The sequence below is a fragment of the Lepisma saccharinum genome, chromosome 1 (genome assembly GCF_977018435.1).
Source record: "Lepisma saccharinum chromosome 1, izLepSacc3.1, whole genome shotgun sequence".
Classification (NCBI taxonomy): Eukaryota; Metazoa; Arthropoda; class Insecta; order Zygentoma; family Lepismatidae; genus Lepisma; species Lepisma saccharinum.
This window is the reverse complement of record NC_139229.1, coordinates 85,819,817-85,949,116: the sequence shown is the minus strand read 5'-3', so window position 1 is coordinate 85,949,116 and position 129,300 is coordinate 85,819,817. Positions and strand designations below refer to the sequence as shown.

General features: G+C 38.3%; 2 protein-coding genes across 2 annotated transcripts; both read left to right on the top strand.

Annotated features, from left to right (window-relative positions):
* The first annotated feature begins 16,588 nt into the window (after nt 1-16,588).
* Ide (Insulin degrading metalloproteinase) lies at nt 16,589-89,801 on the top strand. Its single transcript, XM_083134240.1, is given in 22 exon segments — nt 16,589-16,668; nt 26,315-26,496; nt 36,895-37,102; nt 41,825-41,994; nt 43,175-43,297; nt 44,314-44,516; nt 47,251-47,451; nt 48,161-48,298; nt 48,580-48,683; nt 49,287-49,389; nt 51,028-51,123; nt 51,354-51,463; nt 53,305-53,449; nt 59,276-59,386; nt 61,249-61,369; nt 64,504-64,595; nt 67,944-68,055; nt 70,706-70,863; nt 73,932-74,066; nt 77,061-77,270; nt 87,575-87,709; nt 89,221-89,801. Coding segments are annotated over 21 exon segments (2,937 nt in total). The 5' UTR covers nt 16,589-16,668; nt 26,315-26,342; the 3' UTR covers nt 89,329-89,801.
* A 10,149-nt stretch (nt 89,802-99,950) lies between these two features.
* LOC145997317 (uncharacterized) lies at nt 99,951-110,663 on the top strand. Its single transcript, XM_083134226.1, has 2 exons — nt 99,951-100,538; nt 105,428-110,663. Exons 1-2 carry the CDS (start codon nt 100,070-100,072, stop codon nt 106,189-106,191), a joined length of 1,233 nt encoding a protein of 410 aa, XP_082990352.1. The 5' UTR covers nt 99,951-100,069; the 3' UTR covers nt 106,192-110,663.
* Nucleotides 110,664-129,300: the final 18,637 nt, after the last annotated feature.

Sequence of the window (129,300 nt, the reverse complement as noted above, 5' to 3'; positions counted from 1 at the left end):
TTGTATGATTTATCGCACGAACAGCGATGTGCATTAGAAACTAAAAGATCAACACAGTTTTTGTGAAGTAAGTTGGTGAAGTCCTCGTGGTAGAAATTCAGCGTGTTGCTGCTCTACCACTTAACCCGCAAAACTATTAATTTTTTTATTGTATTTTTTCGTTATTATCTAACTGCTAAATATTGTGTCAGTGGAAATGTTTAGCATTCATTTGAAAACTCTTAACATCGAATGGTCTCTGGACAAAATTATTTTAAAATGTTTATCAGCATTCTCAAGATGTAATAAACAGTGATCTGAATTACTAATCGACACTGTTACGTCAGTAGAGTGTACGATATTTGGATCATCCACTCTGCTTTGCACAGTGTGCCAAGATGACAGAGGTCCCTGGTTCGAATCCCAGCGTGAGCACGGGTGTTCTTTGTCAGTGTCCCTTCATCAATATCATCACTCATATTCATATTCGCGATTAACCAAAAGTGGTAGAAAAGCGAAGTAAAATAAACCAAATCAATGAGTAGTTGGATCAACCACAACAATGACGTCAGCTGTTGTTCAAAGGCGCTTGTGATTCAGGTAGGTTTTCTAATGACTTGCGTCATGCAGAAAGGTATAAAACACCAGAGTTCAAAACATTTGTGGCATAGTGAGGCATCTAATTGTCTAGCTAAAACATGCATGGATGATGTTTTATTGAAAACCCAGCTGACTTCATGCAAATAAACAATACCTGTGGTGACTAATACCATAAGTAAGTTATTAAGCAAGAAAGGGCCGACCCTTCCTTCGGACTTGGCGTTCCCACCCGAAATGTCCATGCTACGCCACTGCCTCTTTCGTGGTATTCTGCCATGATATCCATGCTTCCACAAGGCACGTCGTTTGTTTCCACAAGGCACGTCGGACAGTTTGATCAGACATCATCTTGCCTGCAACATTTTCTACTAACTGAGGAACACTTTGTCAGGTGTTTTCTTGCACTCTTTTTAAAATAAAGTGTTCATCATGTTTATTTCTCTTTTGGTTTTCTCAGCACATTCTGCTTTGAACCTTCCTCTCTAAATTTGTTTACTATGTATTGAACTGTGGAGTGTGATTTATTGACTGTCCAATTTTTCTTAACGAATAACCTCTAAGGGCCAAATTTATAATAACATCCTTCAGATCGGAACTAAGTTCCTTCACCTTGCCCATTTTGAACATTCTGATAGATAGATGATAGGCCTACAACAATACCTACATCAGTATTCTGCTTGACGGGGAGCACGCCTGCATGTTCAAACTTGTTACGAAGTTGCAAACTGCATGAAATCGTCCAAATAACGGTGGCGCTGTATGAGAGGAAGATTGAAACTCTTGCCTGTACGAATAACAATGTTGCATGAAACAGCGTGTTTTCTCTTTTCACACAAATTATATGCACTTTGAACATAAATTTTTATTGACATTTGTTGGTGAAACCTTCATTAACATTAATTTCCAGGTACATATGAACATGATTATAAAGGGTGTTTCGTAAGTTCGTTTACAACGCTTGGGAGGTGATTGTACGAGTGAAAATAAGGTGGAAAGTTCATGTAACGAAATTCCAGAAACAGTTTTGTTGCCGAGTTATTGACGTTTGAAAACGTGGGGAAATGATTTTCCGAAGTGAATAATGGCAAAACGGGTGGAGAGAAATCATTGATGTTGGGTGGTCCACTAAGAAATTGGGTACGCTCTTGTCAAAAAATCACGCGGCAATGTTGTGCAATGTCGGCGCAAGGAATTCCCCAAAGGACGCGAACGAAGATGTTGACGGGAGTGGGGTGGGTGTGCGTTCTGCGTGAGCTGGTATCAACGAAAATTGGCATGTGTTGAATGGCACCAAAAAACAGAAAATTTCCTGAGCGAAGGGCATCATGACGTAAAAACGAAAAAAATGAACTGTTATAGGTTGCATACCCTGAAGGGCAGATGGGTGTCCATGTGATCTGACGTTAAGTACCCAGGCAGGGGCCAGGGGGGCTCAGCCCCCCCCCCCATGGAACTACCATCAACCCCCCTGGCACTGAGGTCAACCCCCTCCCTTGATATTAGGTAAAAAAAAAACTATTTTGTGTAATTTTTTTGAAAAGTGAAAATGTAGACAGCAGAAATTATTTTGCTCACAACTTTGGTAAAAGATAAATTCAGGGTGCATGAACAGCAGCTATTACATTTGTTCATCTTATTTATAAAAAGTCTTAAGTAGCGGCAAGTATTTAGGAGATTCATCTCTCTAGACTTCAGAAAGTTTCTGTCGGTACATTCATCCAATTTATACAGAAATCTGTGACTTTGATGTCATTATGAAAATTCCCTTCGCATCAGTGTCAAAGGTTAACAGCTCCCAAGTTTTGGGAACGAAGGGGAGTTTTATTGTTTCGGTCGGGGAGTGGAATGTAGGGTAGGCACTATGATTGAATATTGTCCTTTCTTTCTTGTTTAATATAAATATCTGTATCATCAAATGTAGTATGGAGTGCGTAGTAAGGGGTGATTTCAGTAGCAGCCAATTAACACTTCAAGTGATATTTTATAAGATATAGAAAAATGTAGTATTTGTGTGATATTTCTAAACTTTATGTAACTAAATGACCGCCTCCCCATCACACACATAATTTACCTCCATTTAACACTGTTAAACTTTTGAAAAATTTATTTGATTTACAAAGCCCCCCCCCCCCCGGAGATCAATTCTGGCTATGGGCCTGTAAGTACCACATTTCCCACTAGGGGCACCAACAGTGTAGGTTTCCTCATGAAGGAGCGCACGTGTCTGTGCCATTCGTGCTTCAGGTGCTGTGCCAGCAGCAGGTTGTTAAACATTCACGGTTGAATGGAAAGACGTGAGGTTCTTGGACAATAGTGTTGGGCAAACATTTGACCTAGCAGTGTTACGTGTTAATTCTTAGCCACGCCCCATCATGTTCTGTGAAGTGTACTAGTGTTAACGGCCATAAACACTTGTAGCCCTGTGTAAGGGATGGCTGCATACACGTCCCAAGAGCTGGCGGACATGCATCTGATTTATGAGGAGGGTGGAGGTAATAGCCGTGCTGCAAGTCCTCTGTATGGGGCACGTTTTCCAAATAGGGTGTTACCATCGCACACCTTATTTCAAACTGTAGACACTCGACTTCGGGGAACAAGATCAGTGTTGCCACCTCGTCGACGACTGCGAAGTGTGCGAACACAACGGTTTGTGGAAGATGTGCTAACTGCAGTGATGGATCATCCAGGCACCAGTATGTGCGCACTAGCCCACGAACGAAACACCTCCCATGTGAATGTGTGGCGAGTCCTGGCAGAAGAGGGGATGCACCCGTACAAATTGAAGAAAGTGCAAGACCTTTTACCTCGGGACTTTGACCCACGTGAGGACTTTTGCCAATGGTTTGTTCATCAAATTGAAACTATCCCCAATTTTCAGAATATGGTACAATGGACTGATGAGGCTATCTTCACGAAAACTGGTGTGTTCAATAGTAAAAACAGTCATGTGTGGGAACATGAAAATCCAAATGCACTGCTAGTGGCACATCATCAGATTTGCAGTGAATGTGTGGTGCGGGATACTGCATGACCATTTGATTGGACCGTACATTCTCCCTGTTCGCCTATGTGGACCCACTTATCAAGCATTTCTCAGTGAGGTTCTGCCTGAACTACTAGAGGACGTGCCCTTGGCACTGAGACAAAGACTGTGGTTTCAACATGACGGTGCACCCCCACATTTCGATCGGAATCTGCGCCATTTCCTCAATACCGTATTCCACAACCAGTGCATTGGCAGGGGAGGGCTGTGCCATGGCCACCTCGATCGCCTGATATTACGCCCCTGGATTTCTTCCTCTGGGAAGAGATGAAACGTCTCGTTTACGAAACACCTGATGTGTCAGCCGAGGACCTCGTTGCCCGTATCAATGTAGCTGCAGCATCGATAGCAGAAACGCTGGGGTTGTTGGGTCGCACTAGACAATCCTTGATTTGCCGTTGTCGCCTCTGCGGCAAGGGATATGGGTGCATGGTGGACACTTTGAAAACCGTCTGTGATGAGGTTCCCTTCACATCTCCATGAAGCATATTGTGTGCCCTTCAGGATATGCAACCTATGACTTCATTTTTTTTCATTTTTACGTCATGGTGCCCTTCGCTCAGGAAATTTTCTTTGTTTTTTGGTGCCATTCAACACATGCCAATTTTCGTCGATACCAGCTCACGCAGAACGCACACCCACCCCACTTCTGTCAACATCTTCGTTCGCGTCCTTTGGGGAATCCCTTGCGCCGACATTGCACAACATTGCCGCGTGATTTTTTTGACAAGAGCGTACCCAATTTCTTAGTTGACCGCCCAACACCAACGACTTCTCTCCACCCGTTTTGCCATTATTCACTTCGGAAAATCATTTTCCCACGTTTTCAAACGTCAATAACTCGGCAACAAAGCCGTTTCTGGAATTTCGTTACGTGAACTTTCCACCTTATTTTCACTCGTACAATCACCTCCCAAGCGTTGTAAACGATCTTACGAAACACCTTGTATTTACTAGCAGATATGACATTTTTTCCTCGGAAATTCTGTGTACAAATAACAATTTTACATACTGTACATACTATAGAGCTATTGCAATCATTCTTCACAGGTGGTTTATCCATATTTTCTTACATATTGGGGGTGTGTGGTGTAAGTTTAATGTAGAACCAAAATTACCATAAATTAGGCCTTTGTTAAAATAAATTAAGGGGGATGTTGGGTGTGTGGATAAATCACTGTTTTTTACATGGTGTTTATGCCACCATATCCCTTGCACCCGAACATAACTTAAAAGTGGTTCCATGCCGTAAACCTTGAAACACTGCAAACAAGCCTTCCAAGTCGCGCAAGTATTCTATTTATTATTACACCGCCAGTAAGAAGAGAAAAAAACATCATTGACCCTTTCAAGAGGGCTGAGGCAAGCTTTGGCAATGGTGGTGGCCACTTCCCCCAAGTGGTTGGTTCTAGGTTTTTTTTGCTGACAACAGCCGTCTACTTTCGTCTGATCTTTTGGCGGGAAATCGGTAGAGTTGAATTGAGTTGGTATTTTTAAGTCCACTTTATGCACAAAGGCTAATCGAGACTGCATCTACAGTCTAAAGTGGTATCTGAACCACTATATACCTCCACTGGATATCAAACCTGGACACCCCTTGATTACAACGCGACGACGCTACCACTACGCCATCGGGGAGGCACAATGACGGACATAATAGCAGTTTATTTTAATCGCTCTCCCCATGTGTTTCACATTATGCACGCATTGTTTATATGTTTACAACTTGCTGTTGCTTGTCGTGCAGAATTGCTCATTAATCATATGTGAGTTGAGCTTTGTCCCAGCCTATCAACTTGACAATCCTGCTTCACTATTATTATTTTTTTTGGCTTTGGTGTCTGGCCTGGCGCGGAACTTCCGCTTCATTCATTCTATTATGCATCACGTGACATATACAGATAATAACTTAAGCAAGACTGAAGACCCAGATAAAGCATGAAATAAGTTTTCTGACTTCGTTTACAAAACTGTCCAGCGAATAGTCTCACCCTTCTTCTTCACCGTCTGGCAGGCACAGATTATCGAAAGGGTAACCAAGTGTGTAGGAAATATTACAATCTGTGATATTACTACCAAAGTACCAACTTGACTGAAAAGTAGTATCACAGAGTATTATATTATTGATTACTGATTAAGAAGGAACATACCAGATTATGATTAGTTAATGTTCCGGTTACGATTTACGTGGAGCCATGTTCGCGTGTTTATTCCATCGAGGTATTCAACACAAATAGGGTTAGTAAACAAGAACAGCTCAGTGCAATTGTAAAGGCGAGTATTAACCCCGTGCTTGTTGTCTAACATTAGGAATAGTGTTTTAGCATGTACATGTAGCTGTGTATTGTTACAGATTCGTTATTAGAGAATGTTCCCATTTTCCTTTACAATTTCAGTAACAATAATAATCAGCATGAGAATAACAACTCTCCACCCCCTTGCAGAACTAGATAAAACATATTGAGTAGGCTGCTTACTATGATTTTCATAGCCTGTTTTATTCCTCTCTGTCTTGCTTTTCTTCCTCTGTTTCGCGTCTCTTCCGCCTTCGTCGGAGTGAGGGCATCGAAAAATGAGTGGGGAAGCAGTCATATTTAGTGAACATGTAATTACTGTGTACACAAATGCATATTTCTAATAAGAGATTATTTATTTAGATAGTTTTTTTGGGACACCTTGACCGGCTGCACACACTCTAGAATTAAGTACAATTTTCGGAGCGAATTTACCCCGGAAGTATCTCCAATTTGGTAAGAGTCTAGTTTACGTCCTTTTCCTAAGAAATACATGTCATATATCGTTGGAAAGGTTATTTTATAAGGAATTCAACAAAGTAAATCGCAAGCGAGGAAAAATTTCCTCGAGGAGAAAATTGAGAAAAACCGATGTTGTCCGGATATGCGTGATTGAACGTACTGAGGACATTTTTCGATGATGAAGCACATATTTAGGGGTGAAATGAGTGCTAATGGAACCTAACCTAACAGTCCTAACCTAACCTCGTAGGCATACCTCGTTCCCGTGAATGGTTAGTGACAGAAAGTGTAAAAAGAAAAACTTACTCTACGGATGCCGGAGCGCCGGCTGTCTGCTAGCATGGTTTTGTAAACGGGCAAGAAGGAGTGCGCAAAGAAAGACGTAAATGGGTAAGAAGGAGTGGACAAGAAGGACGTAAACTAGACTCTAGCCTCCAATTTGTTTGAAATTCGGCATACTCACTAATTTTGGACTCTTAATCACGAACATGCAGTTAAAATTTGGCACTCACGTCTAGAAATTACAAAATAAGCAGGTCCGTGAACGGAGTAAACACCCTTGATTAACGAAGGAAACAAATATTTTTTGCAATGATTAGCGTTTAAAAACTATGTTCATATGACCCTGAATTTTAACTATGCTTGCCTAACCTAACCTTACCTTACCGTAAATGGTTTGTAGGCCAAACATTTTTTCTTCTTTACGCAAGACACCATTTTCTCACATGAAAATCAACCAGTCTCGCTTTTTGTACAACACTTGAGCAACCTTTGCATGTAACTTGTTCATATCAAACATGGTTACCATGTTAGTGTATGGACAATCAGAGCGGTAATTTCTGCTCGTTAGTTTGGAATTTGTAGACGTTACCACCAAATTTTAACTGCAACTGCAGATCCATGATTACGAGCCCTAAATTAGTGAGTATGCCGAATTTGAAACAAATTTGAGATACTTCCGGTATTGTAAATTTATACCGAATTTTTAATCCACAGATTTGATGTTTCATGTAACATGAAATGTATTTTGGGGAGCAGAAACCACAAATAACCAAGGTATTTGATCCCAAAAGTATAGACCACATGAGTAAAACTTCCGAGCTTGAAGTACTTTCACCGTTTTTTATTCATGAAAACCAGTTGTAAGAATACTCAAGGAACGAAAAAAAACATAAACAAATGATAACACCACCAAACTTAGCACTACTAACCTAACCAAATAGGAATCGGAGGCAAAGTCCCATGTAGTGGAGTTTTGGTGTCACGTGTAAGGTGCTACATTCACTTGCATGAAACCTTCGTAGTAAGATAACAGAGGTACATTACTTTACTTTGAAATTCGGTATACTTACTAATTTTGGCCTCCTAATCACGAATATGCAGTTAACATTTGGCGCTCACGTGTTGAAACTGCAAGAAAACAGCTTCAATTCTCGCAATCATTCTCTGTATAGAAGTATGGAAACCATAGGTAAAAGTTACCAATCGGCCGAACGGATTTCTTCATTTTTACACAAGAAAGTACTTACCGGAATGAGTTTTTCTAGCATTTCGATACTTCGTGGAGATATTTTCTGTCATTTTAACTGTGTTTGCCTAACCTAACCTTACCATGAATGGTTTGTGGGGGCTATGCGTGAATGGTTTGTTGGGGTACCACTGATACTACTGAAGCTGTCCCGCCATTTTGTGTCTTAAGGAAGCGAAAAAAGGTTGAACAATAATTACTGTTTTTGACATTATTTTCGTCAGAAAAGCAAAATGTCACCTTAAATAATGTTTCGCAATGCACAATAGTTAAGAACGAATGTAAGAAGTGACAAAATAAATGAGTGAAAGGTGTTCGGCCGATAGACAACATTTAATAAACCATATTTGTTGATATGGACAATTGACGTTCGCAATCAGTTACCGTGTCTACAGTGTTCCCACACATGGATCGTGTTAGAATGGTGGAAGGGTGCAGTAAAAAAGTTGTGAATGTTGGACAGATCGTTAGGTGCAGTGTGGAGGATGATGGCCGTGGGCTAATTAAGAAACTTATGGATTTTGGTGTTTTGCCCAAAACGATCCCACAGAGAAATGCGTCGAGGATGAAAACGACAGAAGTGAAAGTGACAATCACAATGTAGAAGAGGATGTGGAATGCGAACTGATTTCATTAGAGGTAAGTTTAGCAACAGTGCATGGATCGTAAAATTGCAGGATACGAAAATGGCATCTTCGATGAGCAACGTTGGCCGTGAAAGTGCTACAAAAATAAGATTTCTTATCGGTTCCTTGTCGCGATTACCGGAAAACCATTGACGGATAGCCCACTGACCATTCCGGTAAAGGTTAGGTTAGACAAACATAGTTAAAATTTGATGTCGTAAGACCATGAACGGGTGCACATACCATTGGCAGATAGCCCAAGACTCATTCACGATAAGGTTAGGTTAGGCAAGCATAGTTAAAATTTGGTGTCGTAGCAATATCAGGGATGTATACAGTGTGTCCAAGAAAAAATATACCAATAAAGAATTTAAATAACTCAACAATCGTTAACGATAGAAATGTCAAATAACGTTTATTTGGAAGAGGGAAGAAAGGAATTTTTTGTACTACCAGAAGGGAAAAAATCGTAACTTAATTAAGCGCATGCGCGGCTTTGTTCGTGAGTAGTCTGTACAATGGCGCCGTTTAATGTTCGTCAGAAAGTTGAGTGCTGCTTTTGATTTGCAGAATTGAAATCTCCTGTAACGGTACAAAGAAGATTCCGGCAACAATATGGACAGGAAGCACCAGAACGTCATTATACATTGTTAAATGGCATAAACAATTGCTGGAAGCAAGTCTTGTTGAGGAAGAAAGGTATTGGTCGGAAGCGTGTGAGTGAGGATAAAGTGGTTGCAGTTCAGAAAGCTTTCCAGAGAAGCCCGCGTAAATCTGTGAGACGTGCTAGTTCTCAACTTCAAATTCCACGTTCTACTGTGCATGATATCGTACATAAAAGGTTAAGGCTCAGAAACTAAAGTGCAATGATAAACCCACTAGGTTTGATTATGCTAGTGAAGTGCTATCACGCATTGATGATGACAATGAACTCCTGACATGCGTAACATTTTCAGATGAGGCTACCTTCCACATTTCCGGAAAAGTGCATAGGCATAACTGTAGAATATGGGGTGAGCAGAATCCCCATGCAGTTGTTGAACATGAAAGCGACAGCCCCAAGTTGAATGTGTGGTGTGGTTTGACACGAGATTCCGTAATTGGGCCCTTTTTTTTTGAGGAAGCTACAGTTACAGGTGCAAGTTACCTGCAAATGTTGCAACAGTATGCTGTACCTTGTATACCTCATGGGTACATGTTTCAGCAGGATAGGGCCCCCCACATTATGCCCATTGTGTTACTAACTCCCTTAATAACAATTTCGCTGGTAATTGGATTGGGAAGGGTGAACCCATTAAATGGCCACCCTTTGGACATTTTTCTTTGGGGTTATGTGAAGACTGTGGTTTACCAAACACCTGTGCAAGACCTCAATGATCTCCGTGAAAGAATTATCGATACATGTGGCTCCGTCACTCATCAAATGTTGAAGAACACTTGGATGGAGGTTGAGTACCACCTTGATGTTTGTCGCGCCACCAAAGGACCACACATTGAGATCTACTAAGGTGAAATTTTTTTCTTGTTCTTTGGTTCTATGATTTTCCCTTTCAAATAAATGGTATTTGATATTTCTGTCATTAACGGTTGTTCAGTTATTTATATTCTTTATTGGTATATTTTTTCTCGGACACACTGTATATCGTTTTTTGAGTATTTGAAACCTAAAATTTTCGTGTAAATAATGAGCAATTGTGTCGATCGCAGACCACTCAATTTCGCTTATTTTGAAATTTCTACTTGTGAGCGCTAAATTTTAACTGCATATTCTTGATTAGGAGGGAAAAATTAGTGAGTATGTTGAATTTCAAACAAATTGGAGAAACTTCCGTTATTGTAAATTCGCTCCCTTTACCATAACACATCTCTGCGTGCTAAAAACAACAAAGAAACATTTATAAAGGTCATAATCTTGATAAACTATATGCAGAAATTTTTACTTTCTAGCAGGGCACAGAGGGTCAGGGGCACCAGTTTTTATTGCTTGCTGGGGAACAGACTTGATTATGACCGATTACTTTTGTATCACGCAGAAATTGTACATAGGACGGAATGGTGTTTGATTTCGAGGAACAGAATTAGGTTTATTTTCCTGTAGTATACGGTTATTACAAGCATAAGAAAACAGTTTTTTCTTTGTGACGTTTCAGGAGAACACACGCTCCTTTCATCAGACATTTATTTTCATTTTGACTAAAGATACAGTTATAACAATGGTTAGTAATTTTTAAACAAAAAGAATCTGTTATATAATGGATGTTGTCAATGTTACATTGTTGTAATATAGCAACTTAACTGTGAAAAAAGCAGTCAATTTTTTTTTTTTTTTTTTTTTTTAAATTATGAATCCCAAATATCATCAGGTAATTCAAATTCATCATTGTTTTCACAAAGTCTCTTGATGTTTTCTGTTACATTAAATTTTAAAGATGGTGGCTTACTCCATTTGTGAAAAAGAAAACTCCACACTGGATCTATGTTACCATTTTCATTATTTAATTTATTCCAGTGTTCTTCTGCAATGAACGAGGCTTCCCAGACATTCAACTCTGTGTTTCCCGTTAATCTTTTTAAAACCCTTCTCTTTTTAATCAAATGCTTCTCTTCGATGATATGAGTTGACAAACCTGTTCTTGGGTTTAGATTTATAATGTCCAAATCATGTTCGTGCCATCTTATTGCCATTTTCCTTGCTGTTTGTCCCACATAATCTTTTGAACATGAACAACTTATATTATATATTCCTGTGGTTTCCACATCTGGTAGCGAGTTACCAGATGTGGAAACCACAGGAATATATAATATAAGTTGTTCATGTTCAAAAGATTATGTGGGACAAACAGCAAGGAAAATGGCAATAAGATGGCACGAACATGATTTGGACATTATAAATCTAAACCCAAGAACAGGTTTGTCAACTCATATCATCGAAGAGAAGCATTTGATTAAAAAGAGAAGGGTTTTAAAAAGATTAACGGGAAACACAGAGTTGAATGTCTGGGAAGCCTCGTTCATTGCAGAAGAACACTGGAATAAATTAAATAATGAAAATGGTAACATAGATCCAGTGTGGAGTTTTCTTTTTCACAAATGGAGTAAGCCACCATCTTTAAAATTTAATGTAACAGAAAACATCAAGAGACTTTGTGAAAACAATGATGAATTTGAATTACCTGATGATATTTGGGATTCATAATTTAAAAAAAAAAAAAAAAAAAAAATTGACTGCTTTTCTCACAGTTAAGTTGCTATATTACAACAATGTAACATTGACAACATCCATTATATAACAGATTCTTTTTGTTTAAAAATTACTAACCATTGTTATAACTGTATCTTTAGTCAAAATGAAAATAAATGTCTGATGAAAGGAGTGTGTGTTCTCCTGAAACGTCACAAAGAAAAAACTGTTTTCTTATGCTTGTAATAACCGTATACTACAGGAAAATAATTCTATCATGCAAGCAATGCGTACATACAAGAAAAACAGAATTAGGTGTAGAAGGGAAGGTTGTTTGTTTTCAAGAAGCGTATTTAGTTATGTGACTTTTTGGGATATATCATATTCTTGACAATCATGTGTTGTGGACTAAACTGTCAATACTCCACATGTTGCCCTTGATGTTTTCCATGCTTATGTATCGCAGGTTTACGGAAATAAATATTATTATTATAGTTTCGAGTGTTGAGCAATGCTCCTAGCAATGGTGAAACCAAAACAACCAGAACAATGAGTTCGGCATTCCTTCGTGTCGATCCAGAAGCTGTAGGTAGGCTGTTGCCATTGGTGGACATACAGAAGTGTGATTTTTTTAATCCAATTACAGTCTTTGTGTAGCAGTGGATTTAGTGATGGAAAATAATGTGTACAGTTCAGCTCCTGGCACAGAAGAGGGATCCTTGTGACTGTTAATTCCCACGGTTGACAAAAGTCCAGTTCCAGACACCAGACGTAACACTTGTGCCGGTTGATTTCTGCAGTTGTCCAGTTCGAAAACACAGAAGAATAGGACTTGTGAAGTTAAGACTCCTTCGATTGTCGATAGTTTGCTCCCATCGTTGCGAAAAGACTCTCAAAACATGTGACACCGTAAATCACTTAAGTACATGTACGAGTAACTTCTTTAGAGTGGTTAATAGTGTGATTTCTACCACCCTTTCCGATATGTGAAGAAGAACAGTGTAAGAAGAAAAGTTGATATATTTCGAAGTGTAAAGAACACCCTCGACGATTAAATTTAATGTGAAAGTGGATACGATAATTTGTTTATAAATATAAGAGTAAAAGAAACTGGTATAAGTTATCTTTTTTTCTTGTTTCTACATTGTATCTATTAATTTGTTAAGTCTATTGTTTATGTACTAAAGGCTTGCGAATGACTGGTCTGTCTGGTACTGTAAACCCAGAGCTCGTAAGCCAAATAATATTATTAGGTAATTTAAAACACTAAAAATTAAACCAAAGTAAAAAAAAAAATTGCAATTGGTGCCTTTGAAACCCACGATAAGTTAGTTTTACTTTGACTAAATTTTCTAAAATTTACTCTTCTAAATTTAGCAGAGAATTTGTCCTTAAATTTTGTAGTGAGTTGGATAAACTTAGTAGTGTTAGTGAGAAGGCGAGTCTTTGTGATTGTTTTATCTGTCTTGACCTTGTTGTGCTGGGCGAATGGTGGGTGTTGGATTATCACAGCTGAAGGAAGAGTGAGGTTGTGCGTCAACAAGCTTGGAGAGAGGGATGTTTTTCATTCTGCATAGTGTGATGCTGTGTGATAATTGAAATGAAATGGCTAGAAGGAAATCTATTATCCCTACATTAACAGACAACGCCCCTGAAATTAACTGGGACATTACTTTTGAGTGTTGTGGTAAGATGCTGAGAAAAGATGGGAGCATAGAATGTAGTAATCAGTGTAAACTTCGGAAACACAAATCATGTGAAGGTATGACTGAAGTTGATTTGAGTGATTTTGGAGTGACAAGGGAAAAGTGTTTACATGTGCAAAGTTCATTGGCGCGGAGAAAGAAGAATCTGTGGGGAATGACCTAGTGTTGGAGGATCAGAAAAGAGATGAAATTAGTAATTTGAGTGTGATGGAAATGCTCCAACGGCTGTTGGTGAACTCTGAGAAAATTGATATGAGATTTGAAGAACAAAACAAGAAGTTAGAATGTAGGGAAAAATAGGGAAGAAGATAAGCATTTTCAAGTATTAGAAAGTAAGAATAGTTAATGTGGAATGTGTTAAGGAAGAGTTAACGGTTACATCGTGAATGGTGCAACAAACCACATGAAGAAATAAATGAGAATTGCAGTGGCAAAGGTGGAAGGAAAATTAGTGAAATAATGGGAGGAAATGATGAATGTGGAAGATAAGTGTAAAGAAATTCGAGGTGAGCTTGAGGTGAAATGTGATACTCTGCGATGTGAAAATGAAGTTTTGAATGTGCAACAAAGAGAGGCAAAGAAAGATGTCCAGGTTGTTTCAAGGCAAGTTTTTCTGCAGTGCTGCAGTGTTTAAAAAGAAATTGGGAGAAAGTAAGAGGGATATACATAACAGGATTGATGTTCTTAAGGAAGAAGTGAAGCATGTTAAGATGTCTGTTTTTGAGAGAAACGAAGAAATGTTGAGTGAAAGTGTGGAGAAAGCTTTGAAATTTAATGGTCAAAGTAGGGGTTGTAGAGATCGATGTAGTAGATGTGTTAAATTACTTGTAAGGAGGCGGATTAAGAAGGAAAGGGTAAGGGATAGTGACTGTGAAAGTCAGTCATCTAGTTGGGGTGAAAGTGATGAAGAAAGGTGCTAGGAGGAAGAAACATATTTCCATGAGTACTACCTCAGAGCTGTGATTCCTCTCCTAAAACGAATCTAAAGGAAGAAGAAAGGAAAAGAGAAAGTGATGGAAAGTCCCATCAACAGTGGCGTGGCGTGACTTCTTCAAAAGTGTTACCGGCTATCAGTACGACAATTATACCTGCTAGACGTTATCAACCCCCCCCCCCCCCCCCGGTAAAGAAAACATGTCTTTGAGCTAGATATTTGTTCATTTCGTTCTTGTTTTGCAATCAGCACAGTTATTTAGCCACAAACACTCCTAGAAAGAACTACCACTCATGAGACAGTTACCATGAAAATCCAGTGAATAGTGGTAGACCCTTGTCAATTCTTCATCTGTTTCTGTTTCTTTGCAATGAGGTGCGAAGGGGAAGAAGAAGAACCACACTTTTCTTGGGTCAGTTTGACATTTGTGTGGTGAGCACTGAGCAGACGACAGAACTCCGCTCCTTTGTGGAAGGGAAGCCCAGCTGTATGTACTACTGTTGCCAACTTTTGGAGCAAGGTCTGCCCAAGTCACAAATCACACCAAGGAACTATATTTTCGTCTTATCACCTAACTGGTCTCAGTTGTAGTTCAATCCAGCCTTGGCTCTTCAGTCTACCTCTAGTTACTTCACAGAAATGGTATTCCTATTTTAGGCAGGATTTAGCTCTTTTCTGCCAATCCGATGTGACAACTGGCTGATCCGGTAGGTGTGAACGGCAACTGGCATAACAATAACCCCATAGCGCACTATGCCCCAAACTCCTCCCCGCTCTTTCCTTGCATTGGCACCCTCTTCTCCCTTGTTGCCTCTTCAGGGTAGCAGAACGGCCTTCCTCTTCACTTCTGTCAGCTGCTGTCAGCTGCAGAAAAAATGTCCTAGGCAATATCTACTGGATGGCAACGGTGTTCCTTAACGTATTTAACAATGTTGTCATTTTATTGAAACAAATTTTTAATTCTTTACATTTTGCTGTTACCTGCCATAACACCAGCTACAAAGTCAAATATAGTGATATATATAACAAAGCTGAAAAAGTTATCTGGCAAAATGGATGAGTTCTTGCAAAATCTGAAAGAAAGTTTAATGGGAGTGAAAGAATCCCAGTATTTACAGGTACGTGCTTTTGTGCTAACTAAGACATCAAAGCTACGGTTTCTAGAAACTAAGTCTAAGTGCAGTGATTATGCACGCTTCAAAAAATAAGTTCCTAAGGAAGTTTGAGTCTGAAGATGTGGAATCCACCAAATTGACACAGATATTAACACATATTGTACCTGGATGTGAAAAAGCAATGGAAGAATTTTATTGGGATAATGTGAGACAGCTGAAATTGCTGCAGTCCAGTTATCTTTTATACTGAGAGAAATGTTTGTGGCAGCAAAATGCAAAACTTTGAATTCAGCTGGACAGAAAAACACAGGACAAAGAATGATGGAAGATAGAAAAGTGGAAGTGAGAGGAACCAGGCAGAAGGAAGGGAGATTTGATGTCAGAAATGTAGAAGTGGAAAGAAACACTCTTGTAAATATAAATTTTGATAGGCAAAATAGAGCTTCTCCAGTGGGAAATAATGGACGTGGACCTTCTAATCTAGGACCAGGGCGATTTCCACAGTGAGCTTGTTTCTGGCCGCCACCTCGAAAAAATGAATATTTTGGGAGAAGACATGAAGATCTAAAAAGAAACAGGGAAGGAAATCAACTACCGAGAAATGTGCCAGCTAATTGTCAAATTTTTAAAGACTAACACAATCCAAGCTAGTCCAAAAAAGACATTTAGTGGAAGAGCCATGTGGATAGTTTATTGTTTATTGAATTGGTGTTTTAAGTCCACTTTATGCACAGAAAGGCTAATCGGGACTGGACCTACACTTTAAAGTAGGATCCAAACCACTATGTGCCTCCACCAGGTATCGAACCCGGGACCCCTTGATTACAAGGCGACGACGCTACCACTGCACCATCGGGGAGATCCCCATGTGGATAGTGAATGATGAAATAAGAACCGAAAGTGGAACTGATAATGGCACAACGATTGTTTCTTTGCAGCTGATGTGATTAAGGCTTATGATGAATGTGGGTATTTTGGAGTTGATAAAGTAATGAACAGACAGATGTGAGGAATTGGATCAGTGACTGTGTTATCTGTGCTAAAACTAAACCAGATAAACATCCTGTTAAAGCTGAATTAGGTATGCATCTGTTTAATAATGTGAGGGATCAAGCAAGTATTTGTAGATTTACAAGGCCAGTTGCCTACTGGGCCTCATAGAGAGAAAATTTTGTTAACAGTGTTAGATGGTTTTTCTAGGTATTTAGTTGCTTATGCAATACCATACACTACTACAAAAAAAGTTCTGGATTTGTTGTTTAATTGTTACTTTGATATACCAAAAAGATTGATTTGTGATAGAGGGTCTTGTTTTGTTAGCTAACAGTTCAAATAGAAAAGGAAAGAGTTTGGTGTAGGGATTTATTACTGTTGCAGTTATCATCCTAATGTGCTCACCAGGAGATTAACAGACTGATGGGATTATATTGTGAAGACGTGCATAGATTGGCCTTTATATGTTAGTTAATGTGTTGAATTATTCCATCAATGAAACTTTAGGAGAAGCTCCTGTGTCAGTACATTTAAATGAACAGATTTATGGAAGTTTGAAAGCCATGTTTGGAATCTAAAATGAAAATGATGTTACCGGACTAATAAACTAAGAATGGTTATAGTCAAAACCTGTGAGAAGAGACAGAAATTTGTAGATAAACATGCTAAAAAAGATGCAGGTAGAACTGAAATTGTAGAAGGTGATTTAGTATTTTTGAAAACTCGTAAGTAGGGGCCGGGACTTTATGCTATAACATATTTTTTATTTGGCATCAGATCGAATACTGGGGTAAGATCTTTACATATCTGGTGAAAATCAGCCGAAATAGATGAACTTGATAAGGCATGTTTTGACATATTTTACCAATTTACCATATTTACAACATATTTCTTCAATTTTCTCATAATAAGACACATTTCTGTATAATTTTGTAATTGTCTTGCATATAATCAGTTATTTTATAATATATTCTTCGTACTTTTAGTGCAACTGATAGTTTATATCCGGGCTGTCGTTAGGAAATAGCAAGGCCCTGTGCGAACCATACTTATATTTTCAGAAGTGAAATATAGACACCTTTCTTTCCTTGCAAAACACTGAATAAGTTTATGGCAGGAAATCGGTCGAAGGTTGTGGTTACAAACAAGAAATTCAACTGCGTTCTTTCGGACACAGCAGGCATGCACCTTGCAGCCTGCGTTGTTTGAAAATTGTTTTATTTTTCTACACTACGTAAGCTTATTTATATTGATTTCTATCTCTAATACGAGGGTCACTATTTATATTTTGAGCCTAACAATGAAAAAACAGGAATTTGGCATTGAAAACTGCTTTATTGTTTTTCGAAGTGTTCTCCTTTATGGTCAATACACTTTTGCATTCGTTCAAACCATTTGTCAAAGCAGTTTTTCCAATCTTCTTGAGACACCTCCATAATATGGTGTTTGAACGCATCAACGGCATCTTCTGCCGACGAAAATCGTTGTCCACGCAATTTATTCTTGACATTCGGGAACAAGAAGAAGTCATTGGGTGCCAAATCAGGACTGTACGGCGGATGACCCATCAATTCGATTTTTTGACTGTTCATAAAGTGGGTTGTTAGACGAGATGTGTGACAGCTGGCATTATCTTGATGAAGAATGATTCGACGGCGTTTGTTTGTTTTCCGTATTTGACTGAAGACCTCTGGCAAACAAATTGTTGTGTACCATTCAGAGTTGACCGTTCTACGTTCCTCTAAAGGCACAGTTGCCACATGACCAGTTTTCCCGAAAAAGCAGGCGACCATTTGTTTCGATGTGCTTCGAGCGCGAACAACTTTTGTTGGATTGGGTTCATCTTGAAACACCCATACAGTCGACTGCTTTTTACGTTCCGGCTCATATGCATATATCCATGATTCGTCACCTGTTACAATCTTATATACGTCTTTTGAAGCACCACAATTGTATTTATTGAGCATTTGTTTTGCACCAATTGACGCGAGCGTCTTTTTGAGTTTTTGTCAAATTGTGTGGGATCCAACGAGAACATACCTTTCTCACAGCTAAATGATCATGTAATATTTTATATATGCTGGTGGAACTAATGCCTATGGTTGCCTCAATCTCACAGTATGTCACATGACGATCTTGCAGTATTATGTTTTGCACAGCATCAATGTTTTCTTGAACAACAACTGATTTTGGATGACCTTCGCGAATCTCGTTGGTGAGCGAATGGCGGCCACGATTAAATTCGTTATACCAGCGTTTCACAGTGGCAAAGGATGGGGCTTCATCGCCAAATGTGGAAGTAAGTTGATCGATGCTCTCTTGTCTTGATAATCCATGGCGAAAATCGTAAAAAATCATCGCACGAAAATTAATTCCATTTTATTGTTGTCGCGCAATCTCCAAGACAACATAAACAACACAAATGATGCTATTGACAAAACATTTGAAGGACGTTATGGTCAATAATGCCAGACGATTCCGTGCAAACGTCAAATCGCGCCTAACTTCAATCAGTGTTGCCAAGGCTCAAAATATAAATAGCGACCCTCATATAGATTCCTTTTCTTTTCTTTCTTCTATTCTAAATCGTTCACGTTTGCACAAAAAATGAATGGGAATAAATTGATTGATTGATTTGGTGTTTTAAGACCACTTTATGCACAGTAAGGCTAATCAGGACTGGACCTACAGTTTAAAGTGGATTCCGAACCACTATGTGCCTCCACCGGGCATCAGACCCGGTACCAAAATTGGGAATAAAATATTCAATATTATATAAATATCTCGGAAGTGCGATACCCCTCAATGCACGAGGCCCTGTGTGGGGGCACGCATCGCACGCCCCTTATGGCGACCCTGGTTTATATTATCAATGGCAGGTAGTTACGAACAAAGAAATTAAGAGCAGATGTCAAATTTTTTTGCCAACTAGTAATAATAATACCTTTTCTTTATCCTTCCAACAATTGATATCCCTGCAAACATTATTCATGAAAATGTTCTCCGTCATTGTTGTACAGACATGGGAATCACCATAAACAAGTTTCAATTGTTCTAATTTCTTTACCTTTTTTTTCCTCTTCTCACAACAATCAGTCAAAAGTAAAAAAATAACATTCGGTATATTACAGTTCCTGCTTTATCGGCAATCAAGTATGGAAGTTTCAAGCTCACTTGTTGTTTGAACCACGCTTATCTCTGGAGCAGGCGAGAAAACAAGCCTTTGCCCAAGTAGCTGCAAGACAGATCCACCACACAATTTCCACAGAGGTGTAAATCTGACATAATAGTAAATGGAACTTAGGATAATTGTACTGAACCTCACAATATTTTTCAGTATTTTCCCACTACATTCTTCAGTTAATGGAATTCTTACTTCAATTAATACCCCATCCCCACCCTAATCGATTTTCCCTGGAAGAAACTGACTTCCCATGTAATGAGAAATTCGAAAGTACTGTTGTGCATATTTTTGGCTTTGCTGAGAATATTTCTGCATTTTTGTGACATATTTTTTTCCATTTTTATGACATAATTACCTACATATTTTACAGTTTTATAGGACATAAAGTCTCGGGCCCTACTCATAAGCATAGTTCTTTAATTGATAAAAAGATTGCAAAATATTTTGATTTGTTTAAAGGTCCATATTATTTTTTGAAAGAAACTAGAATTGGAGTTCTTGATTTAATAGATTGTGATACTGGGAAATTGGTATGTGACCCACATGTAGAAAACCTTAAGTCATAGATGTGTTCCAGGGAAAAGAAAAATGAGTACTGTCAAAAATTGAATGTTACTAATGTAGTAAGCTAAATCTGGAAAGAAAGAAACTTTTCAGGTGACAGTTGAATTTTGGTAGTACTATTTTTGATCATACAATAAAGGTTTGATGAATATTTAGCAATCGATTGGTTTAAAAAATATTAAAAAATAGTGTAGTGTAATTGTGTGTATAAGTAGTAATATGTAGAAAAGTTAATTTTTAGGATAAGAATGCAAAGATTTTTCTTTTTAATTAAATGTAATGAGAAAGTGGTTTTGTCTTGGTATAAGTGAAAGTAGATTGTGTGTGTAAGTTGAAGCCTGTTATACTCGGATAGTAAATTGTAGACTAGCAATGATCATTGTAGTTATCTGAAGTCAACTGTTCTCAAAATAAATGGTTGTTAATGTAATGTATGATTTAAAAAAATCTTTTATATTTTACTGTGTATAAAAACTGGAATATGAGTAACTATATACTCATTGTGTTATTGGTGGAATTACAGTGTTAAAATGAACTGTGAAATTCAATGGAGAAGGAAGATGATATGTCTGTTTGTGTGAGAGTGGGTGTAAAGTTGGTGAACTGTTAGAAACATTAAAGAAAGCAGAAAATAGTATGAAGTTTGATAAAGTGCTAGTTTTATTTGGTACTAATGATATCTTAAGATGAGGGAAGAAGGAAGATTTTAAGGAGTCATACGTTGAATTAGTAGACTTATTAGAGAATAAGTGTGAAGAGATTGTTTTGTGTACTGTTCCTCCTGTGTCTGCAGTGGAGGATGATAGTAGTGATGGTCATTGGAAAAACTTCCATTTTTTAACAGAGTGATTAAAGAGTTGGGATAAAGAGAAAAAGTTTGCATCCTCCATCTGGATAATTTTTTTTGAAGGAAAATGGAGAAATTTACTTAGATGAAGACAATGGGAAATGGTTATAATTGTTGCAAGGACTTGGTGCATTGGAACGAGGTGGCAATGAGAGAATTTGAGGAGCTTTTTGAAAAGAGGTTGTTACAAGTGTGTGAAATTGATGTGAGGTGGTATGAAGATTTATTTGGATGAAGATAGTGCATTTAGTGAAGACATTTTGAACAGAACATTCAGTGTGTGTGAAAGCTAAGGTCAATAAACTTGAAATAACATTTTTAGTAGACTCCAGGAGTCAAATTTCGATAATGTCCGAGAAGACATGGAGAAAGGTCACATCTGAGGTCACAAGACCTACATTAACAAAAGTAGATAATTTAGCTTTGATAGACTACACAGGAAAAAAGAAATGTAGAGTGTTAGGAAAAACAGTGACTGTACTTGGCCTGGAAGGAACTGAATTATTGATTGAGTTTGTAGTTGTTGAAGATCTTAGTCTAACAGTAATATTAGGATGCGATTTTTTGTTTACGGTAGAAAGGGTGTTAGACTTTCAAGAAAAGAAGTTAGCAGAACCGTTTTTAAGTTTTTACCCAAACAATATGAAGAGGAATAATGTGACTAGAACGCCAATGTGAGTCGTGTGCAAGTGGAGAGAGATGATTGTTTGAAACGTGCAGAAATTAGAGCTGAAGTGTTGCCAACTAGAAAGTTAAAGACCAAAGAGATGCTACAATGGATGATTTGCGGGAACAAATACAACTTTCTGAAGAGTTAACTAGTAAGCAAAAAGTAGAGTTGTTAGGCAATGTTATCTCCTCTAATAGATGTTTTTTTCATATCAACCAGGTACTTGTAGTAACTTTGGGTATGATATCAAGTTAGTGGATGATGAACTAGTGGTGGAAAAATTCTATTCTGTACCTTTTGCATCGAAAAATAAAGTGAGAGGACAAATTGAGCAATGGGAACACATTTTGTGTGCGTCTGTTGACAAAATTTTGACCTGCTAGTGTTGCCAGCTATGGAGATATGGCACTTTTTCACTCAACCCATAAAATCGCCAGTCATAAATTTATCAAATCCTGCACATGATCATTATTGGTCACAAATGACAGATTTGCATGACATCAGTCATCAGATGTCTAATTATGACTCTTGATAATTTCTTACGTAGTTTTGTCACTCAAAAGTGCATTTCTGGAAAAATTGTAACGCTGCCTTCTGCCAGTTATTAATTTATTTAATTTTCTGTATGGAGTGAACTGATAATGTTAAGCATTGAAAAATATCTCAATGGATGAGACTTTATAATGCAGCAAACCCAGTGTAAATATCTCTTACATTTTTCATGATATAAATTTTCAAAGTTTGGGTTGCACAACTTTTGAAAAACACTGTATACTTGGTGTTTATGGAAGATATCTGTCTAGGGTCATTTTGTAATTTTTATATTTAATCAATAGTCAGAGAAGTACACAATGCATGGCATAAATCTCAACACACCCTTGACAGCAATTCTGGTACTCGTTTACGGAACAATAAATGAAAAGTAAAATATGAGCTGGTGTTGCCACATGCAAGTAGCCATGTAGTGTTTGTCGTATATCTGTTTAAATGGATATATTAGGCCAGTGACATTGTGATTAAAAACATGTACCTTACAATTTACAAATAATTATAAAAAAGTCACTGTTTCATTAATATAGAAACAGTGAGGAAAGGATTTCGAGTATTTCATGGTTATTTATAAAATATAGAGGCCCATGTTGTGAAATATTTATGTTAACCTATGTGTGAGTATAAAATACATAATAAACTTCTTACCTGGAATATTTCATTTGAACAGGAACTCTATTCTTCTCTTACTGACCCCTGTGGTAAAATAGTTATTAGTAGGCCTAGGATTTTTATGTAAAAAGTAAAGTAAAGTGTTCCCCTGTGCTTAGCACCACGCCATGAAGGCGTATAGGGGGTGTGGGGGTAACGCCCCATACTTTCTTGATCCGGTCGTGAGTGGGGGTGATGTGATCAGCATCACGCCTCTGACCGCCTTTACCCCCCAGGGTTTCCCCCAGGTACCCATGTTATTCGACGCTGGGTAGGCGCCGGGGCCGCTTCCACCGTTAGAAAAGTTCCCGGATTTGAACCGGCCGGGGATCGAACCCGGGACCTTTAGCATGGTAGTCAGACGCGTTACCCACTGAGCCACCGCGGCCTCAATCTAGGATTTTTATGACTTGGCATATTTTTTTTTGGTAAGGGTGATGTGTTCCCTAAATATATAGAAATTCATGTTGTGAAGAAACTAATTGAATTAAGGTGCTTTTTAAGGGCATATTTTGACATATTTGTCCATTTCTACATGATAAAGCATATTTTGATGGATTTTTGGTCATATTCAGCATATTTTCACTTTTTCAAGAAATATACAGTAATTTTCCAAGTGGATTCGTTCTTACTCCCATTATCACTCGAGGGGCTTTTTTTTTTTTTTTTTTTTAACCAGCAAAATCTTTTTCATTTTTAATTGAAAATTTACAGGAAGTATTCATTGTGCATTTCAACTCATCAGGGCCCATAAAGTGAACAAAAAATAGTTTGCATATGGAAACATTTGAGCATAAGTTAGATATTGATGTTTGAAACAGTCTAGTTATAAGGGCATATTTTTCAAATTTTAGTGCATACCTAGTCATATCATAAATACTGACAACATTGAAAGTGAATTATAATGAAAGTGTTAAAGATACTTTAATGTCCTGATTGTATAGGTTACTTACAGGTCTAACGAACACATAACACCAATCATTTTTCAAAATGGCCACCTTTGGCCTTCACACAGGCCTGAAGTCTGCGGCCACTCATCTACAGCAATACGCACTGTCTCTGTAGGGAAAGTCGCCACTGCCTTCACCAGGGACCGTTTCAGACTGTCAATATTGGCATGCCTCCTCGTACAGACCATGCCCTCAAGCACTGACCACAATTTGTAGTCTAACGGGTTGAGGTCAGGGCTGCTAGCAGGCCAATCAGCTGGAGCAATGTCCCGGACATTGCTCTTGAGCCACTCCTGGGTAGAGTGTGCCTTATGGGCTGGTGCGGAATCCTGTTGGAAGGTCCAATGTTGGTTCCTGAACAAAGTGTCACTCAAAGGCTTCACAACAGAGTTCAACACAGTATTTTCGTACACTCTGGCTGACGTTTTCACCCCTTTTTCACAAAAATGCAGCTTGGTGGTGCCCCACCAAACCATGACTGAGGCCGGATGATAACCTGTCTAGATCTTTGGGGCTTTCTCCCAAGTTTCGTGGGATGTTGACGCATACACCCGGTCATTTTGGCAATTGAAAGTTTCCTCAATGTTGAATATCTTTTCATCTGTGAGAAGAATTTTCCTGTGGCCATTGTTGGCGTAATGCTGCAGGAGGCGTTTTGCTTTTATCACCCTCTGCTCTTTCAGACGTGCATTGAGGAAGTGACCTGTACTTCGCCGGTAAGCCTTCAACCCCAAGTCACTTCTTAACACACGAGACACTGACATTTTGGGAATGTTCAGCTCACGAGCAAGCACTGCCTGCTTTCGTACAGGATTTCTCCGAATACGGGCTGCTACTGCTTGCACTAACTTTTTGGTTCGTACGCTGCGTGGGCGGCCTTGCCTTGGGCGATCATCAACTGTCCGTGAATCGCTTGATGGTCCGATACATGAAAGATTTGCTGATATTCAACTTTTTACATGTTCTGAATATCATGGGGGCTGTTTGACCCACTTTATGAAGCGCTATTACTGCCACACGATTTTCGTAATCGCCCCACTCCATAGCTGCACTTTTAGGAACACACTTCCTCTATGACAGATCAACTCACAATGGCCCACTCCAGCCTCTTGCACAGGAAGGTTGGCCGCGACCTTGAAAACCGGTTGTACACAATACCTCAAACTTTGTGTCAGTATTTATGATACGACTAGGTATATAGTAAAATTTTAGGTCATAGGAGCATATTTTATTTTGCATATTTTGGTGATTTTTAGGTCATAAAAACCCTTGCCCTAGTTATTAGTACAGCGTACTACGATACCAGGGTTCCTGGGTTCAAATCCAGGTCTGGGCATGGTTATACTTTGTGAATGTCCCTTCATGAATTTCATCTTGCCGGCCCCTGTGGCGGACTGGTTAGCACATCGCGCTACGACGCCAGGGGTTCCGGGTTCGAATCCTGGCCTGGGCATGGGTATTTGTGAGTGTCCATTCATCAATTTAATCATATCATCACTCATCCCCATTTTCGCAAATTAGCCAAAAGTGGCACAAAAAGCGAAGTAAAATAAAGAAAATCAAATGAAATGAATTTCATCTTAGGTATTGTCACTCATTCTCATTGTCGGAATTAGCTAAAGTGGCAGAAAAGTGACTCTAAATAACAAAAATCAAATCCATTCTTCTCTTCTTTGGGATGCCAGAGGCCTGCATTTCTTCACGATTTGAAGCTTATCCTCACACAAAAGCTGAGTAAATTGTTTCGTCAATAGTTCGTTAATTATGTCACTGTGTGGTTGGTTGAAAAAAGCTGAGAGCGACCTCTTGCTTCTGAATGTGTTCAATGGGACAGTGTTGTTCTTGGCCCAGAGGACAATTTCCCTTCTGGGAAAAATCCCATGTTGGTTAGCAAATTGGCATCCCTGTAAGGTTTTATCTCCATGGTAAAATGAGGATATCCCTGTTCAGCCCTTGGGCTAAAAACCATGCAAATATTAAAAGAATAATACTGAAAGCCTGGTGATAGCTTAAAATAAAGGTGCCCATAAACTACTATTTTCCCCCACGGTTGTTATTTGAGAGTGAAACATCAGTCACATGTGTTAGTCGATTATTTCCTGTATTTAGTCTAGGTTTCACATATAGCCTAGCTAGCCTAATATACACACCTGTAATCAAGTTATATTTGCTGACTATGCATAAGTATGAACCATAAGTGCTTCTTTCTATTTCTCTGTGAAGTAAAACTAAATAATCATGCCTGTGTTCTAAATCATATAAATTATATTTAGTCAGTTATTGTAGGGTACATTGAAAGCCATACTTTTTGTATCTACATTACTATAACCCTGATCACCTCTGAATTCATAAAATAGACTTTAGAAAATAAAACTAACATTATTATTATAATTTTACATTTAATAGGTTTGTTGCTATGATGGTTGTTTTGCTTTCAGGTCTCTAGTGAGGCATTACAGTGCAGCCATGGGAGAAGTCAAATTACGTGTGGATGATATCATCAAATCAAAGGAAGATAAGAGACTGTACAGAGGATTGGAACTTAAAAATGACATGAAAGTATTGTTGGTTAGTGACCCGGACACAGACAAATCAGCTGCAGCACTGGATGTACATGTTGGTAAGATAACACTTGCAATGTTTCATATGTTAAGTGTGGTTTTTCATGTCTCTCCTACTTTGTTCTAGGTTTTATGAATGATCCAGACAACCTTTGGCTTGTGGAGATATTAGGAAATAAAAAAATTGATGCAAGACTAGACTCAATTTATTAAAATTTGCCATTCTTTTGTTCAGAAAAGAAAATTTTCGCATTGATTTTTGCAATATCTAATAAATAGAGGGCGGATTTATATGCACTAAAAAAGGCAAAAATGTGCATTAAAAACAGGCACTATAAATTTTAAAAAGGCATCCTAAAAATTGTGTATTACTATCTACTCATGCTTTATGACTCCACCAATACCCTCACACTCCCCGAGGAGCATGCTGCTGCCCACATAATTTTAAGTTTGAAGCAGTTCTTGCCTACAAAAATTGGCATGCCAAAGATGGGGTTGGGGGGGGTCATAGCCCCTCCCCTTGCCCTTTTGGCTCAGTACTCCCCCCCAAAAAAGGAACGTCAAAGACAGGAAAAGATAGCAAAATGAGGGTTCACTAATAGGAAAGTGTACGTAACACCACTCATTCAAAAATCCTGGGCACGCCACTACCTACTACAGACCAACATTTCCAGCGATGTTTGCTAATATAATTGGTCAATGTGGGTAGAGAAAAAGTGCTGCATTTCTGCCATGTATTTTTATGGATAAAGATTGTTTACAATGAAGAAAATAACTAGTTGCAGAGGAGGAAATACCTCAGAGACATGCACTAGCACAGATGTATGAAGATAACATATCAAAAGCTATCCAACAAGTAAGGCCACCCTGCTGTCACTTGCGCCTGGAACTGTGACTCATTTCTTTTTGATGTCAGTGATTGGTGGGAGGGTGATCTTTGCGACAAGTGTAGTTTCCATTACAGAATGCCCTTGATCCAACTAGGACTATATAGGTTACTCTTGACGCAATAGACAATAAAATGGAAGACACACACTTGAAATAGAGGACTGCATTAAATTACTACCTAACCTCGTTAATCTGGACCCCGATAAGCTGGACTACCATTAATCCGGACAGGCAAAAGACAAAAGAAAAAAAAGCAGATGCAAGGTTTTTAAATGTGGCTAGAAGCACTGCATTGTCGTATTGCTTTAGATTTTACTTTACTGTATAGTGTATCTAGGCCTATGCCCTTTAAATACACCACGTGTGTTGTTCTTTTAGGTTATTTCAGTTAATCCAGACTTTCGTTAAACCAGTCAACTCAAGTTTTACCGTATATGCCAAATAAGCTCAAATACACACGAAAGAATACAAATTTTCCCAAAGGGGAAAAAAACATGCAAATATGAAAAAATCCGGCCCCTAATAATAACAAAGTATGTGTTTCTGTGACAAAAGAAGTAAGTAGCTGTATAATTTTAGAATTTTTTTCCTGAACTAACCACCAGTTAGAGTGGATTTAGCAAGATAATATATATGTGTTATGAGGGGAGAAGCAATGATGATTGCTTTTTACGGGTGGTATATTATATTGCTTTAAAGTTGGTTTTACAAAAGGTTAACTTTAAATATATAATATATCAAAAAACAGCAAAAACAAAAGAGAACCACGCTTTACGCGGCCACACGCAGACCCTATTCCACGTGTGGTGTTCCGTATAGTAACAGATATCCCCTGAGATATCTGTTAAGCAACAGACGAACTTTAGCCTAACTTTAATAATCGGTAACTAGAGGAGGGCTTAATAGGCTTATGATTCACTAAAATGATAGAAGGTCAGACACCTTTAAACGACATATTTATTCATGGAAAAGAACATCACTTGTGGCATAGCTACCACCAAACATGAGCACTTCACTGTACAAGACACAAAAAAAAAGATATACAAGAGATTTTGTACTTACATATCAGCCGTTTTCATACTAGATCAATCAAACCTGGGGCTTTACCCACACTTTTTCACTCTTTATCGCCACATCCCGACACATGGACAAATTTGTGATATACCACACTAAAAAATTATGATTATGTGCTTTCTTGGTGTAACAAAGGCTTTGGGGGGTGATAAATGAATTTTCCTGGCTTTTCTGGGAAGGATGGCTAAGGACAACTTGGATATTCACTGATATCCTCTGGATGCTTCTATGGCGTCAGTCCTGCCGACCATGTGGTTTGGATTTCCACATGGGATGAGGGACACAAAACTCGCTATTTTGCTGAATTTTCACTGGGATCCTTAAATGCACTTGTGGACACAATATCCCACTTGGTCACACACACTTAGGCCTGTGTTTCCTGTAACAGGACCTTAGATCCCTTTTCCCTTCATGTATCCTTTGTTGCTGGCACATGTGGCCATTCACACACTGAATTTCACCAGCAACTTCCAAGCTGACCTGCTCTCAGGTGGGTCTGTAATCCAAGTGAGCTTGACTAGCAAGCTCAGAACACACTAGGCCATCTGAAAAGTCCCCTCTGTGACGTCACAGCCTTGGCAGCTTCTCATTGGCCAGCTGGAGTCTTTTGAGATCTTTCCTTGTCTTTGGGAGAGTTGCCACTTTCTCCCGCCAGATGGCAGAGTTATCAATTGCTTAAGAAGCATAAACAAAAGTGTTATTTCAGCTTTTCTGGCTTAGTTATGCCAGATAATTGCAAATGAGTTTAATTTTAATAAATTAGGCATTATTTTACCTGTGGGTGAGTGTTATCTCTGATTTTCAGTAAGGAATAAAAGATTTAGTAAACATGTGATTTGGAGCACATGGTTTTTGTTCTCCAAAATGGCTACTGTTAGCCTAACAATGGTTGGTTCTTTATAAATAAAGCATTTCTACCCCTCCCATGAGTGACAACTGGTTATTAAACATGAACCATGATCCTAATTGGGGTTGGGGGGTATAAATTTCTGGGAGAATAGCTCTCACAAGCTTTCCCTGATGCCAACCTAATGGCCCTTGTACTTAGGTTGGCTTGTGGTTATTTGTGTGTGGGCATGTATGCCCAATGCTGATTGGTCATACATATCCCGGCCCCTCGGGAAAAAGAAAAAGGATTCGAGAAGCGATTCGTTTTTCTTTACCCTCACTAACCTTATACACTATTATAACTCCATTAAGCCTTGTTTCCATGATTATGAAAAACTAAATATGCTGACCAAGGCAGTAATTTATTTTATTAAAAACATAAACTAACGTAACGTTTCAACCTTCTAGCAAGGTCTTCTTCAGACTCTGTATCAAGTACACTATTATGCAAACACACACAAAAATAAACATTCACGGCTATATAAAATTAAATTACACATATGTTGTTAAAAGAAACACTTGAAATGATGTGGCATGTTGACATTAACATACTCCTGTAATAGACATGTTGAAAATTACCATACTTGACATATACATCTACATTGATGCACTCTTGGAAATATACATATTAAAAATATTTGTAATACATTGCGGACAGAGTTTCTGCCTCCTATTCCATTCCTATTAAAGTTCTTGGGTGTCTTGAGTCCTGACTACCCATTATGATAAAGAATTTATATAGATGTACATACATATATATATAAGATACTCCGGTCACCGTACGTAATTTGTAACACTGTTTGTTCTCTTTGCCTTGAAGGGGATGGATTAATCTACCCTTTCAGCACTTAGTCCCAAAGAGACACATTTATAAAAAGAAGCCCTTGAACACTGTATTTAAGTCTGCATACACACATTAACTTTCTTTATACGTAGGTTCGGATATCACTTGTCTATGCGCACTATGGGTATGTCCTGGTTTTCATGGTTGTTACTTTCCGCTCGGTAATCTTGGGGGGTGACAACCACTATTCGGATACTCCCCATGCTTCCTGTGCCTCAGTGGGCATGGTGGATAGTTCCCAACATCTTGCTTGCGATGTATCGCTCTTCACCCCTAAGCCTGTGTGTTTTGGGATGGTGGCACACTTGTGATGGGTCACTGCACACTATCACTTGCCCCGTTACTTACACAATCTGGCTGTGTTGGTGGTGAATTCCCATGTTTGGCTTTGGCTGTACCTTGGTTGTGTCGACATTTACCTTTGGCCTACTCAAACATGGTGGTAGTGGAGATGTGTACTAATTTTGTTTTGGCATTTTTTAGCTCTGAGATACATTTCTTACCCTACCCTCAAATAGGACAACATAAATGCAAGATACTCTAAATATAAGATATATTAGAACATTGACAGTATATAAAATGCACAAAAATGAAATATAGGTCCCATATACTATTTACAATGGTTGTTCTGTATTCAGACAGAGCTGAACCCCATCCACAACTTTGCTTAGCATTTTTGAGGCACTTTGGATGCTAAATCGGGATGTAATAGTTTGAGCTTGTCGATGTACAGGTTGTATGCTTTGGGACTACATCTCCATAGCTTCATGTTATTTACATGTTGGTTACTTATATTTCTCCCATTGACACAATGTATAACATTAAAAATATTACATGTTACTTGATTAATACAAATTATTAATGGGTACTGCACTGTTACAATTATCCCTAACCAGTTCCTTTTCTATGGACTCATAGTCGTCTAAGTTAAGGAATGATACATTTACTAATCTGGGGGGTTTTACTTCACCTTCGCCACCATCACCCCCTACGAGAGCAGCGTTGGCTAGTTTCCCGTCGGTGGGGTGTATGGCATTATGGCGTCTACATCCTCCCATTGTTGAGGTGACTGACGTTTGTTGGTCTCTGGCTGTTGCTGGGTAAACCACTGTACCTCATCTAACGCCTTGAGAATCACGTCCATGCCCCTGGGGCTGAGGTGAACCAGGTCAGGCCTTTTGTAACTGCCATACCCCATGGTTTCCTCAAATAAGGACATATTTAATTCTTGACCCTGGTGAGTAAACTTGGAAGAAACATCAAGCACTCTTATATTACCTTTGTTCTCCAGTGAGGTAATTTTACCTAGGAGAGAATCATACCCTGCCCAGAACTTAGCTCTATTTTCCTTAGCTAGTCTGGGAATTGGTGGAGGTGTCAGAATGATTATCTTCTTGGCACCTTTCCTCTTAAGAACCCCTACTATGCACTCGAGGTTCCGCAGCACTCGGTCGCTGTCTTCCCCTCGGAGCATGTCATTTGTTGCAATCATCAACACTACTTTATCGTGCACACTTTTAGTACGACGGAGTTCACTGAGCAGCTGGCTAGAGGATTGTCCCGACTTACATTGCCCTACATGGTATCTACCGTCATAGTCCCTTTGGACTGGGTAACCAAACTTCTTTTGAGCTAGCCTAGAGAACATTGAATCTCCAATGGCTTGATGAGCCTTAATGATTGGATGATGATTACACTGGGCTGAACATGGTGGGCTTAATCTAGGTTCGGCATCGCCCCTCCCCACTTCAGGACGTTGCCTATCTAGTTTCCCTGACTGTGGCTTTCGGAATGCACCTCAGCTATATGCTCTGTGGACCCGAGAGGTCTTAACGAACTCCTATCCTCGGGTTCTATACCCCTTCTTGGTCCTTTACCTTTTTTCCCGCTGATGGGTTCCTTAAACCTATTCTTATCCCTACGCCTATACTGGTTACTGTATGCTTTATCGGGATCTAATGGACCACTGGTGTCATCCTTCCCACGACTCACGTACGTCCGGTTGACGTGAGGGGTGGTTCTCCCATATGGAAGTCGTGCATGCCTTGTGCTATCCCTCTCAGGGTTTTGTGGTGCCTGTACACTTTCATACCTGAGTATGGAATTGGCCACTGCCTGTAAAGAGGTAAAGGGGGCTAGAACCAGCTGATCCCTTAAGCTACGTGGCAGCTGTTGGATGACATGCGTAAAAATCTGGTGGTCTGCAATTTCTGGTAAGGCCAGTCTAAACATCTTCACCTGTTTCCAAAAATATTTATGCATTGATCTATGTAGGTTAGGGTTATATTTGCCATTAAGGGCTTTCGATAATGAGGAAGCCCTCCACCCATCACCTTGAAAGTACTTCAGGAACTGTTTCCTAAAGTTCACGTACGATCGGAACTTGTGTTCGTTCCTTTCGAACCACTGGCGTGCCTCGTCCCGCAGACTATACGACACTATTTTAAGGGCATCTTCCAGATCTTTTTCTAGAAGATCAAGATCCCTCTCAAATTCTTGTAGGAAATCAGAGGCCAGATTATTTCCCTGACCGCTAAACGTGGGCAGTTGTTTTAGGTCTGAGAACCTAACCCTGGGTGCACTTTCACGCCTTCTTCGGTTTTTCCTTTTCCGTTGGCTTCGGAATTCTGTGTCCGAACCTCCGGATGAGGATTCCGAGAAGTTATGTGAAACATGGTACCTTTGGGGGGAGGAATACCCACCACTATGATCTGACATTGGACCTCTGCTAGTGACTTCGGGAATTTTGTGCAAGTGGTTGGTGGTTCCGACGGCAGACTCTTTACTTGGGTGAGGACTTGGCTTGGTGCATGGGTTTACCGGAGCAGGTGATTTAGTAATGTACCTCTCCAACCCCTCTAGGCACGCCAAAATTTTCGTGAGGGCTGCACTATCTTTAGCCTGTTCGGTTGCCTGACCCTCCTCACTATTGGCTGATAGCGGAAGGGTGGGCTGCGGAACACTCTGACCCTCGGAGATGATATTGTGCGAACTAGGTTCTTCAACCATACAGTTCTGCATCTCCCTCCTCAATCGCTCAAGAATTCTATCTTCTATGGCGATGGCACTATCACTGCGGGCAATTTCCCTGCAAGTGTTCTCCAGAGCATCTAACCTGCCTAGGAGTTGTGCTACGGTGGTCTGGTTGTCTGTGCCATTTACCCCTTGCACTATTTCCCTCAATTCACTAACTTGTTCAGATAGCTGGACATAGTCCCTATTGACCTGTTTTTCCAGCTCGTTACATCTGATTTCTACGTTACTGATCCTGTCGGTATTTGATGATACCGACCGAACCAATGCTTCGGACGTTTTTGTCGTTACGTTGTGGATGGAGTCCAGTCTGGCCTGGAACTCCATACGAACAGCCTCCAGTTTCCTATGCATCTCTGCTGATGCCTGAATGATCTCCCTTCCCTGACTGTCAAGCTTTTGTCCCTGACTATCAATTTTTTGCCCTTGACTATCAAGCTTTTGTCCCTGACTATCAATTTTTTGCCCTTGACTATCAAGCTTTTGCCCTTGGTCTTTGAGCATGGCAATAATTAAGGCTAGTTGGGAGTCTCCACTACCACTGGGGGATGACATATGGCCGGCTGGCCGTTCTAGTGACTTTGACCTTGTATCCATTGTAGTGAATCTGCTACCTCTGAGTCTCATAATCTCGTATGAGGGGAGATGCAATGATGATTGCTTTTTACGGGTGGTATATTATATTGCTTTAAAGTTGGTTTTACAAAAGGTTAACTTTAAATATATAATATATAAAAAAACAGCAAAAACAAAAGAGAACCACGCTTTACGCGGCCACACGCAGACCCTATTCCACGTGTGGTGTTCCGTATAGTAACAGATATCCCCTGAGATATCTGTTAAGCAACAGACGAACTTTAGCCTAACTTTAATAATCGGTAACTAGAGGAGGGCTTAATAGGCTTATGATTCACTAAAATGATAGAAGGTCAGACACCTTTAAACGACATATTTATTCATGGAAAAGAACATCACTTGTGACATAGCTACCACCAAACATGAGCACTTCACTGTACAAGACACAAAAAAAAAAGATATACAAGAGATTTTGTACTTACATATCAGCCGTTTTCATACTAGATCAATCAAACCTGGGGCTTTACCCACACTTTTTCACTCTTTATCGCCACATCCCGACACATGGACAAATTTGTGATATACCACACTAAAAAATTATGATTATGTGCTTTCTTGGTGTAACAAAGGCTTTGGGGGGTGATAAATGAATTTTCCTGGCTTTTCTGGGAAGGATGGCTAAGGACAACTTGGATATTCACTGATATCCTCTGGATGCTTCTATGGCGTCAGTCCTGCCGACCATGTGGTTTGGATTTCCACATGGGATGAGGGACACAAAACTCGCTATTTTGCTGAATTTTCACTGGGATCCTTAAATGCACTTGTGGACACAATATCCCACTTGGTCACACACACTTAGGCCTGTGTTTCCTGTAACAGGACCTTAGATCCCTTTTCCCTTCATGTATCCTTTGTTGCTGGCACATGTGGCCATTCACACACTGAATTTCACCAGCAACTTCCAAGCTGACCTGCTCTCAGGTGGGTCTGTAATCCAAGTGAGCTTGACTAGCAAGCTCAGAACACACTAGGCCATCTGAAAAGTCCCCTCTGTGACGTCACAGCCTTGGCGGCTTCTCATTGGCCAGCTGGAGTCTTTTGAGATCTTTCCTTGTCTTTGGGAGAGTTGCCACTTTCTCCCGCCAGATGGCAGAGTTATCAATTGCTTAAGAAGCATAAACAAAAGTGTTATTTCAGCTTTTCTGGCTTAGTTATGCCAGATAATTGCAAATGAGTTTAATTTTAATAAATTAGGCATTATTTTACCTGTGGGTGAGTGTTATCTCTGATTTTCAGTAAGGAATAAAAGATTTAGTAAACATGTGATTTGGAGCACATGGTTTTTGTTCTCCAAAATGGCTACTGTTAGCCTAACAATGGTTGGTTCTTTATAAATAAAGCATTTCTACCCCTCCCATGAGTGACAACTGGTTATTAAACATGAACCATGATCCTAATTGGGGTTGGGGGGTATAAATTTCTGGGAGAATAGCTCTCACAAGCTTTCCCTGATGCCAACCTAATGGCCCTTGTACTTAGGTTGGCTTGTGGTTATTTGTGTGTGGGCATGTATGCCCAATGCTGATTGGTCATAGTGTGACAAAAGTGTTCGACAGTCTTATGAAATAGTTTTGTTTATTATTCATTCAACTTTCAAAGGGGGAAAAAGTTTTTATTTTACAACAGTGAAATAAAAACTATGAATTATGTTTATTACAAATATGGATGTGACCTATTAATAGCCACTACATCGGTATTTGCCAATTTTTATATAGTAACAACAAATCTTGAGTGATATGCTCTATCAGTCAGTGTACAGAGAAGTGTTCTACGAGTGGTATACCTCGATCGCTTTTTTTTGTTGTTGTTATATTACCTCATTAAAATGTTACCTCTACTACTTTGTACCGACCTCTGTGACAAAGTGGTTTTCTATCACAGCATGTTATGATACCAGGGGTTCCAGATTCAAATCCATGTCTGGGCATGAGTGTTCGTTGTGTGTGCCCCTTCATTCAATTTCTTTCTATGATCATTCATCCTTATTGTCGTGATTAGCCAGAAGTGGCAGAAAAATGATCCTAAATAACAAATCAAATTAATCTACAAAGCCTCTCTGATGGCATAGTGGTAATGTCATTACCTTGTAATCAAGGGGTCCCGGGTTTGGTACCTGGTGGAGGCACATAGTGGTGCGGAACCCACTTTAAACTGTAGATTCAGTCCCGATTAGCCTTACTATGCATAAAGTGGAATTAGAACACACACTATTAATAAATCAATCGAATGTAATCTACTACGTATTGAATTGAATCCTAAAGAATGCTCCTGCCTCACCATTTCCCTAAGAAGGATCAAACTCGATTCTGCTTACTATCTTGACAACAATCCCATCAAAAAAGTTTCCTCTCAAAAAGATCTGTTTTATCATCGACGAAAAACTAAACTTTAATGAGCACATTACGAACACTACTAAAAGAGCAATGCGTCTTCTCGGTCTTCTGTACAGGTTTACTGAAATCCAAAACCAATCATCAATCAGCATATTTTACAAATCCCTTATCTCCCCCATTCTTGAATACTGCTCTCCTATCTGGACCATGGCTTCAAAAACAAATTTTTCCCGGATTGATTCTGTTCTCAACTTTTTTCTCACCATTGCTCGCCACAGAATACCTTCTCTAAGGCACTTTCAGAAAACAGATATTATGTCTGTCTTCAATATCCAACCACCACACACTCGTCGCGAATTAGCAGACATAAAATTCTTGCACAAAATCATGAATGGGAAAATTAAATCCGAATTTCTGCACAACAAATTTCATCTACGTGTTCCCACACGGCCAACCTGCAATGTTAAGCTCTTTCACAATCCCACCACAATGCTCTCCCTTCTACAGCGGTCTCTTTTCTACAGGCTTCCTCACTCATATAATAACCTGCCTCCAAATATGGACATATTCTTACCAGAACAAAGTTTTAGAAAATTGTTAACGATATATGTATAATTTTGATTTGTTTTCAGTGCCATCTTGTACTCTATTTTGTTGTTGTTGTTATTTTCCTGCTGTTACTGTTTCAGTGTAAAATGGTCATTCAGTACTGTATCTGAAACTTTAGGTAAAATAAATAAATAAATATTTTGTTGCAGGTTTTATGAATGATCCAGACAACCTTCCAGGATTGGCTCATTTCTGTGAGCACATGCTGTTCCTGGGCACTGAAAAGTACCCCTCCGAGAATGAGTACCACAAATTCCTTTCTGAGCATGGAGGAAGTTGCAATGCCTGTACTTTTGCAGATCATACAAACTATTACTTTGATGTTGTCCCTGACCACTTATCCGGGGCACTTGACAGGTAGGTATATTTTTACTTTCAGATTTTTGTTTTAGAATGTACATAATATTTTTAGCCAGTGTCCAGATACAAGATATGACTGACAAACAATATGCAATAACTTAGTAACAATGTGGTTTTATTTGCAAAGTGTGAGGTTACTATATTTTGAAAGAACAATTTCAGGAAACTTGAAATTGATAATGTTTTCTTAAAGTATAGTGCTAAATAGAACTATTGTACACAGTGGGACCCAACTTTTATATATCTGGTTTTTATATTTATACATTTTGAGATTTTTTTTTTTACCTTGGGTCCCTGAAAACCATAAACTTGAGCATCCAGTGTATTTTCAACATCATTACTTACAAAAATATTATGTTGCTTCAACTAAACTAAATATGCTTCCATACATTAGATCATCATCTAATTCATGATTATAAAGACAATTCTTGCTTTTGATCACGATCATGTCTAGGGTGTGGATTTTTGTCTATTTGCCTTTTTTAATCCTTTGTGGTAAAACGTACGATTTAATGTTAAAGTTCGTTTCATAGTGTTTCTAGTCCGAAAAGGCAGTTTTATAGTGCCTATAAATGCCTATTTTGAGGGTTAGTGCCTATTTTGTATAATTGTGCCTAAAATGCCTATTGTTTCATTTTTCCTTACTTTAGATTTTTTAACACACCTTTGACTTTCCGTACATTGAGAAGGTAAGCCTTTGTTTATGTTCAACTGACTGAAATGTGGTATTCACGAGATTTGAGGGTCTCAAGGGATGTCAAAATCTTTGGAAATACCAAATTTCCCTTTATCAGGGTAAGCAAACTAGTCAACCTGTTGGTGACTCATACTTGGACTAAATGACGCCAACACGCCCCTTCTTTTTTTCACCTGAGATCTTGCAGGAGTCAATCAGTACTAATTTGCTTTGTTGTATGTGTGAAATGAAGTAGGTAGTTATCTGTGGAGATGATGTTTTAAAATGCCAAAACACAAGGCGACCAGAAGTAAATTAATGAAAAAATGGATAGCTGCAGAAGCTCTGATGGGAAATTTGATTTTTGTTATTTAGCGTCGCTTTCCTCTATGTTTGACTAATCGAAATGATGATGAGTGATGATGTAATCGATGAAAGTACACTACAAAGAACATCCATGCCTAGGCCAGGATTCAAACCCTGGATCCCAGGCATCAGTGGCGGCAATGAGGGGGTGGGGGACTGTCGCTCCACACTTTTTGCCACTTTTGCCCTTGCACTATGTCCTCTTAGTGTTAAGCTTTGTCTACCAAGAAAAGCAAACTGTTCTGCCCCCACTTCCAGTTATATCACCCAATCGCTGCTACTACCTGGCATCGTAGCCATGCTGTACTAACCACTCTGCCACGGAGGTTGGCCCCACCGATAGTTACAGAACAGTAATTTTCTGTCAAGCTTGTACGAAGATACAGGTGGAAGCACATAGTCGTTCGGATCCCACTTTAAACTGTAGGTCCAGTCCTGATTACCCTTTCTGGGCATAAAGTGGACTTGTGGAATATGTTAGCTGAAGAGATGTTTTTCGAGCCTTGGGGTTAACTGGGACAGGGTGGCTACTCACCGGGAATTCCTTGAATTCTGGGAATTATGCGTGAATTCTATTGAATACTTGATTTTTTCTCCATAGACGTGAAAAATTACATCTTGTATTAATCCAATCCTATTCACATTTTATGCAAATAAAAATTATTTTCGTAAAATACTCTTGCTCGCTTTGCTTGCAAGTCCTGCTGTTCTTAGTCTTATCAAGTTTATAACTATAGATAGGGGGTGGCGCGAGTCGGCCCTGAGTGCCGAACTATCTAAATGGAAAAAGAAAGTTGTAAAATTGATTGATTGATTTGTGTTTTTTAGTCCACTTTATGCACAGAAAGGCTAACCGGGACTGGATCTATAATTTAAAGTGGGATCCGAACTACTGTGCCATGTGCCTCCACTGGGTATTGAACCCGGGGCCCCTTGATCACAAGGTGACGACGTTACCACTACACTATCGGGGAGGCACAAAAGTTGTAAAAGAGAGAATGCATTGGTGTCCTGTGAAATTATTTGCACCCTATTAAATCAATATTGATTGCAGCCTGCAAAAAATTAGATCCAAAAAATTTCTTGCTCGCTTCGCTTGCATTATTTCATTGTTCTCCGTAATGCATTGTATTGTAAATTTTCAGACAGAGAAATAACACTTGTCTTAATTGATTTTATTTTAAATGCACAAACAATTGTTTTGAGGAAAGGGAGTGTGCACATTTGAGACAATTTTTGCTGTTGGTTTATTGTGAGATGGATGAATTGGTTGTGTAATGTATTTCCATAATATATGCAGTGGCGTAAATAACAACCCCCCATTTCTGTGGCACAGGGGAGGGGGTGCACGAACTTCGGGTGCGCAGTAAGAATGAAAAATTAAGAAACACCGATAGTTCACAAAAGTTTTCCTTTCGGGGTTGAAATATATTTTCAACCGAACACATTTTAGTTTTATGCCCCTAAAGCGGCAAAAAGAAAATGTTAATCACTAGAAATGTAGAAAGTGAATTTCCAGGTTAGAAGAAAACCTTCATTAGCTGAATAGTTCTCGCCATATATGTCACCGAAGGGTAGATGACAGGCAAGGGAATGTGCTGGAAACGTTTTCACCCTTCCCCATCCCTACTTACCGCCTGCGCTGTAGCAAGGTTTGGTGAAATTGCGCTGTTGTTAAGTTTTCTTTGTAGTTGTTGTAGAGGAATCTACTACAAATTTCTGGGAGAAATATGAACAAGATCTTGCACTATAGCTACAGAAATTGTTTTATTTTGGAAAGTAGAATCAACTGAAATTATAAGAAGAATACTGCTAAGCATTGAAAGCGATCGTGCTCGAAAACTGGACTTGCCGAAACCTGCACAAGAATATGCTTCCATCAAAAAATTCAAAACGACTGGTAATGGGCATTTAACAATATAATTTTGTAGTAACAGTGCATTTTCATTTGTAATTGTAACACAATTTTTTACCGTTTGTCTTTTAAATCCTTTTGTACCAGTTTTTAAATATATTCAAATTACATGTATGTATTTTCATATTTGTAAATTCTTATTATAAATGCAGAAGTGAATTAATATTTTAGAAAAGAAAGTTAAAAAAAGATCGTAGAGGCACACAGCTGTAAGTTGCGGGGAGGCGCAGAGCGTGCTAGTTACGCTACTGAATATATGTTGTATATAATATGTACACAATTTAGTGTCCACATCGTTCTTTGTTGCATGTATGTGAAATATATTGGGCATGAAAGTTATACATGTTAATGTAAAAAGGAATTATATTTGAAATGCATTTATCAAGCATTTTCTGTCTCAATAATAGTTTGTGTGCTTGTTTTCCATTATGAAATTGAACGTTTTGAAAAAATAATTGGAATCGTTTGTTCGAACACAAATGCTTTAGCACCAACTTCCACCGTTTAATTGAATTATAATTTTTGGATGTTGGAATCACATAGACCCTTTATATTATTTAGATATTTGTGTCTGGATGTTGAGAGGCGGCAATACGTAAGGTTGAAATAGAGAAATCATCTGCTTGAATTTTTGGGAAGTTCGCCTTGAAAACCGGGAATTATACTTGAATTTTATCATGGTCCTAGAGTAGCTGCTATGGTTTAACATGGTGACAATGAGAAAACTGCGACGATGACATGCATACCCCCTCACTTCGAGCACTGAAACTAAGTCAAATTATATTATTTATTCTAAAATTTCATGTGTATGCACAGATAAACAGCACATATACTCGTGCAAAAAAAATGCAAGTGGTTTAGACTGTTTGATTTGTTGATTTAAATCCACTTTAAACACAGAAGGCTAATCCGGACCGGACCTACAGTTTAAAGTGGGATCCGAACCACTGTGCCATGTGCCTCAAGTGGCTATCGAACCCGGAGCTACTTGATTACAATGCAAACGTGCTTTAAATTAACGAGGTTGTGTTATCCCAACTTTCCTGCAAACAAGGATTTCAATCAAACTATTGCCAATTGATTGTGAAACATTAGTGCGCAATTAGTACAATGGCAACAATTTTATTTCTTCATAGAAATTTTAATTGAAACATCCTTGAAAATATAAATTTTCTTCTAATGGTGCAAGTTGTTTTTTTCATCACTTGTTAACAATTATACATGCAACAGACGTGAGCACAAGTTCTTTTTGTGAAAGTTGCTGACGATTCCCCACAAATGTGAATTTCAGTGAAAATAGTATTAATAGTTTGTGAATTGTTAGCGTACTTTTTTTGTATAAACTGTAATGGTAACACAGTATAACTGTGAGTTGCAAGAAGAAAATTGAAATAAGTTCATGTTCAATGCCTATTTTAATGCATTTTTAATTTAGGGTGCCTATTTTAGTGCCTTTTCTTATTTTAGAGCACCTTTTTAAGTGTCTTTTTCAATCATTTTTGTGCCTATTTTGCCTGCCTATAAATCCACACCCTAATCATGTTTTAGCCTTTAGTCTTCTGATAATAGTGAAATTTGAAAAATGTAAGTTTTTTAAAAAAAATGCAAAAACCAGTAATGCATTGAAGTTGATGGCATGTGTGCAGAAAATAAAGTCTTGTAAGACAATCATGAAGCACTGTTAAGAAAAATGAATTAAAATTATAGCCACCATCTTTATACATTACATGTACTAATGACTTGTTAATCTCCTTTTGTTTAGATTTGCTCAGTTTTTCCTTGGACCACTGTTTACGGAGAGTGCCACAGAGCGAGAAGTAAACGCTGTTAATTCTGAGCATGACAAGAATATCCTTAACGACACATGGAGGTTGAGTCAACTGGAAAGGCACACATCAAAGAAAAATCATGCGTATAATAAGTTTGGTACTGGTAAGTGAACAGTTATTCAAGTTTGTTGATCACTTTTTCAGCCAAAAAGAGTTCCTCCAGAGCTTAAATCCTGGAAAAGTCTGTGAATTTTGGAAATAGTATATTCACATTGAAATTGAAGGTTATTCATTTTGGTGTGATGGATTGTTAGTGAACATATGATGAGATAGTTGTTTTTGCAGAAGAAACTTACTCTATTTGCCTATTGATTTTGTGGACATCACACACATAAGTGATCGTTGTCACTATTCACAGAAGGCTGCTGTTTGAGTTTGTAATCAATAGGTGCATATAGTCACAAAAGTTACACAGAATTAGTATGTCTGGTTATTTTGTAATTTTACTTTTCCAGATTTTGTGTTCTGCTGAATTCTAAGTTCCCCTTGGTACCCTGAAAATGTAAAATCAAGGTTCCACTGTATTTTAGTACAACAATCCTATAATTTCAAAATGAGCAGTAGTATGAAAGAAAAATATATTGTAGAATGTTAGTAAATATAAATTCTTGTAAAATATAAGTTTGTACAGTTTACTCTATACCGTTAATATGGAGATTACAAAACACAGAGCAGCGGTGGTGTAGTCGGTAGGACGTCTCACTGCTACACGGGAGGCTTGGGTTCGATTCCCGAGGTTGGTGATCTCAGGTTGGAATTTTTCTGGTCTTGTCCCTGCACAAAGTGTCTCTGTTGCTCACCCAGCTCAAATCAATGGGTACCTTGGGGGTTAAAGGTAGCCGGAACATGGTGCTGATCACATCACTTCCAGAATGGCCGAGATCGAGAATGTGTGCGGCCCTACACCCACATCCCCTAAATGTGCCTACATGGCATGGTACTATGTACACAAGGAACTTTACCTTCACCATATGCCAGTATTTTTTTATGTGTATGGTAGCAAGTATATGTGAGAAGGAAATAAGAAACATTTGCCAGACACTGGAAAAGTTTAAATTTTTGCAGCTGCATCTTGGGTGTAGATAAAAGATTATGGAAACACAAGACTTCTGTTTCTGCCATCTTTATTTAAACCTGAGGTTGCAGCCCGTGGCCACAAAAATTTGTAACTTTCACAGTGTCTGGCGAGTGTTCCCTATTTCCTTCTCATTTTCTATATGTCCCTTCTGACCCTTCTTCAATTCATTAACTACACATTTAATTAAATATATATTTAATTTTAGGAAACAAAACTACATTGGATACTAACCCAAAGAAACTTGGAATCAATGTGAGAGATGAGCTGCTGAAGTTTCATGACAGATGGTACTCCTCAAATATTATGAGCCTGGTTATTTTAGGAAGAGGTAAGTTTGACTTTCTTTACAAAGAAAAACTTCATCTCTCTCTCATACTTGTAAGTACTGTGATTTAAATACTGCATTGTGTTGAGCCAGTATCACTTTAAATGGATGTTTACAGCAATATGTGAACATTATCTAATTTATCATCCCATGAATAAGTTTACAAGATATTGTGTACGAGAAATTTTGTGATAGTTTTTTCTTATTCATTTCGAAGGCTCACTGCCTTCATTCACTGAGGGTATGGCATCTGTTACGAAGATGGTAGTGCACCATTTCTTTGTTAGTTCCCAGGCAGCGTTGTTCCATTTTCTCCCGTCTGCTGGTGCTGGTGTGTGTTTCCTGGTTTGTGCCATCTGCTGTGCTTTCTGCTCGCATTTGTTTTCCCTTCTGTCATCTAGTGACATTACCAGTGGTGATTGGGTGGTTGGGCAGTCCATTCCATTGTGTTGCTAGGTGTGGTGCAGTTTGCGTTCTTTAACTGGGTGGAAGGGAGAGAGGTAACTGCATTTTTTTAAATTTTTTTTTGTGGTCTGGGATATTTTGAAGAACAGGATGGCAGGTTAGGTGTGCCTGTCCATTGTCTAGGTTCAGTGTATGTTTTGTTGGATGATGACATGGGTTTGTTTGATGGTGTTTTCTATGAGGGAGCCTGTTGGGTGAAGTATGGATGTGGAGAAGATGGAGTGGTTTGTAGTATGGAGGTGTTGTGAAAGGCTTGACCCTGGTGTGTATATTTTTGACATCTTGTACATGCTACTCAATCCATTTCTTAACAGTGAATGAATAATTAGAATATGATCCATAGTTAAAATTTGATAATATCTTCATTTAAAATAATAATAATAGAAATATTGCTTGTTTCACAGTTAAGTTGTTGTTATGTTTCAATATTGACAAGGTTCAATGTTTACATACATAGAAGAAAAAATAAACTATTTCCTCTGAATTTTGAAAAATTATCCTAAAAAACTGATTCAATGTTGGGTGTTTCATGGTTTTTGTTTCCTTCTTTCCAGAAAGTCTTGATGAATTGGAAGGACTTATAGTGAAACTCTTCGCTGACGTCAAGAATAAAGACGTAGAAGTACCCGTGTGGCTGGACCACCCCTTTGGAGAAGAGCAGCTTAAAATGAAAGGCTACATAGTCCCAGTGAAAGACTTGAGAAACCTTAATGTTACTTTTCCCATTCCAGATCTTCATGAATACTATAAAGCAGGAGTAAGTAACAACAATGGCTGGCATTGTTAATCATGCAGATCACTTATGTGTGTAATGTATTTGTGTTTTGTTTTGTTTTGGTAGACAGGTGAGACATGTTAGTTATTTGTGATTCTGAAAAACATAAGTGCTTAATAACATGTTCTTTGCGCACTAATTGCCATGTAATTTAATGTTTATTTTAGCAGTAGGCACATTTACTCATTTCTCTTTGTTTGTATTACTTGATGAGATAAAACATATCTGATTTGTACAGTAAACACAAAGTGTGCATTTTTATTAGATTCGTTCACAATTCAGTGTTCTGTTATTGATATTGCCAGCAAAATTCACCCTAATTTATATATTCTGATTTTGTTTGTTTCAAATGTGAGAAAGTGTGTAGGAAAAGTACAGCTTGTGTTGAAACCAGATTAAGAAAGGACAACAAGCCACAAATCATGAGCAGGGGCTAATAGTTTTTAGTTTTATTTCAGTTTTGTTTCAAATCCACTTTAAGCACAGATGGGCTAATCAGGACTGGGCCTACAGTTTAAAGTGAGTTCGACCCACTGAAGTGTGTTAGCACCAAAAATTGAACCAGCAACCCTTGATTATAAGGTAACGAGGTAATCACTCTGCCATCAGAGGCCCAGATTATTAATGTTTCGGGAATAACTCGTCAGGATAAAATTACCCAAGGGAAAATCAGTCCAGTCACAGCCAAGCCAATTTAGTACATTTTTCATTTTTACCTCTTCTTCCGTCCATTCTATAATCCAGGGGATAAGTATGTGATATTCCTGAAACAATAATATCCCCTTGTACAGTTTCATTTTCATGCTGTGTGGTTTGTTGTTCTTTTAACCAGATTTCAAGGCTACAAGGAACAGTTTCAGTGTTCAGCCAGACACAAGGTTCTGGAAAGACCCAAACCACCCCTCTCAGTCTGTGTGCTAGATGGTTTGGGAGGGAGAATTATACTTATGGGAGTATTATTTTACTTGTTTTCTTTGAATATCAAATGTCCAATGGCATAGAAAAACACATGAACAGAAAGAGGATGGTTTGAAGATTTTGTTTCTTATTGGAAAAGTCAAGACTTTCATTGGAATAGCCTTAACTTGAAGTTGCTTCTCCATAAGAAATGTATGTAAATACTTATTCATCATATTTTTTTTACAGATTACAGCAACATTGAAATGAATGCACACATGGTGCCGAACTGTCGCTCTTCACATTAACCCTTAGTTCGCCGCCGTAACACATATGTTACAAAAAAAGTATGTCCCTTGTAGCCGCTGTAACACATATGTTACAAACAGCTTTAGATACAATTATCGAGGGTTTGCCACACTTATATTTGTATATTGAGGTTGAAACACTGACAGTTTGTTCGGGAACATGTTTTGCAATCGTGTTTCGAAAATTCCAAATCCCCCCCCCCTCCTTTCTCGGAATTTGTCACGTGTTTGGACTCACCCAAAGACGTGTTCGCTCTTCAGTTGACAGACACAATAAATGCTTGGTATTAACGATGCTGTTTTCCTCCAAGCTTCAAACGCTGTGATTTAGTACTGATAAGCCACACATTCTTCTTTGTGTTTAGACCTGGTTATCCAGCTGAAGTAGTGGCAGGGGGGGGGGGGGGGCAAGGAGAGAGGGGATTGGATGAGGTTTGGCGGTGTCAGCTTTCTGTCGCCCTATGTTAGAAATGCAATGAAGCTTGACGATAGCCAGAGGCCAGAAGCATGAGACTAAAGCGTGGGTCTATCCAGAAGTATAGACAAAACAAACGATTGCAAAGGCTCCCTTCCCTCCTGTGTTAGGACTAACAAAGGCCTCACCATAAACAGTTTGTATCATATAACAGCTCATCGATTTCCCTAACGCACAATCGTTTTCATCCGGACATATTTCCACAAAGAGCCGAGTCAAAAGGCAGAAATAGATTCACAGTAGCTACACAAGATGCAAGTGCGAACGAAAAAAGCAAAAGTTCGGGTTTTCTCCCCAAAGTATGGAGAAGAGGGCAAACTCCACTTTTTTATGATTTTTTCATTGAAATTCAGGGGATGTAGCAAATTCCCCGTAAACCCCCCCCCCCCCCCATGGTTGGGGCATCCAAATTTTACATGGTTGCATGCACTGATGTTCTTCCTGCAAAACAAAAGTTATCCGAAGTAGATTGGTCCCATAGTGTGTTATAACAATTTTATGAATAATATGCAAATTGGCTAAAATTCGCTAGAGTTTTACGTTTTGCCTTATTATTCAAATTGTGTTGCACCCACGAACATGAATCAAGTTTCATTCTGTTGCGGAAGGTCCATTCTTTAAAAAAAAAAGCAAAAGTTCCGGTTTTCTCCCCAAAGTAGCTGGAGAAGAGGGGGGCAAACTCCACATTTTTGTTTTATTCATTGAAATTCGGGGGATGCAGCCCCCGCCTGTAACCCCCCCGCGGTTGGGGCATCCAAATTTTACATGGTTGCATGCACCGATGTATTGCCTGCAAAACAAAAGTTATCCGAAGTAGATTGGTCCCATAGTGCCAGAGTTATTACGATTTTTCTCCATTATGTATACGAATTCAAATTTCCCGCTCAAAGCCTCGGCGACACTGGGCTTACTTTCGTCAGACCGTGCAGCGTACTAAGGGTTAACACATGTTAGGCTATTCGCTCTTGGCTACTGGTATGTGTCTTTTGTCACTTAGATGCTGCACATGAAATCTGACCTTTATTTTCGTTTTCAGCCTGGACATTACATAAGTCATCTGTTAGGCCATGAAGGACCAGGCAGTCTGTTGTCAGCGCTGAGAGCCAAAAGCTGGTGCAACAGCCTCGTAGGGGGTTCCAGGACGGGAGCAAAAGGCTTTGGGTTCTTTGGTGTGAATGTCGATCTCACAGAAGAAGGCATTGACCACGTGGATGACATTGTCAAGCTCATGTTCCAGGTATTCACACTTATCTATCTTCCTTTTTTCTTCCCCTCTTGCTAGTTAAATCGACATGAAGCATACCTGACAAATTGGACATTTAATATCTTTTCCTAGACTACCAGGTAGGAATAGAGTAATTGGTACTCTATCGATATTGGCTGATATAGACATATCAGTGTATTGATTTATTGGTAAATTTACCGATAATTTTACCGATCTGATGTATCTATAAATATCTTACAATTTAATACAGTATTGTGCCATTTTGTTATAACATTTTTTTATATACCGGTATATATAAACATATAATTTCCATTCTATACCTTTTTTTAAAGCAAATGTCCAAATATGCAGCTTCTTTTACACTCCCAAAGCTTGGTTCATCTGGTAACACGTTTATTAAGGAGGAAAGTGAACCATTTGTAATTTTATATCGGATCAGTAGAATATCAGTTATTATCGGTAAATTTTGTATCAGTACTTTATCAGTATCAGCCAAAATTTCTTATCGCTCCATCCCTACCCCCAGACAAAAAGCAATCCCACAACTGTCTCATTTGAATTAAAGGTGTTTGTTTTATTCAGTTATGCACATTGTTTTTATCACTGCTTTTATAAAGATCTGTTTTTCTTGTATTGAAAACAAGTTAATATTTTTATATTGCTGCACAGTTAATTAAAACATGCAAGAAAGATTTAACTGTCTTGTATTCTTTTCTTTCAGTACATAAACTTGTTAAAAGACGAAGGACCTAAAGAATGGATCTTCGAGGAGTATCGTGATATTTTGTCCATGCATTTCCGCTTCAAGGACAAAGAAACTCCACGAAGTTATGTGTCGAACACTGCCTACAGTTTACATGTAAGTACTTGTGCATAGTTTCTGTAAGGTATCAAAGAAGTTGAAATATGGTAGAAATTTGACAGTTTAATATGCCTGTAGTTTTAGTAAGATGTCAAACAAATTGAATCTCCTCAACATCTTCCTCAACATGTTAAAAGATGGTGGAAATGGAAGTAAGCTTTGGACCTGTGATATTTGTTAAGTGAACCTCTTAGAAAACTTGTTTTGAGCTCTGTTGCATATGACCAGATCATGCACACATGTTTTTTTGTTTGAAAGATTTCTTTATATCATTCTAGGACTACCCACTGCAAGAGGCACTGAGCGGAAGTTACTTAATAAGCGAATGGCGGCCTGATCTAATTGACATGGTGCTTGATTGTTTGCAGCCAGAAAAAGTGAGGTAAACTGCTACATAGCTTGTGTCATTGTCCTTTAACATTGTTGGAAAACTTTTCCATGATATCTTACTGAATATTTCTGGCCCAACTAGGGCTTATGTATGGGTTAACTTAAGTATGAATTAATTATTTTGCAGTATCAACAAAAGATCAGTTTGCATCACAATGGAATTCTTTAGTTTACTATGTCACTACGTAATTGTGATAATTTTATTTTATACACAGTTTATATTCCTCATGGAAAATATTTTTGAAACAACAATGAGTAGAATTCAGCAAAAATTGTTTTAAATTGTTCTTATATTTTTAAACTTTATTCATGAAGCTTTGACTGGCTTATGCAAGGTAACTTATAATAATTTTGATTTGTTTCATTTGCAATTATTCTGAAAGAGACCAAGTTGTTGAGCAGTGGACATCATCAATAAAAATTAATGCATTATGAGGGAGGTTTTCAACAACTTTGTGACATTTATTCATGATTAATGGCATTCTTTCTTATGTTTTATCCTTGATTCATAAGTTGTATGGAAAATTGTAGAAATTAAATTTGTCATTGAATCTATATTTACAGTATTTTATATTTCTAATTTTTTTTTTTACAGAGTTGCCGTAGTTGGTCAGAAATATTCTGACAATGTTGTTGATGAAGAACCATGGTATGGAGTAAAGTATAAACTGGATACAATACCAGATGAAATGTTGGAGGTGAGTGAGTGAGAGAAAATATGTGCTAGGGTAAAGAATCAGCCAATACAGGCATATCAGTAACGTTGCTAATTTTCAGATCCGATATTACTATAAATTGGCTGTAAAAGCTGCAAGTATAATTGAGTACATATGTGTATTTTAATGTCACATTTACAGCATAAATTAGATCAGTATTAGATTAACAGTTCACACCAGGCAAGTGTGAGTTTCGGACAAAGGAAGGTGCAATACATTTGAGATGTTTTTTGTGTGATTACTGCTTTTAAAAAATATGTATTTCAATGCATTTAACATTGAATGTTAATGAAAAAGGCAGAATTTTTGTTTGCAGTTACTGACTTTACCTTTTTTAAAAATCTGTGATTGTTGAGATTTTTATTCTTTTTTAATATTTTAACACACTTGAGCTATAACTACTGGTTTTTGCACCTGGCGTTAAGATATCTCGTAATTGTCAAAATAGACTTGTGAGAAGAAATCCAGAAAATGATTTTTTTTCTTTGTGTTTGTGGACATTACTCACAGAAGCAGGTGCCAGAGAAGTCCAGGCAATCGCTGATGCCTCCACCCTCATCTTTCTTTAGGAATTACCCATGGCTGGTTCTATGTAGAAGGAAAAAATATTTCACAGCTTTCTCTGCTCTTTATTATCACTGTGATGTTTATAATTGTTAGACTGCATATAATTTTGAATTATAACCATTCATTGTGATTGTATGATGATAATTATCTGTCATTATTTCTTGTGCTACGAATTCCCTGACAAAGTGCCCATGAACATCTACAGTGTGTTTCTAAAATTAAATGCTGCAATTTTATTGTATTTTGTGAGTCAACAATCTAAAATTGTCATTTGGATAGAAAATCAAGTACACGCAATTTGGTTAATAGTAGAAGGTATTTCACATATTGTTTGTATACTTTAAACTTTTTGACTTTTAAACTCATGACACTAGAAAACCATTAATTTTTCCTTTAACCGTTACATTTCCTCTTCAACTTCACTAGAATATTCAAAGGTCAGTTACTTCCTCTCTTTGTCTTAAATAATTCTTTGAAAATTCACATAAAATACATTTCTTGTTAAGTAGAGAGGAAGTGTTTCATCTTTCCCACCTGTGACAAAAAAATGTTCACCTGTAACTATAAATGTTGGAAAGTATTCTAAGGGTAGTTATTTTTAATCACAGTGTTTAGTTTCATAATTCATTGCATCGAAACAGTAATAAAAATATTGCTTAACTGTCATTGTTAATAGAATAGTTAGTTTAATGTCAAAAATGTAGAATGTGCATCCTGCCAGTGACAATGGAATGGCTCTATTTGTATTATGAACGAAAACATCAAACTGACAATAATTTATTAATTGATAGGTTCGAGTGAAGGACATTGGTAATGTAGGTTAATACTAGTTATACAAGATGAAGACCACGTGGTGAACAAACAACATATTTAATTGAAACTTGACTTATGTCCGAGACATTCATGTACAATGAAGAACGATACAGAAAAGTTATACACAATACATTTGCTTACAGTTTCTCTTCTAGCCGTGAGGGCCAAATCTTGTAGCCATACACTTAATACCTATACCGCATCATTAATGTTGGTTAATTTTTGTTTTTTTCATTACAGGTTTGGAGAAATTCTGGATTATGTAAAGATCTTAAGCTTCCATCAAAGAATGAATTCATACCTACAGATTTTAGTCTGTTGCCTAGGGAAGAAAATGTAAGTTCATAATTTTTCTTTAGCGGAAGGCAGATAACAAGTAATAGAACAGATATTTTTTGTATTGTGCAGAGGACACCATCATGAGTCATATTTATGATGTTTTAATAAGAAACATGGAGAGAATTGGATGTATAGGTGCACAGAATATTTGTAATACTCTTTATCATTTCAGTCTGTGAACCAAGACAAACTTTTCTGCAAAATTTCTGAATTTATTTATTTTTCAGCCTCCTACATATCCTGTTGTTATCCAGGACACACCGTTGACTAGAGTGTGGTTCAAACAAGACGATGAGTTTCTCCTACCCAAGGCAAATCTTAGTTTTGAATTCCTTAGGTGAGTTTTAATATTGATAACTTTATCAGTTAATTGGTAGATATTGGTGATAATTTTACAGATCTAATATTTATATAAAATAATTTGAAATCGGAAATCAGATTCGAGCAGAATATTACCATATATTTTGGGACATGTACCATGTAGAAATATTCAGCTTCATGCTGGAAGACATCTGTAGTGTTTCAAAGGCAATAGATCCCATTGTGGTATTACTGACCAAAATAATTCTCACAGACATAACAGTGGCAGCAGAAAATCAGGTGAAACCAGGGCTGGCTTGGTAGCTTAGTTTGTGGAAGAATGCTAAGGTATTTCAGAGAGATGGGTTAAAGTCCTAGTAAAGTCTCCATTTTCACTTAAATTTCTGTGTAGTATATTTTTGGAAACATAACATATCCCGTCTTCTCAGCACAAATCAGTATCAACACTACTGAACACTGTAAATGAAGGTTTTTGACGAGTTACGTTCACCAAAATGTTCACCTTTCAAGACATGTAGCAAAGCAAATGTAAGGGGTTATTTATAATAAATTGCGATCGTAGTGTGATCCTGCTAACAGCAGAAATGTATGTTTTTCGTATATACTAGTTTAGACATTTAATATTTTGCTATGAAATCAATTTTTGTTGAATATTAGTCATGAAGTGACACCTAAAAGCTAAACCATCTTACAAACTCTACACTGGGATGTTTTTATAGTGTTTTCCTTTTTTTCTCCCAGCATGTAACATTGCTATTTTCAAGGATATAGTGTGTGTATTTGTCTACAGCTGTACTTGTAATATCACATTAAAAGCAACTGAGACAAAGTTTCTTATTAGCAGTTGGGCGGGGGGGACAGGTTGCCCCTCCACTTTTCGCCACTTTTGCCCCAGCACTATGCTAAATCTTATCTACAAAGGGAAATGTACTGTCTTTGCCCCCCCAGTTTTGGCACCTTCCCCCCCTGGTTTTGGGACCCAATCGCCATCACTGCTTACTAGTCATACCTTTGTTGGTACTCCCAGTTTTCAGATCAACTCCAATTCATCTTCAGGGATGAAGATTAGTGGGGAAAAAATTAAAATATGGTTAAATTTACTGAGAAAAACGTTATAAGTAGAGGCATGCAAATTTCGTTTTTGACAAAAACACGAAATATGAAATAACATGCTGTAATGTTCATTTTTCATGTTTCTGAAAGGTGTGAGGTGCCTTTTTCTACCCTGTATTGTCACGAAATAATGCGAAATGAACTGCAAATATACTCTTAAACACGAAATTTACCGTTTATATACCGATGCGACATTTTCTGAAGTCTGAAGTATCCTGTGAGTTATGCAATTCACGGAAAATTTATTAATTCTGCTGTAAATATTTGAGAAGCTAAAATGGACCCCTTTACACAGGAATAAACTTAATACTCTGGTAACTACATAAATGTGCTATTAGAAGGGATAAGTTTATTTTGTGTAATAAGTGCAGTTTTAAATGAAATTTAGGATTATATTCACAATTTTAAAACCAAAATGTCATTTTATATAGCACTTTTGATGTGATTATTCACCACTATAACACAGAAATTTTATTTTATTTACCACTTTTGAACCCGAAATAGACTGTTTTTGTACCGAAATTTTGCTTTTTTATTTACCAAAAATATGTGCCTCTAGTTATAAGGGAAGCAACCCATGACCACGTCAGTAGAATAGCCAGCCATTATGTGTTGTTTCCACGGCAAAGTGATATTTATATATGTAAAAACCAATATTGTATGTTTTGTTAGACCTGAAGCTTTGTGTCTACTGTAATTCTAATGAATTCTAGGTTGCATGTAACTGCATTTTTGTCGTTACAGCCCTCTGACATACCTGGATCCATTGCAGTGCAACATGACATACATGTTCGTGCAGTTGTTTAAAGATGCTTTGAATGAGTATACATATGCAGCAGAACTAGCCGGCTTGAAGTACGAGTTGAGCAATACAAAGTACGGCATGATTGTAAGTATCTCTACTGAGAACTGAAACTCAAAAATATTTCATTGTTTATGGATTTGCTAATATTGATCCAGTACCTGTGCCTCACACAACAATGCGGAACTTCGGAAAGTAAAGGCGCTCGTGAAAGAATATATCGTTAAGCAGCCTTTCGAGAATGACATCATTTTCATTAGAAAATTAACAAGTGTGTCAGAATCAACTTCTTTAAGAATAACAGATTAAAAATATGTCAAAAATATGTATTGGCAAATAATGTCATATTAGTTTATCAGTAAAAATTGCTGATAACAATTTGATGTTCGTATAAATAGTCCATAATAAAATGCATAATAGTGCCCCTTCATTATGTTTTGCAAGAGTATAATTTTTATATCCTCAGGGTGGCGACAGACCTGGAAAACCGGGAAAAGTCGGGGAATTTGAGGTGTCAAAAAAAGTCAGGGAATTTTGTCTTGATTGACTTTTTTTTATTATTATTATTATTATTATTATTAAAAATATCGTTATGGAACTCTGCACAGGAACAGGAAATCTTGTTGCTAAGTTTTAGCCTCAACTTTTAGGTCCCTTTTATGCACAACACAACCACGGAGCCAGAAACCAGTGATGGCAGAAGGAGAGAGAGAGAGAAATTTCCGGAGGGGCAGAAAAGTGTTTAAGCCTCTAAATATTATGTGGAAAATGCATTGAATTATCATTTTTTCTTGTTTGTATGGGAGTAGTAAGGGGACACTGTCAACAGGTGGAGGGGATGGGAGTGGGTGGCACCATCTGATAGTTGTCGGACGTCCTAGTAAAGCATTTTGTTGGACAAACTGAAGGAACATGGAAACAAATAGGCTCCATTGATTCATACGATTTTTGTCGAATATCGCCACCCAACAAAGTATCTCACTACAACATGCGACAGAAATTGCATGCATGTCACTCGTATGGAATTTATTTATCCAAGAGAAATCACATGCATAAACAAGAAGAACTTTAGACTGCAAATATGCTGCTGAAATTTTATTACTCTTCTGGCTCACTTCACCTTATTTAATGTAGCAGTGCTTACGAAGGGTTCCTTTCATCATCCTGATGTATTACTGGTTTCGCACAAGTTAACATTCGTTGACAATGACATTGCACTATTCTTAGATAAATCCAACAAAACAGGATACATATTGAATACTATCACGAAAAAGTGAAACATAAGTCTGCATTGGTGAAAGATAAAAATTGGCAAGTGCATCCTCCCAACTTCAAATTTACTGCAACACTAGTATTGCAATGAAATTAACACCACTCTCTGTCCTGTCTGTTTAAACTCGTGAGAAATGGTCATTAATCTCTCATTGAGTGAAGTTAATGTCCAATATTATGAAATAAAATACTAATAATAAATACGTAAATATTTTAATATTATATTTACTCAAATCATTCAATCATAAAAAGAAAGAATTGACTTTTCTCTGCCAGCCCTGCTAAATTTTCACTTTCCACCTTCTGATTTATACGAGGGGTGGCCATAAAGTAATTTCCAATTAGTAGGGACATTGATTTTTTGCAAACGCAAAAACCATGAAAAATGGTAATTGCTGTGAAGTTGTGTTTATGAATGTGCAATGATGTCTGGACACATTTTTAGCCTGTTCGAAGTATCGAAATAATGTGAATTTGGCATAAAATGCGAATTGTTGGGGTTTTTAGCAATTTTTTTTAAAAAATGTCGTAAAACAACAAAAAATTCCATGAAATCCAACATTCTTGTCTTTTCTAGGCTATGTTTGTGTACATAGAACATGCAAGTTTTCCAACATTTTATTCAAGAGTAAACTATAATGCTTGTTATACATGGAATAATTCCGACAGCCACATTTCAGCAGGATGCCCCCCCCCCCACCCACATTATTTCCCCATTGTGTTACTAACTTCCTTAATAACAATTTCGCTGGTAATTGGATTGGGAGGGGTGGACCCATTAAATGGCCACCACGGTCACCAGACTTGTTTCCTTTGAACTTTTTCCTTTGGGGTTATGTAAAGACTATGGTTTACCAAACACTTCTGCAAGACCTCAATGATCTCCGTGAAAGAATTATCGATGCATGTGGCTCCGTCACTCATCAAATGTTGAAGAACACTTCAATGGAGGTTGAGTACCACCTTGATGTTTGTTGCGCCACCAAAGGAGTACACATTGAGATCTACTAAGGTGAATTTTTTTTCTTGTTCTTTGGTTAAAAAAAAATTCTATGGTTTTCTCTTCCAAATAAACGTTATTTGACATTTCTATCATTAACAATTGTTGAGTTATTTAAATTCTTTATTGGTATATTTTTTCTCGGACACACTGTATTACAGGCATAGTGAATAAATATTAGAATGTTGAGACATATGCCTATGATGAGGCATGTTATTAGTTATACGGAAATGGTGTGAAATTCTTTTACAGGGGTGGGTGATCTATAAGCTCACCAAAGCACCAGTAAGTACAAAACGTGTGTTCGAAGTGCTGCATCTTCGTCAAAAGTTGTTAACTTTTTGCAATCTAAAAAGAGCCATCGTTTTTAAAGTTTTGTCAACTGGTATCTAAAGTCGTTGCCGTGTATTCTTTTTAAAATTCTTTGAAATACAGTCTAAAGAATACACAGGATAAGCAATACAAAAGTATTGTGGTCACTGAAAGAAAAGCAGCAAACTGTTGCTGCAGACACACGCTCTGTGTGATTGACGCAAATCAACTCGCACACACTTCGAAAATAATACTAGACCACAGCAGAAGGCTTTCTGCTACCCCTAAAATCTGCAAATAAACCAGTCCTTCCCTTTACCCCTGCTCCCCATCTTCCCTCGTTTGGGGATCTCCTCATGAGCAGTGAGCTGTAGTTGAATGATCTCCCAACTGAGAATAGGATCAGGTGGGAGTGCGGCCGGCAGTTGGTAGGTAGGCCTGGGCCCTCAATGGTCTGCGGCACGGGTTATGTATGCTTTTAGTTTAATCATTTCAAGGTGTGAGACCTTCATTGTCAATTCTTAACAATGGTATCAGAAAATATTAAATAGTTTTTGACTCCGTGAACTAAAACAATACAAATTGAATGTTCCAATATATATATTACTATCAGGGACAAATGTATTTCTTTTGTAAAATATATATATTTTAGGGATGGGACCGATTAATCGGTACTCTATCGGTATCGGCCGATATAGGCATTTTATAGTAATTTTTATGGATAATCTCCATGCTCTAATTTCTAAAAAAGTAAATGTCTAAATATGCAACTTCTCTTGCACTGCAGTCACATTGAAACAATTTATTAAGGAGGTCAATGAACCTTTTAGTTTCTTCAAGGACCACTTCTAATTTTATATCGGATCGGTAGAATATCGGTTATCAGTATCGGTAAATTTAATATAGGTACTTTATCGGTATCGGCCAAAATTTCATATCGGCCCATCCCTAATATATTTATAAACATAACCTGAAAAAATCCAAAAAACCCACCCGGGTTGGTTTTTTTAAAAAAAACTGGCAAAATGCCAACCCTGCTTAAAACCAGATTACAGCTACATGTCACTTCTTCCTCCTTGCATATGTGTGTGTGTGTGTCGCTCTTCGACCACTAGTGCTGCGTATAGGCACCATTGGTACTTTTTTCAGGATGCCCCTATGAACTTTCAGAAGCTGTTATTAACAGAGTGTTCCTGTTTTAATGTGTGGTTAGCTAAATCAAGTACCTATACAATGCAATTCTATAAATTCCTTGCGTTAAATTTCTAACCTACCTACCCTTTTCATCAGCAATAATGTTATAACTGCATGTTGTCAGTTTCACAGTACTTTAGTTCACTTGCATATACTGTACTGAAACAGAAATCCCATTGATAATGTAAGGAAATATGACAGTTTATTTTGTACAATTCAATTGTTTCACTTATATGCAAGAGTTAAGTTGTTTGCTTTATAGAGAAGAGAGAAATAGCTTTATGCATTGAAAAATGAGTCTGCACTCATGGTTCTTGCAAGCAGATGGTTCCAAACCTCAGTGGAAATATCAGCATATAATACCGAGAATGTATAAGGAGACTGATAAATTACAAATTGTATTTCTTAATCAATCACTCTTCACTCTTATCTCATTTAGTCGTAACTTTAAAAATAATCAAGTATTTTATTTTAAACTTACTGCGTATGATAAAATTCCGTAATCCTTCCCTAGGTTGTGAATTGTAATAATTTTCCAAATTCACTATTTTGCTGTTTGAATTCAAATCATAGAGAATAGAGAAGTTAAGTCAATTTCATAGAAGATAATATTGGTACTTAACAAATCCATACCTGGATCTGTATGAGTTTATTATTTCCATTTGTAAAAACATGGATTTAGTTTAGTTTGTAATTGTCAGGGAAAATGTAAAATTTTGTCCTGGAAAATCTGGAAAAGTCAGGGAATTTCATTTCTGCTTGTTTGTAGCCACCCTGATCCTGTTTCTCTAAAAAACTGATTTCTTTTTAAGGGCATACATAAGTTGAGGTGAATTAGACATTAAGATTCATCATAAGGTGTTTGCAATTTTATTTTAGATCACCCCACTATTGGATATCAGTACTTATATGATGGTATATGTCAAATTTTTATATCACTACATTTGTAATGAAAATTGTATGGCTGCAATGTAATATACAGGGGGCAACCAAAAAGGTTTTACCCTGACTGTGAGGAAGATAACATGCGTTGTTCATACGTGTTAGTCCTTCTCTGTGTATTCACTTCCTAGAGTTACGTGCTTTTCCCACCTAGGTCATAAGTTGTGGATCTCATCATTGTAAAAAGTGTCTTCCTGTAAGTATCTGAAATCATGTTTCCATTTGCCACATAGTTCTTCTTTCTGTTGCCTAAAGCAGCGGTATTCAGAAAGTGCCAGATCAGGTGAATTGTGTGGCAAAATGTGATATTTCAATCTTTGCAGAACATTTGTGGTTGCAATTACCCTGTGAGTAAAGTACATTCTTGTGAGTCAACACTCCTTTGGACAACATTCCACATCTTTTCTCATTGATGACATCTCTTAGCTTCCGTAGCAGGGTGATAGGGTACTTTTGTGGATTTAAAAATAATAAAAATAAGGGAAGAAGACCGTTCCAGTAGATTGCTGCACTCTGGCCTTCTTTGCAGTACAGCAGAAGGAATTTCGATTCCAGCTTGATTTCAGAGTCATAATGGCATACACAGGACTTGTCCGTGGAAACAAGGAATGAGAAAAATCCTCTGAGATCATGTTTACACATTGAAGAATTGGAACTTCATCACAGAGCGTTACTTAACTTTCTCACTTTTTCTTTTATTGCCTCAATCTGATAAAGGGAAAAGCACCAAATTTATAGATATGATTTTTTGGAATGTAATAGACACAATGAAAATAAAAATAGTGATTAACAAAACATGAATGGGGAGATAAAAATTTGGGGGATGACTTCTGTAATTGCTATTCCACAATAATGATAATTTTAGTTTCTAAAATCAACATTCTGCTGGTGATACAAATATTTGGTTCATATTGATAAGACTTATTTATTGTAACAGTATTGTTACAAGTGATGTGAAAAAAATTTGAATGACAACAATGCAGGCAATCCTGAATTGGTTGTCATAGTTATAACTAACTCTAAAGAAAAATATTTTCAGAGCAATGGATAGATGTGCAGTCAAATCTGGAAATGTGATGTGACTGCATATTTATACATTGATGTCCATAAATAGTCCCATATACATTTAACACCTTATCAGTACAGAGAAATTTATTCTACAACTGCATTTATTCTTTCTCTTTGTCTTTCAGCTTGGTGTTGGTGGATACAATAGTAAACAGCATGTTTTGTTAGACAAAATTGTTGAGAAGATGACTCATTTTGAGATAGATCCCAAACGGTTTGAAATTTTGAAGGAAAATGTAAGTATTCATGTGTATTTCTAAAAGTAGTTATTATTGCTGTACTATTTATTTATTGAAGTATGATAGCATGAGGGGGAGATTGTGTTACGTACCATACCTATATTCCTGATGTTATTTCTAGAACACTATCGTGTTCCAATATTACAGTGTAACTAGCACTACGTAAATTTTACGTACATGAAGAAATCTATTTTTAACACATCCTCTACATCATGAAAACAAAATGACGATTCTTTGTGATGTTGGAATTTTATTCTTCATTTTAAAATGTATAAACATGGTTTTATTTAACATAGAATATTTTAAGAGAATGTCTAAATTGACAAGCCCTTACATACATTAAGAATGAAGGCGAAAAGTTCGAACAATGAAAAACAAACAATAATAATATTCATAATGTTGTGAATAAAGAATGAATGTAATTTTAAAGTCTTACAAGAAAATATTGAATGCTTCTAAACTTTTGTTTTCAAAATTGAATTTACGAATGTCAAAATTACGTGAAAGATTTTTCTCGTTTTACTACAGCTACGTAAAATTGATGTACAGTGCACAACATAAGAAACCAAATCAAGACGATCAGCACTTGCACCCTCCTTATAACAGTGCTGCATCGCGTCTGATAGAATGCCTGAGGCACTGCTAGGTAGAGGGATGATTGGGTGCGAGGTGGGAGGTAGGGGAGGGATTTGAGTGCAAAGCATATGTAAATTTTACGTACGGTAGTGTTCTAGCGTTAATTGGTTAGGGTCATTCCATGCCAAACCATCCAATGGTGGTTGCATGACCATTTTAGAAAAAAAAACATTTTTAGTACATACATATGTACATGTTTCTAGATATCAAAACCAATGTTCAAAAAAAATTATTGTCTTTAGTTCTCCTGGGGCAGCCACTTTTCCAACATGGCACATGGTTTTTTTTGCTCATGTAGCAGTATACAGAAACCTTAATATTTCAAAAACCATTAAAGCTAGAGACCTGAAACAATATTCATTTTGTAGCTAATGAAGTATACTTCCTATGATATTCAGGTATGTTTTGCTTGAAATTGCATCGTAAGTACAAACATTATGGTGGAAAATGGGGTAACAATAGTTAAAAAATTGCATTTTTAAGCCCAATTTTTATAATGAAGGGGTTTAGTTTAAGGCTTGTTTTTTTTCATGTGTAGACCTTCCTGCAGGGTGTCTGTAAATAAAATATCAGTGCTTAGAAATGCACCCCTTTTTTACAGCATGGGCTCAAACATGGCTGTTCATTGAATTTTGACAGTTTTCAGGGTTAAATATCTCATATCTCAGATGGGTCCCCCTTTAAAAATTCTGAAATTTGGCACATAGGAAGCCCTTCATGAACCTAACTCACAGTAAAAATCTCAACTTTTAGATTCAAGTCGTTTTGGTCAATATGAGGTAACATATGTCACCTAATTTCTGACGTTGCAAAGTAAGGTTAAACTACATTCCATACTTTTTTTAAATTTGGGTTAAATAAAGGCTCAGAAAATATAGTAAATATAGTGGTATATTGTTAATAGAAATGTAGATTCTGATTTAGTTCATACACTTGAACCTCAATTTTAAGTTTTTCAGAGGGCCAAGGTTAAAAAATATAACATGTAGGAAATGTAATATTTGGGAACGTACAATTAGGGACAAGACAGATTTTCTAGTAGTGTATCAGTTTTTTAAATTTTATATTCCTATAAATAGATTTGATTTTAGTAAATAATAAGTTATCTGTAGGTAAAATTTCATACAGTAACTTGATCAGTATGCACAAGAATTTTGTGCCTATGCACTATTGTGAATCCATAAAGAGAGCAAGACATTTGTAACATATTATTTTGTCCACAGTATGTGCGGGGTTTGAAAAATTTTGAGGCGGAACAGCCATATCAACATGCAGTGTACAATTTAGCAGTACTTTTGGCAGAACATGCTTGGACGAAGGAAGAGCTGTTGGCTGCAACAGATGGTAAGTTAAGAGCTTCGTTCATTTTAGATTTAGTGTAATAACTAGTGTGATAAAAATTGCAGTGAATGATTTCTCATTCGACGATTTTGGTAAAATATCACCATATATCTTTCAGTATTTTGTATGTCCTACATGCCATAGATTAAACTTCAATAGTAGAAATAATAATAATAATAATAATTATTATTATTATTATTATTATTATTATTGTGTGAATTATTATTATACAATAAGAACTGTTATAAAGAAATAAACCAATTTATTCGTATTGTTGTTATTACTATCATTATTTCTACTATTGTTATATCCTTGAGAAGTCTCTCATTCGATCCACAACTGTTTATCATTATTTTTTTTATACTTCATACAGTTAGTGTACTGAAATCCAATTTTACACACAGTTAGTGGAAATTTTTTTGGACTTGAAAATTGTCAAAACAACTTTTCGTTGAATGAAATTATAGAATATGAAAAACGTAACCTGGTTCCTGTATTTTACACATTTTTTTCAATCTAATGCCGTTTTTACTTTTTTAAATTCTGTTCCAATAACTTACTGACCTTTTTCTGTTATTAACAATAAAAATAACGAAGATTTCTGCTTTTTTGTAGCTTCAAATGAATAATGCCAATTTTCAGGGGGCGTCAGTGGACCTGTTCAACCTCTCCTCCTGACACCTATGAGGCTATGGAGTGTCTAGTAGTGTTTAGATGCTTCATTACATTCACTATAGTAATCCACAAATCCGGTTCCCTCCTTGATAATGAAGCTAAAGAAACACGCACTATCCTACTCCAGAAACTATGACAACCTGGTTATTGGGCAAGCCTACATCATCTGTCTGGTACCTTGAACTAAAATGCCAGATGGTAAAAAACAGCAGAATTTCACACAACCACCAGAGTCACCAAGCAGAAGATAAAATTCCTGACATTTGTAAGGAAAGCATTGATATGAAGCAACGTACACCTCAAATAATAAAGGCAGTGGACCTTTGAAATCAACAGATTCCAAGTATGTTGAGCTAAGCAACATTGGCACAGAGCCCGTTCTGTGATTTTAACCACGTTTTTAACATATTGTGAATAGACACCCTAATTTCAAAAATGCTGCCAATATTACTGGTTGATTACACTGTGCGACATTGAAAATTGCCGCAGAACAGAAACATGTGATTCCTATGGAGTTCAGTGCCCTGATGACGATAGTGAAAACAGTTTTTCCCTCTCACCTAAACTTTTATCTGGAAACGCAATTTTATCAGCGCAGGACTGGATGTTATTGTTATTGCGGCACTTATCAGCACAGCCTGTTACTAGGGCTCGACAGTGCATAGGGGAGGGGGTGGAGAGAGAAGGGATAGATAGCCACTTGCTTGAGGTATAATAAGGTATAATGGAGTTGCAGTTATTTGCATCAGTCAGTTGCTAGTGGGATCACACCCAGTGTCTGTTTCTGCAGTGTGTCTCATGCACAACCCCTAACGTGAAGAATACTATTTGTGCGTGTTCGCATGTTTCTTGTGTTCAGCGATGGCTAGGAAGTGTGTTAATTTACAAAACCTTTTCTGTTATGTGTGTGGTGAGTTTACGACGAAGTCCCAAAGACATACCATTTCCCCGCTTGTCAAAAAGGCATCTACAAGTTGTATTTTGAATCAAAGGTAGATGAGGGTAAGTGTTGGGCACCACAGAACTGTTGCTCTTGCTATTTAAGAGGCTGATTGCATGGAACCCACCCATCTATGCCATTTGTCGTACCACAGTTGTGGAGGGAACCTAGAGACCACATAACAGATTGCTACTTTTGTTTAATGAAACTAACTGGAATGTCAAGTAAATCAAAACACACAGTTTCATATCCAAATTTGGAAACTGCAGTGCGCCCAGTTCCGCATTCCGATTCTCTCCCAGTTCCAAAACCACCAACGGAATGGACACTGGAAGATGATACAGACGATGGTAGTGACCAACCAATAGGTCACGAACATCTTGATTACACGCCATCTACATCACAGCCCCAACCACAGCCATTGTCACAGGCAGAATTGGCATGAACCCGTTGTTGACAAAGACAGTGTGCTGTTACCACCGCTCCATCTGAAATTGAGCTTCATGAAGAATTTTGTGAAAACAATGGACAAAGATGGCAGGGGCCTAAGTTTTTACTGTCCAAATTTCCTGCGATTAGTACTGCAAAAGTTAAAGAAGGTATTTTCATTGGTCCTCAGATTCGTGACTTGATGAATGACATAACCTTTAAAGAGTTGCTGACATACTGAGAAGGCAGCTTGGCTTGCCTTCAAAGACGTATGCAACAATTTCTTGGGTAACGTCAGGTCTGACAATTACAGGGAACTGACGGAACACATGCTGGACTGTTACAAGGCTATGGGGTGCAACATGTCTTTCAAAATACATTTCCTGCATTCTCATTTGGATTTTTTCCCGCCTAATCTCGGAGTTGTGAATGACGAACATGGTGAGCGATTTCACCAAGATATCGCTGCCATGGAAAGACGATATAAGGAAATGTGGTCACCAAACCTTTTGGCAGATTACTGCTGGACACTCCTACAAGAAGTTTCACCATCCTCCCACAAACGGAAAGTTTTCAGGACGTGTTTCTAACTTTTTGCAGCTTTCCTCTGCATCAACAACCACCGCTCCTCTACCCAAAACCTGGACTTTTTTTTTTTTTTCATGTTTTGTAATACAAACAATTAACTTTGTTCCATGATCTGTATTTTATCCAGCTACAGGTTCCTCCTGTACTGTAATGGAGTCGTTTCCAAGTGTCGCAAAACTTGCTACTTTGTTTCTCATGAATTACAATATATTGCTTACTATATGAAATATAGGCTAAGTGGTACATGTAGCATATCTTTTCCAGAAAAAATGGTACGTGATGTAATATTTCTGATTTCATTTTCGTAATCAGTGTATTTGATTTAGTAAAGAACACCTTCTTTCATCTCGTGGCAAGACACAAAGTTCAAATTTGTTGCACTGTGTTATTGATGAATCAGTATTTAAAATTAAAATTTAATGCAATTATGTATGTAGCATTTCTGTTCATATTCTATTTAATTTAGATCTCTGTATGTACATTTTACTTCCCTTTTTTTTTCCAGAGTTGACCATTGAAAAGGTGTCCGCATTTATACCACAAATATTGTCTAAGATGCATATTGAATGTCTTGTACATGGAAATGCTGATAGGAAGGTATGTAGAATTCATGTATTAAATTCTTATGAAGAGAATTTTTGTACATTTATATTTATTTATTTCTTCAGGCACCAAAATATATATATATATATATATATAAATCAAAGAAGGTAAAAGGAAACACTTACCGGACAGTAGAAAAATTCAAAATTTTCGCTAATTTCATAGCACACTCTACATTCCCTCCTTCCCATCCTGCACAGTGATCCTGACACCAGAAATATCTTCCCCGACAAGCCCAGAGTTGTCTTCAAACGCCCTCCCAATCTCCAAAACATCCTGGTTCACCACAATCCACCTACTCACAATCAACTCGCACCTGCCCACAAATACAACCGCCCAAGGTGCAAAACCTGCCCCATATTTGTCACTTCCTGCACCCTCCAGATCCACAGTGCCACTGGCAAATTCACCCTCTACCCCCAAAGGAACCTGCAACAACTCTAACCTAATTTATATCCTCACGTGCAACATCTGTGGGAGCTTCTACCTGGGGGAAACATCCACAGCCCTGAACCTCTGCATCAACAACCACCGCTCCTCTACCCAAAACCTGGACTTTGCTGTTGCCATTCACACCAATCACCACAATATTCCTTTTAATGACTGCTTCCAGGTAGCGATCGTCCACTCCTTGCCCCAATCCACCAACACCTCAATACGTAGAAGATGGGAAAGGGCCTACATATCGACCATGAATGCAACCACACCTCCAGGCCTGAACGAGGCCACCCAGTAACGCCCGTCATCCCCTATCCTCACCCTCACCACCACCTTTTCCCAACCAACCCCCCCCCCCCAACCACCACTCACAGTTTTCGACAAGCCAGGCAAAAGAATCATCTATATATATATATATATATATATATATATATAAAGGATAAAAGTAAGGAGGGCCAAAAGGGCTAAGTAAAAATCAAATAAGGTAAAAGGAAACACTCACCGGACAGTAGGAAAATTCAAAATTTTCGCTAATTTATAGCATCATCAGTGTGAGAAGAAACAGAAGACGGAACCGGTTCCGTCTTCTGTTTCTTCTCACACTGATGATGCTATAAATTAGCGAAAATTTTGAATTTTCCTACTGTCCGGTGAGTGTTTCCTTTTACCTTATTTGATTTTTATATATATATATATATATATATATATATATATAATATTTTTTTTGTGGTACTGTCAACACTTTTCTTTTCTTTTTGGGACCTGGCAACACTGCAGGTCATGCTTACTCTTCCATCTTGTCACTTAGTTCTACAACGTCTCTCTACTCCTGAAGATGTGACATACCATCACGAAAATTTGAATTTTTTTCTTTGTCCGGTGAGTGTTTCCTTTCTCTTTCACTTTTTATTTAGCCCTTGTGGCACCAAAAAAAGAATTTTCCATGTAAACTATTATAGGGTATTGCAAGGTATTGAGTTATAGATACCAAAAAAAGGTAAAATGCTCCCCTGTTCTTATCACCATGCCATGAAGGCATATAGGGATGTGGAGTTAGGGCCCCACACTTCCTTGATCACGGCCGAAGCTGGGGGTGATGGTGATGTGATCAGCACCATGCCCCTAGCAACCTGTACCCCCCAGAGTTTCCTCCAGGTACCCACTTTATACGATGCTGGGTGGGCACCGGAGCCACTTGAACAGGTTGAAAAAGTTTCAGAGGTGAGTGAGTGCGTACTTCCTTTCAGTATGTTAACCTTCAAGATCTTGGCATATCCTTAAATAACATACATGCACCAAGCTAAATGTTCTACTTTTGTACATTGAATTTTAATAAGTGTAATTTTGTTCCTATATATCCCATTTCATATACATATTGTGTAGCCTCCTTGATTTGACATATCTCAGGGTACAAAGATGAAAACACAAAATATGAGAAACTGTAAAAACTGAGAAAATTTTATTATATTGCTACCAAGATGATTGAATGTATCATTATGGTCGCAATGTAGTAAAATTTTCTCACTTTAATGTGGGAAAATGTAAAATATGGGAACTTGAAATTGGGGTTCTGTTGTATTAAAATACACTTTGTTTATAAAGCATTATTTAGTCTTATATTTCAGTTTTATCCATTTTTTGTAAAGTGTGCATGCGATTTGTAAGTGTACAAGAAAGATGAAAGGATTGCTTTGTAAACACGTTTTTCCTAATGTATTTTCAATAAAAATCCACAAAATTGAGGAATTTATAATAACTATAGTCTGTATCATTATCAGCTGACATGGACATATTGGTGCATTAGTTTGTAATTTTATTTATCTGATAAATCTTTAAGTAAGTTATCACTAGGGGCATGCATATTTCGTTTTTGACAAAAAAACGAAATTTGAAAAAACACATTGTAGTGTTAATTTTTCATGTTTTTGAAAGGTGTGAGATGCATTTTGTGACCATGTTTTGTCACGAAATAATGCGAAATGAACTGCAAAAAGCGAAATTAACTCTTAAACACGAAATTTAGGTTTTATTCATCGATGCGACACCTTCTGAGGTCTGAATTATCCTGAGAGTTATGCAATTCCCGGAGAATTGATTAATTCTGCTGTTGATATTGGAAAAGAAAAAATGGACCCCGTTACACAGAAATAAACTTAATACTCTTGATAACTACATAAATGTGCTATTAGAAGTGAAATGTTAATTCTGTGGAATAAGTAGTTTTTAAATCAAATTTAGGATTATATTCACAATTTTAAATGTATTTTTATATACCACTTTTCATCGAATTTTTCACCACTATAACACCGATATTTTATTTTATTTACCAGTTTTGAACCCGAAATTGACTCAGTTTTTGTACCGAAATTTTGCTTTTTTATTTACCAAAAATATGTGCCTCTAGTTATCACGTAATGCACATTTCTGCCATTTAGTTATTCTTTTCAATGAATATAAAAGTATAATTCAGCTGCCCTGGTTTTGTAAAGTAAATGTCAAAATATGCAGTTTCTCTTTCTAAGGCACAACCCATATCAGTCTCCTAATTAGATATTTATCATTTGGTAGTGTTAATGATCCATTCAGGTCTTTATGTAACATCTGTAATTTTAAAAACTCAATATGCTGACCAAGGCAGAAATTTATTTTATTTTAAAACACAAATTAAACGTGGAAACAAGGCTTAATGGTGCTGTAATTTTATATTAGATTGATTGAGTATTGGTTATTAGCATTTTATATATTATAATGGTATATTATTGATACTGGCCTATCCCTAACAAATACAGAAAGGGGGGGGACTGTGTTACATCATTTTAGAAATCATCAGGTTTTTCTGCCCCCACACCCAGTATTAATGTGGCTGCGATCTATGTTCTTAATTGGTCTTTTCCTTTCCTTTAGAGAGCTCTACAATTGGTCAACATCGTAGAGGAACGCATAAGCTCATCTGTGTCCTTATGACCATTACTTCCCCGCCAGCTTCTGCGTTATAGAGAAATCCAGCTGGTGGATGGTACGTACAGTGGAATGTTCTATTACTTGTATGAATGAAAGGAAACTCGATTTTACGTTTTTCAGGGACCAAGCTGAAAAAACTTATAATGTGGGGAAATGTAAAATCTAGGAAAATTTTATGACATTCTGTTATGTTGGGATCATGAAGACTGAACATATCATGTGGGAAAATGTAAAATTGGGGTTCCACTAGCGAGGTATGTTGAACAGCCAATGAGAAATGTATACAGCAATTGTGGAGTTTTGCTAGTAGTATAGATACACCCAGTGAGGGAGCTTTTGGAGCTAGAACTCCTGACCCTCCTTAGTTCAAAAGAGCAGTGTTTATTATACTTTCAACAGTTTTCAAACAAGTCTGTGTGACATTTGTGTGTAAGCAGCCTAATTGTTTCAACTATTTATTGAACTCTTCATTTGTTCTCAATACTTAAAGTCATATAACAATGTTAGATGTAAACAAGCATCCCCTCCTCCCCCCGCCCACCTCCAGTTTCTAAAGATCATGCTTCAAATAACTGCTCACATCAAGCTGTCTCATAAGAAAGATTTGGGTATGTATGTAGTGTGTTACAAAACAGATATCCTAAGTACAGATACAGTGGATCCTTGACGTTATGTTTTTCACGGGTCCAAAGTAAAAGAGTTTAAACTACAAAAATGTAAAATCTGGGAAAATTTTACAGAATTTTGCTCTATTAGGACCATGAAGATTGAATGTATAATGTGTGAAAATGGAAAACCGTGGAATGTAATATTACGATAAAAAAAATGCGGACAATAAATAGAGAAGACGACTGGGTGGTCAACCAATTCTGTTAATTCATCTCACTAATCACCTTGGTAAATGCCCTCGGTTAAATTTGGAAGTCCTTACTGGCACATCATTTTACATATATACCTGTCTGGCATGAAATATTAACCAATCAGAATTCAAAGTAATGTGTTAACACAGTAGGAAGAAGCTACGGATATTTGTTGAAAAGGAAATACCAGCTTACATTTGCTAAGGAATAGCATTTATGCTGAAACAATTATAAGTATTTTTATGCAAAATATATTGATAAAAACAACAAAAAACAAAAGTTACAACATCAAATTATGCATGGGTTATCAAGAACATTATCACATATAAATGTAATTTAAATAAAGAAAAGCTTCTTCAAAATTCACTCTTGAAGAAGAGTAAGTCTTTTTCGTATATTTTAGCATGCATCATATCTAATTTGAGAATACTCAATATGGCACTTTCTTCATCCAGGTTTTCTACAAGATGGCTTCCATCCTTCAATTTTCAAAAATCCACATTGATTAAATCACATCCAAAGTGTAGAAGATATTAGTACCACTTTGTCTTACTCCTCAAACCATCCATTTGAGGTATTGCATTATTCATATGCTTGCTTGATAATGCAGATGAAAGCAGATAACAATTCCCTGCTTCAAATTAAGCTTTGCAGTTTTCACATATCCTTGGGTTATATAAGTTCCAAATCTTTTTTAAAGATTAGGCCATTATCAAAAGTATTTTCTAGATTCAGTTATGTGAAAAAATGTCTCTATATAGTTTAAACAAACTATTTTCAGATTAACTTGTAAAGTGGAATCCTTTAAAAATATCAATAATTGTACAAATATGAATCTACCACAAATTGCTACATTTGTAGGTATCCCCCTTCCATCATGAGATCCTTTCAATTTCACAGACCACTAGTATCCGAGAAACTAGTTCAAGAAAGATTTTTAGCATGTGCCATCTTAAATTGTTTTTTTTTTTTATGTTTTTGTCCCTAAGTGCTTAACAGCCTGAATGTTTGTGAAGTAAATGTACATATTTGCTCTGGTACAGCTATTTTGCAATGTATATAATAATTATATAATAATGCTAGTGATTACAATGACTGTTTTTTGAATGTTTATACAAAATATCAAGAATGACATCATATTATACGCTGGACAATTTTATAGAGTTGACCTTTGTATATAAACCTCAATAGCAATGCAAATGTACAAAATTTCAATAAATTTAATTATAAATTAGAATGTTTCTTATCTTGCTTGTTTGAAAGAACACATATGTTTAAAGATATTGTTTTTTGATATTATCAGTCAAAAAATAACTTATACGTATGAATTCAAAATAATGCACAATTTGATAATTTTGTCATGATATACAAAATTGTCTTTTTTAAACATCATATTTATTCAAATTAGTTCAAATAAGTAATTTCAGACACATTTAATTGCATTAAATGAATAAATTTGGAATAATCATATGACCAAATTTATTATTATTATTGCACAAATGTGGAACTCTGAACTTAGCCTAACCATTTCAAATCTTAATATGACAATATATTAATTTTATTGTCATAGTAAAATTTGGGTTCCACTGCACATGTGGCATGATCAATGACATGCATTACTTTTCCATGCAATTTTTCTTTTAAACTTTTGGAATTTTACCTACCATCCAAGTTAACTGTCTGAATTGCCGATTTTTAAATACAAGCCAGTAGTCTGTTGATATTGGTGAATAACACACAAAGTGAAATTTGTATAGCCTCGTTTAACATTAATTCCAATACTGACACAACCATAATTCAGTACACCAAGCTATGGAATAATTTGATTTGTAATATGCATTTCAGGTTGTCATTTTGTGTTTGAAGTGAAGAATAGCCTTCATCGTAGTTCATGCATTGAAGTGTACTATCAGTGCAACCTTCAGTCCACAGAATCTAACATCTTGCTGGAACTCTTTGTGCAGATTATTGGGGAACCTTGTTATAACGTCCTTCGTACAAAGGTAAGATTTGTTACAATTACCTGTCACTGAATAATTTTACACATGTGTAATTTTAAGTCAGCCATTGATAATAACCATAATTTTTTGGTGGATGGTATTAGAATAATTAAATCAAGAAGACTTACTATCGGATTAAAAATTATAGATACTCAAGTTTGGATTACCTACCAGTAGACCTACATTAAATCGAGTTATATCAAAATTTACCTTGTTCAATTCTGCATTAATCTATGCTAACAATTTTTTTTTTCGAGTATTTCTTCTATTTTTAATCGTTGTGAGAACAAAAAAGGTCCAGTTTTTTTTTTTTTTTCAAACGATCGCTATCTTTGAAATTCTGTAAATCAAATATGGTTTGTCCGATTGTTAAGAAATTTTAGTAGGGTGCAGGCAGAAAGGTTTTAAACACAATTATTAATTTTCAAGTTCTCAAAATTTCTCAAAAAACTGTTTTTTGCAATTTTACGAAACAACGTTTTTTAGTACTGGGTAGTCCTACAAATACAATATTGGTCTTGTTTTGAAGCTCTTTGCTTCTGTTTTTAAAATGCATTATCATTGTCAATTGACATTGCGAAACCGATTTTATACAGATTTTTATTCAGCGGAGTAAATCTGAACGTGGAACGTGGCAATACCGCAAGCATTGATTCGCAGAGCCCGCCGGCAGTTTCCGCTGTTCAGTGGACATCACTGTGTGCCACGTTCCGTGAACAGCTTTACTCTGCTGAATAAAAATTTGTATAAAATCGGTTTCGCAATGTGAATTGCTATTGATAATTCATTTTAAAAACAAATGCAAGGAGCTTCAAAAATAAGACCAATATTGTATTTGTCGGACTATCCAATACTAGGAAAACGTTGTTTCCTAAAATTGCTAAAAACTGTTTTTTTAAGAAATTTTGGAAACCTGAAAATTAGTAATAGTGTTTAAAACCTTTCTGCCTGCACCCTACTAAAATTTCATTACGATTGGACAACCCATTTTTGAATTACAGAATTGCAAAGATAGCGATCATGTGCCCTTTTTTTGTTTTCACGACGATAAAAAATATAATACATACTTGAAAAAGAAATTGCTTAACATATATGGGTCGTTCGGAAATGAATTGGACTGGCAACACTGCATTGTTGCACGTAACATCTGTCAAGTGAACTTTGTTTTGCTTAACAGTCGGACATAGTTCTACATTCCACCACAAGATGGGTCTGCTAATGCCACTACCAGAGAATTGCTGAATCGTAACGTGAACGGGTGTGAGTGAATACGTGGACTAGCTACGAAATGGAAGGTGATTCTCGTGGTCAGAGGTGGACTACGTGGTTCCTGTTTAAAGAGGGTGTTTTGGCATCCGAAATTTATTGCCGACTTGTGGCCATTTGTGGTGGGTCAGCACCTTCATGGAGTACAGTGTTTCAGTGGGTTCAAAATTTGAAAAGGGGAAACGAAATTTTGCACAAAGGTGTCAGCAGTGGTCGCCCAAGGTCAACGCGTACCCCAGCAGCAATCCAAAGTGTTTCCAACTTGATTATGAGAGATCTACGTGTAACAATTGTACAACTGCAACGTGATACTGGTTTTGGGCGAGCAACTCTGCATGCAATCATTCATGAGGATCTGCAAATGAGGAAAATTTGTGCCCAGTGGGTGCCTCGCGATCTGGCAGATCAGCAGAAACAACAGCGAGTGGACATGTGCAGAGAATTGTTGCATCGTTACAACCAAGACAGAACATTTTTTCGAAAGACTGGCGATGAATCTTGGTTCCTTTTCGAAACTCCAGAGAAAAAAAGACAATCCATGTAATGGAAACACACTGGAAGTCCACGCTCCAAAAAACCTTGACCGACTCTCACTCCCAAGAAGCAAATGGGTACAGTTTTCTGGGATGAAGATGGAATTTTGCTGGTGGACTGGCTTCCCACTACCCAAACTGTAAACAGCGACAGCTACTGTGAAACTACGAAAACTGCGACACAGAATTCAGCAGAGGTGGCAAGGAAAATGGGCTCTCGGGGTGATTCTTCAACATGACAATGCAAAGCCACGTACAAGCCGCCAAACACAGGAGTCATTAACAACAATGGGATTTACGGTGCTCCCACATCCTGCATATTCACCGGATTTAGCCCCCTCGGATTATGCACTGTTCGACAAAATGAAGGATGCATTGTGTGGTCGACACTATCAATGTAAAGAAGAACTCTAGACCGCTGTCCGTGAGTGGTGCAACTCTACTCCAAGAGAATAGTTCTCTGCAGCCATCAGGAAACTTCCCGATAAATGGGAGCGGTGCATTCAGTCAGGGAGAGATTACTGGTAATGTACATCTTTGTATTGCAGGTAAAATATAACAAATGTGGATTATATAACGCTTGTCCAATTCATTTCCGAACGCCCTTAATAGATTAACGCAGAATTTAACAAGCTAAATTTTGATGTAACTCTTTTTAATGTAGGTCTACTGGTAAATTTTTAATTGGAGTCCAAACTCAAGTATTGATAATTTTTAATCCGACAGTAGGTGCCATGTGGCACGAATGGGAGAGAAAAGAAGAGTTTATGAAATTCTTGTTGAGAAACCTGATGGTAAGAGACTTGTAGGAAGGCCAAGACAAAGATGGAGGGATAACGTTGAAATGGATTTAAAGGAAAACGCTAAGGATGGAAAAGATTGGATTGATCTTGCCCAAGATAGGGACAGATGGAAGGCTTGTATTGCTGCAGCCCTAAACCGTCATTTTTAAGTAGGCTTGAGAATGAGTTGGTCATTGCATATTAGTGGGGGACTGAAGTAATAGCCTGTTTCTTAAATATTGATTTGAACAATACAATGCAAAGTTTTTCAATTGAAAGATAGTTGAAGCTTCCATGAAACCTCTGAAAATACAAAGAAAATCCTTTTATAAAGGAAATAAGATTTTAATTTACATTGATTACTAGACTTATACACAATTTTGTAATTTTACTATTAGATATTTTAATTGTAATTCTGTTAACAATATGTCTCACATAATATCTTCCATTAAAGATGTGCCTGTTACTAACCAAATGCATCTTCTTTCAGGAACAACTAGGCTATATTGTGTTCAGTGGAATAAGAAGAACCAATGGTGTTCAAGGCCTGAGAGTCATAGTGCAATCAGATCGTCACCCATCTTACGTTGATGAAAGGATTGAGTCATTCTTGGCAAGCATGAGTGTAAGTCTATTTATTGCTATAAATATATGAGGGTGTGCTGAAAAGTAATGCCTCCTATTTTTTTGTGACGGTGTAAAGACATTTTGGATTTTGAGCAACCATGCAGTGTACTCTTCAGACTTTCCCCCTTCTCCATTCCAAGTTTCAAACTTCTATCACCAGGGGTTGCTGAACTAGAGCGAGGAAAATGGCAGCATGTAACCATACTATGTCTGTGCACATGAAACTGCGTGTGATGACCGAGTTTCTAAGTGCAGAAAATGTGTCCCCCAAATGACATTCATCATAGAATGAAGGCTTTTTATGGCAATGAATGAGTAATGTCAGTACTGTATGATGTTGGGCTGCATAAAAAGCTTTCATTCTATGATGAATGTCAATTGGGGGACACATTTTGTTCAGTTAGAAACTCTTGTCACCACATGCAGTTTCAGGTGCACTGACCTAGTATGGTTACATGCTGCCATTTTCCTCGCTCTAGTTCAGCAACCCCTGGTGATAGAAGTTTGAAACTTGGAATGGAGAAGGGGGAAAGTCTGAAGAGTAGAATGCATGGTTGCTCAAAATCCAAAATGTCTTTACACCGTTACAAAAAAATAGGAGGCATTACTTTTCAGCATGCCCTCGTAATTGTTTTCCATATTTGATAAACGTACATATTTCGACATGTACAAACTAGGGATGGCTAAATCTAGATAAAATTTTATCCTGATATTTTTACATCAAGGTTTCAAATAACCGGATATCGGATATTATATATGGGTTATCTGGATATCTGGATTATCCAGGAATCTGGATTATCTGGATATCTGATATCAAAATTATCTCTATATTTGGATTATCTGAATTATCTAATCAGATCATCTGGATATCCAATATCCATATTTTCAGAATATTTGAATATCCAGGTTATCCGAAATGTTTGGATATCTGGTGTGTGCGTTATCCAGACAGTTTTTTCATTTGTCTGTGTTACGGTCTATCCACGGGCTATATTCTTTTATTCCTTCATATTTCACTCTATGGATTTTCCACAAATTCTCATCAAATCTGTACTATCTGGATATTTGGATATCTGAATTATCTGGATTTTGTGTCCAACACTAGTATAAACTGCACTTATTTTCAAAACAGTTCCATTCAGAAAAAGAAAATGTTTTCATGGAATTTCCCACAAAAATGAAATCAAACAGAATATTCATAAGTATGGCAATATTTGAAATTCATAAGATTACACTCACTATGATAGGAGGTGCCAGGTGGGAAACAAAGGGTTGGAGCAGTGGTTGGTATTCCTTTCTCCATCATTAAGTTGAAATGGCCAGTGAAACATGCACATCATCTGACATCAACACCTTAGGCGTGAGTAATGAATTAGTCAAGAAGAATTCTGTGTTTGTCTGAAGTAATATACATTTGTGGTTCTCCTGCTTTCCATACCATCATCATTATTCACTTTTAATCCCATAGTGAAGTTTGTGGTATTACAGACAAATGAAACATACAGATTTTGCTGTGAAATGAAGCAGCACTCGCGACCACTTGGTTGCTAAGAGATGAGCAACAGTGCTGTTGCCATCATTGCAGTAACAATATAATGACAAGTAACAAACCCATCCTGGTTTGTAAACAATGCATAATTGATTTAGCATTGGCAACCCTTCTTGGGGCCCTTATAAGCATGTTAGTGATAATCATGTCATCCTGTAAATTTTTGTTAAATTGTTGTGTTTGACCTATTGTTCTACAAGTGATATTCTGTTTCATAAATAGAAGTCTTGTCTCCTGAACCATTACAAAATATAATTGTTTAATTAAAATGCACTCAAACATTCTTATAATTTATATCTTGTCAGACAAGCCAGATAATAGTAAACATAAGAGGCAATACATGATGCAGGATAAGGTGTATATATAGACATTTTAACTTATTTTTCAGTAAGTCTGTAACAATGGTAATTGTGTCCTCTCTTTGCCCTCATGTAGTCTATTTGTTGTGAGTCCTTTTATAACAACCATCTCTTCTTTTCCTTGCTTTCTTTTTTACACTTGTACTTTCTGTTAAGTTTCAGTAAGATTTCTCATTCCCTTTTACTCTTTTCTATCCTCTCAAATCTAGATCCACTTATATTCCTAATATCTTGCATTCCGGTTTCTTGTAGTGTTCATAAGTCAATAGAAAGAAGTGAATTTTATACTTTGCTTAATTTATCCAAGTTTCGTTACCATTTCTGATTATGTTTGTTCATTACAGTGGAACCTCGATTTTACGTTTCTAAGAGGACCAAGGTGAAAGAACATAAAATGTGGGATAATGTAAAATCTAGGAATATTTACAGCATCATGCTCTATTGGGACCATGAAGATTGAATATACAGGGTGAGTGAGAAATATAACTACACGTTCGAAGTAAATGTAGTGTGTTACTGTACAATGTAGAGGAAATGGTGAATGGTATATTAAACTTCAAACTTCATTATTTCATTTCATGTATCATGCACCCAAGCTTACGTCATTAGCCAAGATGGTGCAGAACATGCAGCTACAAGTTACATTTGCAGCATCGGTAATTGCATACCAGAATGATTGTTGGGCTGGCGAGACATGATTTTTAATGTAGCATTGTTACCGCCAAGTGAGGGAGAAAAGGACTGCTTACATCAAATTGTTGTTTAGTTTAAGTCCATTGTTGTGCATCATTCTGGTATGAAATTGCCCATGCTGCAACTGTAACTTCCTGCTGCATGCTCAGTGACGTAAGCTCTGGTGCATGACACTTATCTGAAATGAAAAAATGGAGTTTCAAGTTTAGTATACTATTCACCATTTCCCTCTATATTTTACAGTAACACTCTACATTTACTTCAAACGTGTAGCTATATTTCTGACACCTTGCATATGGCAGGAAAATGTAAAGATGGGGAACATGAAATCGGGGTTCCACTGTATTTGGTTATACAAAGCTATTACATTGCAACTTTAATTTGTCTGTAGGACACTCTACAAGACATGAGCACGGAGGAGTTTGAGAGACACAAGGAAGCCCTGGCAGCACAACGCTTGGAGAAACCAAAGAAGCTGGCAGCATTATCTGCAAGATACTGGTCAGAAATAACATCACAACAATACAACTTCGATAGAGTCAATATAGAAGTTGCATACTTAAGAACCTTGAAGAAGGCAGATGTTATCAAATTTTATGAAGTAAGTGTAATCCGTATTATTGCAGTATTCGGTAGATATCAATAATTTTATTGACCTTACATGTCTATAAATAGAAGCGATGAGACCGATTAGTTCAATCCTTATCAGTGCACATCAGTGAAAACTGAACTTAATCTGATGTATTCGTAAATTGTTTCATTGCCACTGCTTTCTTCTCTTGAGACGGGAGCCTGTTACTTCTTCTTTTCAAGTAGCTTCCCAATTGTCCTCATGATGCTGGGCCAACGCCAACATTTCAGTGGCTTCCACCAGAAATCGAACCAAGGACTGCTTGCATAAAAGATGAGAGCACTAACCATTTGGTTATGCAGGAGCCTTTAATTTTAATAGCAGTAGATGTGATTTTATTGTTAATTACAGGAGCACTGTTCTTCATCACTATCATATATAGGTGATTTGCAAGAAAATTATTCATAATAGAGAAACTGTTTTCAATTTTGTAACGTGCCACCACTCGTAACTCCAGGCTATGGAGATCTGAATTGGCAACACACCGCTCCTTGCTCTGGCTGGTCAATTGGAAGCACTAGTTCTCACCCAGGGATCGGGATTAAGATGTTCCACATTCCTCCAGGAAGGAAACCACCGAATTGCGACATGTGACAGTAAATAAAATTCAAATACTTTATAATTAAAATGTCCAAAATATTTAATCATGAATCACGCGCGTACATACTGATTCGCACAAGTTAAAATTATATTTTTTTGGGTCATGCACGCTCGTAGGCAGTGATAAGCAACTTATTTAACACCGCCTTCACAGTTAATAGCAAGACCTCAACTGCCTACCTCAAGCGCGAGGCGCAGCATAGCAGATTGTTCTAACTTACAATAATACAAACTCATAACAAAACTGATAATTTATATAACAGATCAACGTTAATTAGCGATAGTAAGCTAAAGTTCAGGTTGGCAACAATTAAAAATGCCAACGTGGAAGTTTTTACATCGCCAAAAACACGTATGGTTCCCCCACTCCTAACATAAACAGCCAATAGGAAACCGATATATTATTGAAAAGGAGGGAGAAATACTTTGCTATAATATTACAATATTAAACTATATAGAAATAACTAAACTGATTTTATCATGCAACGTTCACCCATGCAGTGCTCAGCACCACGGTGCAGGAGTACTGGTACTGGCTGCGTTCAACACGCTAAACACTGCAGTTGGATGGTCGGCAAAAGTTTACCCATATGTGCTAACTGATTCAGTCGTAGTACAAAGACTCAGAAATATCTCAGGGCTTGCTGGGTGTAAAGAAAGACTAAACCAGATTTATATATATATATAGATGTAACAGTTTATTATAATCGTTTCATAAGGATGTCCGTTAGCACACTTACACACGTGTCTTTATCTTTACCCTTACCACTCACGTGCATTTACCTGTACCACCTTTAGACTCGAAGAGATAAGGGAGGAGCAGGGAACATCCAATTCATTCCTCGCAGTGAGGCGCCAATGGGGAGTATGGGAACCTAATTTTACTTAGGGCCTGGTCACCGTAGGTTGTCTGGAAACCCAACGCCACACTACCCTGGCAGGGTGCCGCAGGTTGATAGGGGAAGGAAACCTCTCGCAGCAATCGGAGCAGGTCCTCTCACTCTAAAGTGGAGTTGTTCTCTCTCGCCAATAAGCAGAGTGGAGTATCTCTCACTCGAAAGTGGAGTGGGTTCTCTTGCCAAAGGCAGAGTTCAACCTCTCTCGCTGGAATGCGGAGTGCGGCTTCTCTCGCCTGCAGGTGGAGGACAACTTATCTTGGGTGCTTGGCCTCTCGCAAGAGCGGAGTGCAACTTCGTTCCTTCCTTCCTTAGGATGCTTGGACTCTCGCAAGAGTGGAGTTATCCTTCTTCCAGGTCCGTTGGTAAGAGAGATCTTATCGGGAGCCGACCTGAAAGCCAACTGAACTCCGGGCCTCGCTGCGCTGGCTTTATACTCACGGTGGCGCATGGGTGGTGAAAATAGTAACTACAAGTACGCGTTGCTAACTCATTTTTTTACATATTGCAACCTTCGTACTGAGAAACATCCAAGAAGTAACATTAAGAAAACACTAGTGGGAAAATCACTATTTGCTCGTGTCAATATAAACTAAAACTGTGTGCATTCAGACAATATAATAATAATGAGCCTCGCAGGACTCTGCAATCCTAAACATCGAGTTGAGCAGTGTAAATGACAATAAATGATAACATTTACCAAACACAACGACCACGCAGGGTCTAATAATGAGCGAAGTTAATAAACGTAGAGGTGGACCCGTTAACATTTATGTTACCTCAAATAGCTTGGCGATTGTCTTATTCTTTCTGGAACTCAGCTTATGGTTTCTGACAAGAACCAAGTCATCTTCTTGCAACATGAATGCATTTCCTTTTACTTTAAACTTCCTTTTCTCACTTTTGGAGCGTTCTCTAGCTCTTGCCATGAATATCTTTTGATCCCAGTTGTCTATTTGGGAATCGGCTTCGTCGATGGGCCAGTTGAAGTGGTCCAAAACTTCATTAGGCACAGGCCTGTTAAAGAATAACTCTGAAGGTGCGTATCCTGTAACGTCTGAAACAGAGTTGTTTAGGAGCCATGAAATTTCGGTTAGATACTTTGACCAAGACTGGTGCTCACGATGACAGAACAATCTGAGTAACCACACTATTTCTTGGTCGAAGATTTCATCCTAAGCCTTTGGTCGAAGCGTCACACTGTATGCAGAACTCCTGGTCTAAATCAGGTTGAGCCAGGGCAGGAGCGGTTACCAGTTCTTGTTTAAGCTGGTCGAAGGCGGATTGTTGCATTGAACCCCAATTCCATCTAGCTGTCTTAGAGAGTAACTTAAGCAATGGTTCTGTCTTAACCGAAAAATCTTTTATGAACTTCCGTCTCCAATTTGCGAGCCCCAAAAGTTTCCTGGCATCTTTCTTAGTTTTAAGTAGTGGAAACTTCAGGATGGCTTCGTTCTTTTTCGGGTCTATTTTAATCTTATCTCCCGAAATTAAATGGCCTAAATAAACCAATTCACCTTTAGCAAAGTTACATTTGCGAAGTTTCACCTTAAGGCCAACCTCTTCTAATCTATGGAGCACCTCTTCTATATGTTGGATATGTCTGTCGAAATCCGCATCAAAAATCAGAAGATCGTCTATGTACACTGTGAGATAACTTTCAGTTTCAGGTCCAAAAACTGTATGCATAACTGACACAAAGGTAGACACAGCATTAGATAAGCCGTAAGGCATCTTCAAAAATTCGTACTGGCGACCTTTGTACGAAAAAGCAGTGTATTTTCGGCATTCTGGTTTCAAAGGAATCTGTAAATAGCCTGAAGCTAGATCTAAACTCGAAAAATACTGGGCTTGTTTAAATCTCTGCAATGACTCATCAATAGGTGGCACAGAGCTTTTAGGAACAATCATAATAGCATTTAATAGTCGAAAATCCAGGCACAGTCTTACACTACCATCGGGCTTATCCACCACTAGTAATGGATTTAGATAGGGTGATACCGATGGTTGAATAATGTTCCAGCTTTTCCACAAGCTAAGTTCTTTTTCTAGAGCGGCTCTTTTCGGGAGCGACACTGGATATGGCGGGCGATGAACTGGTTCGGTACCTTTTAAAAGGATCTCACATTCTGCACTTTTCATGGTACCGGGCTTCTCTGAGAACACAGCTATATATCGATTCAGCACTTGCAGCAACTCCTGTTTCTGGGAATCATTCAGAATGTCTATAGTTTCGACCTTCTCCTTGAGGTCAGTCGGTTTATACATCCACTCTTCGTCTCTTTCTTGGACCTTTTGGATGTACCGCACAATTTCAACATCCAGTGGATTCCCTACATCTTGATCCGGAGTTTTTCCAAAATGCAATTTTACCGAGTCTCTTCTGAAATTTATCTCGGCCTCGTGCTGCTTCAAGAATGGCATGCCCAAAAGAAGATCTGTACCAAACCCTCTCAATATAAAAACTTCAGTACTGAACACCATACCTTCAATCTCCAGTTCCACACGTCTGCTGCCAAAGACACGCTTCCTATGGGGCTCCCAGAAAAATCCACCAATCTTATCTCCGGAACCTTCTGCACTTGAATACCTGGAATTTGTTCCTTTAACTTAGTCCAAATTTCATAACTTAAAATAGAGCATTCGCTCCCAGTATCTATTACACAAGTCACTGGTATATCTATTAACTTTGCAGCCACTGCTGGTGATTTAGATATAATCCTTGATTCCCTTGCGGATTTCAGTTCACTCTGTAATTTTACTTCTTCTGTTTTAGTTAGTTGGAAGTTAACCTTCAGTTCTTGGATAGTTGTATCAGGTCACTCCTCCGAGGCCCCTTGCCTAAATGGGAACGAAGCACCTAGACAAGGATCTAGTTTGTTTGGCAGGATTGAGACCTTTGATTACGCAGGAAGTCCCGGGTTGTTTCTAGGGCTTCCTCCTGCTCAGAGGTCAAAACTTCTCTGGAGGGTGACTGACTGTCTTCCACTTGGTCCAGAGTCTCTAGGTGTGGGTCGCCTAGGAGAATTAGGACTACTGCGTCCCTGATAGTTCCTCCTCCAATCGGCAAATCTGCGATCTGGCCCTCGATTTGGTCGATAAGGTTCGCATCGACCGTTCTGGTTACGGCTCAGTCCTCTGCTACCTCCACCTCTATTAAAATTCCGAGATCTCCAAGAGTTTTCTGGTTTAGTATCACTCTTGGTCTCGATGCTTCGCACTTTGAAATTCTTATTGGGAAGTTCTTTACCTTTGAAGTCCTCTTTATTTATCCAGAAGTCGGGATCATCGTATATTTCAAAGTCCTTGAGGAAACTGGTCAATTCGTCGACTGTTCTGGGAGAGTGCGCAAGGCAGCAGATTTCGAGTTCTATAAGGTAACTGACCTATGATTAAATTCAGAACCTCGCTCTCACTGAGGTTGTCACTTAGATTCCTATAGGCGGCGTAAATGCTCCAAGCGAAGCTCTCCATATTTTCATGTACTGGACGGGAATATCTTCTATTTCTTACTGCTGTTAATTGTCTTTGCTTAGCCTTCTCGGAGGCAAACTCTTCTTTAAACTTTATGCAGAAATCAGCATAGCTAACAAAACTGTCTATGTTACCTGCCAGCCAATGTTCAGCTTTACCTGTGAATACTCTAAGTAGCAATTCGAGTCTGTAATTGTCAGGCACTTGCATGAGCTCGAAGCTTACATTGAGCTCACGAAGATATTTCTCAGCTGACTGAGCTTCGATATCACCCTTGAACTTGGGAATGTGTGCGATGTCAGCCATTCTAGGCATCTTAAATTCGGTTCTTCGCCGAGGAGATGTCCCGTCGGAACTATCTGCTTCTCTGGGCCGCTTACGCTTATCCGATTGAATGGTTCCCAGATAGAAAGGATTCTGCACCACTCTAGGAGGTTCATAAGTGGCTGCTTCTGGATTCAGACTTCTATCCCGTTCAATGGAATCTGGGAGAACATCAGAAGGGACTCCCGGTTGTATTTGCAACCGTTCAATCTTATCTTGCAGTTCGCCTACTCTTCTGACTATAGACCCAGTCTGCTCATGTATTTCTTGCTGAAGAGATACTTCCAATTTCTGTGTCTCTCCGCGAAGAGAGTTCACCTTCTCGCCGGTTGCTTTGGCCATTGTTTCTGCAGCTACTTTCTGTTTTTGGACTGCCTTCTCCATAACTACGGCCTGCTCACTCAGAGTCTTTACTGCTGAACTTATGGTTTCTACAGATGCTTCTATCTGCTTCACTCTCTCTGGTTCTTCCCTTCCGCTTTCCGTCGTAGACTGGGCTACCAATTGTAGACAGACATCTAAATTTTTCTTCATTTGTTCCTGATCTTGCTCCATTTCACCACGCCAGACAGCTAAAGGTTCTAATTGTTCTTCCACTACTTTCACTACTTCCAGCTGACAAGAGATTCTAATTTTCTCTAATTCCTCCCTAAGCCTTTCTAACTGGTCTGTCTTATGTTGGGAGAAAAGAGTCTGTAATTCTGCTCTGGTTCTTTCAGCTTCTTGCTGTCTTCTCTCATTCTCCTCTTCTTTTTCTTTCATTCTCTTTTCTTCCTGACTTTCAACCAATGCACGGAGAATTTCTAACTCCCTTTCTCTCTTTTGCTCTGCTTCTTGTTTTTCAATTTCTCTTTTCTTTTCAAGAGACTCTATTAGTGACATAAATTCTTGTGTCTCTAGTTTTCTTTTAGCTTCTTCTTCTGCTTTCTCTTTCTTTCTAGCTTTCTCTAATTGAGCCATATCTTTCTTTCTTTGCTTCTCTTCCTCCGCTTTTTCTTTCTTTCTCTCTTCTTTATCTCTCATCAGCCATTCTAATAACCAATGGTCTGATGGGGTCGTACTAGGAGCACTTGGTTCTTGTCCGAAAGCCATCAAGGGTACTGATGAGCAAGTCTTGCATCTGGACTCTGCAGTGGACACTGAGGTCTCTTCTTGCCCCTCACATCTCCAGTGGAACTTCTGGAGACATTGGCAACACTGGAAATACTCCTTCTCTACTCCGGTATACTCACAGCATCCGAACCCAGTTTCTTCATCTACGGTTTTCCTCCCTCTGCTTCTTAAGTTCATACTTGATGCGTCCCTTTCCATTTTGGCACACCGTCTATGGTTTCTTCCACTACCAACACTATATCTTCACCTTTGTGAATTCTTTGGACGAACACTAACACTGACACTTATGAGCCCTTTCTAGTCCTTGTAGCTAATAGGCCCCCAATGGCTTGCTGGTTTCAGACTTTACAATCGTGGCCCCACGTTGGGCGCCAAAAACTTTATGCAACGTTCACCCACGCAGTGCTCAGCACCACGGCGCAGGAGTACTGGTACTGGCTGCGTTCAACATGCTAAACACTGCAGTTGGATGGTCGGCAAAAGTTTACCCATATGTGCTAACTGATTCAGTCGTAGTACAAAGACTCAGAAATATCTCAGGGCTTGCTGGGTGTAAAGAAAGACTAAACCAGATTTATATATATATATATAGATGTAACAGTTTATTATAATCGTTTCATAAGGATGTCCGTTAGCACACTTACACACGTGTCTTTACCTTTACCACTCACGTGCATTTACCTGTACCACCTTTAGACTCGAAGAGATAAGGGAGGAGCAGGGAACATCCAATTCATTCCTCGCAGTGAGGCGCCAATGGGGAGTATGGGAACCTAATTTTATTTAGGGCCTGGTCGCCGTAGGTTGTCTGGAAACCCAACGCCACACTACCCTGGCAGGGTGCCGCAGGTTGATAGGGGAAGGAAACCTCTCGCAGCAATCGGAGCAGGTCCTCTCACTCTAAAGTGGAGTTGTTCTCTCTCGCCAATAAGCAGAGTGGAGTATCTCTCACTCGAAAGTGGAGTGGGTTCTCTTGCCAAAGGCAGAGTTCAACCTCTCTCGCTGGAAGGCGGAGTGCGGCTTCTCTCGCCCGCAGGTGGAGGACAACTTCTCTTGGGTGCTTGGCCTCTCGCAAGAGCGGAGTGCAACTTCGTTCCTTCCTTCCTTAGGATGCTTGGACTCTCGCAAGAGTGGAGTTATCCTTCTTCCAGATCCGTTGGTAAGAGAGATCTTATCGGGAGCCGACCTGAAAGCCAACTGAACTCCGGGCCTCGCTGCGCTGGCTTTATACTCACGGTGGCGCATGGGTGGTGAAAATAGTAACTACAAGTACGCGTTGCTAACTCATTTTTTTACATATTGCAACCTTCGTACTGAGAAACATACAAGAAGTAACACTAGTGGGAAAATCACTATTTGCTCGTGTCAATATAAACTAAAACTGTGTGCATTCAGACGATATAATTAATAATGAGCCTCGTAGGACTCTGCAATCCTAAACATATAATTAATAATGAGCCTCGTAGGACTCTGCAATCCTAAACATCGAGTTGAACAGTGTAAATGGTAATAAATGATAACATTTACCAAACACAACGACCACGCAGGGTCTAATAATGAGCGAAGTTAATAAACGTAGAGGTGGACCCGTTAACATTTACAGAATACAGCGACCACGCAGGGTCATATAATAATAAGCGAAACTAATAACCGTAGAGGTGGATCCGTTAACACATTTAAACATTTAGCATTCATTCTTCATCCATACCTTCTTAACAAAATATAATATTGCGACCTCGCAGGGTTGTTAAATGTGGCGACCACGCAGGGTCGTTACATTCAAATAATTCGTATTTGCCCTTGCACATAAAAATGATTAAATAAAGATTTAGTTTATAACGAAGACAAATTACTTAAATCTTGTACATTGTTGAACAAAAATCGATATTAAGAAGAAATGTATTTAACTTGTGCTTAAACAACAAAATCTGCGTGAAATAATCCTAGCCATTTTGGATTTGAAAAACAATGAAAATGTTGCATATATTATTTGGGATAATTATTAGCCTATAAATTCTGAATAAATGTTGCAAAAATAAATACGCGAATAATATTATAACATAAGATAAAACGTAAATATATACATGAATTATGAAAACAATTAAGTATAAATAATTTACTTACGTGAAATTTAGAAAATTTCGCACTTCCACATTGTACAGTTTAATGGTTAAATCCTATTAATTTCGAAGATCCACTGTCTTCATTCACAAAAGGGTACGGCGTTTGAAGCGGAGATGGTACCGTGTCACTGCATTGTTTGTTCCCGGGCAGTGGTAGTTGAGATTTCTCCCGTTCAGCAGCGCTGGCGTGCGCATCCTGGTTTGCGTCTTCTGCATACAGAAAACCAGGTTCGGGCACCCAGTACATCATGCAAAATCCAACCACCCACCAAAACAGAAAGCTGGAGTATGGATGAACTTTTACAGAAGAGCCTTCACACACAGCTGCACAGAAGATGACCTGCATGATGAAATAGCATGCGTAACTGAAATAGGCCTAAACAACGGTTACCCCGAGTGCCAAATATCCATGTGGTGCGCAAAAACAGAAGCCCAGCTCAGACACCCAAGAAACAGAGATAACCCGAACCAAAATCCTAAACCCAAATGGATCACCTTTCCATACCATCCCACCACATCTGGCAAATTTGCCAAGGCCCTCAAACCTTTTGACATCCGAGTGGCACACAAACCCATATCCCAAATCGGAAGAGCACTACCCAACTTCAAGACATACTACCTACCCAAACTTGCATCCCCTGGTGTCTACAAGACCACATGCCAATGCCACAACACCTACATTGGCAGAACCCTCCGCACTGTCCAAGAACGGATCAATGAACACGTAAAGGATGCCAAAAATGACACACCAAAATCAGTCCTCTCCCAACACCTCCACTCCACTAACCACACCATCTCCTCCAATCCATACTTCACCCAACCGGCTCTGTCATAGAAAACACTGTCAAGGAAACCCATGCTATCATCCAACAGATACCAGCACTGAATCTGGACAGTGGACAGGCACACCCAACTTGGCATCCTGTCCTCAGAAAGATCCCTGACCTGAAAAAGAAAAGATGCGGTACACATACTCGACCCCCCTCCAGCTGCACGGGAAACAGGAACAGAACATTGCCGAGCAGCACGGCCCAGCCCCCCAACCCCCAACCGGCAACGCCACCAGACAACAGGAAGCAGACGACGCAAATCAGGATGCGCACGCGAGTGCCGCCGAACGGGAGAAATCTCAACTACCGCCACCTGGGAACAAACAATGCAGTGACGCGGTACCATCTCCGCTTCAACCGTCGTACCCTTTTGTGAATGAAGACAGTGGATCTTTGAAATTAATAGGATTTAACCATTAAACTGTGCAATGCGGAAGTGCGAAATTTTCTAAATTTCACGTAAGTAATTTTAAACCGCGTTTACCGCAACCATCATGCATAAATAATTTAATCCAAGTTCTTAACTTGAAAGTATACAAATAAGATAAATGCCAATATACGACTGAAATCTGCCTAACATGGTGGCCGTTACAATTTCTAAGGGAGAATTAATTCACACTGAAGTGACAGGTGACACATGTGGCTTGAGGATTTCACGAAACGAATGAAGGCTTGTGCAGTCTGTCATATGTTGTGAAACATTGTTGTTGATTTGATCGTTTCCAAGTGGTCACATGTCACTTGTTGCTTCGGACTGAATCTCCCTTAGACCACATTGTTATTTATCAAAGAGCAGGGTGATGTTATTATTTATAATTTACTATGCGAGTTCCTACAAGGACAAACTAAAGAATTTCATTATTTATGAAAGCATTAATAGTTATTTCTAAACCATGCATGTTTTAATCGTACAGGATCTAGTAAAGCACACTTCCCCTAAAAGACACAAGCTGGCTGTGCATGTGGTGTCATCGGCCCCAGGAGGAGCTGGGGAATCCCCACCTTCAGAAACTGGAGATGGTTTGCAACCACCACCACCATGTAAAGAGGTAAGACAATAGTTAATAGTCATTAATGAGACTAAGTTGATACTGATACAGGCTGATAATTTCCAGTGTCTGGATGTCTCGCAGAGTTTGCAAGAATAGAAAAACTATTATTTTGGCAACAGCATTGCAGGGAGAAATGGATTTTGTGATTAAATAGTTATCTTGAAATTATGAGTATTTTTAAAGCAAACTCTAGTTGATTGATAGGGTATAGTCTCAATTAGAAACCAAATTTTAAAATTTATAGATATCTTGAACTATTTTAAATTATTTCAATTTCCAAGTTTTGGCATTGGTATCATTGGGAATTGGTAAGGAAATCAGCATTTGTATTAGTATCGGGTAGGGATGGGCTGATATGAAATTTTGGCCGATACCGATATAAAATTTACCGATACCGATAACCGATATTCTACCGATCCGATATAAAATTTGAAATTGTCCATGCAGAACCTGAAATGTTCATTGATTTCCTTAATAAATATGTGTTTCAAGGTGACTGCAGTGCAAGAGAAGTTGAATATTTAGACAATTACTTTTCTAAAAAGTAGGGCATAAAGATTATCCATAAAAATTACAACAAAATGGCAGAATTTTGCACTAAATTATAAGATATTTATTGATATATCAGATCGGTAAAATAATCAGTAATTTTACCGATATGCCTATATCGGCCGATACCGATAGAGTACCGATTAATCGGTCCCATCCCTAGTATCGGGTCAAAGGGTATTGGATGATGGAACATGACTTACCCAGGGTTTGAACAGGGGACCTCTGGTTTCGAAGCAAGTTACATGACCACTGACTTCTTATAAATTGTATTATCGATTCTGCATTATGAGTACTAAGTATTTTTACTCAAGTGATCTCTTGCACTGTAGTGTCCCCCTGCCAAATTAGAATAAATATATTTTGTTGGACACACAGTTTATAGAAGCATGTGGGTGTGAAGATGTACTACAAAAGCTAATCTGTAATGTTTAGAATTGATTATTTTTATTTAGTTCAATGCTGGTAAACATTCAACCAAAATGAGATACTCTATTTCTTGTAACTGCTTGCTAGGAACCAAAGTGAGATTTTCCTTTCTTTTCAAATTAGTATTTATTTCCCATAGCACTCGTTACATGGATGTGTTGATGATGACAGGGCTTACATCTTGTGTTTTACCATTCCATAATGCAGCTAATACTCTCTTTAAGAGAAATGTTAGTACTATACTTAATACTTTCTCTCAGATCTGCCTTACAGCTATCGCTCACCTGGGTTTGATACCTGCTGGAGGCACGTGGTGGTTCCGGATCCCACCTTAAACTGTAGGTCCTATCCCGATTAGCCTAACTGTACATAAAGTGAATTTAAAACAAGAACCCAAACTCAGAAACTCAGACTATCTGGTGTACCGAAAGCAGCAACAATAAAAAATGAAATTTCTTAACTTTACAAAAAAATAAATAAATGAAGCTTTTCCAAACATGCATCTGTAACATTTATTTCTCATCTTCCAGGCCATCTACATTGAGGACATCACTAATTTCAAGAGCAGCCAGGGCTTGTTCCCCCTTGTGCAGCCATTTATAAAGATACCACCCAAAGGCACAAAATCAAAATTGTGATGGATTTGTGGAGACTAAATCAAGGGAAGTGAATGTAGAAAGTTGTTTGTTGGCTTATATATGTAACTTAAACATGTAGAGGACCTTAACAATGATGGGAGATGAGTTATTTTTATTGTAAACTGTAATCTGAATTTAATGTAATATGTTCCAGTGCATTTTTATTCCTGTGGGGAATCGTGAGTACATTAAGTCCAAGCTTTACTGATTGTGCATATTTTTATGCAGTTTATTTTTCCTTTTTTGTGATAAATTTTGTTCTGAGAGAACGAAACATATTTTGTTATGGAACTGATTCTAGTTACATACTCTACAGAGCTGGCCTATTTTCTGTTATGGATGTATTATTTTTTTGCAGTTGATATTTTTATTCTTAAAGTACTGTAATCATATTGTTGTTTGCATAGAAGGGTTGAAAATTGAATGCACAATGTTTAAGGGGGAAAAGTTAATAAAGTGTAGTTTGTAGTTCTCTTGATGAATCATTTTATTTTTATTTTGTTTCCATACATAATTGTGTCATGTCTTTTTGGGTACAGTGTGAGGAGGTATACAGTAGGGTGGGTCGTTTCTTTCTAATTTCAATTACATGTAGTACCAGACATGTTGCATTATGATACTTTGATATAAGAAAATCTAGTGTTGTGAATGAATTTTTCACTGGAAGACATGGACCCTAAGATATTTTAAAAAGCTGATATTACAAATGTTTTTACTTGATTTTTAATCAACAAAAATTTGCAAGAAAATAATATTTTGTTAGGGGTTGGGGGTGGGGTAGGTTTCTGTATATTTTCTAAATTTTGCCAAAAATATTTCAAAGTCAGGTCCTTCAGTTAACATATTGTGGCTTGGTGCATATTACTCACTATATAATATAAACACCAGTGCCAGGTGTGCAATCGTGCGTGTTTTTATTCTTTTTTACAAGTTCCCGTTTCTAAGGGATCTTAATGGATGATACAGGTGTTTTCGGATTTAATGGGTCTTTTAAATAGTGAGGTTTTTAAAATTGAAATATGCCAGGGACAGTTTTTAAGTGTTTTTAACCCAACCCTCTACATAATCCTCATATTACACTTTACAATGCAGCATTATGTTTTGGTGCTTAGAAAGAATTGTGAACATGATGAAGGGGCAGTCGTACCCTGAAACGTTGTTCTTCAGCAATTGCATACTCATTTACGTAAGTAGTTTTTAAACTAATTTTATACCTTCAGTTAGAAATGATTTTGAAAATTATTTTGAAAATATTTTCTGTGCAAAGATATAAGAACATAATGCAGCTTTTCACCTTTTCTAATCTATATTTTCACTTTTATGAAATTAATGGACATGATATATTCTTTTTGTGTGTGTGTGATTGTCTTTGTTTGTGTGACTGCATATTAAGAGGTTCTAAGCTCAAAGTATGAGGTTTGCATAGCTAGTTACAATGACACTTAAGATACGGTTTCTTTGTACGATGGTCGCATGCAATTTGCTGCATGCAGCGAATTGGTGGAGAAGTTTCATTTATACAGCAGATGCATGCAATGGTGACAGCTGGAGGTAGCTAGCTACAATGGATCACGTCCGGAGACAGATGTGTTTGTACATTTTGAAACTAAAAGAAATGAAGGAAGGGAACAGATGAGATGTACAAAAGGATAAATGAAGGATACCATTACAACTTAATTACAAAATATCTCGCAATGAAATGAAGTTTCACATATTTTTTCGTTTAAGAATAAATCAATTTCATTTTGTTTTGTGTGCTATTAAGGAAGATATTCATAAATTACCTTTAAAAATAGTAGGGATGGGACGATATGAAATTTTGGCTGATACCGATAAAGTACCGATATAAAATTTACCGATACCGATAACCGATATTCTACCGATCCGATATAAAATTGGAAATGGTCCTGGAAGAACCTGAAAGGTTCATTGACCTCCTTAAAAAATGTGTTTCAAAGTGACTGCAGTGCAAGAGAAATTGCATACTTAGACATTTACTTTTTAAAACAGTAGGGCATGGAGATTATCCATAAAAATTACATCAAAAATGGCAGAATTTTGCACTAAACTATCAGATATTTATCGATATATCGGATCGGTAAAATAATCGGTAATTTTACCGATACACCGATATGCCTATATCGGCCGATACTGATAGAGTACCGATTAATCGGTCCCATCCCTAAAAAATAGTAAGAAAAATTCTTGTTTACAATCAACATTTAGTACTATCGTAGTGGATTCTAATAATTTGATGAATACAATCATCAAACAGATAAAATATTTTATTGATAACATTTATCAATATTTCCTGAATAGTTAAATCGAATTTGTGGATTCTAATATAATCACAATATTTTCCACACTCGGCATCTTAATAGTGGCTTGCTTTTTCCAGCTCAGTCATTTTTTGTAGGGATCTAAGATTTGCCTGTGACTGTAAATGCCATGGCAATTTTTTCACTGGTATTGCCAAGCTGTTGTAAAATAAGTCTACCTCATCTCCTCGTCGATCAACACTCATTCCAAGGGCTGTATTTTTATGTAGCCAAAGCTTGCAAAATATGTAGATAAATCACCGAAATATGTAAAAATGTGTAACTATGTTCAAAATATTAGTTTCCGTAGATTGCGGAAGTTCTTTCAGGGCCAGTAATTAAACTGCTTCCCTGCAGTTTCTATTCACCTGTTCTATTCTCCAGATGTGAGGGTTCTATGCTTTCCCAAATATTATCCCTCAGCACCACATCTTTGCAGTCTTTGTGAGAGGGATCACATAATTTCTGTTGAATTGTAACCAGTTCTATTAGTTTTGAATCATCATCTTTGCTGAAACTCATTCTTCCAAGAAATAAACACAATTGAGGAACACAAGCGATCATTGCAGGCTGACTGCTCCCAGAGGAGTTGTTGCAGCAAACGAAACCACACCTTTAGTCTTGTAACTATAGATGCCATAATGGTTGAACCTTTAACTGCAGGTAAGTTAAGTATTGCTAAACTATGCTTGAGATTAATATATACACGAAACATTCTTACGTATCCATGCACCTGTTTATTTAATTAGATTAATTTTGGTTGACACTGTCACCAAGGATGTATTTAGGGGGACCAGACCCCCTCCCTGAAAGACTTATCAAGTACTAAAAATAAATAATGAAAAATATATTTGTTTAGCCTTTGTTGAATAATTTCCTCTGATCTTATTGGATGACAAGGGTTATATTGGGATCATATGGCTTTGAAGGACACTAAGGACATATTTAGGTGTTCTGGACCCCCTTCCCCACCCGAAGGACTTATTAAGTACGAAAATTAAATGAAAATATACTCGTTTAGCATTTGCTGTATAATTTCCTCTGAACTTATTGAAAGACAAGGATTATATTGTGATCATACGGCTTTGGAGGACAGGATGGACGTATTTAGGGGATCTGGAACTCCTCCTCCTCCCCACCAGAAAGACTTAAGTACGAAAATTAAGTAAGGTAAATATACTCGTTTAGCATTTCTTGTAAATTTCCTCTGAACTTCTTGTTGGAAGATAAGGATTATATTGGCATCATACGGCTTTGAAGGACAGGAAGGATGTATTTAGGGGGGGGCAGGGGTCCGGACCCCCCCGAAAGACTTACGAAATACTAAAATGAAGTAATGAAAATATTAGCATTTGTTGCATAATCGATGGTTATTAATTACCTTTGAAATTTTTAGAAGGCAAGGATTATATTGGGATCATATGGCTTTGAATGACATTACAAAGAAGATTTATGTACACTACTCAAAATAATGTGTATAAAATATTAATCAGAAACTTACTTTTCTCCAGCTACATGTAACATCATTTTTGTTATTCGATAAATATTCAATTATTCATCTATTTGACATTAATTTCATTGCCAGGGCACTTGTTTTTATGTAAATTATTCTGATCTTAACTACAGGTAAGCTAAGAAATAAATATGCGCTGTTATATATCTATTCTTATGCAGTCTTTTTACCTATTCGTTTAATAATATAATATTAATGTATGTATTGTAATTAGTATTAGTTTGATTTAATATAATTATTTTAATTTAAACATTATTATTATTATTATTATTATTATTATTATTATTATTATTCCTGAGACACTTTGTTCGGACCCCTCCCATCACCATCCACATTGGAACTGGTAGTAGTCTGCTTTGGAGGCTTCTGATCTACAATGTTATGCTGATGGCCACTAGGTGCACTGCTCTTGGTGGATTGTATGTTGTGTTGTCTGCCACTACTTGTTCAAGTATTGAGTTCAATTGTTGTTTTAAGTACACTTTATGCACAAATCGACTAATTGGGACTGGATCTACAATTGAAAGTGGAATCCGAATCACTGTGCAATATGCCTCCAGCGGGTATCTAACCTGGGACCCCTTGATTACAAGACAACAACGTTAGCATTATGCATTGGGGAGGCAACTTGCTCAAGTAGTAGAAGCCAATCTCCGTGACAGAATGGTTAGCACATCATGCTATGACACCAGGGGTCTCAGGTTCAAAACCCAGCCTGGGTATGTGTGTTCTTTGTGTGTGTCCCTTCATCAAATTTTATCATATCATTCATCATCATCTTTGCGATTAGCCAAAAGTGGCAGAAAAAGGGAAGTAAAATAAAACAAATCAGTCAATCAAGTAACGGAAGCCAGATGTGGTGGGATAAAATAAACAGGTCTGTGGACACAAGCATGTTTCGTGTGTGTATTAATATCTTGCGATATTATTTTGTGGTTTGATGATGATTGAGTTTTACCAACACTTGCCCAGAATTATGCTGCTACTACTGTAGTATATTATGGTGCCGTTGGCATATCTTTCATATCTGATGTGATGTAGTTTAAGGTGAATGCAGGATGTCTGCTTCTGCCAAATGCACGACTATGTTGGAAATGATTGCCGACAGGGTTCCCCGTAGCCAAGCTTTCTGTTTGGAAGTAGATGTCTTCCTCAAATTGGAAGTAGTAATGAGGCAGGTTTCAAGGAGGTTGGTTGTAGAATAAGAGATGAAAGCATTATTGTGTACTGATGTCTTTCCTAATATGTAAGAAATAGTGAAGGAGGTAATCAGAATCAAACTTGATAGTTGGAACAAGGAAATCCAAAGAGCTGGTATGAAATTCAGCACAGAAATGGAGCTAGAAATGCACAAGGAATAAAGTTGGAGGAAAGGGAAAAGTTGAAGGCAATGGAGAGTTTCAAGGACCTGGGAATCATAATTGATGGTAGTGGAAGAGTAGATGATGTATACTGAAGAACACAACTGGGAAGTACATTCTATCAAATTTTTAAGGAGTACAGGGTGCATCAGGAAAATCCATTCGAAACAAACGTCAAAAACCTACACTTTCCAAACAAGCTTTTATTTGGCACTGAAGGGATTCTTTCAGAGTCCTGTTATTCAGCGTAACCTTATTTTGCTCCGATCAATGCCACGATTCTCTGCCTGAAGACTGAGCACACCTTCTTTTAAAAAGACTGTCTAAATCCGCGAATGCTGCCTTATTAGAAGCCTGGAGAAATGCCATAATGGAGTGCCTGGACTTGTTAGCAACCCTTTCCATAATGCTCTCCACATAGTAATCCAGAGGGTTTGAATCTGGACTATTCAGAGGCCAGAATTCCTTGGCCCACAATATATACACTTTGTTAGAGAGCCAGTTTAGCAGTAAATGGCCCTTGTGAGCCTGTGCCATAGCCAGGGGCAAGGGAGCAATTGCTCCCCCCAAATCACGGACGTTCGCAGATTTTTTTAATGAAGAGGCAAGCAAGGTATTTTTCCATGGGGCATATTAGCATGATAATAGTGCTACCTCCTCAAGAAACAGCACTTGAATTTTAAATTATCGCATTCCTGCGTCCCTATTACATAATAATGTAAATCGCTGTGACTGAAATCAAATTACATGTTAAGTATATACTTTTAGGCTGACTTTCGTTTTTGAAGGGGGAGGCATGGTCATCATTGCCCTCCCTTCCAGACATCCCGTGCCCCTATATTATTATACTTTCACCTAGAAATTTATTGTAGAGAAATCTTATCGTTATAAACAATATCATACTCTTAAAAAAAAAAAAAAAAATATGAAGTATTTTCAAGCCGATGAAAGTTCAAAGCAAGTAAAAGGGAAGGGGGTGCAGAGCAGTGACGCCGCAACCACAACGGAGTAGGGATACATTACCTTTTCCCAACCTTGGACGGAAATCAATTGGGGGGGGGGCAAACATTGAAGTAAAAATAGCAAGACTAGCAGAATCTACTAGTAGCAGGACAATAGGGTACTCAAGATGGAATTAGTTTTCACGTCTTTCTTGCATTATTTCTTCCAGATGGCCAGGAGCACCTGCAGAGGGGCTATTGTCACCTCGACTTCAAATTTTATACAAATAAAAAACATTTCGTAAAATTTTCTTGCTCACTTCGCTCGCAATATCTGCTTTTCTTACAGTCTTGTCAAGTTCAGAGCTGTTCAAACTGGTCACTCAACGGAACCACGGCGACCGATCTATGAAACTGGACATTCAACTTCATATGTAACTTGACTTTTGACACCCAGTATCACCACTTCAAAATCCCAAAACGTGGACGAGGAAAGTCACTCCAAGCAGCACTTTTTTAAAATTGAAACTACCATATGTTGACAGAACCAAGGTTTTGAACTCGCTCTCCTTACACCCCTCCCCCATCACACACACACTTACATACACGTACAGTGACCGGCAATAAAAATGGGACACCTAGATCCTGAAATACTTTCTTCCCTTCAAGGTGTTATGTGTGTTGCCTAACTCTACGGTGATAAGTGTGTTTTAATAGAAAATTTTCAGTGGTAACTTCTATCACTGCCGTAGGTTTAGGCAACACACACAACGCCTTGAAGGGAAGAGAGTATTTCAGGATCTAGGTGTCCCAATTTTATTGCCGGACACTGTACGCAGGCACGTATCCAGGAATTCCTTTGGGGGGGGGGCTGAACACCATTTTTTAAAGGGGTATCACAATTGTATGTTTAAGGCCAGTGGTGCCAATTGGGTTCCAAAAGTGGGGGGGGGGGGTGGCAAGGAAAGTTTACTTCCTGTTGGTAGACAAGACTTAGCATTAAGAGACCATAGTGTGATAGTGTGGAGGCAAAAGAATGGGGAGCAACTATCTCCTAAATCGTCGCCACTGTTTAAGGCTGTCATTTTAATCAGAACATTTTCTACCACTCGACTCCTCTGTTTCCATGCATTAACATTGTATGCCGGAACCATCTCAGTATGTGTGTTTGTCCATTTCTGCTCGTCAGGCATCAAAACATCTATGTACCAGAAGTGTTTTTACGAAGGTGTGACACATGCACGGAATGCACAATCCACTCGACAGCGCGAGATTCAAACTTGTGTGCTGGGAACTGGACGCAGACAGTTCTCGAATATTTCTCTCTCATTCGATCCTGAACACCACTAATGTGTGCTGTCCTCCCATGTTTGCAGCGCTTATAAAAACCGAAACCCACCAAATTGTTCATATTCATGCCTAAGCACTCGCAAGTGTTCAAAATTGTCTGTTGTGTGTGTGTCGAACCCAGTAGCCTTAAACAAAAGTATTTTTTTTATGCCAAGAAATTCTCGGACTGCATACACAAAATTTGGTCCTGGCACAACCAAATCGTCACTCAAATCTTTGATTTTCAGTTGATCTGTGCAGCTTATTTCTTTTTTAATAAATCGCTCTAATGCCCAGCCCGATACTGCCGAAATATTCACTTTAGAGAGAGAGACCTTCGATCTCTTCGTCTTTCGACCCGAACGTACTCGTAGCACTACTCGAAGTTGCGCTGTCGTCAATGTCTCTAGCTTTGGGACCGAAATGGAACTAGTAGTAGACTTTGTTACTTTACGGTATTTAGTCAATTTCATTTTCAAATTACTAGATCTTATAAAGCAACTAATGGACACTGATTGATCACTAATCGACTGTATGAATTGTCACACTTATCTCTGAAGTCTCCACCTATTCTGTTGTACAGATCAACCGGGAAATTGAAGCCGCGTATTAATATCCTCATTATATTCTAGAACGTTCCGCAGATAAAACGATTCGTAAATATTACCAGTAGTTCGACTCCTCTTATTCAAGAACGTTCCCTCTCGCGCTTTCCAGAGATTAAAAAATTACAATGAATCCGAATCGCCCTACCTGTGGCGCTACCTTTATTGTGCAGCTTCCAAATGCTGACAAGTCTCTACATAGTGTTCCAAGTTCGCTACGACAACACCGAAAGTGTAAGAAAAGTTAACGTGCAATATTATCAACAAAAGGGTTATAGAACATTCTCCGTCTTGCCTCGATAATTATTTATCTCCTTAAATTATCATCACATTATTCAAGAAGACAAAAACCTAATTTTATCTAGTGTAAACTGAAAAATTTCCTGGCGGGAGGGGCTCGAGGCACCTGATGCCCACCTTGGATACGCACAACTAACAATAACAGGGTTATAGAACATTCTCCGTCTCGCGTCGATAATTATATATCTCAAATTATTATCACATTATTCAAGAAGCCAAAAACCTACGTAATTTTATCTAGTGTAAACAAAACAATTTCCTAAAGGGGGGGGGGGGAGGGCTCGAACCCCTGATCCCCACCTTGGATACGTGCCATTAACAATAATAGGGTTATAGAACATTCTCCGTCTTGTCTCTATAATTATTTCTCTCAAAGTATCGTCACATTATTGAAGAAGTCAAAAACCTAATTTTATCAGTGTAAACTGAAAAATGTCCTTGGGGAGCGGGGTGGCCTCGAGCCACCTGATCCCTACCTTGGACATACGCTATTAACAATAACAGGCGTATAGAACATTCTCCGTCTTCTCTCAAATTATCATCATATTATTCAAGAAACCAAAAACTTAATTTTATCTAGCTTAATCTGAAAATTTTCTGAAGGGGGCTTGAACTCCCTGATTCCCACCTTGGATACGAGCTGTTACCAATAACAGGGTTATAGAATATTCTCCATCTTGCCTCGATGATTATTTCTCTCCTTAAATTAACGTCACATTATTTTATTTGACACCACAAGAAACAAAAAATCTCATTTTATCTAGTGTAAACCGAAAACTTTCGGGGGGGCTCGAGCCCCCTAAGCCCCCTGACTGTACGTATTTTTTTCTCTGTCCATTTACAAAAAGAAAACTACCAATATGTGAATAGTGAAGAGCAACAGGTAATTTACCTAACCTTTAAGCAGGTCTGGCTAAAGCAACAGCGTGGAAACCTACCTTAGCGAGATCTTTTAACACGCGTTTATTTTGCTTAACCAAGATGAAGTGTGGCCAGACAGAAAAGACCTTAAACATCATTGTTTACATGTTGGTAAGGTAATCAACGTGATTTACTTGAGAGGAAGATTATGAGGATGAGTCGCTTTCGTTTCTTCGTGCGCAATTCAAAAGAAGAGAAGTTGATGTTTCGCAGGTGACTGACCCACTGCGTTGAGGTCGCTTTTGGGAGGAAATGTCAAACAACGGCTTTCCCAGAAAGACGAGTAAATGCTCCCCCTGCAGCCATTTGCGATGTTATTTATTGTTCTTTGGCACGTGCTGGATCTCGCTCTGACATCGAGTTAGAACAACACCAGGCTGACAACACAGTTGCCACCTACTGTGGTTGAAAAACACCGAAATCCTAATTATGCCCATTATTTCCTTCAGATTTTCAGTTACTACCCATCTATTTATATGTTCAACGTTCACTGCTCGAAGTGGGGGTGGGGGAGTCATGTCATCAGTTGAGTTAAGAAAATTTGCGTAAATTACTCCTCCCAGCTAGGATAATTTTCGTAAGCAACCTCCTACATACTTCATTGTCTCAATGTTGATTCATACAAGAAACCCCCCTAAATATTTCCACTTCGAGTATTTCCAAATTTTTTAAAAGGAAAATTTTGTTTGGTGAGTTCTGTAGTGGAGAAACTCTACTATGGGTGGAGACGTCAGTGAGTTTTCCAAACCATATTAGACTATACTATATCTGCCTCGGTGTCGGTTCTGATCTCACGACCTTGATAAGAATTATATTGTTTATTGGTCCAACTTTTCTAATAATAATAGAACGTCACATAAGTGAAAATATAGTATAATTTAGCATGGATAATTGAAACAAAAGATATCCATAACTATCAAAATTGACGGAAAGCATCTAACCAATGGGTGGGTATCCGGGAGCAAGTATAGGAGCAGGAATTCGCCGACCTCCGTGTCAGAATGGTTAGCATAACGCGCTACGAATCCAGAGGTCCCAGGTTCGAACGCTGGATAAAGCATGGATATATCCTTTTGTTTGTTCAGCGATCCATTTCATCGTTATCGTCACGATTAACCCAAGGGGTAGAAAAGTGACGTAAAATAGAAAGACCAGAAATTCAAGCTCAGTTCATCACTGACTGGATAATTCAGCCCTCCACTCAAATGATCAAGAGTTTGGATACTTTTCGCCGCAGTTGGCAACTCTGGCTGGCACCCTTGGCTTTCAGCCTTCTCTGGGGCAGTGATCATGAAACGCCGCTGGTTCACGAAACCTTCGGCGAAAACAAACAACGCGTGCAGGCCCGAAAAGAAGCTTCGATACACAAACTAAAAAAAGACCCATCACGCGCTTCCACCACGAAGGCTCCCTCTCACAGGTCAGTTCGGATCACATTCACAAACGGGAAGACATGTCACGCCTCGCCTGCATTGTCGTCCTGCTGCTGTGCTTCCCTCTGCAGTTGTTCGGCTGGGGATTCAAGAACGACGGGCAGAGCATCCTCGATCCTAGCCTGAAGGAACCGCTTCGAGTCCCGGCTAGTAGAGTGACCGATTTCACGCCGCAACACGTACCTGTGGACAGCTCGCAACTCACGGGTCAGGCCGTTAAAGGCCCACTTCGCGAATCGTCGAGCGGGCTCCGGAGTTCGAGACCCGCCGCTGCAGGAAGCCAGGATTCGGGGCACGGTCCTCCTCGGGAATCACCGAGCGGAGCCCAGAGTTCCAGACCCGTCGCTGCTGACAACCAGAATGAGGGGCAAGAGGCGGAAGGGGATGTGATGGAGGTCCAGCATGCGACGTGCGAGATCAACACCGATGAGCTGGTGGCCACGGCACAAGCAACAGCGACAAGGGTTCTCAAAGGACTTTGTAATCCAAGTAAGTCTTTTTACGTATCAAGTTAGTGATAATTACAAATTAAGGCGTCTTAAATTCAAGTAAGTATTTTACATAACAAGTTAAGGACTCTGTAATCTAAGAAAGCCTTCTGCTTGTACAGGGATTCTGTATTCCAAGTAAGTCTTCTACATAACTTATACATACACAACGAGTAAATTTGACTGCCGAAATACTATAGCATGGATATTGCCAGGGATCCCGGGTTCGAATCCCAGCCTGGACATGGGTGTTCTTTGTGTGTGTACCTTCATCAATTTCATCATATCTTCACTCTTCCTCATCGTCGCGATTAGCTAAACAAGGCAGGAAAGCGACTCTAAATAAGAAATATTGAAAGTGAAAATTGATATAACTTACACAAAAATATCTTTCTCATGTTTCATTTTAGTATTTACTGTGGAATGCAGGCAATATCAACAGAGGTGTGGAATGTGCGTGAGAGAGAAAATGCAAGAGAGACTGTCTTGGTACACAACGGCCCCGGATTCGATTCCCGGTGGAGGCACAAAAATAGTTTACTGAAATGTAATGAGATAATAATAATATCATTGACTAAACAATCAATATTTTTGAGTTGTTAAAGTTAAATTCCTTGCGTATATGTATATATGGCCGTAGAGCGACATATCTTAATGTAAGTGACAGTAGATAAAGTTGATACACAGATAATAAGATCACTGCATGGGAAGGTTGTTCATTTTTTCTCTCTCCCTAGATCCAACTTGTTACGTTAAACTTACCATCCTTGATAGTGTTGCCCACGAGACGGGACAGGTTTTTTAAAATTCGAGACGGGACGAGACTGACCACCTGTCTCGTCTCGTTTTCGAGACGAGACACGAGACGGCTCCTGAAAAGTCTCGTCTCGTCTCGAAAGTCTCGAAAAAATATAAACAAAATAACTAATCAATTGCAAATATTTATTTATTCGGAATAAAGCATTTTCTTTGGAAACCCAAAACAGCTTCTGTTACAGGAATAGAGATCTGTAAGATTCCCCCTCGAAAAAGTATAATTCGTCACACGTTGTCCGTAACGAATTTCCCCAGATTTTAGCCTCGTGTCCCTGTATCTTCCTACTGAAATTTCCTCAGAATACCTTAAATCTGGCAACTATCTGCTACCCCAAGAGCTCTCTACCAAGTGCATATAACACAGTGCCATGAAGGCACATTTACGGGATGTGGGGGAAAGGTCATTTTGGAGGCGAAGTGATCAGCATCACACTCCGGCCGCTTTTGCCCTCCAGGATTGCCCCCATGCACCCATTGATATGAGGCTGTTGACCCCCGGAGCTGTTTTATGCGGGGACAATGCGGAAAAATTCCGACCTTTATTCACCCACTCCGGGATTCGAACCCGGGTCTCCCGCCTGGCAGTCAGACGCCCTAAAAACTACACCACCGCGGCTCTAAAAACCTAGTAAGAAGCTAGTGCAATTAGATACTCTTCTTTGACGTAACGAACATAAAATTGCCTGAAGTCATAGGAGTAATAAGACACATGCGACAGCAACAAGTGTCATTTGGAAATGAACCCACAGTAATAAATGCAACCTTCAGAACGGAAGCGACTAGACCGGCAAGGGGCACATGTTGCTTTGTCGCTTGCGTGTCGTTCGGACTGGGCCGTTTTTTAATAGCTTGCATTGTGTCACCTCTGTCTGTTGGTAGTGAATTCACAGTGAAAGCTTGCTTATAGGCTAAGGGAGATTTCACATCGAAGCGACACGCGACCCGTAACACGTGTCGCTTCAGGATTTCACCAATCGAACGCAGGTTTGTGCGACCTGCCATGCTCCTACGCTGTGAAACGTTGCTGTTGATTGGCTCGTTCCAAAGCAACATGTGTCGCGTGTCACTTGTCGCTCCGGTCTGAAATCTCCCTAAAGGAGCGTGTCGCTTGTTGCTTTGGTGTGAAAACCCTGTATCGCTTGTCGCCTGTCGCTTCAACTTGAAAGCTATCTTGTGGAAGTTTCACACCGAAGCTACAAGCGACACGAACAATTCACACCCAAGCGACAAGCGACACAATCCTCTTCAGTCTGAAGGAAACATTCACCCTGCATCCGTGAACAACGGACCGAGGCTACAAGAGACACGTGCCGCATTCCGTGTGTCTTCTGTTCGAAAGGTTGCATTGACTACTGAAAGTTTGCTTCCAAGCGACACGTGTCGCTTGTCGCCTGTAACTTTGGTGTGAAGAAATCTTCCTCACAGCAAACTCTTCGAACCGAAGCTGCACGTCTCGCTTGTCGCTTGCTTGTTGTTCTTAGGCCGTTTTCTGGATATCGTATAGACAATATAGTCGCGAGGGTTGTTATCCGCTCATGCACGATGAATGCTTGCTTATAAACAAGTGTCCCTGTCGTTCGGTGCTTCAGTGTGATACTTCCGTGTCGCTTGTCACATTGAACAAGTCACAGGAGAGAAGCGACAAGCAACATGTTTCGCTTGGATACGAACCCTCATTAAACGTAACCTTCCGAACCGAAGCACCACGTGTCTCTTGTCGCTTGCGTGTCGCTCAAATTGGGTCGTTTTCTTAATATCGAGCGTAGAATCGCCTCGATCTGTTGGTACTGCCCGTGCGGTGAATACTTCTATCATAGACGGAACGGAAGGGGATCCTGTCGCTTGTCACTTCAGTGTAAACCCCGGTGTGGCTTGTCGCCTGTCGCGTGTTCCTTCTGTCTGAAAGCTCTCTGCGTGTACGATGGATAAAGAGTGGATAGGAGCTAGAAAAGCAAGGCAGATTCTATACATTGTCTAGCTTTTGATAATCAACAAACTTTATTTGATATACTCACGTTCTTATGATTAAGGAATCATATTTATTCTCACTATAGCTAGAGTGAGCAAAGTTATTACAGGTTTAACCAATTTTCGAGAATAATATTTGTGATGTCTCCCAGTTACAACTTTTGTTGGCATAATATCCTGCATTACTTTTACGAGACGAGACGAGAAAAAACGAGACGAGACGAGACAGAACCCTTCGAGACGAGACACGAGACGGGACAAACGAATATTTTCGAGACGAGACACGAGACGAGACAGCATTTTCACGAGACGAGACGAGACAGACCAAAGTCTCGTCTCGTCTCGTCTCGTGGGCAACACTAATCCTTGAAATACTCTCTTACAGAACCGTGATCGTATAGAGTAAGAAAGAGTAAAAAATAATGAAGGTAAGAAATTAAAATTGACCCCCATGCTTATAGCATTAAAATATATTGTTTTTGAAATATCTTATATAGAGTGATTCAAAAGTTACTGATCTCTAACTTTCATTATAACTATTATAAAACAGTAAGAGATATTTACATTGTTTTATTACAATGTAAACCTTAGTTTATCGAGATATGCTTTTTCCAGAATTCTCATTTATGAAAAGAGACATACTATCACTGTTACATAATTCAAAGTTTCTGAAACGATACTATGTGGTGTTACAGTTCAAAAACAGAGTTTGTGCGAAACGCCTAATACTTCAGATATTTGTACTAAAAATATTAAAGGAGTCTTTTTTTGAGGGAGCAACACCATTAGGAGGGAAAATATGCGTCGTTTGTCCCCCTCCCGAAAAGATTCCTCCTTTAGAATTTCACGATTGGATGGCAGAACTGACCAAGGTGTGATCGCTGGTATTATATTTGTCGCCTGGCTTCAATGTCAATGGACGTGATGCAAATCTCTCACGGTTTTCATGTTATTAACAACAGTGGCGTGCCAAGGATTTTCGAAAGGAGGGGGTTTGGTATACATTTTTTAGTAGTCAGTCCTCATTTCGCCATCTTTTCCTGCATTTGATGTTATTTTTTTTAGTAATACTGGGTCAAGGGGGGTTATAACCCCCACCAACTCCCCCCCCCCTTGTGCACGCCACTGATTAACAACTAAAGTTAAGTTTCAGCAACTCTTGGACGATTGTGCAAATGCAATGGGCTGAACCGGTACCAATGCCAATGTATCGGTATCGGAAAGTATCGGTTGGATTCTATTTACAGATACCGGCCGATACTTTTCCGGAATTTTGATCTTTTTCTCGGGATCAGCAAGATGACGCTTTCACGAAGTCTATATATCCTGGAAGATATGCAAAATCGAAATTTCTATTAATTTTGTACCAATATTTTGTGACACAATTGAATCGGTGAGACCAAGAAGGGAAAGATTCCACTCGACCTTACTTTCGGGAAATAATTTAAAAAACCTCATAGCAACGAAAGCTAAAAGCCGGATGAAGAAACTTACAATTACAAACTTATTCATCATAACCATAGTAACAATATTCCATAAGTGTTTTGTTTTTAAAACCTTTTTTTTAGCTGTGATATGTATTCAAAGTATTCAGCCCATTTTGTTCAAAAAGTGGAATCTTTCCCTTCTTGGTCTCACAGGTTCAATTGTATTTTGTGATTACGTAACAGTTGTTTTTAATATTCTGATGTATTATTTAAATATTTTAAAGCAAAACACTGGTAAGTTTATGTTTATAATTGGAGTGTAATACTCACTAATATTAATCAATATTTTGGACAACTTTTAATTGTTACAATTTCAGGTATTGGTACCGGTAATAGTATTGGTATCGGTATGAGGTCTGTTTAAAGTGTGTTCTTACTCAACCAACCTCCCCGCCTTCACCTTCTGACGTTTGCCGAAATGCATTCATTGTTAGGTTAAATGCCTTCGTTGTTAGTTTAGGCTTGTTAAGTTTAGTTCTCTTAACATAAATAATACATTTTTGGTCAAGCCCCGAAAAACTGCAGAAAAAGAGAAAGACAGGAAGGTTGGTTGAGGCTTGTGCGTTAAGTGAGGCCCTTCAATTCTCGATTCTTTACAACTTTTTTTCTTCTTTTTCAGAGGACATAGAGGATAGGTTCCACAATCTGGAGACGCAACTAGGAGAGCAGCTGAACGTCATCAAGACGATGATCCTTAACATGGAAGACAAACTGGGAGATCACGAGCAGCAGATGAGGAGGCAGCACAGGAGGATCGTTGGCGCCATCTTGCGTAATGGTGGCGGAAACTGCTCCAAGAGCGCCGCTGCGGCGGGAACCGTAAGCGACCTCGACGACAACGAAGCCGCGGAGAGATACTTGAGTGAAGTCAGAGAGGAAGCTAGCCTTAGGGATTCAGAGGTTATGCGCCTCAACAGCACAATTAGAATGGAAAGCGGTCATAGGGTGTTCACGTACTATTGGAGCATAAGGGACATGGAGTACAAGCTCACCGGCTGGAACCATCGTCGTTCTCTGAGAAGTCCCAACTTCTACATCTACCCAGGGGGTTACAGGATGTACATAAGGGTCTTCCCGCGCCAAAATGGGGAGAACGTGTACATCCACGTGGGCGTGACGAAGGGTGATTACGACGAGACCTTGGACTGGCCCTTCAAGCTGAAGCACAAGGTGAACGTCCTGGATCACTCCAAGAATCCTCAGGATCTGTCTTCGCGGCTCTGGGACCCTACGGTCCTCTGCAGTGGCTGGAACTGGAGGCGCCCTGTTTCGGGAGACAATTACGAATGTGTCGGTCTTGGATTCCCACATGACGTCATAAGATCTCGAGAGTATATAAAGAACGACAGTATTGTCATTAAACTCACAGTATACTTAGATTAGTTTTGCTTAGTGGTCGTTTATTATTATTATTATTTTTTACAATTTTACTTCAGCATTTTGTTTAATTCTCTACTAAATGTTACTTAAGTGACTAAAATTTTGGGAAACAGGATGCACAAAAACACTTTCTTCGAAATATTGTATGATTAGTGCATAAAATTTTGCCTAAATTACATTTACATCTGAAATGTTGAATAATACTTTTGACGTTACATCCTATCGGAATTGGAGTAAGAAATGTGCTGTTGAAACGCTAAGGTTAATGGTTAATGTATAATATCAGGTTCGTCAGAACTAAATATAATAGGTCCTCCCCAATAGTGTTGTAGTAACTTCGTTGCCTTGCAATCAAGGGGTCCTGGTTTCGATACCCTGTAGAAGTTCATAGTGGTTCGGATTCCACTCAAAACTGTATGTTCAGTTCCGATTAGCCTATCTGTGTATAAAGTAGGTTTAAACAAAACCTACTTTAAAAATGAAATGCAGGTTTGCAGCGGTGATTATGTATAATGAATCAGATAATTCGTACAGTTAATTTGCAAAATCTTATTTCTTTTTAGCGCCTTTGACTGTGGCTCTAGTTTGTAAACACGATATTAAATTATAAATTTTAAAAAAACATATTTAAAGCAAATTAGTATAGTAGATAACACGCCATAGCTAATATATACAGCTCTTGAATTTTCCCAGATAAAATTTCTTGATCGAGTTTAAAAAGTGCAAGAATTGAGTCCCACACCTTATGGTTATGATACATCCCTGCAGATGGAGATATTTATTGTAGGTGTCTTGGAGGAAGCTCTCAAACCAAACTTGGGCATAGAACAATAGAGTTATATCACAAAAACGGGCGCGGTTGGTTGTCCTTCAGTATGTCTGTTAACATTCAGCTCCTGGTATCCTTCTATTTGTACAACATTAATCCTCACCCGACAAGGAAGTCATTCCCCCTTCCCACGAAACATTTGCAAATCTGCGCGCTGTTGCAACACTCGGAACTCCTTGTCAGTGCTACCGATTTGGGATTTCCAGATAAGAATTAAGTTACGACATTTGCCAAAATGGTCATGATCAGGTGGCATGACGGAACGGAAAGGAATTAGATTTTGTTCCAGCGCGTGGGCGGTGACATTTTGCACAGCGTTAAGACATTTTTCACGTTTGCCAAATGTAAGGCGTCACCATGACTGTGAAAAAAAGAATTGTAAAGAATCGACGGGAGACTTGAAGCTTTATTTTTGCTCCATTTGTCTCGAAAGGAAAGAATAATAGCAAGCTATTTTTAAGCTGAATCCTGGAAACCTTGACGTCAGACAGACCCACTGGTATAATTTTTCACACGTCTACGTGAGAAGAAACATCCCACTAGTTACAGAAAAATGAAGTACATCTGAAAAGTCACCTTCAATGACAAGCTCCACATTATTATTATTATTGTTATTATTATTATTAAGTAGTAGCAGGAGTGATAATATAGGATGCAATCCATTTGGGTCTTTCATTTCAAAATTTGATTTGTGTGTAAGATAAATTAATTTGAAATCGATATCAGAATTGTGACAACATGGCGAAGGAGGTAATCGCCCTAAAGTAAAAATAAATAGTGAACAAATATAAATGGCGATCCTTGATGTCAAGCGATGGGTCTTCAGTGAAAACTTTTCCTGAGACTTCTAACCAACAATAATCTTCAATGAACAGTTCTGTGGGTGTTTGACAGCTAAAAATACCAGTTCGCCCGTCCCTGCTAGCTGGCAGTGATATTCCCACAGGTGTACGAAGTCCAAGCATTTCGGATGGAAGGCAACAACAGCTGGGGGGAGGGGGTCTCCCTTATCGCACAACACTAAAGCAACCTTACGTTCTGACCAGACGAGGAATGCCTACGTTGTTAGGTTAGGTCTGTTAGGTTTGGTTCTATTAGCATAAATACACTAAAAATGTATTATTTATGCTAAGAGAACTAAACCTAGCCAACCTAACTCTACAACTTAGGCATTTAGACTAACAATATAAGCATTCCCCAGTGACGTCAGAACACAAGGTTGCTAGTTTTGTGCGATAAGGGAGGCCCACAAAAACTGCTCTGGGTAAATTAGGCGAGTCTAGTAGATGTGACATTGAGACCCTGGTGACAGCGGCAAGAGACAGTATGAAATGGGGACGTATTGTTTAGAACGCCGATATAGACGAAACTGATCCATGTATTCAATTATGTAGATATGCTTTATTCTACGATGCTATGGAAATTTCAAGAAAAGTGAAAAGAATGTACGTGCATTTTCGTCACCATTGCATAGCCAATTAAGAAGCCATTTGGAAGAGGAAATTTTACACTTAGGAATATATCACGGGCAAGTACGTAAACATTATGACTGATTTCCTTATTAAAGGAATGCTTTAGTCAATTATACAGTGGGATCCATGAGTATTACCGTGCAAATTGTCCATGACAATTTTCATTAAGTTTTCTCTTACATCTTATGTGTTTTTAATATTAAGCAATGGATTTTTATGTTTGCTGGTGCAGAAATTGTCAACATCTTGTTTTGAGTTTTCTTTAATTCTTGAACCTCTTATTGGGTCAAAGAAAGTGCACGAACCTGGTGATGGACAATTTGCACGGTAATACTCATGGATCCCACTGTACAGTGGGTTCTATGAGTATTACCGTGCGAATTGTCCACGACTATTTTCATGAATTTTTCTCTTGCATCCTGTATGCTTTTCGTGATGGATTTTTATGTATGTTGGTGCAATAGTTTTGTTTTTTTTATAAAATATTTATTGGTTGTGGACAAAATCCATGCACCAGTTAACAATTTATCAATTGGTATTATATACATGTATGCACATAATATTTACTCACAATTATTCCTTTCATAATAAATAGTTTCCAAATTTCATTACACTTTTACAGAATTATATTAGACTTATTAAGATATTTTGTAAGAATATAGATTACCGAGGATGAAGGTGAAGTCAGTAAACAAGGCAGTGTCAGTGGCGCTTGATGTCCACTCCTGTACAATTCCTGTAGAAATGGTTCTCTGTAAGTTTCATAAAGTTTGCATTGAAATATAATGTGGTTTGGAGTTGCAGTATATTCATTGCACAAACAAACTGGCGAAGTCACTAAATTCTTCTTGTACAGATGAGCTGCGGCGATAGTGTGATTTAACCTGCAGCGCATTATAGTTGTGAGGGAACTCCGGGAGAGTTGAATCTGTTTAAACCAACATTCCTTTGGAATTCTTTCTTGTATAGAATAGTAGGCCTTACCGCATTGAGTGCCAGTATTTGTCCACAAGTTTTGCCAGTCAGTAAATAGTATTTTTCTAGTGTGTGATTCCAAAACTACGGACGGAATCTTTATTGAAAGCGGCCGTTGGATTGTTTGATTCGCTGCGTATTTTGCCAAAGTATCTGCTATATTATTCCCTTCTATTAAAGAATGTCCAGGTGTCCAAATAAAGTTGATATCATATCCCAATCTCGATAATTTCCGTGTGAGTATTCTTATGTTAACAATGTACCATTCCGTATGACATGACCATGATGCAAACTGTAAAGAATTTAGCACAGAGGCTGAATCGGTTGCAATTAGAACTGAATTTAACTTCTTCTTTTGTACATAAAGCAATGCCTGTCGTATTGCAAAAGCTTCTGCAGTGTAAATTGACAGATACGATGGCAAAGGAAAAATTTTGAATTCTGCAGAATTATCACAGTAAAATGCTGCTCCTGTTTTTCCAGACGTTGATTTTGAAGCATCTGTATATATGTGATATTCACATTGTAATTTTGAATGTATGTAGTCTTGATATATATTATTTGAAATTGTAGGGATTGTCTTCCTGAAAACTCTACTTGGGTAGGCAGGAAAATGAATCCTCATGGGAGATATCATATTAAAGTAGTCTGTCATGAAGCATGGTGCATTAGGTAAACGAATAATATTAGCTTGAAATTTATTAATGTCCTTATAAGCATAATATAGTATAGGTAATCTGGATTTATATTTTGCTGTACGTCTGTTGAGCATCAAAGAGTCTAACAATTGAAGTTTTGGTATGATCGGAGATGTCGTGTTGGCAATTTTCTTAAGTAAAAATTTGCTCGCAAGATATTTAACTCTAAGTTTGTATGGTGGATCTCCCACTTCTACGAAAGTTGCTTGTTTTGGAGTTCCTTTTCAAAGGCCATAAATCCTGGATAAGCTGCTATATTGGATAGAAGATAGCGTGTTAAAAGCCCAACTTAAATTATCATTGTACATAAAGGAACCATACTCTAGTCTTGAGTTTAGCATCTGTTTATGGATCTGATGTAATAATTTAGGATCAGCACCCCACTTTTTCTTAACTGTCAACATTTTTATTATGTTAAACACTTGAGATCCCTTACATTGTGCCAGTTCTACTTGTGACTTCCATTTAAGTTTTTCATCTAATAAAAGTCCCAAAAATGTATGACTTCTTTGTTGACTAATAGTTTTTCCGTTTATATTTATTGATATGCATGAATGAGATCTCTTCTTATTAAAAACTACCACCGAAGACTTGTCTGGATTTACTTCAATTCCATTGATATCACACCATGATGATAATTCATCCAGAGATTTTTGAATTTTTTGAGCCCCTTCTTGAATATTTTTACTACTAGTGTATATAACAATATCATCTGCATATTGTAATAGACGAGTGTGTTGAAGAATTTTTGAGCCTAAATCTGCCGTGTACATATTAAATAGCATGGGACTCAGCACTGCGCCTTGTGGTAGACCTTTATGTGTATAACGTGCGGTGGATAACTGTCCTCCATATCGAATGTACAACTTACGTGCCAATAATAATCCAAGAATACTTTTTTATAAAATTACGTGGAACGTTCATTTTCTCCAATTTTTGTAACAGTATATTTGGAAGGACAGAATCATAGGCGCTACTTAGATCGAGAAAAACTACGATACAAAATTCTCGCCGTATGAAAGATAGCCATATATCTAAAATTAGTGTCGCTAATACATCTACTGTTCCAGTTCCTTTCCTAAATCCCATCTGATGTTTCGGTAATTTCTGATTATATTCGACCCACCATGTGAGTCTGTTCAATATTAAATGTTCATATAATTTAGCAAGGCATGATGACATTGCAATAGGTCTATAGTTCGTATGTATTCCTGATTGTTTACCTGGTTTTAATATGGGTATTATCACCACTTCTTTCCACTGTAATGGAATTTCTCCACTATTCCATATTGAATTGTATGTATTTAGTAAAATTTCATATCCATTCAAAGGCCAGTGTTGAATACATTCGTATGTAATACCATCTAAACCCGGAGACGTTTTCTTTCGTTTATGAACAACATATTCTAATTCATCCATAGTGAATAGCGATTCTAACGTGGATGTTTCTGGATATTTCATAGAGTTTAACAATTGACAAAGATTAGTTTCAACCGTATCTGGTGTCAACTTGCGGTGAAATTCTTTTATCCAGGCTGAATTGATATCTCCTCCAAAATAATGACAAGTATTATTATTGGACATACTTCTTATTATTTTCCAAGTCACTGAAATAGAAGAATCTTTAGTTAATGTAGAGCAAAATGACTTCCAAAAGTATGATTTTGATTTCTTTAGGAACCTCTGAGTTTTTGCTGCAATTTCTTTATATCTAATAAAATGATTGATGGTAGGATTCTCCTTATAATTTATGTATGCTTTTTGTCGTTCGTTTACCCATTTCTGGCAATCCGTTGTCCACCACGGAGTCACTTTTCTTCTAGATCCAAAATTAGATACTGTTGCATTTATTTGTTCTTGTCGAATGAGAGACACCAATGTGTCATACGATACTTCTTGTTTCAACAATTTATTCTTTATTGCATTGTTTACATTTCCGGAGAATTTCTGCCATTCAACCCTCCTTGATATATATTGACTATTGTTTTGTTCAGAGCGCATAGTAAACCACGTTATATTTTTATTATGTTGAAAGGTTATCATAATTGGCATGTGATTACTGTTGTAACACTTCTCTAATACACTCGAATGGATTTTTGAAGCTATATCGTTTGAGGTAATAGTTATGTCTGGAGCACTCGGCTGTTCATTAGGTCTTGAGATTATTGTAGGTGTCCCGTCGTTGAGTAATACAGCTGAGGAATCTTGCAAGTAATTATACAAATCTTTACCAGATCGATCAGTTAGAGAACAGCCCCACATAGGGTGGTGTGCATTAATGTCCCCTGCCAGCACAAATGAAGTGTTTGGTGGAAGCTGCCCAACGATATTCTGCCACACTGTAACAGGGAGGTGCACTGTGGGAGGGCAGTAAATTGATACATAAGACGTATCAGCAATCCGAACACCTGTAATCTGAATTTGACTGTTTATATTTTGAAACAAAATAATGTCATACTGTATATTTCTTTTAACACCTATAGCTGAACCACCGTATCCATCTAAACGATCATCTCTTATCCAATTGTAACCTTTAAACTTCAATGTTGAGTCAGTTTTCAACCACGTTTCTTGTATAAGAAGGACATCTGCAGAAAAATAAGATAAAATATGTTGTAAATTATGTCTATTAGGAATTAAACTTCGTATATTCCATTGTAACATTTTCAAGACTTTGTCTGGCATGCTGGTTGTTGAAATAAGTATTGCAAAATACTTGTAGCAATGCAAGTCCAGTCCTGGTTAACGTTCAATGTCGAAGTCCCTGCTAGGCTACATAATTGTTCTATAAATAATGAAAAATTATTTAGGAATTTTGTAGAATTTTGTTCTTGTGCCCGATTTGGCTGGATAGCTTGAGCCGCCTCTGCAAGAACAAATAATTTATTTTGTTGGCATGTTGTCGACAAATCCGGAGCATTGTCTTTTCGAGATCCTGACAAAGAATAATCAGGGCTTGTCATTCTCTTTTTATATTCATTTTGTCCAAATGGTTTCAATGTTTGAGAAGATTTCTGGCGTTTTCCTTGAGAAGACTCAGTCTCTTCCAAATATTTTCCAGCTTTCTTTGAACTGTACAATGGCCTTTTATTACATACACTGCAGGCGCGTATATTCTAGGCTACCTAGGCTATCGCCGAAGCCCATATTAAAATACAGGAAATAATCGACTAGCAAATTTAACCGATGCTTCACTCTCAAGTTACGACCAAAGGGGAAAGCGCTAGTGTAAGGTCGTCTTTATTTATCGCCAGGCTTCTTCGTCTGAGGATAAAGTCTTTGAACCAGCAGGCGGTCCTTTCAACCTATGACGTATTTGTGCTGGCAGGGACGACCTTGGTGGTCCCTGGTGCTGGCTTCCAAACCCAAGCGCTGGAGAGTGAAGACTTCGCTGCATCCTGGCGATATTGTAGTGTTGCCAACAATGGAAATACGAAATTCGCTAGATCGCTGGAAAAGAAATTATAGGCGGGGGTGTCAATGCAAATTATTCAAGCTGGGGGATGCCTCATGAAAATTACATCACCTCCCCCCCCCCTCCATCCCTTCGAGCATTGCCCGTCTCTCTTCCAGTTCCATGAATTTCGTCACATACAAGCATTATAAATCCGCCAAATTTAGTGATTTTCCCCTGAAGGTGGCACTCTGCTTCTCCATGAAATTCGACTGTGGTCGCAGCCGATCGCAGCTATATGGGACATTCTGATGACGTCAGCCATGTTGCCATCCTGTTTACTTCTGTTTCAAGCAACCCCCCTCCCACCTCCCCCCGCTGTCAAAATGTCAAAACCTTCGCCCTCGCGGTGGGGGTTTCGGCCCGAGTCATCCCAATGAAATACGTTTGGCAACATAAACAATCCATGTTGTCATAGCAACCATTCACGCACGTGTTTTCAACCACGCGGGTCGGTGGTAGTTTCCGCAAAAGGAAGGGATATATGGTCAAACTTGTTGTGTCCGAGATCCGAGTTCTTTGTGTCGCCCGCGTATCGTGTTCATGGATGGGAATCCTTTTTTAAAAAAAAATCAGTGATCGAGGCCCTTTTGTTGTGCTGTGTTTTTGACATGTGTTGTGTTGTTCTGTGTTTTTGTTCCGTGGGCGTGTGAAAATGGATTTAATCACCGAACTTGTCTCAAAGACGCCATTCTCACGGCTTCCTTACGAGGATAGGATGCAAATAATAGACAGGTAGGCCTCTTCCACCTCTTCCGGACCTTACAGTCGTGCAGAAAGACAAAAATACGGTATATATTAGGCGTTTTCACGAGACCAGCTGCCAAAAATATCTTTGGTTGACTGAGTCGAGTGCACTTAATAAGTTGTATTGCTGGGCATGTTTGCTTTTTTCTACCGACAAAAGTCCTTAGAATACAACAGGATTTAGTAATTTAAACTATTTGGTAACTGCTTGCCATAAACACCAAAAATCACTTAGTCATATACGTGCGTTCAGTAACTTACAGACATTCGGTTCTCAAAGAATTGATCATTCCTTGAATTTGCAAAAGAAGATTGCTGACAGTTTGCATAATGAAAAAGTGAAGGAAAACAGAATTATTATAAGAAGATTAATTGATGCAATAGCATTTCTGGGGAAGCAAGAATGTGCATTTAGGGGCCACAATGAGCAACACAGGGACAAGTGCGGCTTAGCAATTTAGCTATAATGTCTATTGAGATAGGGGTTCTAATCAACATCAGAAATTCATGTGAGGACACATTCTTCGATAAAGTGAAAAAAAAATTCACGGAAAAGGAGGGAAGAATGGAGTTTATCTTCAAGTAAGGTAAGAAGTTAATTATTATTTCATACTCGCATGTAGGTCCTACATATTGCATGTTATAGACCGCTCCTCTTTATAAATAAGCACGAAATAGTTTATGTCCATTGCCTACTATTGTTGTTTTTAATGGCAAGATATCGATGTAAACAAAAAAAATCCAAAATGAATGAGGAAGAGCCCCCCCCCTCTTTTTTGCCGGATACATTTTCATTTAAAATTGAAACACTACTATATTTGGAGATAGCCCTGATCTTGATCTCAGCATACGCCACTGATACACTGTATTGATCTTGTATTATATTATTATGATATGAGGTGCTACTCGAATTGTTAGATATCGAAGCATATGTAAATGGCATTACTGTCTTTTCTATTTCCTGAACATGGCCAGTAGATATCTGTTCATATCCATACATATAATTAATTTTTGGGACTTTCTTCATAGCTTCGTTAAACGTAACATTCTGAACTGTCATAATTTTGATTATTTCCTTTTGGCGTTGTTTTTCAGGACAGTTTTTGTCAAGTGCAATAGTTGTCAACAGCTTGTTTTGAGTTCTCTCTTAATTCTTGAAGCTGTTATCGGGTCAAATAAAGTGCACGAACATGGTGATGGACAATTTGCACGGTAATACTCATGGATCCCACTGTACGTAGCTACCTGTGAAGCTTAAAACACAAATGCGAAATAAACGTTTAAGACTGAATCGATAAAATTGGACAACGAAAGGAATAAGTATATTTTAGCAATATTATCTTTCGTTTTCATGTATTACTCATGAACTGAGAGACAAATGTACAACGTTATTAAACAGAAATATCAATCACGGGTATGTTTTTACCATTACATCAAAATCAGTTACCAACTATGCGCATTAATGAAATGTAGAAACGACTGTTACGTAGTAGTGTATGTGAAAACTATATACGAAGATAAGTCACTTTATTGTCATTAAATAAAGTTGCCCTTGTACGTAAATTATGTTAAGGAGGCTGAAACAAAGGAATAAAAAATAATTTCCTTAGCTTGAGGCAGCGTTGAGCTTAACCTTAGTAAATTTGCCATCGTTAATGATCAAAGTTGTGCAAGGGCAATGGTACTACTTTACTATACCGGAGACACCTATCAATGATTTATTTCACAATTTTTTACATTGCTAACGTACTATTCTGCATTGCGGAACATTTCTTTAGGTGAAATAATGAATTTCTAACGAAAATAATGCATATTTCTTACATCAACGAGTACTTACTGTTGTTCCTTATTTCCAACAAACCATCCACGGGTAGCCACAAAAACCATTGACGTTAGCCCAAAAATTCACGATAGCCCCACGAACCATCACGGAGACAAGGTATGCCTACTAGGTTAGGTTAGGCCTGTTAGGTTAGGTTTCATTAGCACTCATTTCGTTCAATTTAGCATATACGGACAATACGAGAGCGTATTGTGCTCTCGTGCAGAAAGCAAATGGCGGCAGCAGCAATAGCGCGTCGTTTTCGTAGAAAACCACATGCATTCGCATTAAAAGGGATCAAAACTTCATTCCCGAACATCAACAACGCTACAGAAAATGATTTGCGTAAGTACTTTCTCCTGTAAATTTGAAGAAATCCGTCTCCGGTATAGTAAAGTGTTACCAGGGCAATTGATAGATTCTTTATCAAATTTTCATTGTTACAGACTCGCCACTGTGAATATAACAGTAACTTCATTTTTATGACATAACTTATGTGTATTGATTGTTTAAATTACTTACAAATGATATAATTTAATTACATTGTTATATTCTGCATGCTGCATTATCGCCGTAATGATTTTTTGTTCCACCTATTAGTTCACTTACCTTTGAAAATATCATTACCTCAGCACAGGGTTGTTAAAGGTCCAGGAATTTTAAATAAATTCAATTCCGGTCAAGGAGAGAAAATCAGCAAGCGTAAATGGCTTCTTGACTGTAAAGAACCTTTTTATCTGCGAAGTATTTCAATTCGGTCCAGGAACCCTTTCTCCGGATCAATTTAAATACGGTCTAGGAACCTTTTTCCGGATGAATTTAAATACGGTCCAGGAACTTTTTTCATAGAAACAATACGCAACTTGTACCGAATTTAAATTGTGCGAGAAAAAAGGTTCCGGTCCTGCAGCGAAACCGAATAGATCCCATTAGAATTTGTGTGTTTTTGGACCTTTAAGATCCCTGCCTGAGCCGGAGAGACATTAAAACAAGTCGGCCAATCTTGGTCAAATCCAAATCTGGATCAGGCCTTGAAGGTGACGCTATTTATGCAAATTTCAATAAAATAGAGAAGTGGTGATATCCAATGTATGTTCACTTAAGTACGAATATCCACAGTCCGTACATGTTATATTTGAGTGTAGTCTTCATTGACCAAAACCATGTACAGTGTGACAAAATTTGTTTCAGTGCCACTCTGCACAGAAGCTAATCCAAATTTAACTTATAGTTCAATCCTGAACTGCAATTTTCTGGCTGTCAACTTTGAATTTCATTACTGTAAGAAAATGCAGAGAAGTCCGTGCGATACTGTTGTTTCTTACTCGTCTTTAATCCTTGATTACATCTGAATTAATGGAACAAACGCAAGTCCTCTGAAAGGAGATTATCAAAATTGACAATTAATTAGATACTTTTACAACCAGGACCAATATTCGAAGAGGTCGTCGTCGCCGTTATTTTATTAGCTCACCCCGCGTGTTTTTGCAATTTCTAGCCAGAGTTGCCGAGATGTTCCAACACGTTGATTAATATCTTTCATTTTCTTCAAAGCAAGAGAGTCAGGGAGAGGGTGATCGAAATAAAAATATTCCCTTCAATCAGGGACGGCGCCAGGGGTGGGCACGGGTGGGCAAGCGCCCACCCAAAAATTCCTGTGCCCACCCGATTGCCCACCCAATCAAATTCAATAAGTACATATACTTGGAGATATATGAATAATTCGATAAATAAGTGTATTCTGGTGTTCATAACATATATATTTTACTTGTGAATATTATCTATGCTAAAAATATTCACATATTATCAACCCATAAAAAGCCAATTTTGTCATTAGAAAGTGAAAGTAAATACTAGAGCTTTTGAAACAAAAACTGTGATCAAATTAATACTTCCATGATTAAAAGCAGTTAGTAGGCTTAGGAGGCTCAAAATTATGCAGGGTATGATCAGGGTTAGATCAGAATTTAGGTCGAACTTGAGGACTGCAGCTCCGGGCCTCCACATACGTATATAAATCCCGGCCTGGGTATGGTTAAAATAATCTCTAAATAAACAAATAAAATCATCATCTTAGCGTTACTTCCACCGGCAACACAATATATTATTTTGACTTTTTAATTATTATTATGAGAATAATTTAATCAAGAAGACTTAGATGGGCAGGCCATGTGGCACGAATGGCAGAGGAAAAAAATAGTTTATAGGATTCTTGTTGGGAAACCTGATTGTAAGAGACCTGTAGGAAGGCCAAGACGAGGATGGAGGGATAACGTTGAGATGGACCTAAAAGAAATCGGCAAGGATCGAAAAGATTGGATTGATCTTGCCCCGAATAGGGACAGATGGAAGGCTTCTGTTGCTGAAGTCATAAACCTAGAGAGTATAATATAGTTTTAATTAGCTCTGCACTAAAATTCCAGAAGTGTCCCTTTTTTTATTTCATTACAATTTTTATATACTTCTTATCTTCAAATATCAATATAGTATCCGAAATATCAACTTTATATTCATTTTACTAATAAGAAGGAATCACAATAATCACTACAATACTGCAGTGAATAATTTTAATAAACCAGTTATGTATGGAAAAAGCTACAGAATTATTCAATTGCTAATGAGTGGCTTATCCTATTTAGAAATCCTCGTTCCATACATAAATTTTGCCACATGAATCAGCCGAAAATGTCAACAGAATCTGTAGATGCAGCTGAAGTAAAGAAAAAAGTTATGTCACGAAGTATCCAGAAGACGATTTTATTAGTTTGTTTTTAAATCCACTTTTATGCTCAGATAGGCTAATCGGGACTAAACCTACAGTTTAACGTGGAACCAGTGTGCATTGTGCTTCCACCAGAGGAGGGGGAGTCCTCACAGGACGTCTTCATTATAATGCGACAGCGTTTATGCCTTTGGGGGAAAATATACAGAAAGAACTCGCACCAAACGTGGCATTTTATCACCACAGAAGATGCGTCCATTTTAGGAGGGTGATTGCCTGAGGCAAATATTTGAGACTTTGGGAAAACAACATCATTGTTCACGGAATTAGCTGCCTTGACTTGATCCACTAATGAAATCCTGTGCAATTGAAACTACCATCTCAACTTTCTAAGAGGTATGAACTAATGCAACTCCATTTTTGGAAGAGTAAGTTGTGGTTGATTTGTTATATTTAACCTTTAAACAGCCGAGCCGGTTTTCGAAAGTAACCCCTTTCTCGCGGCGGCCTTTGCACGCGATTTTTAATTTTTACACTTATTTCAGAAAAACGTTATGTCTCTGATACTATTTGAGCAATCTACTTCGGATAACTTTTGTTTGAAAGCAAAAACATCAGAGCACGCGACCGTGTACAATTCAGAAAGCCCAAGTGAGAAAAACGGGGTTGAGAGGGGCCAAGTCCCAAAATTTCAATGAAAAAAAAATCTGGCGTTCGCACCCTCTTCTCCCGTTATTTTGGAAAAAGGGCGCAAACATTTGCATTGTTTTCAAAGAGTAGACCTTTTGCAACAAAGCGAAACTTGTTTCAAGTTCTAGTTCTCATACAAGCTGAAACATGAAGCAATATGTACAGTGGGATCCATGAGTATTACAGTGCAAATTGTCCGCCACCACGTTCATGCACTCTATTTGACCCAATAAGAGCTTCAAGAATTAAAATAAAACTCAAAAAAAGCTGTTGGCAACTTCTGCACCAGCATACACAAAGATTCATCGCTAAAAAACACATAGGATGTAATAGAAAAATTAATAAAAGTAGTCATGGACAATTTGCACGGTAATACTCATGGATCCCACTGTACAATTTGCATTTTGGCTAAAAATAGCTAATTTGCATATTAGAGAAAGGGGGAGGGGTGGGTTTTCTTCCACATGACATTTCATTGTCTCAACATCTGTCATCGTTTACAACCTCACATACAAGTATGAAGGTCCTAAAAGCACGTGAATGTTGTAATCCGCACCATGGGTCATATATAACCTTTAAACAGCCAATGGGTCAAAGTCATTTTTCTGCTAATTTTGATAATGACGACGATAAGGTTCAATGGTGATTAGATTAAAGTTACGAAGGGGCGAAATCAAACACAAGCTGACACTCAAAATACAAACCCTAATAAATTATTACTTTGACAGTGGTTCCAAGCACCAGGGACTCGTTGCCTGAAAAATCACGTTTCCAGGGTGTGCTGCACAGGATAGAGGTTGACATTCTAGTGTGTTCGAAATGGTCACGCCATGCAACCCAAGTCATTATGAAAAATAGGTGAATTATTACTGGCACGGTGATCAACTTCGATGAATTCCTTGTGTCCTAAATCATTTTGTTACCTCAAAAAATATGTTCATGTAACCAACCATACGTGTATTGCTTCTCCCGCATTAGTAACATGACAGTTCAGAAAATGAATAACAACTTAGCTAATAATCTCTTCAATTCTGAACAGATTTTTCGATCTTACTTGTTTGTGAGTTCTGTCAAAATAGCCTTTCATTAGCCTAGGAATACTTCATGGACAATGAACAAAGAATTTGATTTCCGTGTGTGTTTTAAATCATTCCTAATAAGACGTTCATTTTAATCCAAATATTCAGTGGCGGCGATTAGGAGAACCGGGAAGTGGGGGATGCGGTTCCCTCGCCAAATTTTGCCCCTGCACTATGGCCTTTTTATGCTAAGCCTTTTCTACCAAAAAAAAAGTATATTGTCCTTGCCCCTCAAATGTTGGCACCCAATCGCCGCTACTACAAACATTCAGATAGATTTCTCAGTTGTACAAACCTTGTAAGCCAAGAAAAGTGACCCCTAAGGAGTAAGAATACTCTTTCAGTTAAAAACTCATACGATGAAAATACTATGCTCAGGAACATGCATTTAAATTACGAGAAACTGCACGATTGTCTACCATCGCACTTTCTATCATTGTCGCCGAATACATAAAATCAAGTATGTGCCTTGTATTTGCAACACAAGCTTAAATATAATTCAAATTTATTTCACTGTATTATCATGCATACATTAGAATGTATGGCTGGGGTATGGCTGCGCATGTGTAAACACTTCCTTGTGTCCATCAGAGACAAAACGAAAGGAAATGGAACAAGATGCGAGAATAGATTAGAAAAGAATAAAGAGGAAAACAAGGAAAGGAAAAAGAAGTAAGAGGAAAATCGGGAGTGTAAGAGAGAGGGGGATACATACGTACACATACATGGTCTTACATTTATACTGCCCACCCTAATCTATCAATAAGGAGCTTCTGCCCACCCGGTCGAAAATTTCTGGCGCCGTCCATGCCTTCAATGACAAATGGCGCTCGGGAATGTCTCACCAGAGGCATTTCTACAGTTATGGAATGCGAACGACAATTAAACTTCGATGCTGCTTTACGATTCTTTGCTACTTCGAGGAAAACAAGACTGAACTATTTCAATCGTTGACGTCACGATTTTGCGGTCACACCACGAAATTTCCGGTTAAGTAGGCTTTCCGTGAATTGCTTTCTGCCATTGTTTGACGATTGAGTCACCGATCTGCTCCAGCTATTATAAACCCTTGACGAGAGATCTCTCGCAGTCTGTTCAAAGCATGGCACAGCTGCTGCACGCATCGACGAGTGAGGATTGTTTACAAAGGATCGTGTTACATTGCTACACATTCGACCCCCCTTGTGGTGCAGCCGTTATTGGCAATTCCATTAGGCGGAAGAGTTTCTTTATTATTTTAACACTTTTCAACTGCAATCACTTAGCCTAGGTCATACAAGTGATTTTTTTAGTCCAACGTAAAAATTACTGGCACATAAGTGACTTTTATAGACCAACAAAAATGTCGCCACTTCGGTATTTTAATTATTTTTGTTATTTTACGTCCCTTTCGTGCTTCTCTGCGTAAATTACAATAATGTTGATGAATGGTAAAATAAAGAGAGGCAATTATAATTCTTTTTACGAAGATTTTTTCTGTTTTGGCTGATCGCTATTATGGTGGATGATGGTTACACAGGGAAGGACGTGCCCAGAAAATAACTCAGGAGGGGTTTTGACGTGGTCATAATTGTCATAAACGGTGCTTTCATCATAGCTTCATACATGTGCCTGCCCGATGCTCTGGTAACGTCGTTGCCTTATAATCAAGGTGTCTCGGATTCGATACCCGGTGGAGGGACAAAGCAGTTTGGATCGCACTTTAAACTGTAGGCCCAGTCTCGATTAGCCTTTTTGTGCATAAAGTGGACTTAAAAAGAAACTCAAACGCTTAAGCACGCTTAAATGCCCCCCCCCCCCCCCACAGACACACAGTGCGTTTCCCTGCGCGAAAGTTGAAAAGACGATAGCCCGAATCATGCGTGCCCAGCACTCGTCATGAGTGACCGAGGAAAACCATAGATAGGCTTCAGCCTGTAAGTTCGCCGGTGAGACTCTTCTTACACATAATAATATTCTTAAGCATTAAAAAACTTGAGACCAAGACAACCACGAAATTTGCCGTCCTCCGTGGCGGAGTGGTTAGCACAGCGGGTTCGAATCCAGGCTTGAGCATGAGTGTTTGTGAGTGCCCCTTCATCAATTTCATCATATCATCACTCATCCTCATCTTCGCGATTAACCAAAAGTGGCAGAAAAGCGAAGTAAAATAAACCAAATCAATCAGTCAATCAACAACGAAACTGAAGGCTTTCTGATTCTCAATGTAGACCACGCTTTCCCTAACTGCTTAACCCCAGGAGCCCCTTTTACACAAGGACAAGCCGCAACATTTCAGCCTGTGTGAAAACTATGTGTTTACCCACAAGTCGCAGAAAAGGAAAGTAAATTAAATCAAATCATTCATTCATATCACTATGCCAGCGGGGAGGCTACACGTTATGCAGTCACATTTACTACATGCAGTTGAATCCAGTCACTTTCCTCCGAAAGGAACATCAAACTTCACGGGTTAATATCATCGGCATCAAATTATATTAACAATGAAGCAATACTAATATTTTTAAATTGCCTCTTGCTTATGATATGTAATTAAGTATCATCAACGATAAGAATGGAATTATGAAAATGAATAAAATTAAATTATAGGAAGCAGTAATTTACATTCACAGCAAACTAAGACGTCTAGGCCTTCTACAATATATCTCTGGAATGAAACTTCCAGTGGGTTCATCGTTCTCCTCAGATGACACCTTCACATAAGCTTGAAGCGTATCCTGATCCATCCTACTTCTTAATTTAGCACAGTGCCGGCTGCTTAATACGTGCTATCGTGGTATAGCACGTTGCTAAATTTGTTAAAATGAAAAGAAGAAAAAAGCAAATCTCACAGATGCAAGTAGTTTAATGAAGCCCCAAAGTGAAATGAAACTTCTCATGTTAAGAGCCTCAACATTTACCAGCGGCGCTACGTATTTCCCTCACGCTGTTGGGCTATATGGAATAGCGTACCGTGCTAAAATCTCAACAGCACGTTTTCGCCTCTTTTTCATCACTCCGCGCATTAATACTGTACACCCCCACTCCTCGATTTGTACGGGGGATAGGGTCTCGGCTCGAGAAAAATCGTCTGCTAGCGTGCTACAGGAAGACTCAGCACGGTAAGTGTGGCATCTCAGGATAAGAAGAAAGTCTACGACAACCTATTGCCTCTGTCAGAACAACGTTTCTTAATGTCATTTTCAAACGTTCTGTACGTTATTAGTGTAGACTTATGTAATGTTTGTAACATGTCGTATACATTAGCAGCACCTGCAAAAGGTTGGAACGCGAATTGACACTACCCCTTAGACTTTTATCTACCAGGCTGTCCCAGAAGTCCTGCACCATCAGCACACTGAGCTCCAAGAGGTGAAGTTTGCGAGGGTAGGTGGTGCCACCGGTGAAAGGCTGTTGGCAGGCATAGACAGGTTTGTGGGATGAAGTGAAGGCACGCACATCATGTGTAGCTAGTGTTCCCGTGAAGTTAAAGTGGGCACGATGAGTGAGGACCAAATTGCACTTCGTGCAGTGCTACGTTTTTTATGGAAGAAACTACTAACAGCAAAAGCGGCAGCAGAGGAAATTTGTCGTGTGGAGAACGAAGAAGTGGTGAATCGATCGACAGCTTCCCGTTGGTTTAAAAAATTCGCTTCAGGTGATCTACGCCTCATGGACAAGCCTCGCACGGGACGACCTCCTATAGACAATGACGAGTCTCTGCAGGATGCTGTGAATGCTACACCACAATCCAGCACACGTGTGTTAGCAAGAGTGGTTGGGGCATCCAAATCGACAGTAACCGTCGCTTGCATGACATGGATTACACCAATAAACAGCCCCGACAAAGTCCGCAAGAGCTGACAGAGATGCAGGCCCAGCGCAGAGTTGCAATTTGCCAGACATGGCTCCAAAACCCGCATGATCTTCGTTTTTGGAGGAGGATTTTGACAGGAGATGAGAAGTGGGGGTTTCTGAAAACCCTGATACACGTAAACAGTGGTGAAAAGAAGACAGGAGGCCATCGCCCATGTGAAACAGGACAGATTTGGGAAAAAGCTCATGCTGAGTGTGTGGTGGAATATGGACGGGATTGTCCATTATGAGTTTGTTCCAGAAGGTCATGCTGTAACAGGTTAACTGTATTCTGAACAATTACGCCGAGTGTATGCCATTCTGAACGGGAAATACCCGGCATTAACGAGGGGGACGAGGTTACTGCTGCAAAATGACAATGCTCCGAGTCACCGGTCTCGAAGAGTGACCAACACCCTGGCTGAGCTTGACGGGTTTGAGTTGTTACCTCATCCTGCCTATAGACCGGTTGTTGCACCCTCGGATTACGGTTTGTTTCGCTCTCTCTCCCATTTCCTGTGTGGTCGGCACTTCAATTCATATGGTGAGGTAAATTTTGCCTGTCGTGAGTTTTTCAATTCTAAACCTGCCACCTGGTATCGCCATCAGATTGAACTGTTGTTGCAGAGATGGGTGAAGGTAATTGAACATGGAGGCCTGTACTTTGCTGAATAAAGTCTGTCTTTGTTTGTGATATTCTGTGTTTCATTTTCGCCCATGTATGGTGCAGGACTTCTGGGACAGCCTGGTATTTCGGTGTTAAGTTGTAAAGATTGCAACTCTGAAACTATAGTTCGTACCTTTTTTGCTTCCGAAAGTGGATTCTGCTATGTAATTTATGTTTAGGAAATTTTAATTTTATATTTTATCTAAATTACCTGTTTTTAAATGCTAGAAATATATTTATTTGTGTTTGTGTAGCACTTCAATAGTCAAAAAACAAACTTACAGAGCTTACAGAGTACCGTCATTTTTACCCGGCTTCCAGACCCGAAAATTTTCCACGCGGTTCATTGTGTTAAAATCGCGTGGTGCGTGAAGTGGTGGTCATTGTTGTGAAGGATTAGCTTTTTGTTGTTGTTAGAAGTGAAAGTGAGTGTGTGGTAGTGTACGATGAATTCAGTGGATTCTTTGTTGCAGCCACCTTTCTCTTCAAGGACGCTTGAAGAAAAGTTGGAAATAAAAGCGCTAGGACGGCTGTTACCAGATTTGGATCTATTGCAAAATGCAAAGGGAGGTAAGAACGCTACGTATAAAAGGCGATTTAATAGAAAACTGTACGATAGTGAACCATGGCTTTGTGGGTGTCAAATTCGAAATGCATTATTCTGTTTTCCTTGCATACTTTTTGGAAGTAATGATTCGTGGTCTAAAGGAGGGGTAAAAGATCTAGGACATTTATGTGAATATATTAAAAGCATAGTGAAAGCAAAAAGCACATGAATAATGAGTTATATTTTGTCTCTCTAGGAACTGTCAACATAGCACCGCAGTTAAGCCACGCTTATCTACAGAATCGCATAATGAGCAAGTTGAAAAAAATCGCCATGTCTTGTCAAAAATCATAGACTGCATCAAGTTCTGTGGAGCTTTTGCGTTGGCCCTGCGTGGCCGGCTACGATGGAAAAGATTCCTCCGCAAACCCTGGGCTATTTCTAGGGCTCCTTGATTTTGTCAGCAGTTTAGACAATGCTGTTGAAGAACAACTTGACAACAGCACAGTATTTAAAGGCACTCGATCTCGCCATCCAAGTTCCGGGTTGGATTCTCGGCCCGGGTATGGGTATTCTTTGTAATACTTTGTAATAATGAAATTAATGAAGGGGCATTCACAAAGAATACCCATACCCGGGCCGAGACTCCAACCCGGAACTTGGATGGCCAGATCGAAAGTCGACCACTTAACCATGATACTAAGAGACATGGTAGGCTCATGCGCATCGCCGGGGGTTCCCCGGGACCGCTGTGACGTCAACTGGTGAGCAACTCGAGATTTCGCCCGCTACATCTGGCAGTGAATCTTTGTCTCTCGCTAACAAATAGACGTTTCTTTCTTTAGTGAGAGTTTTCTTCAAAATGGCTTGTGCTGTGTTCCGATGTAATAACTACAACCGTAAGACTAAAGAAGGAGCTGTTAGGTATTTTAGATTTCCGAGAGATGAAAATGCACGAAAACAGTGGATTTCGCTTTGTAGAAGCGTGTGTACTTCACACATATATGTATACCTAGGTAAAATGTGGAGCATGGGGAATTCCATTTTAGACGCGAATATAGAGTTTTTAATGTAAAATTTGCCTAAATGATTTTTATTTATTTATTTATTATTATTTAGCTTTTACAATTTATGACTATTTCAAAACTGGTTTCAAGACCAGATAACAATTCCAAAACATATAAAGTTCTGGAGATTATTCTGAGCTCATTTTGAATTTAATGGGATGGAAAATCAGAAGTTTGTAATATGAAAATTGCGAGCAAAGTTACATGTATTCATTTTAATGCAGGTTGCTATATAAAAAGGGTGAGGAGTATTCCCCCTCCTCTAACTTGATTCATTCCAAATCAGGAATAATCATTTCCCACCCACTGAATATGAAAATCATATTTTTAAAGATATCGTACTTTTAAAACCCCATAGCTATATATAAAATATCATTAACCTTTAAGCAGCCAATGGGTCATATATGACCCATAGAAAGTATAGGCGAAAACAGCCAATGGGTCATATATGACCCATGGTGCCGATTACAACATTCACGTGCTTTTAGGACCTTCATACTTGTATGTGAGGTTGTAAACGCTGACAGATGTTGAGATAAGACTTTGAAATATCATGTGGAAGAACCCCCCTCCCTTCCTTTCTCTAATATGCAAATTAGCTATTTTTTTTGCCAAAATGCAGGATTGTACATATTGCGTCATATTTCAGCCTGTATGAGGACTAGGCACTTGAAACAAGTTTCACTTTGTTGCAAAAGGTCTATTCTTTGAAAACAATGCAAAAGTTTGCGCCCTTTTTTGAAAACAACGGAAGAAGAACGCCAGATTTTTTTTTCATTGAAATCTCGGGACTTTGCCCCTCCCAACCCCGTTTTTCTCACTTGAGCTTTCTGAATTGTACACGGTCGCGTGTTCCGATGTTTTTGCTTTCAAACAAAAGTTATCCGAAGTAGATTGCTCAAATAGTCTCAGAGATATAACGTTTTTCTGAAATAAGTGTAAAAATTTAAAAATCGCACACAAAGGCCGCGGCGAGAAAGGGGTTACTTCCGAAAACCGACTCGGCTCTTTAAAGGTTAAACTAATTTTTGATAGAAATGTACCGTATGCAGTGCCCTTTAGAAGCCATGTATTCGGTATTTTCTCAGACTTCTAGAAGGTGTTTTACATGTACTTTTCTATCAAATACGAAAACTTTGACGTATGTTAACAGCACTTTTCGAACGCTTGTTGACAGCTATAGCGTTGTCTTGCCTAATACTGAATCGAGATGATTCCCGATCAACTTGCAACAGATATAACTTTGAAGTATTTGTAAAACATATGACATAGTAATTATTTGTAATGTAATTAGCTGTACCTTATGTTGTTCTTCAAACGCTGAAAGTACTATCATTGCATATGCTAAACCGAAATCCTTCATATCTCAGAGCAAGCAAAGTTAGAGGAAAACCATACGCTCGAAATATTTTTTTCAATGGTTGGTGGACAATATGAAGAGCCGGTTTAAAAAGGTAGGTTTATTTTCGGGTGTAGTCGTATTAAATGCAGATACATGTGTGTGTTTTATGGTGACATGTTAAATCCTCCTTTATATCAAAAAGTGAACTTTAATGTAAGCGAAAGCATGTACGCGTCACCAGTCGAAGATTTTTGCATCTACAAAGAAAATTCAATAGACATTCCCACCTCACTCAAAGACCTTGTGAATCCAATCCAAATTGTACCAATATCGACAGCTGAGTGTGAAAGCGGGGTCAGTGCCATGAACTTTACCTTAATTGATTAGATAAATCATTTAGAAGTTTAAACCTGCTTTTTCTTTCAATACTTGTAGACTCCCAGCGCATTGTTTTAATGCAGAAAAATTTGCAACAAAATGGGTCAAGTATCAAGCATTACAGTGTCCTTGACAAGCCAACTGGCAAATCATCGAACCTGCAGTGTCTCATTAATTTCGTGCATTCAACTGAATAATGTAATTTTCTTACAGTTTGACTTTAGAATTGAACTTGAAATGGTGTTGTGTTTGTGTTGCATTCAATATCAAAATTAGATTTTAAGCAATTTATGTCCAATTCTAAGCATATCTAATTCATAGGTAATGTCTCCTTCTGATAAAATCACAAATGGCACCCTGTTTTAATGTCTAGGAAATATCGCTGATCCATTTCAACTAGGAATGGTATCGAGATGAGACAAAAATCTCTTAATATATAGGTTTAAGTACAGTTTTCCGAACACCCTCTGACGAAGTTATAAATATAATCGGTGAGGTATATTGTACCCCCGAAATTGGTCTGTCGTGTCGCGTCTCGAAAACAAGACGAGGCAGGAATTGTGGAACTATTTCGTTTCGGAAAATTCCATTTGAAAAATTCAAAATGAAAGAAGGTCAGTCATATTCTCTTCTGATATATCTTCGAATCGACGCGATCACTTGTTTACAAAACATGTACCCCCCTTATACGAAGGGAATTCGTCTGCAGCGTGATTTTCTGAAAGTAAACTTTAGCTCATTCCATCGTTCCACACACATTTTAAATAATTTTCATCTCCTTAAAAAGAT

Coding starts and splice junctions, on each gene's coding strand:
- LOC145997317 (XM_083134226.1), top strand. CDS start 100,070: ATGTCACGCCTCGCCTGCATTGTCGTCCTGCTGCTGTGCTTCCCTCTG. Junction 100,539..105,427: donor CAAAGGACTTTGTAATCCAA/GTAAGTCTTTTT, acceptor CTTCTTTTTCAG/AGGACATAGAGGATAGGTTC.